At 48.4% G+C, this 144,179-nt stretch overlaps 2 protein-coding genes across 2 annotated transcripts in view; both read left to right on the plus strand.

Moving 5' to 3' along the window:
- The first annotated feature begins 2,235 nt into the window (after window positions 1-2,235).
- LOC119953541 lies at window positions 2,236-89,438 on the plus strand. The gene is made up of 11 exons (XM_038777912.1): window positions 2,236-2,431; window positions 11,812-12,539; window positions 13,561-13,701; window positions 34,861-34,949; window positions 41,807-41,928; window positions 45,289-45,359; window positions 45,624-45,710; window positions 67,795-67,997; window positions 78,237-78,340; window positions 88,460-88,560; window positions 88,654-89,438. Exons 1-11 carry the CDS (start codon window positions 2,236-2,238, stop codon window positions 88,747-88,749), a joined length of 1,938 nt encoding a protein of 645 aa, XP_038633840.1. The 3' UTR covers window positions 88,750-89,438.
- A 50,690-nt stretch (window positions 89,439-140,128) lies between these two features.
- The window catches only part of LOC119953565 (sodium-coupled monocarboxylate transporter 1-like), a 221,685-nt gene continuing 217,634 nt past the window's right edge, over window positions 140,129-144,179 (plus strand). Inside the window, exon 1 of the mRNA XM_038777958.1 lies at window positions 140,129-140,232. The gene's annotated coding sequence lies outside the window, so the exon portion shown is untranslated. The remainder of the gene's footprint in view (window positions 140,233-144,179) is intronic.

The raw sequence follows: 144,179 nt of genomic DNA on the forward strand, positions 1-144,179 counted from the left end.
ACAGCACAGTTAAAGGATTCTGCAACCAACACCCTCATTACTGGCATAAAACAGCTTGTTAATAGGACAATGCCTTCTTTATGGTCACTATCTTTTTCCTCTTCTAACTCTTCCATGTCATGTGTCGCTTCAAATACTCTATCATAACGAGTTGGTATCATAACTGTGGAAATTCCAGCCTGTGTTTCTGCAGCCTTTTATATAGTCTGCCAAATTCCATTATATAGTCTTCCATAGATAAATCCTCCATTTTCCGGAACTTATCAAAATCCGACCATGCTTCATACGCACTTAACAAGTCATCTTTCTTATAAATCTTGTCCATATAATGTAATAAAGTCGCCAGACCTTCTTCTGAGTCTAACTCTTCCAGCTCCAGCTCAGAAAGCACTTTGTTTCGGATTTTACTGCCATATGGTAAAGAAAGAGCCAATGCCATACCTTGTTTTCTCTTTCCTAAAGCAGTCACCTTAGTCTAGATAACTACTGCACTTCTCCATTGGTCGTATGATTGCCTTTCAGAAAATAAGGGAGGATAATCATAACCAACCATCTTCGTCCTGGGTTCAGCCATGTTTCCCTTTTTTTTCACTCCTTGGTTTGATCTGGAAAAATTGTATCTTTCAAGCCTTCATATTCACACAGTGCATCCTCTGTTACCAATTGTTAGATGTATTAGATGCTGTGGTATGAAGAGGCAAGAGTTCAGCTCCGTTTTCACCAACACACCTTTAATGGTTCAAACTCACTCTGCACAGAACTCTACAGATCACCAGATCCAGAGGCCACCTAAAGCCCTTTTACATATCAGTGTCAATTATTGAACACTTAACATAAATGAGACAATCATTGAACACTTAACATAAATGAGACAACTAATTGCAATGTCTCTTAACCCATTACTTAACACTATCAAATGTGCGACCTACTTCTCCATGGCCGCCACCGGAAGTCCTTAGTAACCTTCCTAACAACATCCGTAAGCCAAATACCCTTTTTTCCTACAAAAACAGTAGGTTTGCTTTCCTTACAGAAACAGGTATTACTTTGAAATTATCGTGATCTGGAGATATTCTTTAGCATGCAGAGAGAGAGACCAAAATACACCTTCTTGGTTTGGATGCAGCTCCCCAACTGAAAACCGAAAGTAAACCTCAGAGTAAAAAACAGCTTCCAAAGCTCAAAACGAAAGTAAAAAGCAGAGCCAGAGCCCAGCTCCACCCACACAATAACTTCACTGCAGCCATTTGAGAAGACAAACATTTCTTAAAGTAACATTCCCATGACACCCGTGCCGAAATCGCAGCCGCGCGGGGGTCGAGAATCCATTTTCACGCTGTAATCAGGCCTGGCGCCGGTCCAACGATTCTCCGGGACGCGAAACTCTGCGTGACCGCAGAGTACGATGCACGGCTGGGGGCCCATTGACAGAGGCCCGCCCAGCAAACCTCTGCTCCCAAATGGCCAAGTTCCCGGCGGCATGGAACTAACCCCCTATTGCCAGTCGGGATGCTGTTAGCCATCCTGGTCGGGGGCGGGGGAATTGGACACCAGGGGGGGCTTTATAGGCGGCTGGGGGTTAGATCCGCACGGTTTGATACTGAGGTGGGTGGCCAATCGGGGGGTTTCATTTTTCCGTCTGGCACCATGGTCTGAGTCTGCCATGGAGCTCGGCGTGCACGCTGGGGTCCTCCGCTGTGCGCGTTCGCGGACTCCAAACCAGAATTGCCCGTATCCACAGCTAAAGCTGCGAGATTTACTCCGGGTCCCTGCCAGCCCCTGCAGGGCATTGAATTAGCTCAACTTGTTTCTTGGAATTTCTGGAGTAAAACTCCACCGTTTTTACGCCGGCGTGGGGACAGCGTCCCATTTTGGGAGAATCCAGCCCCATTTATCCGAAGCACCCGGAGGAAACCCATGCTGACATGGAGAGAACGTGCAAACTTCACCTGAGTTTGGAATTGAACCCGAGTCCCTGGTTCTGTGAGGCAACAGTGCTAACCACTGTGCCACCATGCCGCCCTCTATTTTGGTCACATTTCGCGCAGTGTGATGTAGCTCATAGTAACCATGAATGTTAAGAGCATATGACAGACATTGTAAATTGTTTTATCATTCTGATCTTTTTATAGTAAAGTTTATTTTTGTTCATTGTAAACCCATGGAATCAGGTGGCTTTATTCACTGAGTAAGTGTCCAAAATTTCAAACTTTGTCCACTTTAAACAACACATTAATGGTCCCTAACGAGATTTCATCAACAACTCGGATTTGGCCAAGGATCATAACACATATCATCAACGCTAATGGCCTGACCATTGACTTTGATGCAGATGTTCAGGAAAAATTGTATTTTCAGGAAAATACAGCTCTTGTTCCACTTGCACATACAGACAAAGATGATTCTTGTATTTATGAAGCAATTCTCTGCTGTAAGTCAAGTTTCTTTTGGAACCTTTTTAGAAAGTCTGTAATCTGGAACAGCTTTCTTCATGACCTCTTTGGGTGACTCTACAGCCTTCTGCTGTAACTGTTCAAAAATAGCATTTTCCTTGCTCTCTCTCCATGCTCCACCCATCCCCTCAAATAAAGGTTCTCCCTGAGGTGGCAAGACATGTATCCCTTATTGAACTTGGCTGATTGACCACCCCCATTTATACAAAAGAACAAAGCCATGCCATATGCAAATAATCCTCTCTTTGACAAAGAAATAGATCACCCTCTGCAATCTAAAGAATGTCCTTGATGCCATGAGGCAGCAATGCTAGCCATTGTGCCACCGTGCCGACCATGGGATCATTGTTGATGACATCCTGGTTTGGGTTGTATTATGCAAGAACATGATGCACGTCTTTCCTTCATTCTTGGCAGAATCAGGACCATACAGCTGAGCCTTAACCTGCAAAATGTAGATTCAGGATCAACCAGGTCCCTTATGCGGGCCATACTTCCAGTCGATGGTGTGAAGCCCAATCCAGACAGGACAACAGCTACATGACACATGGTCATTCCTGTGGACAAGCATGCTTTACAGCGCTTTTCCGATATTACAAATTATCTTGTGCCATGTTACAATGAGGTCACTGGACCTCTTCATCAACTTCTCCACCAGGACATCGAATGGTTTTTGATTTGATTTATTGTCACATGTACCGAAAAGTATGTTTCTGCGGCCGAGGGAACGTACACAGTACGTACATAGTAGACAAAAAGAATAATCAACAGAGTACATTAACAAATGGTGCATTGACACACAGTGATTGGTTACAGTGCGGAACAAGGGGCCAAACAAAGCAAATACATGAGCAAGAGCAGCATTGGGCGTCGTCGTGAATAGTGTTCTTACAGGGAACAGATCAGTCCGAGGGGGTGTCGTTGAGGAGTCTTGTAGCTGTGGGGAAGAAGCTGTTCCTATGTCTGGATGTGCGGGTCTTCAGACTTCTGAACCTTCTGCCTGATGGAAGGGTCTGGAAGAAGGCAATGCCTGGGTGGGAGGGGTCTCTGATAATGCTGTCTGCCTTCATGAGGCAGCGGGAGGTGTATACAGAATCAATGTGAGAGTGGCAAGCTTGTGTGATGCGTTGGGCTGAGTTCACCACTCCCTGCAGTTTCTTGCAATCTTGGACTGAGCAGTTGCCATACCAAGCTGTGATGCAGCCAGGTAGGATGCTCTCTATGGCACATCTGTAGAGGTTTGTGAGAGACTATGCAGACATGCCCAATTTCTTTAGCTTCCTTAGGAAGTAGAGATATTGCATCAACGTGAGTGGACCAGGACAGACTTTTGGTGATGGTGACCCCCAGGAACTTAAAGCTATCGACCATCTCCACTTCGGAGCCATTGATGCAGACGGGAGTGTGAGTCGTCCTATGCTTCCTGAAGTCGATGATCAGTTCCTTGGTCTTTCTGACATTTAGAGAGAGGCTGTTTTCGCTACACATGCAACCAAGTGATTTATCTCCGTCCTGTAGTTTGATTCATTGTTATTTGAGATACGACCCACCACAGTCGTATCATCTGCAAACCTATAGATTGAGTTGGAGTTAAATCTTGCCACACAGTTATGAGTGTATTGGGAGTACAGGAGAGGACTGAGCACACATCCCTGCGGGTCCCCGGTGTTGAGGACTATTCTGGAGGAGGTGCTGTTGCCTATCCTGACAGATTGGGGTCTGTTAGTGAGGAAGTCAAGCATCCAGCTGCACTGTGAAGGGTCAAGTCCAAGAGTGCAGAGTTTGTTAATTAGTCTTTTCGGGATAACGGTGTTGAAGGTGGGGCTGTAGTCTATGAACAGCAATTTACGTAGGTGTCCTTGTTGTCGAGGTGTTTGAGTGTTGATTGTGGAGCCAGGGAGATAGCATATGCTGTGGACCAGTTGCGGTGATCGGCAAACTGCAGTGGATTGAGACCGTCTGGGAGGCTGGCGTTGATCCATTTCATGACTAGCCGCTCAAAGTATTTCATGATAACAAACGTCAGGGCCATTGGTCGGTAGTCATTGAGGCAGGCTACCTTGTTCTTCATTGGTACTCGTAATGGTACTGGTACTGGAAGCGGTACTGGTATTGGTACTAAAGTAAAAAACTCACCACTATTCTTCGAATTCCTCCTATACCAAAAAGGGTCAATAAGACATTCTAAATGGTGAACAGGGATTCTCACTCCCTGACTCCTATGAGACTCAGGTGGGTGCTATTCAGGACAATATATATTTTCAAGTTATTTTCAAGTCAGCGCCCTGGACCCTGCCAGATGCAACCACCTACCTTCCACAAGGGCTGACGTCTCTCATCGGATCCCAGGATCATCCAGCAGCAGCCGCCGACCGAGAAAGCGAGGGAAACGCAGCGGTCTGCAGGTTAGACTGAAGGAACGCGGTTTCAAGACCCCTCTCCCCAGCATACTCCTAGCAAACGTCCAAGCGATTGAAAACAAGCTGGATGAACTTAACGCCAGACTTACCTCTCAGAGGGAAGTAAGAGACTGCTGTGTGCTCTGTTTCACAGAAACATGGCTCACCCCCGCCTCACCGGACTGTGCCATACAACCTGAAGGCTTCTCTATTCACCGGGCGGACCGCACGGCATCTTCAGGCAAAGCGAAGGGGGGAGGGGTTTGCCTCCTCATCAACTCCTCCTGGTGCTTGGATGTGGTGACCCTGGCGACCTACTGCTCCCCAGACCTGGAATACCTGACCGTAAAGTGCCGCCCATACTATCTTCCACGTGAGTTCACTTCAGCCATTATCACAGCGGTCTACATCCCACCCCAGGCAGAAGTGAGGAAGGCGCTGGATGAACTGTACACAGTCATAAACAACCATGAAACAGAACACCCGGAGGCCCTGTTCATTGTGGCCGGAGACTTCAACAAAGCCAACCTCAAGAGTGTACTGCCAAAATTCCACCAGCACATCTCCTGTACCACCCGGGGCGACAACACTCTTGACCACTGCTACTCAAAAATCAAGGGCGCCTACCGTTCCATCCCCCGACCGCACTTTGGGAAATCAGACCATAAGACTGTGCTCCTTCTCCTGGCTTACAAGCAGAAACTCAAGCGGGAGAATCCAGCTAAGAAGGTTGTGCAGTGCTGGTCTGAGGAGACAGAAGAGCTCTTACGTGACTGCTTGGAGACAGTGGACTGGTCCATATTTAAGAACTCAGCGACTAACTTAAATGAGTATGTCACCACCGTCACAGACTTCATCAGCAAATGCGTGGACGACTGCGTGCCAAAGAAAGCAGTACGTACGTCCCCCAACCAGAAACCATGGCTCAACCGCGAGATTGACTCCCTACTGAAGGACAGATCTGAGGCGTTCAAGGCTTCAGGAAGCATAGTACTGTACACACCCCTGTCAGCATCAACGGAGCCGAGGTAGAGATGGTGAGCAGTTTCAAATTCCTAGGGGTGCACATCACCAAAAATCTATCCTGGTCCACTCATGTCGACGCTATCACCAAGAAAGCACAACAGCGCCTTTACTTCCTCAGGAAACTAAGGAAATTTGGCATGTCCACATTAACCCTTACCAACTTTTACAGATGCACTATAGAGAGAATCCTCTCGGGCTGCATCACAGCCTGGTATGGCAACTGCTCGGCCCAGGACTGCAAGGAACTTCAGAGAGTCGTGAATACCGCCCAGTCCATCACACGAACCTGCCTCCCATCCATGGACTCCATCTACACCTCCCGCTGCCGGGGGAAAGCAGGCAGCATAATCAACGATCCCTCCCACCCGGCTTACTCACTTTTCCAACTTCTTCCATCGGGCAGGAGATTCAGAAGTCTGAGAACACGGACGAACAGACTCAAAAACAGCTTCTTCCCCACTGTCACCAGACTCCTAAATGACCCTTTTATGGACTGTCCTCATTAACACTACACCCTGTCTGCTTCATCCGATGCCAATGCTTATGCAGTTACATTGTATATCTTGTGTTGCCCTATTACATAGAACATAGAACATAGAACAGTACAGCACAGATATGTATTCTCATGTATTTTCTTGAAATCTGTTCAATTCCCTTTTCTTCCCATGTACTGAATGATCTGTTGAGCTGCTTGCAGAAAAATACTTTTCACTGTACCTCGGTACACATGACAATAAACAAATCCAATCCAATCCAATCCAATCCCCCGGTATAACCCATATTTTCATAGAAGATTTAATCTACTTACCACTTAGTAGCATCGATCCTGGGTCTCGCATTGCTAAGTAAGTAAAGTAGACTTTGTAATAACCACTGTTTCAGGTTAAAACTTTGTTATTTTATTATTATTATTTTTTTTTAAAGATAAAATCACTGTCTTTACAGAAAAGTAAAAAGATCTTGCTTCTGGATTCTCTCCTGATTGGTTGAAAAGACCTTCAGGTCCACCTTGACAATCTCTCTTCTTTATCTTTTGGTTTTCTCCTGATGGATTTGCTGTTCTGCTCGGTTTCTGTGCTCTATCCTTCCCATGACCGAGGGCAACTATGAAAGCTGACTCTGCTGGCTGTTACCGATTTAGGGTTTATTTATCTCCTGGCAGTTATTAAGTTTATATTACATTATTGTAAAGTAACTTTATTTTGCTCTTGATAGTTCAAGGTACCTTCAATCTTAATTACTTCTAATACGACTATGTATTCATGTTGAGCATGACTTTGGCTCATTGAACTCTGATTCGTCCACTGTCCCTGGCTCCTTCACGTGCAAGAAGTGTGTTCAGTTGCAGCTCTTGTTAGACCGCTTGACGGCTCTGGAGCTGCGGATGGACTCACTTTGGAGCATCCGCGATGCTGAGGAGGTCGTGGATAGCACGTTTAGCGAGTTGGTCACACCGCAGGTGAAGGTTACTGAGGGAGATAGAAAATGGGTGACCAAAAGAAAGAGCAAGAGTAGGAAGGCAGTGCAGGTGTCCCCTGCGGTCATCTCCCTGCAAAGCAGATATACCGCTTTGGATACTGTTGAGGGAGATGGCTTACCAGGGGAAGGCAGCAGCAGCCAGGTTCATGGCACCGTGGCTGGCTCTGCTGCACAGCAGGGCAGGAAGAAAAATGGCAGGGCTATAGTGATAGGGGACTCGATCGTAAGGGGAATAGACAGGCGGTTCTGTGGACGCAATCGAGACTCCAGGATGGTATGTTGCCTCCCTGGTGCAAGGGTCAAGGATGTCTCGGAGCGGCTGCAGGACATTCTGGGGGGGGAGGGTGAACAGCCAGCTGTCGTGGTGCACATAGGCACCAACGATATAGGTAAAAAACGGGATGAGGTCCTACAAGCGGAATTCAGGGAGTTAGGAGTTAAACTAAAAAGTAGGACCTCAAAGGTAGTAATCTCAGGATTGCTACCAGTGCCACAAGCTAGTCAGAGTAGGAATGTCAGGATAGATAGGATGAATGCGTGGCTCGAGAGATGGTGCAAGAGGGAGGTATTCAAATTCCTGGGGCATTGGGACCGGTTCTGGGGGAGGTGGGACCAGTACAAACCGGACGGTCTGCACTTGGGCAGGACTGGAACCGATGTCCTAGGGGGGGTGTTTGCTAGAGCTGTTGGGGAGGGTTTAAACTAATGTGGCAGGGGGATGGGAACCAATGCTGGAAGTTGGAAGGTAGTAAAACAGGGACAGAAACAAAAGGAAGTAAGGGGAAAAGTGCAAGGCAGAGAAGACATAGTCAGAAATCCATAAGGGCGACAGTACAAGGTACAGTGACTGAGGGGAGCACAGTGAATAGGCCCAGTAATAACAAAAGGAATAAAACTGGAGATGTTAAGATTCAAAACAGAGGTAAAAAAACCAACATAAGTGTACTTTACCTGAATGCTCGTAGTATTCGGAATAAAGTAAATTAGTTGGTGGCACAAATCATCGTAAATGACTATGATTTAGTGGCCATTACTGAAACATGGTTAAAGGATGGTCACGACTGGGAGTTAAATATCCGAGGGTATCAAACTATTCGGAAGGACAGAGTGGATGGTAAGGGAGGTGGTGTTGCTCTGTTATTTAAGGATGACATCCGGGCAATAGTAAGGGATGACATCGGTGCTATGGAGGATAAGGTTGAATCCATTTGGGTGGAAATCAGGAATAGTAAGGCGAAAAAGTCACTGATAGGAGTAGTCTATCGGCCACCAAATAGTAACGATATGGTGGGGCAGGCAATAAACAAAGAAATAACTGATGCATGTAGAAATGGTACAGCAGTTATCATGGGGGATTTTAATCTACATGTCGATTGGTTTAACCAGGTCGGTCAAGGCAACCGTGAGGAAGAGTTTATAGAATGTATCCGCGATAGTTTCCTAGAACAGTATGTAATGGAACCTACGAGGGAACAAGCGGTCCTAGATCTTGTCCTGTGTAATGAGACTGGATTGATTCATGATCTCATAGTTAGGGATCCTCTCGGAAGGAGCGATCACAATATGGTGGAATTTAAAATACAGATGGAGGGTGAGAAAGTAAAATCAAATACTAGTGTTTTGTGTTTAAACAAAGGAGATTACAAGGGGATGAGAGAAGAACTAGCTAAGGTAGACTGGGAGCTAAGACTTTATGGTGGAACAGTTGAGGAACAGTGGAGAACCTTCCAAGCGATTTTTCACAGTGCTCAGCAAAGGTTTATACCAACAAAAAGGAAGGACGGAAGAAAGAGGGAAAATCGACCGTGGATATCTAAGGAAATAAGGGAGAGTATCAAATTGAAGGAAAAAGCATATAAAGTGGCAAAGATTGCTGGGAGATTAGAGGACTGGGAAATCTTTAGGGGGCAACAGAAAGCTACTAAAAAAGCTATAAAGAAGAGTAAGATAGAGTATGAGAGTAAACTTGCTCAGAATATAAAAACAGACAGTAAAGGTTTTTACAAATATATAAGACAAAAAAGAGTGGCTAAGGTAAATATTGGTCCTTTAGAGGATGAGAAGGGAGTTTTAATAATGGGAAATGAGGAAATGGCTGAGGAACTGAACAGGTTTTTTGGGTCGGTCTTCACAGTGGAAGACACAAATAACATGCCAGCGACTGATAGAAATGAGGCTATGACAGGTGAGGACCTTGAGAGGATTGTTATCACTAAGGAGGGAGTGATGGGCAAGCTAATGGGGCTAAAGGTAGACAAGTCTCCTGGCCCTGATGGAATGCATCCCAGAGTGCTAAAAGAGATGGCTAGGGAAATTGTAGAGGCACTAGTGATAATTTACCGAAATTCACTAGACTCTGGGGTGGTCCCGGTGGATTGGAAATTAGCAAACGTGACGCCACTGTTTAAAAAAGGAGGTAGGCAGAAAGCAGGAAATTATAGGCCAGTGAGTTTAACTTCGGTAATAGGGAAGATGCTGGAATCTATCATCAAGGAAGAAATTGCGAGGCATCTGGATAGAAATTGTCCCATTGGGCAGACGCAGCATGGGTTCGTTAAAGGCAGGTCATGCCTAACTAATTTAGTGGAATTTTTTGAGGACATTACCAGTGCAGTAGATAACGGGGAGCCGATGGATGTGGTATATCTGGATTTCCAGAAAGCCTTTGACAAGGTGCCACACAAAAGGTTGCTGCATAAGATAAAGATGCATGGCATTAAGGGTAAAGTAGTAGCATGGATAGAGGATTGGTTAATTAATAGAAAGCAAAGAGTTGGGATAAATGGGTGTTTCTCTGGTTGGCAATCAGTAGCTAGTGGTGTCCCTCAGGGATCCGTGTTGGGCCCACAATTGTTCACAATTTACATTGATGATTTGGAGTTGGGGACCAAGGGCAATGTGTCCAAGTTTGCAGATGACACTAAGATGAGTGGTAAAGCGAAAAGTGCAGAGGATACTGGAAGTCTGCAGAGGGATTTGGATAGGTTAAGTGAATGGGCTTGGGTCTGGCAGATGGAATACAATGTTGACAAATGTGAGGTTATCCATTTTGGTAGGAATAACAGAAAACGGGATTATTATTTAAACGATAAAATATTAAAGCATGCCACTGTTCAGAGATGTGGAGATGCCGGCGTTGGACTGGGGTGAGCACAGTAAGAAGTCTTACAACACCAGGTTAAAGTCCAACAGGTTTGTTTCAAACACGAGCTTTCGGAGCACGGCTCCTTCTTCACCTGAAGAAGGAGCCGTGCTCCGAAAGCTCGTGTTTGAAACAAACCTGTTGGACTTTAACCTGGTGTTGTAAGACTTCTTACTGTACTGTTCAGAGAGACTTGGGTGTGCTAGTGCATGAGTCACAGAAGGTTGGTTTACAAGTGCAACAGGTGATTAAGAAGGCAAATGGAATTTTGTCCTTCATTGCTAGAGGGATGAAGTTTAAGACTAGGGAGGTTATGTTGCAATTGTATAAGGTGTTAGTGCGGCCACACCTGGCGTATTGTGTTCAGTTTTGGTCTCCTTACTTGAGAAAGGACGTACTGGCACTGGAGGGTGTGCAGAGGAGATTCACTAGGTTAATCCCAGAGCTGAAGGGGTTGGATTATGAGGAGAGGTTGAGTAGACTGGGACTGTACTCGTTGGAATTTAGAAGGATGAGGGGGGATCTTATAGAAACATTTAAAATTATGAAGGGAATAGATAGGATAGATGCGGGCAGGTTGTTTCCACTGGCGGGTGACAGCAGAACTAGGGGGCATAGCCTCAAAATAAGGGGAAGTAGATTTAGGACTGAGTTTAGGAGGAACTTCTTCACCCAAAGGGTTGTGAATCTATGGAATTCCTTGCCCAGTGAAGCAGTTGAGGCTCCTTCATTACATGTTTTTAAGGTAAAGATAGATAGTTTTTTGAAGAATAAAGGGATGAAGGGTTATGGTGTTCGGGCCGGAAAGTGGAGCTGAGTCCACAAAAGATCAGCCATGATCTAATTGAATGGCGGAGCAGGCTCGAGGGGCCAGATGGCCTACTCCTGCTCCTAGTTCTTATGTTCTTATGTTCTTATGCAATGGTGATCTCTGATCACGCCCTGCACTATGTAGGATTAGGGATATTGAGTAATGATGATCTCTGATCACGTCCCGCACTATGTAGGAGTCGGGATATTGAGTAATGATGATCTCTGATCACGCCCCGCACTGTGTAGGATTAGGGATACACAGCAATGGTGATCTCTGATCACGCCCCGCACTATGTAGACATGATAGTTGGCTCGGGTCCCGCTCAGCACCCCCTTTGGAGATTTGAGAATTTTCTGTTGCCAGATAAAGGTTTTTGCGAGAGGATCTCCTCTGTCATTGAGGAATATTTGAGTTTTAATCGGAGTGAGGAGATTTCCCCTTCAATGCTATGGTAGGTGCTGAAGGTGGTTGTAAAAGGGGAGATTATCTCCTTTAAAGTACATAAGCAAAAGAGTGAAAGGGGGGAGAGGCGGAGGTTGGCGGATGTCATCTTAGAGGTGGACCATCAATACTCCATCAATCAGACACCAGAATTGCTGGCTGGTGGGAAGACTCTACAGGTGGAATTTGGGCTTCTATCCATAAACAGGGCGGTGCGCTTGCTGCGATGTTTGTTGGGGGCTCTCTATGAACTCTGGGAGAAAGCTAGTCATCTGCTGACACATCAGCTGAGATGGCAGGTGGCCTCTCGGGAAATTGTGCAAGTCAGGGATGGGGCTGGCAGACTGGTCTCCACCCCAACCAAGGTTAATGGGTCGTTCAAAGTGCTCTATTGGAACCTGTATGAGTCGCAACACCCGGAGGATGAGTCCTTAATACCCGAGGTTTTAGACGGTCTGGCCTTCTTGGTAGTGGAGCAGGAGGAGAAGGAGGAATTGGAAAATCCTCTGACTCTAGAGGAAATTAAGGAGAATGTGGGATTGATGCAGTCGGGGAAGGGGCCGGGATCAGACAGGTTCACCATTGAATTTTTAAAAACGTCATCTTGGTTTCTGATCCCAGTGCTGCTTGAGATGTTCAAGGACTCTGTGACTCAAGAGACGTTATCAACCATTTTGGTGCAAGCAACTATCTTCTTGATATTAAAGAAGGATAAAAGCCCGATGAAATATAAGTCGTACCACCCTATATCTTTGTTGAATGCAGATGCAAAGTTGCTGGCGAAAGTATTGGCGAGGCGCTTGTCATCCTGCCTCCCAGGGATAATTTCAGAAGACAAGACAGGATTTATTAAGGGGCAGCAATTGTTGGCTAATGTCCGGAGGCTCCTCAACGTGGTTCTGTCCCCCTCTCCATCCCCTGAAACATAAGGGATAATTCTCTGGATGCAGAGAAGGCGTTCAATAGGATGGAATGGAGCTATTTATTTGAGATCTTGTGCAGGTTTGGCTTTGGACCTAGGTTTATATCCTGGCTTTTGTATAGGCCCCCCGCTGCCGGTGTCCTTCCAAACAATTTAAACTCAAAATACTTCTGACTGGGAAGAGGCATGGGACAGGGATGTCCATTGTCTCCTCTACTGTTTGCCCTGGCTACTGAACCTCTGGCTAACGCACTGAGGTCATCCACAAAGTGGAGGGGGATAGAGAGAGGAGGTAGGAAGCATAGAGTGTCCTTACATGCGGACAACCTGTTACTGTATGTGACGGGCCCTCTCTCCAAGCAGAGGAGATAATGAAACTGCTCGAGAGCTTTGGCTCCTTTTTGGGGACAGATCGAAGCTGGGTAAAAGCAAATATTTTCCTGTGAATCCCCCAGGAAGGGGAGCCGATCTGAGGAAGTTGTCTTTTTGCCTGGCCAGGTCCAACTTTCGTTACCTGGGAGTCCGGGCGGCCCACGACTGGACCTCATTACAGAAGCTATTGTTGGCCACTCCTTGTATGATATTCCTGATGATGCAGAATAGGCGGACAGAAGACAATTCTCAGAGATTCAGTGGCACTATATGAAGAAAGGCACAGATTTTTGAAGTGCCCTCAGCCAAAACATGTGAACTGTTCTTTTCCCCTTTGTTTGTGATTTGCGTTTTTCTACACAACCATATTTCAAAATGTAATCATTGTTACTAAAGCACTCTGAGACATTCGAGGGACATGGAAGGTGTTCTGTAAATGCAAGTTCTACCTTTCTTCGCCAATATTATTAGACTTAAATTATCTTGTTTTATGCACAGCTCACATTTAACTTTGGTTTTACAGAGCTGTAATGCTGAACTCGGTTGGCGTAATTGTGTTGTTCACGGTATCCTGCCTCAGTGGATTAGTTATGTACGCTGTTTATGAAACCTGTGATCCAATAAAGATGAATAGAGTTAGTACCTCTGACCAGGTAAGTCAAAATAATTTTAAAATTAAATTAGCTTGTCATAATATGCATTGTACTTTGTTTCTTTACACAAGCATCAGTAACATATGTCTCTTTGTAATTCACATTCCTGACTCCCCTATGAAAAGGTATCAGTTCCAGTGAGCACACTGTGGGCTGGATTCTTCCGCCCCGCCTGCCACAAGATCACCATGGGTGAGATGCGGACATTGGGAAAGCCTGTTGACCTTGAGCGGGATTCTCAGATCGCCAGACGGGCACGGTCGGAGAATTCTCCCCCCCCCCCCCCCCCCCCGAAGCACAATTCAAGAATATATTTTTCTCAAGGCTTTTTTATCGTCACGGCTACTGCACATTTCTTTAGGTGTCCTTGGATTGTTCACCATCTTTTGTTGCAACATGATATGTTTGTTGGAAGGGAAAGGAGCGTGCGAATGTTGGAGTTTGGGATTGTTGGTTGGGGGAGTGCGCCAGGAGGAATTGGGTGGTTGTTGTTTTTAGTGGGGTATTGGAGGGAGACCCTGGGTGGGGGCCACTTTGCTAGCGGGAAGGAGAGGGGGTGGCTAGTGAAAGGGAGTGGAGTGGGGGGAGAGACTGCAATTCGTTGGGCCAGGTTGGATGGGGCGCAATGGGTCTAGTTGTTGGCGTTATGAGGGAGGTTGTGGTGCTAAGCAGTTTGCAAGCCTGGAACGGGGTGGGTGGACCGGGGGGGGGTGGGGGGGGGGGGGGGGTTGCAGAGACAATAAGGGATTGGGGGGAGAACTAACAGTGACAAGAGGATTCTCTTTCTGTCACCTTAAGGGTGAGGCTGCAAGCCAGCTTAGGTGGGCCTGGGTCCCATGGATTTGTGGAGGAGTATTGCATCATGGTGGGGATGACTGATTCACACAAAGAGTGTGAGAGACCCCCATCAAGGTTAGTCACCTGGAACATGTGGGGCCTGGGGATGGGGTGCTATTGGTTAAAGTCTTGATATTGAGGTTGGAGTCCTGTCTCCCGGAGGTAGTGGGGGAAGATCAGACAGCTTTTCTCAATGTAGTTCTTGCACAGCAGTCGTGCCTGAACCAGAGATAACCGTGTCTCTGGACGCAGACAAAGGAGGATTTGGGGGCCGATACGGTGTTCCAATAAGAAACTCACTTGCAGGTGTGGGACGAGACCAGATTGCAGCCAAGTTTCCACTCGGGGTTTGACAGCATGGCCAGATTTGGGTGGTGATTCTGGTCAGCAAGAGGGTTCGTTTTCAGGTGGGGATGCTGATCAGGGGTTTGGTACGTTTTGGCGTGGCCAGTTCGGCGTGACCGATTCGGCGTGGCCAGTTTGGCGTGGCCAGTTCGGCGTAGCCGATTCGACGGAGGAATTTTTCGGCGGAGGGACGTTTCGGCGTCAAATTAGTTATAGTCGCAAAATGTTTGTGCAGCCCATTTCTTGTTATCTTTTCCTTCCAGCCGCCTCAGATATCGTGTTTGTGCACCAAACCGGGTCTCTTAAAGAAAGGCACCAACATTAAACTCTTAAAGAAAGCCGGTGTTACTGAAAGTATTGAAGCAGCTGCCCAGTGATCTACACTGCTGTCTGACTTAACACATTGTGTAAAGTCACAATATCTTCAGTAACACCGGCTGTATAAAGTCAGACCCGGTTTGGTGCTCCGCAGGGGAGCTTATGGACCCCAACTGTCAGTTGTGTCAATTTCAGCGGCCGGCTCACTTTGATCCGGAGAGGGAAGCTGCTCTCTCACTGAAACAATCAGCCGGCCGCTGAAATTGACACTGCCCACTGCTCTCTCCCTCCAATCAGAAACATTAAAACTTAAAAGTTGGATTGGAGAGAGAGCAGCCGGCAGTGTCAATTTCAGCGGCCGGCTGATTGTTTCAGTGAGAGAGCAGCTTCCCTCTCCGGCCGCTGAAATTTGGGGTTTTAAATTTATTTAAAAATCTATGCTAGCGCTTCCCATTGAGAGTCTACGGGGGTCTGACCTCTCCCCCCGCCCCCAGTAGACTCTGAATGGGAAGTGCTAGCATAGATTTTTAAATAAATTTCCGTCCCTCCGCCGAAAAACTCCTCCGCCGAATCGGCCACGCCGAAACGTCCCATTCCAATCGGCTACGCCGAACTGGCCCCGCCGAATCGGCCACGCCGAACTGGCCACGCCGAAACGTCCCATCCCCCTGATCAGAGGGGTCATTAAGTGATGGTTACAGGTACACTGGAGGAGAAGGCTGAGGTCTTGGTGAACGTGTATGCCCTGAAGTGGGACAAATCAAGTTTATGGGATGGTTGCTGGCTGCAATTCCAGAATTAAATACACATCAATTGATTTTAGAACATACAAAGAACAAAGAAAATGACAGCACAGGAACAGGCCCTTCGGCCCTCCCAACCTGCGCCGATCCAGATCCTTTATCTAAACCTGTCGCCTATTTTCCAAGGATCTACTTCCCTATGTTCCCCGTCTGTTCATATATCTGTCTAGATGTATCTTAAATGATGCTATCATGCCCGCTCCTACCACCTCCACTGGCAAAGCATTCCAGGCACCCGCCACCCTCTGCGTAAAAAACTTTCCACGTACAGCTCCCTTAAACTTTCCCCCTCTCACCTTGAAATCGTGATGTGTTGTAATTGACGCCCCCACTCTTGGGAAAAGCTTGTTGCTATCCACCCTGTCCATACCTCTCATAATTTTGTAGACCTCAATCAGGTCCCCCTGAATTCTACTCAACCTTTCTACATAGCTAGCACCCTCCATACCGGGCAACATCCAGGTGAACCTCCTCTGCATCCTCTCTAAAGCATCCACATCCTTCTGGTAATGTGGCGACCAGAACTGCATGCAATATTCCAAATGTGGCCTAACCAATGTCACATACAACTGTAACATGACCTGCCGATTCTTGTACTCAATACCCCGTCCGATGAAGGCAAGCATGCTGTATGCTTTCTTGACCACTCTATCGGCCTGCTTTGCCACCTTCAGGGTACAATGGACCTGAGCTCCCAGGTCTCTCTGTACATCAATTTTCCCCAGGACCCTTCCATTGACCATATAGTCCACTCTTGAATTGGATCTTCCAAAATGCATCACCTCATATTTGCCTGGATTGAACTCCATCTGCCATTTCTCAGCCCAATTCTCCAATCTATCTATATTTTGCTGTATTCTCTGACAGTCCCCCTCGTTATCTGCAACTCCACCAATCTTAGTATCATCTGCAAACTTGCTAATCAGACCACATATACCTTCGTCCAGATCATTTATGTATATCACAAACAACAGTGGGTCACAGGGATGTGTCTGTCCTGCACTCTAATCAACCTTTCCTTAAAAGACTCCCACATTTCAAATGTGGATTTACCCTTTAACAGCTGCTCCCAATCCACATTCCCTTGCTCCTGCTGAATTTTTTTATACTTGGCCTTTCCCCAATTTAGCACTCTTTCTTTAAGACCACTCTCGTCTTTGTCCATGAGTATCCTAAAACTTACGGAATTGTGATCATTATTCCTAAAGTAACCACCGACTGAAACTTTAACCACGTGGCCGGGATCATTCCCCAATATCAGGTCCAGTTCCCGAGTTGGACTATTTACATACTGCTCTAAAAAACTCTCCTGGATGCTCCTTACAAATTCTGCTCCATCTACGCCTCCAACACTACATGAGTCTCATTCAATGTTAGGGAAGTTAAAAACTCCCATCACGACCACCCTATTGCTCTACATTTTTCTATAATCTGTCTACATATTTGTACCTCTACTTCACGCTCACTTTTGGGAGGCCTGTAGTAAAGCCCCAACAATGTTACTGCACCCTTCCTACTTCTTAACTCTACCCATATTGCCTCAGTGCTTGAATCCTCCATAGTGCCCTCCTTAATCACAACTGTGATATCTCTGACCAGTAATGCAACTCCTCCACCCCTTTTACCTCCCTCTCTATCCCTCTTGAAGCATCTATACCCTGGGATATTTAGTTGCCAATCTTGCCCTTCCCTCAACCAAGTCTCAGTAATACCAATAACATCATATTACCAGGTACTAATCCAAGCCCTAAATTAATCTGAGTCATCTCCCTCAACAGTATCCAAAACGGTATACCTGTTTTGGAGGGAGATGACCGCAGGGGACACCTGCACTGCCTTTTTGCTCTGTCTCAGCCTTTTGGTCACCCATTCCCTGTCTCCTTCACCAATCCTAATCTGCGGTGTGACCAACTCGCTGAATGCGCTATCTACGACCTCCTCAGCATTGCGGATGCTCCAAAGTGAGTCCATCCGCAGCTCCAGAGCCGTCATGCGGTCAAACAGGAACTGCAGCTGGACACACTTCCCGCACGTGAAGGAGTCAGAGACATCGGCCGTGTCCCTGAAATCCTACATTGAGCACGAGGAGCATAACAGGGGTCTGGGATCTCCTGCCATTTTTACACTTTACCGTAACTGATTACAAATATATTATCATATAATGAATAAGTGAAAGGAATAAAGATTTTACTTACCGGTCACAATACTTATCAACACACAAAGAGTTAAATTTCTCCCAGCTACTGCTAATTGGAGCACTTTCCTTACCAGCCAATCAGGTCACTGGTTTGCTGTGATGTCACTCTTCAAGTTTATCCCCAAAGACCTTGTGGCCGCTGTTTAAGCAGCGAAGCTGCTCCACCCACTCCAACAGCTGAATTCCCGCTGAAAAGATTCATCCGCGAAGCAGCTAGTTTAAATACTCACCGCTCGATTCTGTAGCTCCGCCCACTCCAACAGCTGAATTCCCGCCGGGATTGTTTTAATTGCCTGTTGGATCCAAAGTTGGATCGTTCAAGGCCGGGATCTCTAGCCCCTCCGGAGTTGGCGAAGGTATTAGCCGCTTTCATGGAGGAGACATGAGGGGAAGACCTAAGGCGGTTTACGCACCCGGTGGGGAGTAAGGGGTTTTTGTTTTTTTTTCTCCCAAGGTGTACTTCAGGATTTAATTTTTTGTCATGGGGTCAGTGGGTTTTTTGACCCTGCTCCCTGGGGTGTAAAACACATTTCTGACCATGTGCCGCACTTGGTGGACTTGATGTTGGAGGCGGGTCGGGCACAGGGCATGGAATCGAAGCTGGATGTGGGACTGTTACTCGATATCAGATTTAGCAGGAAGATTTCTAGATGCATAAAGGAGTATGTTGAATTGAATTAGAATGGGATGGTCTTGCCCTCTACTTTGTGGGAGGCAGTAAAGGTAGTGACTGGGTGGGGGGAGATCATCTTATACAAGGCATACATGGACAGGGTGGTCAGGAAGGAGTGCCAGGAGCTGGTGGACGAGAGTTTGGGTGTAGATCGTGAGTATGCGATTGGCCTAACACTGGAGGTATGGAAACGCATGAATAAGCTGCAAATGCAGTTCAAACTGTTGTCCACGGGCCGGGCAGTGTGCTAGCTGATGTGCTTAAAGGGGGTGGTGTATGAATATTCGGAGAAGGCTTGTGGGCCAGGGTTTAGAAAACTCCACAGTATATCATGGAGTTCACCTGACCTACAAATGTTTATTGATTTTGGTTACGATGAGCGAAATAACCTGTCTTCAGGTGTTATTCAACAGTGGTCATGAACAAAGAAAAGTACAGCACAGGGACAGGGCCTTTGGCCCTCCAAGCCTGTGCCAACCATGCTGCCCGTCTAAACTAAAATCTTCTACACTTCCGGGGTCCGTATCCCTCTATTCCCATCCTATTCATATATATGTCAAGATGCCCCTTAAATGTCACTATCGTACCTGCTTCCACCACCTCCTCCGGCAGCGAGTTCAAGGCACCCACTACTCTCTGTGTAAAACACTTGCCTCGTACATCTCCTCTAAACTTTGCCCCTCGCACCTTAAACCTATGTCCCCTGGTAATTTACCCTTCTACCCTGAGAAAATGTCTCTGACCATCCATTCTGTCTATGCCCCACATAATTTTGTCAACCTCTATCAGGTCGCCCCTCAACTTCCTTCATTCCAGTGAGAACTTTATTCAACCTCTCCTCATAGCTAATGCCCTCCATACCAGGCAACATCCTGGTAAATCTCTTCTGCACCCTCTCCAACGCCTCCACATCCTTCTGGTAGTGTGGCGACCAGAATTGAACACTATACTCCAAGTGTGGCCTAACTAAGGTTCTATACAGCTGTAACATGACTTGCCAATTTTTATACTCAATGCCCCGGCCAATGAAGGCAAGCATGCCATATGCTTTCTTGACTACTTTCTCCCCTGTGTTGCCCCTTTCAGTGACCTGTGGACCTGTACACCAAGATCTCTCTGACTGTCAATACTCTTGAGTGTTCTACCATTCACTGTATATTCCCTACCTGTATTAGACCTTCCAAAATGCATTACCTCACATTTTTCCGGATTAAACTCCATCTGCCATCTCTCTGCCCAAGTCTCCAAACGATCTAAATCCTGCTGTATCCTCTTGACAGACCTCATCACTATCCGCAAATCCACCTACCTTTGTGTCGTTCGCAAACTTACGAATCAGACCAGTTACATTTTCCTCCAAATCATTTATATATACTACGAACAGCAAAGGTCCCAGCACTGATCCCTGTGGAACACCACTAGTCACAGCCCTCCAATCAGAAAAGCATACTTACATTGCTACTCTCTGCTTTCTATGACCTAGCCAGTTCTGTATCCATCTTGCCAGCTCACCCCTGATCCCGTGTGACTTCACCTTTTGTCCCAGTCTGCCATGAGGGACCTTGTCAAAGGCCTTACTGAAGTCCATATAGACAACATCCACTGCCCTACCTGCATCAATCATCTATGTGATCTCCTCGAAAAACTCTATCAAGTTAGTGAGACACGACCTCCCCTTCACAAAACGGTGTTGCCTCTCATTAATACAACCACTTTTTCTTTCTATTTTTTAGAGAAATACAGCACAGAACAGGCCCTTCGGCCCACGATGTTGTGCCAAACTTTTGTCCTAGGTTAATCATAGAATTCTGGACACTAAGGGCAATTTATCATGGCCAATCCACCCAACCTGCACATCTTTGGACTGTGGGAGGAAACCGGAGTATCCGGAGGAAACTCACGCACACACAGGAAGGATGTGCAGACTCGACACAGACAGTGACCCAAGTCGAAATCGAACTTGGAACCCTGGAGCTGTGAAGCAATTGTGCTATCCACAATGCTACCGTGCTGCCCTTAAGAACAAATTAATCTACACTCCATTATTCTACCCTAATCCATGTACCTATCCAATAGCCACTTGAAGGTCCCTAACGTTTCCGACTCAACTACTTCCACAGGCAGTGCATTCCATGCCCCCACTACTCTCTGGGTAAAGAACCTACCTCTGACATCCCCCCTATATCTTCCCCTATATCGTTCCACCATTTACCTTAAATTTATGTCCCCTTGTAATGGTTTGTTCCACCCGGGGGAAAAGTCTCTGACTGTCTACTCTATCTATTCCCCTGATCATCTTATAAACCTCTATCAAGTCGCCCCTCATCCTTCTCCGTTCTAATGAGAATAGGACTTGCACCCTCAATGTTTCCTCGTAAGACTTACTCTCCATTCCAGGCAACATCCTGGTAAATCTCCTTTGCACCTTTTCCAAAGCTTCCACATCCTTCCTAAAATAAGGTGACCAGAACTGTACACAGTACTCCAAATGTGGCCTGACCAAGGTTTTGTACTGCATCATCACCTCACGGCTCTTAAATTCAATCCCTCTGCTAATGAACGCTCGCACGCCATATGCCTTCTTCACAGCTCTATCCACTTGAGTGGCAACTTTCAAAGATCTATGAACATAGACCCAAGATCTCTCTGCTCCTCTACATTGCCACGAACCCTACCGTTAACCCTGTATTCCGTTTTCATATTTCTCCTTCCAAAATGGACAACGTCACACTTGTCAGGGTTAAACTCCATCTGCCACTTCTCAGCCCAGCTCTGCATCCTATCTATGTCTCTTTGAAGCCGACAACAGCCCTCCTCACTATCCACAACTCCACCAATCTTCGTATCATCTGCAAATTTACTGACCCACCCTTCAACTCCCTCATCCAAGTCGTTAATGAAAATCACAAACAGCAGAGGACCCAGAACTGATCCCTGCGGTACGCCACTGGTAACTGGGCTCCAGGCTGAATATTTGCCATCCACCACCACTCTCTGACTTCCATCCGTTAGCCAGTTCGTTATCCAACTGGCCAAATTTCTCACTATCCCATGCCTCCTTACTTTCCGCATAAGTCTACCATGGGGAACCTTATCAAATGCCTTACTAAAATCCATGTACACTACATCCACTATTTACCTTCATCCACATGCTTGGTCACCTCCTCAAATAAGTCAATAAGACTTGTAAGGCAAGACCTTCCCCTCACAAATCCGTGCTGACTATCCCTAATCAAGCAGTGTCTTTCCAGATGCTCAGAAATCCTATCCCTCAGTAGTCTTTCCATTACTTTGCCTACCACCGAAGTAAGACTAACTGGCCTGTAATTCCCAGGGTTATCCCTATTCCCTTTTTTGAACAGGGGCACGACATTCGCCACTCTCCAATCCTCTGGTACCACCCCTGTTGACAGCGAGGATGAAAAGATCATTGCCAACGGCTCTGCAATTTCATTTCTTGCTTCCCATAGAATCCTTAGATATATCCCGTCAGGCCCGGGGGACTTGTCTATCCTCAAGTTTTTCAAAATGCCCAACACATCTCCCTTCCTAACAAGTATCTCCTCAAGCTTACCAGTCTGTTTCACACTGTCCTCTCCAACAATATGGCCCCTCTCGTTTGTAAATACTGAAGGAAAATACTTGTTCAAGACCTCTCCTATCTCTTCAGACTCAATACACAATCTCCCACTACTGTCCTTGATCGGGCCTACCCTCGCTCTAGTCATTCTCATATATGTGTAAAAGGCCTTGGGGTTTTCCTTGATCCTACCCGCCAAAGATTTTTCATGCCCTCTCTTAGCTCTCCTAATCCCTTTCTTCAGTTCTCTCCTGGCTGTCTTGTATCCCTCCAGCGCCCTGTCTGAACCTTGTTTCCTTAGCCTTACATAAGTCTCCTTCTTCCTCTTAACAAGACATTCAACCTCTCTTGTCAACCATGGTTCCCTCACTCGACCATCTCTTCCCTGCCTGACAGGGACATACATATCAGAAACACGCAGTACCTGTTCCTTGAACAAGTTTCACATTTCACTTGTGTCCTTCCCTGACAGCCTATGTTCCCAACTTATGCACTTCAATTCTTTTCTGACAGCATTGTATTTACCTTTCCCCCAATTGTAAACCTTGCCCTGTTGCACGCACCTATCCCTCTCCATAACTAAAGTGAAAGTCACAGAATTGTGGTCACTACCTCCAAAATGCTCCCCCACTAACAAATCTATCACCTGCCCTGGTTCATTACCAAGTACCAAATCCAATATGGCCTCCCCTCTGGTCGGACAATCTACATACTGTGTTAGAATAGCTTCCTGGACACACTGCACAAACACTACCCCATCCAAACTATTTGATCTAAAGAGTTTCCACTCAATGTTTGGGAAGTTGAAGTCACCCATGACTACTACCCTGTGACTTCTGCACCTTTCCAAAATCTGTTTCCCAACCTGTTCCTCCACATCTCTGCTGCTATTGGGGGGCCTATAGAAAACTCCCAACAAGGTGACTGCTCCTTTCCTATTTCTGACTTCAACCCATATTACCTCAGTAGGCAGATCCCCCTCGAATTGCCTTTCTGCAGCTGTTATTCTACCTCCAACAACCATTTCTGCCCCTCTTCTATCCAAGTTTCCGTGATGGCCACCACATCGTAGTCCCAAGTACCGATCTATGCCTTAAGTTCACCCACCTTATTCCTGATGTTTCTTGCATTGAAGTATACATACTTCAACCCATCTCCTTGCCTGCAAGTACTCTCCTTTGTCAGTGTTACCTTCCCCACTGCATCACTACGTGCTTTGGCGTCCTGAATATAGGCTTCCTTAGTTGTTGGACTACAAATCCGGTTCCCATTCCCCAGCCAAATTAGTTTAAACCCTCCCGAAGACTACTAGAAAACCTCCCCCCGCCAGGATATTGGTGCCCCTCTGGTTCAGATGCAACCCGTCCTGCTTGTACAGGTCCCACCTTCCCCAGAATTCGCTCCAATTATCCAAATACCTGAAGCTCTCCCTCCTACACCATTCCTGCAGCCACGTGTTCAACTGCACTCTCTCCCTATTCCTAGCCCCGCTATCACCTGGCACCGGCAACAAACCAGAGATGACAACTCTGTCTGTCCTGGCCTTTAACTTCCAGCCTAACTCCCTAAACTTGTTTATTACCTCCACACCCCTTGCCCTACCTACATCGTTGGTACCAATGTGCACCACGACTTCTGGCTGCTCACCCTCCCCCTTCAGGATCCTGAAGACACGATGCGAGACATCCCTGGCCCTGGCACCCGGGAGGCAACATACCTTCCGGGAGTCTCGCTCGCGACCACAGAATCTCCTATCTATTGCCCTAACCATTGAATCTCCTATTACTATTGCTTTTCTATGCTCCCCTCTTCCCTTCTGAGCCCCAGAACTAGACTCAGTGCCAGAGACCTGGCCGCTAGGGCTTCCCCCGGTAGGTCATCCCCTCCAACAGCATCCAAAATGGTATACTTGTTTTGAAGGGGAACGGCCACGAGGGATCCCTGCACTGTCTGCCTGTTAGTTTTCCTTTCCCTGACTGTAACCCAGCTACTCTTGTTCAGTACCTTGGGTGTGGCTACCTCCCTGTAACTCTTTTCGATAACCCCCTCTGCCTCCCGGATGATCCGAAGTTCATCCAGCTCCAGCTCCAGTTCCCTAACAGTCTCTGAGGAGCTGGAGTCCCGCAGGTATAGTCAGCAGGGACACCAGTGGTATCCCTCACCACCCACATCCTACAGGAGGAGCATGCAACTGCCACGTGCTTCCAAATGGGAGCAGATCCTGTCTCGAAGAATTCTCTGCAGTAATTTCCCTACCGCTTACGGAAGGCTCACTGGCCTGTAGTTCCATGGATTATCCTTGCTACCCTTCTTAAACAAAGGAACAACATTGGCTATTCTCCTGTCCTCTGGAACATCACCTGAAGACAGTGAGGATCCAAAGATTTATGTCCAGGCCTCAGCAATTTCCTCTCTTGCCTCCTTCAGTATTCTGGGGTAGATCCCATCAGGCCCTGGGGACTTATCCACCTCAATATTTTTCAAGACGCCCAACACCTCTTCTTTTTGGATCTCAATGTAACCCAGGTTATCTACACACCCTTTTCCAGACTCAACATCCACCAATTCCTTCTCTTTGGTGAATACTGATGCAAAGTATTCATTTAGTATCTCGCCCATTTCCTCTGGCTCCACACATTGATTCACTCCCCTGTCCTTCGGTGGGTCAACCCTTTCCCTGGCTACCCTCTTGCTTTTTATGTACGTGTAAAATGCCTTGGGATTTTCCTTAACCCTATTTGCCAATGACTTTTCGTGACCCCTTTTAGCCCTCCTGACTCCTTGCTGAAGTTCCTTCCTACTTTCCTTATATTCAACACAGGCTTTGTCTGTTCCCAGCCTTCTAGCCCTGACAAATGCCTCCTTTTTCTTTTGACGATGCCAACAATATCTCTCGTTATCCAAGGTTCCTGAAATTTGCCATATTTATCCTTCTTCCTCACAGGAACATGCCGGTCCTGAATTCCTTTCAACAGACATTTGAAAGCGTCCCACATGTCAGATGTTGATTTACCCTCAAACATTCGCCCCCAATCTATGTTCTTCAGTGCCCGCCTAATATTGTTATAATTAGCCGTCCCCCAATTTAGCACATTCACCCTCGGACCACTCTTATCATTGTCCACCAGCACTTTAAAACTTACTGAATTGTGATCACTGTTCCCAAAATGCTCCCCTACTGAAACTTCTACCACCTGGCCGGGCTCATTCCCCAATACCAGGTCCAGTACAGCCCCATCCCTAATTGGACTGTCTACATATTGTTTTAAGAAGCCCTCTTGGATGCTCCTTACAAATTCTGCCCCGTCCAAGCCCCGAGCACTCAGTGAGTCCCAATCAATATTGGGGAAGTTTAAATCTCCCATCACACCAACCCTGTTGCTTTTTCTCCTTTCAAAAATCTGTCTACCTATCTGCTCCTCTATCTCCCGCTGGCTGTTGGGAGGCCTATAGTAAACCCCCAACATTGTGACTGCACCCTTCTTAATCCTGATCTCGACCTATATAGCCTCGCTGCCCTCTGAGGTGTCCTCCCGCAGTACAACTGTGATATTCTCCCTAACCAGTAGCACAACATCTCCATCCCTATTACATCCCCCTCTATCCTGCCTGAAATATAGAAATCCTGGAATGTTTAGCTGCCAATCCTGTCCTTCCCTCAACCAGTTTTCTGTAATGGCAACAACATCATAGTTCCAAGTACTAATCCCAGCTCTAAATTCATCTGCCTTCCATGTTATACTTCTTGCATTAAAATATATGCACTTCAGACCACCAGTCCCACTGTTTTCAGCAACATCTCCCTGTCTGCTCTTCCTCAGAGCCATAATGGCCCTATTTCCTAGTTCTCCCTCAATGTTTTCACCTTCTGACTTATTGCTCCGGTGCCCACCCCCCTGCCATACTAGTTTAAACCCTCCCATGTGACAGTAGCAAACCTCACGGCCAGGATATTTGTGCCTCTCCAATTTAGATGCAACCCGTCCTTCTTATACAGGTCACACCTGCCCCGGAAGATCTCCCAGTGTCCAGATAACTGAAACCCTCCCTCCTACACCAGCTGTTTAGCCACATGGAGAGCAGCTCTATCTTCCTATTTCTAGCCTCATTGGCACATGGCACAGGGCGTAATCCCGAGATTACAACCCTTGAGGTCCTGTCTTTTAACTTTCTTGCCTAGCTCCCTGAACTCCTCTGCAGGACCTCATCCCCCTTCCTCGGCACTTCTAATCAAAAAAAACTTTATTCTTCGAATTTAGTTTAACATTTTTACAAACACAGGAAGCATTTTTATCAACTACAAAAATAAATACCCCACACAGCTCCAGTACTCTATGTATAACCCTTAATAAATTCCCCCGTTAACTGTTCCAATTCAATAACAAGATCCCATAAACCAAAAAACACTTTTCACATGTGTGGCACAGCACATGGCACTCTTACTGTCTTAAAGAATTGTTATTGACACTTTGTTTCCCTTTTCAAACAGCAGATTTGAATTTCTTATGGGAAGCAGTTATCTCTTTTAAGTTATCAGGTAGTCTGGAAACAGCTTTTAAAATGGAGATAGAGAAACCCTTCTTTTCAACCAGTACAACATCACCAGGTTAAAGTCCAACAGGTTTGTTTCAGATCACTATCATTCGGAATACTGCTCCTTCCTCAGCTGAATGAAGAGGTATATTCCAGAAACATTTATATTGACAAAGTCAAAGATGCAAGACTATACTTTGAAAGCGAGCATTTGCAGGTAATTAAGTCTTTAGAGATCCAGAGAGATGGGTAATCCCAGGTTAAAGAAGTGTGAATTGTCTGAAGCCAGGACAGTTGGTAGGATTTCGCAAGCCCAGGCCAGATGTTGGGGGGTGAATGTAATGCAACATGAATCCAAGGTCTCCGGTTGAGGCCGCACTCATGTGTGCGGAACTAGGCTATACGTTTCTGCTCGGCGATTCTGCATTGTCGCGCGTCCTGAAGGCCGCCTTGGAGAACGCTTACCTGAAGATAAGATGCTGAATGCCCTTGACTGCTGAAGTGTTCCCCGACTGGAAGGGAACATTCCTGCCTGACGATTGTTGCACAATGTCCGTCCATCCGTTGTTGCAGCGTCTGGATGGTCTCGCCAATGTACCACGCTTCGGGACATCCTTTCCTGCAGCGTCTGGATGGTCTCGCCAATGTACCACACTTCGGGACATCCTTTCCTGCAGCGTCTGGATGGTCTCGCCAATGTACCACGCTTCGGGACATCCTTTCCTGCAGCGTCTGGATGGTCTCGCCAATGTACCACGCTTTGGGACATCCTTTCCTGCAGCGTCTGGATGGTCTCGCCAATGTACCACACTTTGGGACATCCTTTCCTGCAGCTTATGAGGTAGACAACATTGGCCGAGTCGCATGAGTATGTACCGCGTACCTAGTGGGTGGTGTTCTCATGTGTAATGGTGGTACCCATGTCGATGATCTAGCACGTCTTGCAGAGATTGCCATAGCAGGGTTGTGTGGTGTGTGGTGTCGTGGTCGCTGTTCTGAAGGCTGGGTAGTTTGCTGCAAACAATGGTTTGTTTGAGGTTGCGCGGTTGTTTGAAGGCAAGGAGTGGGGGTGTGGGGATGACCTTGGCAAGATGTTCATCTTCGTTGATGACGTGCTGAAGGCTGCGAAGAAGATGTCGTAGTTTCTCCTCTCTGGGGAAGTTATGGACGACGAAAGGTAATCTGTCGGTTGTGTCCCATGTTTGTCTTCTGAGGAGGTCGGTGCGGTTTTTTGCTGTGGCGCGTTGGAACTGTGAGGAGATCTTGTTCAAACTTGTGCATGAAGATGTTGGCATATTGAGGTGCGTATTTGGTCCCCATGGCTGTTCTGTGTCTGGATGAAGAACTTGTTGTCGAAGGTGAAGATGTTGTGATCCAGAATGAAGCGGATGAGTTGCAGGATTGCGTCAAGAGATTGGCAGTTGTCGGTGTTGAGGACTGAGGCTGTTGCAGCAACGCCGTCGTCATGGGGGCTGCTAGTGTCGAGTGCGGAGACCTCCATTGTGACAAGGAATGTTCCTGGTTGAACTGGTCCATGGGTATTGAGTTTCTGTAAGAAGTCCGTCGTATCGCAACAGAAGCTGGGTGTTCCTTGTACAATGGGTTTCAAGATGCCCTCGATGTACCCAGAGACATTCTCACACAGCGTCCCATTGCCTGATATGATAGGATGGCCTGGTGTGTTGGCCTTGTGGATTTTCAGGAGGCAGTAGAGATCTCCAACGTGGGGAGTACGTGGGATGAGAGCTCTGAAGGTCTGGATCCAAGGGCTTGATCAGTCTGTTGAGTTGGCAGGTGTGTTCCTTGGTTGGATCTGTGGGTAACTGTCTGTCGTGTTCCTGGTTGTTGAGTTGTCGGTACACTTCTTGGAGTAGTCCGTTCTGTTCAGTATGACGATGGCCCCTCCATTGTCTGCTGGTTTGATGACGATGTTGCGGTTGGTCTTGAGAGTGCGAATGGCGTTGCGTTGTGCTTGGGTGACGTTCGGGGCTGTCTTGTGAATGCGACTGATGAATCTGGCATTGACCCGACTCCTGATGGCTTGAGCAGACATGTAAAGTCTAGGGAGACAAGTCTCTGTCGTCATCAGGTCCTCCTTAATGGCGTTTCTGTGTTTCAGGAGCTGTTTGGTTCGGAGCTCCTCCATCCATTGCCCTATCAGCGGGTGGACTGGCGTTTGTACTGGTGACTCCGCTTGCTCCGCCATGTCTTGCTTTGACTTGCTCCTTGTGTCCGCTGCTTCGGCCTTCCTTGCCTGGCTGTTGCTGCCCTTATTCGCTTTTCTCCCCCTTTGCTGGTTAGGCGGCATTTCCTTTCATGTTGGATAGTTTCGGGTGAGGGTGGGGGTGGGGGGAGGGTTAGTTTTGATTGACATAACGGTCAATGTTTGGGCAAAAAGCACCCAAGCTGAGGTCTCGAAGGGGAGAGCCAGCTTTCATGCGATAGCTCGACACATCCCCGTCACTGGATGTCCCGCAATTTATTGAGATCATGGCTGATCATAAAGATCAATACCCTGATCCTGCTTTTCCCCCATATCCCCCGATCCCTTTAGCCCCAAGAGCTATATCTAACTCCTTCTTAAAATTACACATTTTGGTCTCAACTACTTTCTGTGGCAGTGAATTCCACAGATTCACCACTCTCTGGGTGAAGAAATTTCTCCTCACCTCAGTCCTAAAATGTGGCTCAATGTGGGAGTTCAGGGACGCGGCCGATGTCCCTGACTCCTTCATGTGCGCGAAGTGTGTCCAGCTGCAGCTCCTGTTAGACCGCATGACGGCTCTGGAGCTGCGGGTGGACTCACTTTGGAGCATCCGCGATGCTGAGGAGGTCGTGGATAGCACGTTCAGTGAGTTGGTCACACCGCAGATTAGGATTGGTGAGGGAGACAGGGAATGGGTGACCAAAAGGCAGAGAAAGAGCAGGAAGCCAGTGCAGGTGTCCCCTGCGGTCATCTCCCTCCAAAACAGGTATACCATTTTGGATACTGTTGGGGGAGATGACTCACCAGGGGAAGGCAGTAGTAGCCAGGCTCATGGCACCGTGGCTGGCTCTGTTGCACAGAAGGATGGGAAGAAGACTGGCAGGGCTATAGTCATAGGGAATTCAATTGTAAGGGGAGTAGACAGGCGTTTCTGTGGTTGAAAACGAGACTCCCGAATGGTATGTTGCCTCCCGGGTGCTCGGGTCAGGGATGTCTCCGATCGGCTGCAGGACATACTGAAGGGGGAGGGTGAACAGCCAGTTGTCATGGTGCATATAGGCACCAACGATATAGGTAAAAAAAGGGTTGAGGTCCAACAATCAGAATTTAGGGAGTTAGGAGATAAGTTAAAAAGTAGGACCTCAAAGGTAGTAATCTCAGGATTGCTACCAGTGCCACAGGACAGTCAGAGTAGAAATTCAAGAATAGTCAGAATGAATACGTGGCTTGAGAGATGGTGCAGGAGGGAGGGGTTCAGATTTTTGGGACATCGGAACCGGTTCTGGGGGCGGTGGGACCATTACAAACCGGATGGTCTACACCAGGGCAGAACTGGAACCAATGTCCTAGGGGGTGCTTTTGCTGTTGGGGAGGTTTTAAACTAATGTGGCAGGGGGATGGGAACCAGATTAGGAAGTTAGAGGTCAGTAAAGAAGCAGCAACTAAAGCCGGTAAGGTACGAGATAATAAACTCCATGTGACTAAGGGGAAGAGTCGACAGGGAAGAGATGATGAACGCAAAGGGACAGGTGGTCTGTCGTGCATTTGTTTCAATGCGAGAAGTGTAGCAGGTAAGGCAGATGAACTTAGATCTTGGATCAGTACCTGGGAATATGATGTTATTGGTATTACTGAGACTTGGTTGAGGGAAGGGCAGGACTGGCAACTGAATATCCCAGGGTATAGATGCTTCAGGGCGGATAGAGAGGGAGGTAGAAGGGGTGGAGGGTTGCATTACTCGTCAGAGATGATATCACAGCTGTGATTAAGGAGGGCACGATAGAGGATTCGAGCACTGAGGCAATATGGGTGGACCTAAGAAATAGGAAGGGTGCAGTAACATTGTTGGGACTTTACTACAGGCCTCCCAAAAGTGAGCATGAAGTAGAGGTACAAATATGCAGATAGGTTATAGAAAAATGTAGGAGCAATAGGATGGCTGTGATGGGAGATTTTAACTTCCCCAACATTGAATGGGATTCGTGTAGTGTTGGAGGCGTAGATGGAGCAGAGTTTGTAAGGAGCATCCAGGAGAGTTTTTTAGAGCAGTATGTAAATATTCCAACTCGGGAAGGGGCCATACTGGACCTGGTATTGGGGAATGATCCCGGCCAGGTGGTTGACGTTTCAGTCGGTGATTACTTTGGGAATAGCGATTACAATTCCGTAAGTTTTAGAATACTCAGGACAAGGACAAGAGTGTTCCGAAAGGAAGAGTGCTAAATTGGGGAAAGGCAGAGTATAACAAAATTCGGCAGGAGCTGGGTAATGTGGATTGGGAGCAGCTGTTTAAGGGTAAATCCACATTTGAAATGTGGGAATCTTTTAAGGAAAGGTTGATTAGAGTGCAGGACAGACATGTTCCTGTGAAAATGAGAGATAGAAATGGCAAGATTAGGGAACCATGGATGACGGGTGAAATTGTGAGACTAGCTAAGATGAAAAGGAAGCATATGTAAAATCGAGGCGACTCAAAACTGATGAAGCTTTGGAGGAATATTGGGAAAGTAGGACGAATCTCAAACGCTCAGAAAAAAGGGCTAAAAGGGGTCATGAAATATCTTTGGCGAACAGGGTTAAGGAAAATCCCAAAGCCTTTTATTCGTATGTAAGGAGCAAAAGAGTAACTAGGGAAAGGATTGGCCCACTCAAAGACAAGAGAGGGAATTTATGCGTGGACTCAGAGGAAATGGGTGAGATTCTTAATGAGTACTTTGCATCGGTATTCACAAAGGAGAGGGACAAGATGGATGTTGAGGCTAGGGATGGATGTTTAAATACTCTAGGTCAAGTTGTCATATGGAAAGGGGATGTTTTTGGTATTCTAAAAGACATTAAGGTGGACAAGTCCCCAGGACCGGATGGAATCTATCCCAGGTTGCTGAGGGAAGCGAGGGTCGAAATAGCTGGGGCCTTAACAGATATCTTTGCAGCATCCTTGATCACGGGTGAGGTCCCGGAGGACTGGAGAATTGCTAATGTTGTCCCTTTGTTTAAGAAGGGTAGCAGGGAAAATCCAGGGAATTACAGACCTGTGAGCTTGACGTCAGTGGTAGGCAAACTGTTAGAGAAGATACTGAGGGATAGGATCTATTCACATCTGGAAGAAAATAGACTTATCAGTGATAGGCAGCATGGTTTTGTGCAGGGAAGGTCATGTCTTACAAACCTAATAGAATTCTTTGAGGAAGTGACAAAGTTAATTGATGAGGGAAGGGCTGTAGATGTCATATACATGGACTTTAGTAAGGCGTTTGATAAAGTTCCCCATGACAGGTTGATGGAAAAAGTGAAGTCGCATTGGGTTCAGGGTGTACTAGCTAGATGGATAAAGAACTGGCTGGGCAACAGGAGACAGAGAGTAGTGGTGGAAGGGAGTGTCTCAAAATGGAGAAAGGTGACTAGTGGTGTTCCACAGGGATCCGTGCTCGGTCCACTGTTGTTTGTGATCTACATAAATGACCTGGAGGAAGGTATAGGTGGTCTGATTAGCAAGTTTGCAGATGATACTAAGATTGGTGGAGTTGCAGATAGCGAGGAGGACTATCAGAGAATATAACAAAATATAGATAGATTGGAGAGTTGGGCAGAGAAATGGCAGATGGAGTTCAATCCAGGCAAATGCGAGGTGATGCATTTTAGAAGATCAAACTCAAGAGCGGACTATATGGTCAATGGAAGGGTCCTGGGAAAAATTGATGTACAGAGAGATCTGGGAGTTCAGGTCCATTGTACCCTGAAGGTGGCAACGCAGGTTGATAGAGTGGTCAAGAAGGCATACAGCATGCTTGCCTTCATCGGACGGGGTATTGAGTACAAGATTAGGCAGGTCATGTTACAGTTGTATAGGACTTTGGTTAGGCCGCATTTGGAATACTGCGTGCAGTTCTGGTCACCACATTACCAGAAGGATGTGGATGCTTTGGAAAGGGTGCAGAGGAGGTTCACCAGGATGTTGCCTGGTATGGAGGGTTATGAAGAAAGGTTGAGTAGATTAGGATTGTTTTCGTTGGAAAGATGGAGGTTGAGGGGGGCCCTGATTGAGGTATACAAAATTATGAGAGGTATGGACAGGGTGGATGGCAACAAGCTTTTTCCAAGAGTGGGTTTGTCAGTTACAAGGGGTCACGATTTCAAGGTGAGATGAGGAAAGTTTAAGGGAGATGTGCGTGGAAAGTTTTTTACGCAGAGGGTGGTGGGTGCCTGGAACGCTTTAACAGCGGAGGTGGTAGAGGCGGGCACGATAGCATCATTTAAGAGGCATCTAGACAGATATATGAACGGGCAGCAACAGAGGGAAGTAGACCTTGGAAAATAGGAGACAGGTTTAGATAAAGGATCTGGATCGGCGCAGGTTGGGAGGGCCGAAGGGCCTGTTCCTGTGCTGTAATTTTCTTTGTTCTAAAATGTTTATCCTCAAATTATAACTCCCTCACCATCAGGAACACTCTTTCTGAATCTATCCCATCTAATCCTGTTAGAATTTTATAAGTTTCTATGAGATCGCCTCTCACTCTTCTAAAGATGACGTGGAGATGCCGGCGTTGGACTGGGCTGAGCACAGTAAGAAGTCTTACAAAACCAGGTTAAAGTCCAACAGGTTTGTTTCAAACACGAGCTTTCGGAGCACTGCTCCTTCCTCAGGTGAATAGAGAGGTATTACTGCACTCTTCTCAACTCCAATGAACATAATCCTAATGGACGTTTCTCAGATGACAGTCCCGTCATCCTAGGAATCAACCTGGTAAACCTTCGCTGCACTCCCTCCATAGCAAGAACATCCTTTTACATTGTTAACATACAGCCTAAAATGGAAAAAAACATTAATTAATAAATAAGAAATTCCACAGAAAAAACCCGATCCTTCCAGACCCCCACCCCTCCAATCATTACTGTGAAAATGCAGCAACACTTCCTGCTAACCCAGGAATTCGGCACCGTACCTCCAAAAAATGTCCGGAGTCATTGAAATAGCAGATAATAATCTGAGATATGTGGCTTGCAAGTTGCCTGGTCCTTTTTAGTGCCAGACCCTCAATTGGAGATAGGTAAAGGTAAGTAAAGTCACCATAGTTCCAGATGACCATAGGCTCCTTTGCCCTTTGAAGGGGAGAGCTGACTGGCAGTGGTTTAACCTGAGGATCACCACACCTCAGAGGCTTCTGGTGAAATAAGGAGTGACCCACATGAGCATCCATTTCAATATGGAGTACTGGGCAGGCCGTGTTAGAAATAGCCGGAGGCACCTGTACCCCACTTCACGGGCCGTCAGCTTGCATAACACTGTCTTCAGCAATGCGATAGATCAAAATGTCATGTCCAATCTATTTTTATGATGATGGCTGAGTGAGATATTGGCTTGACTCTTGGGACAACTTTCCACACTTCACATACCTCCATGGGGTCCTTGAAGTCCACCTGAGTGCGTAGACAGGGTCTCAGTTTAATACCTCGTCCAAAGATGGCACCTAAGATTCCCTCAGCCCTGCGGTGAACTGTCAGACTATTATTGATCTCAAATCTTTGGAAGAGAGCTTGAACCCAGAATCCTCAGACTCTGAGCAAACATTGCTGTCACTGAGCCAAGGCTGGTACCTTGGTTCATTCTAATATAAATATTATGAGTCATTTAAAAAGATTTCATTTTTGTTTCTACTTTTTTGGAAGCTGACTCCATTACTGGTTGTGGACTTATTTGATCAGATGCCTGGATTTCCTGGACTCTTCGTTGCCAGTGCATACAGTGGCACATTGAGGTTTGTAATTTCACATACAGCAGTAGGCTGATATTAGTTTGAATCTTTGACAAAACGTTTATACTGAATATAGTATGACGATGTTTGAATTGGGAATAAACAATGCAAGATATATTGATGCTTCCGGCTTTTAATGGTCTTTATTAGAAAGCCTGTTGTGGTATTTGAAGCATTCATTAATGTGCTATTGGGTTTCCAACTCTAGGTGGCAGCATTCCTGGAGGTTTAATCATTGGGCACTCTGATCATGGGCATCTGTAAATGTTATTGCCTCTATTGGGTGGAATGCTCCAGACTCTTTGCGGTTAGTATTCCTGTGGCAGAGGTAGCTTGCCATTGGCCACCGGCAGGATCTTCAGTTGATGCTGATTTACACTCTTCACCCTTGCTGCCGTCGGGAAACCTGTGACAGGGTCAACTTTGGTGGGACCTGGAGATGCCACCAGCGGGAAAGGCTTGAGAATTCCACCCATCATCTTTGGATTCAGATTCTGTGAGGAAACAAAATCCAACGGAAAAGCAGAGCATTCTGTGTTTTAAACTTTTCCACAAAGTTAAAGGATTGTGATCAGTATGGATTGTTGTCTCTCTGAACCATTTCAGACGTACCCATCCGGTATGTCTGAAGCGCATTTCCCGATGGGACAGAGAATCGGACAGCTGCCGGATATCAGATTCGTTTTCGATGCTCCCACTCAAGCATGTGATTGCTCTGCGCTTACCTCTCTTTGATGAGGTTGATGTTTGTAAACATTGGGGTTGCAGCACTCACCCATGAAAGGAGATGAATGAATCAAGGCTGCAGCTGTTTTGTGGAAGCTGCCAATCATAGCCCACTACCATGACTGAATGAATGGCTTGCTGCTCCCAAGTCTGAGGAGTTTAAACACAGGTCAGAGCAGTTCTCTTTCCAGAAATGGACAGGTGGTGCCTCCAGGTAAGTGTTACAACTGTAATTGCTGTCAGTGCCCCTGTCTGGGACTGCTCTCCAGCTTCCAGACAGGGGACTTTTTTCTGGGGTTCTGTGGGGGCTTCCCTCTTGTTAGGGAGTCCCTTTCATTTTGGGGTCTGTGGGAGGGGGGTCCTTCTAGTTTGGGCTCACTGTGGCGTGGGTCCCTCTAGTTAGGGGGCCTTTCCCTCTAGTTATGGGGTCCAGGGGGTGTTCTCCTTATTAAATGGGTCCCTGGATGTGGTCTCCCTATTAAGGGTCCATGGGGGGAGGGCTCTCCTATTATGGGGCTGCCTGAGAAGTGGGAGTCTCCCTAGTTAGGGAGGCCCTGGTGTGGGGCAGGTCAGATCACCCACAGAAGAGGGGGACCCAGAAAATCCGATGGTGGCGGGGCTGCTTTGTGAGCGAGGAGGCGTCCTTGGGACTTTGTTATTGGGCCATCCGCTCAAAATGGCAGTCCGATAGCGGGATTCCCTCGAGAATCCCTCCTATTCCTCGTGCATAAATTTGCATGATATGGGGATATTGAATTGTTTCCTGATTTGCGCTCCCAGGGGAACATAAATTGGTAGCAATTCTCCTTCTGCGGGAGAACATAGGGCCGGATTCTCCGCTCCCCCACGCCGGTGGGAGAATCGGGAGGGCCGGGCGACTCACGACACAGTGCCCTGGCACCCCCCGCGATTCTCCCACCCCCCGCTCGGATAAATCACCGCTCGCCGTTTTTCACGGCGACTGCTGATTCTCCGGCCCAGATGGGCCGAGCGGCCTGACGTTCCCGACCAGTTCATGACGGCGGCAACCACACCTGGTCGCTGCCGCCGTGAACATGGCGCCAAATGCTCGTTTGTGGCTTGTGGGGGGCGGAGAGGTGAGTGAGCACCACGGCCGTGCTCGGGAGGGGACTGGCCCGCAATCGGTGCCCACCGATCATCGGGCCGGCGTCTCCAAGCGACGCACTCTTTCTCCTCCGCCACCCCGCAAGATCAAACCGCCACGTCTTGCGGGGCAGCGGAGGGGAAGACGGCAACCGCGCATGCGCGGGTTGGAGCCGTCAGCCGTCATGACGTCAGCTGCGCATGCGCGGGTTGGAGCCGGCCAACCTGCGCATGCATGGCTGACGTCACTTAGGTGCCGCCGTCGCGTCATTCTCGGCGGCCCGGTGGCCGAGTTTTATGGAGCGCTACTCCTAGCCCCCTTGAGGGGGTGGGGGGTGAATAGGGTACGAGGAGCGGCCTCCGAGGCCGTCGTGAAACTCGGCCGAGTTCACGACGGCCTTCACGATTCCCGCGCGGGAGCAGAGAATTCCGCCATAGGTTCTGGATTCTCCGATTTTGAGACAGGTTTTAAGACAGAAAAATACGGCTCAGCAGCTGCACCGATTCAGCTACTTTAAATTGGCCAGCAGCATCGCCATGTGAAACGCAATCAATTCCATGGAAAATGGTGCTGAGTCTGTGATTGACGTATATGAGGCTCACACGCTGCAGCCACATTTAAACAGTCCTTCGCAACACACACACCGTCCCAATCAACAAAATGGCTGGAAGGAGAGAAGCGCCATGGTTCAGGGACGCTGAGCTGGACACCCTCCTGGACGCTGTGGAAGAGAGAAGGATGACCCTGGAGCTGTGCCCCATCCCTGGGTGTTTAGATGTTGGCTGCTGCATGTTTGGTGTTGCCTCCCATAGTGTTCAGGCTCAGTGTCATAGAATCATAGAATTTACAGTGCAGAAGGAGGCCATTTGGCCCATTGAGTCTGCACCGGCCCTTACAAAGAGAACCCTATTCAAGCCCACATATCTCCCCTATCCCCGTAACCCAGTAACCCCCACTTAACATTTTTTGGACACTGAGGGCAATTTAGCGTGGCCAATCCACCTAACCCGCACATCTTTGGACTATGGGAGGAAACCGGAGTACCCGGAGGACCCACGCAGACACGGGGAGAACATGCATACCCTGCACAAACAGTGGCCCACACCGGGAATCAAACCTGGGATCCTGGAGCTGTGAAGCAACTGTGGTAACCACGGTGCTACCGTGCTGCCTCCTATGCTACTGTGCTGCCCCAGGTGCCCAGGTATCAAGGTGTGATTGGGTTGCTGGGCAATGACTCCCACATGCTACATGGCCCGGCCACCCACGGGGATCAACTCGGGTTGTGTGAAGTTCTCATTTAACCCTGATTGTCATTTTCCTTTTAGCAATAGCCGTCAACCGCACAGCCAGAGACCTCAGCAATTGGTGGAGGCTATGGGTGGTCGGGGGGGCAGACGGGCAGGGACAAGGGTTGCCCCCAGAACGGGTACACTAGATCCAGGGGTTGGCATGGTGGCGCCGTTCGTGGTTGCCCCCCAATTTCCCTCCTATGGTGGCCCACCCCTGTGGAGGATACCCCATTCCCAGCCAAGCACTGGGGTGGCAGGTTCAGCACCCCCGGGCTCTTTGCCTGTAAGCAAAGATGGCTACTCACCTCCTTGGCTCCCCACAGAAGCCCTTCCGTCAGGTTCATGTTTTTCAAAGGGAGTACTAATCGGTGCCAGCGTGACCACTTTCTGAGGAGGCTGCTGAATGATGGGCGGCCATATGGGGTGGCTCTTATTAATTGTATGGAAATGGGCTTATGTGCTGATAATTGGTTTCTCGCCACGCTCTGGCGAGATACTAATTTCGCCTCGGGGAGTAGGCCAGTTGCATTGCAAACTATTTGGCACTTGGCGCGATTCTCATTTTTGGCCTCTTCCGCTATTCACTGGCCTCGTTTCACTTGAGCGAGAGCGTAACGAGGCCAGAGAAACGCGCCCTAAGTGTTGATGCGGGATTGAATTGCGTGCGGTTGGCGTTCCTGCTGAGGGTGCTATTTGTGGAGCAGTTCAGGATATACTAATGAGGCAGCACTCTTCCACGTGAATCTAGTGCAATTCCTATTCCCACTGGCGCGGATTGGCTGGAGCCAGAATTGGCACTGGAGAGCTTGACAAACTGGAGCTGCTTCCAGGCACTCCCTTCCCCACACACTCTCATTCCAGCTTAGACAGTGGCTCCGCGAAGACCAGCACCGTATTTCACCCAAACGGAGCTCGATAGAATGTTGGATGCAGTGGAGGAGAGACGGGACACCCTCTTCCTCAGGATGGGCAGGAGGATCCCACCCATGGTCGTCAACCGGACCTGGGAGGCGATGGTCGAGGCGGTCAGTGCTGTGAGCCTCACCAGGCTGACTGGCATACAGTGTCGGAAGAAGATGAATGACCTCCTTGGGACATTCCCCGTATGCCACCACCTGTGTTCCCTGGAATCACTCCTGTCCCTTACACCTCACATCACACCCACACTCCTATAAAGGCCACCTCCCTGCATCTCCCTCACATCCCCAATACCTCTATTGTTGCCTTTGGCCAAGTGCTTTGCGCACACACACCACCAGCTGCAGACCCCCTATGTAACTTGTCTCCATGCATCTCACCATGAATATTATGTGTCCCCTAGGAAAAGGCGGCCCATAACAGTGGAGAGCAGAAGACCGGAGGGGTTGTCCCCGACCTCAGGGCTCTCACCCGTGCTGAGCAGAGGGCGAGGGAATTAGCCAAGAAGGTGCAGAAGAGGATTATCTCCGAGGTGGAGGTCGACACGCGACAACCAAGTGAGCCTCTAATGCAAAATGATGTCCCTACAGCAAGTGAGTCATCCCTCTACCTCAGACCACTGCTTCCCAAGATCTCACCAGGCATCTTGTCTTTTGTCTTGCAGGATCACCATCAGACCAGGCCGGTGTGTTGGGTACCTTGCCCTCAGCCACAACTCCAGCACACCCCAGAGGACTTCTTGGCACTGCATTCACTTCGACCCTCCACCAGCGCAGAGCCTATCACCTCGGTGAGGCATTTTAGAGAGGAGGCTCCTGAGTCACCTTCTGGTGCACAAGTCACACATGCTGCCACACATCAGGTGGAGGTAGGGACTCCCAAGGGAGCGAACAGTTGGACGGCTGTCCAATCCCAGAAAACAGCTGTTGTTTGGACAGGTATCTTCTGGAAAGTATGATCCCATCACTGATGGAGGTGCAGACACAGAGCCAGGGTCTAACGGAGGGGGTGTCAGCAACTTTCCAGCGCCTGCAAGTGCAGCTGGAGGAGTTCAACCATCTTCAGGTACAGGAGACAGTGCCGACAATACATGGTACCCAGGCCAACACTGAACAGGTGACCTCGGTGATGAAAGCCTTGGGTCAAAAAGGTGGAGGATTGGGTCAAGCTGTCCACAGCTTGGGGCACACTGTGCAGTTGGTGGTCATGGCTCAGGACAGGGTAGCCCAGCTACAGGCAGCCATTTACCAGGCTCACATGGACCTTGCTGCGGCACTCCAGAGCTTGGTCCAGTCACAAAGGGTAATGCTGAGGGGATCAAGACCATTGACTGACCTGGGCTGGTCACAGAGGGACATGACCAAGGCGGTGAGGGACATGACTCACTCGCTGAGAGGAGCAGTCCAGTCTCAGTGCTCCATGGTTGAAGGCATCAAGATTCTGGTTGAGATAAGAGCGGGCATCCAGGACTGCAAGTACCTGGTACCAGGTGGCACGGTAGCACAGTGGTTAGCACTGTTGCTTCATAGCGCCAGGGACCCAGGTTCGATTCCCGGCTTGAGCCACTGTCTGTGCAGAGTTTGAACGTTCTCCCCCTTGTCTGCATGGGTTTCCTCCGGGTTCTCCGGTTTCCTCCCACAAGTCCAGAAGACTGCTTGTTAGGTGAATTGGACATTCTGAATTCGCCCCCTGTGTACCTGACCAGGTGCCGTAGTGTGGCGACTAGGGACTTTTCACAGTAACTTCATTGCAATGTTAATATAAGCATTATATTGGGGCACCACGGGTAGCATGGTGGTTAGCATAAAGCTTCACAGCTCCAGGGTCCCAGGTTAGATTCCCGGCTGGGTCACTGTCTGTGCGGAGTCTGCACGTCCTCCCCGTGTGTGCGTGGGTTTCCTCCGGGTGCTCTGGTTTCCTCCCACAGTCCAAAGATGTGCGGGTTAGGTGGATTGGCCATGCTAAATTGCCCATAGTGTCCTAAAAAGTAAGGTTAAGGGGAGGGGGGGGGGGGGGGGGAGGGGGGGGGGGGGGGGTTGTTGGGTTATGGGTATAGGGTAGATACGTGGGTTTGAGTAGGGTGATCATTGCTCGGCACAACATCGAGGGCCGAAGGGCCTGTTCTGTGCTGTACTGTTCTATGTTCTATGTCCTAAGCCTACTTGTGACAATAATAAAGATTATTATTATTATTATTATTAATTGAACGTATAATGACAGCGGGCCTGTCGGAGCTGGCAGAACTGTGTTCCCTGCCGACTCTTAGGATGTCAGGCGTCAAGCGCTCGCCATCCTGAAAATTCAGGCCTTGATTCCCCACAATTTAAAATGTTTTTGTTTGTGATTTCTCAACAGACTTGAAATATCTCCCATTTCCTTACTCTCCATTTTAATTTCTCTTGTCTCTACCTCTAAGGGACCTGTGACCAGCAGCAAATCACAAATCGGCAGCTGAATTACACAGTTCAATGTGCCTATTATATATTCTGTCTCTTCACCACAGGACTCTTGGGCCCTGATAATTACCTCCATTAAGAATTAGACAGTAATCATATACATTGCACGTTGAGAATGTGTTCCCCATCATGCTCCAACCTTGCTCAGCATTTACTTTGGACATATGAAATTGCTCAGATGTGTCAGTTAAAGCTGTGAAAAATGTCAGGATGTTTAATTGGAAATCTGAAGTTCTCTAATGATGGGAGTAGGGACGATATAAGTAACGTCTCTATTGGCAAAGTGTAAAACAAGCTGTTTAAATTCCATGTGAATTGTGTAAAATTGAGAAAGGAGGAATTCTCTTTTTTTCTTGCCCACAGCACCATTTCTTCTGGCATCAGTGCTATGGCTGCAGTCGCCGTGGAAGATTTTCTGAAGCCGATCTGGAAACCTTGGGCACAGCTTTCTAGTAGGAAGAAGACTCTGTCTCAAAGCTCCTATGGTAGTCTGACATCGAATTGTTTTCTATATTTGTAGCTCTTTTTCAGGCAGTTCTGGTCGGTAACTTCCTGTGGTGGGGAAATCAAGACAGATTGCCACTCTGTTTACAGTTACTTAGCTTGAAATCCAGGCCACTCCTATCTTCCCAACCCTCCAGCTCAGGGCCACGCGTCTGCACAGTCCCAGCAGATTCTTGAGGTCTCCAGTTGGACAGTAGAGGTAAGTAAGTCACCCTCCGTGCCAGATCGGGCCACATTGGGCCAGGTGTGGCGAGGGTGATGGGGTGCCACGTCAGGCTGGGCTCTGGTGAGGTGTTGGTGGGGTGCGGGGGGGAGGGGGTGGTAATGACACACCTAGCCTGGGTGGAGACGCGGAGGGGGTGTTGTGTCGATTTGGGAGGTAGTGAAGGTTAGGGTGGAGTCTGTGGGGAACTGTTGGGTCAGGTTGGGGATAACGTAGGTGAGTGGAGAGTCCAATGGTGGGGGGGGGGGGGGAGGATTGGTGGGTGGAAGGAGCTCTGTGGGGAGGACTGGAGGGGCTTGTGAGGGTGAGTGGGGTGTTGGGGAAGGTCAGTACAAATGTTACCTAAAAGCTAGAAATGGTTTTAATTCTTCTAAATGTTTCTGGGTAACAACCACCCATAGAAATCAAATTGTCAGATGGTTCCTGGTGCAGGGCAATTGCCCATTGGATGTTGGAACTTGCTGGGTAATTGCCATGTTATGTTTACCTGGGAACCTTTGAGAATTACAGCTGGCTTTGATCATGGCTGCTGGGAATTTGTGGTTACTACAGATGGGGGCCATGAAGGACATCTCGGTTGGACCAAAATACTGCCATATTTAGTTCCATGTCTTCAGTGTGGCTACCACCACTGGCAAGATGTGTACTTTGTCGAGGGCGATGGGAGTGCTTCTGTGGCGAGGGCCCTGAGGGTCGAACCCTTACAGGAGAACTCCTCCAACCTCACCCATTCAATGTTGGGTTCTTGTATCCATCCCCTCACCCTCTCAGCTGTGGCTACCCAGTGGTCGTATTATAGTTTCGGTCGGGCCAGACATTTTGTCTATTATGGAAAAAGGCCTTGGGAATGAAGATCGATATGGATCAAAACAGGAAGAGCAACCTTGCCAGTGCATTCATCTTGATCGTCTGCAACCTCTCCATCAGGGAAAGTGGGACGGCATCCCACCTCTGTAGGTCCTTTTTCACTTACTCCGCTTGACTAGTCAGGTTCTACATGTTTGGAATTATGTCCAGTCACGGGCTCTCTGGATCCCGAGGTAGCGGAATTTGTTCTGGGCTAGTTTGAATGATAGTCCCTCCAACTCTGTCCCTCCCCTGTTCAGGTTCTCCGGGAATGCCTTGCCGAGAAGGCTCGAAACTCTTCCAAGGCCTGCATGATTGCTGTCAGGCTGTTCTGTGGGTTGATGACGCACAGGAGCAGGTCATCCACACAGAGTGAAACTCTGTGCTCTCTGCATCCTCCTTGAATGCCCTTCCAGCTTTTCGCATCCCGTAGAGCGATCACCAGGGGTTTAATTGCCAGGACGAGCAGGACCGAGGACAGTAAGCATCCCTGCCTTGTACCTCTGTGCAGCTAGAAATATTCGGATCTGGTGGTGTTGGTGTGAACGCTAACCGTGGGCGTGTTGTACAGAAGTTTCACCTATGAGGTGAACCCCAGACCCAGCCCAAACCACTCCAGTAACTTAAAGAGGTACTTCCACTCGACTCTGTCGAGGCCTTTTCTGCATCCAGGGAGACAATTATTGCTGGTGTCCTCTCCCCAGATGGGGTCATTATTACATTCAGCAGCCACCTGATTGTCGCAGTGAGCTGTCTGACCTTAATAAAGCCCGTCTGGTCCTCTGCAACCACCTCCGGTACATAGTTCTCCAGTCTTTTGGCCAGGACGTTCGTGAGTAACATGAATGGGAAAGTTCTCATCCAGCAATTTGAAGACTGACATTTGCAGCGGGATTCTCCTGAATCCCTGCGATGGCCTGACGCCGGAGTAAGAAACGCCGTGAACCACTCCGGCGTCGGGCCGACCAGAAGTTGCGGAATTCTCCGCACTTCTGGGGGCGAGGCCGGCGTTGGAGGGGTTGGCGCTGCGCCAACCGGCGGCGAAGGGCCGGCGCGAGTTAGGACATGCGCAGAACTGCCGGTGTGGTTTCCGCACATGCGCAGACCGGCTGGTGTATTCTAACACATGCGAATGGGGGTGTCTTCTCCCGCTGGCCATGGCGGAGCCCTATAGTGGCCGTCGCGGAAGAAAGGAGTGCCCCCCTGGCACAGGCCTGCCCACAGATCTGTGAGCTCCGATCGCTGGGCCAGGACACCGTGGGGGCAATTTCCCGGGGCCGGATCCCACCGCACTCTCCTGACAACCGCACACAGCCGGCCTACCAGCCAGTTCCCGCCGTGTGGGACCATGTCCAACCCACGCCCGTGGGACTGGCCAGAAACCGATGGCCGCTTGGACCACCAGGGCCGGGAGAATTGCGTGGGGAGCGCTGCCCCATCCAAAACCGGTGCCGGAGAATACGGCAGCCAGCGTCGGAGCGGCGGGGCAGGATTCACGCCGCCGCCCGGGGGATTTTCCGACCCGGCGGGGGGTCGGAGAATCACGCCAAGTATGATGACATGCAAATGAGGGAAGTGCATTATTTAATGCGTTGCTGTATTTTGGCCCCTTGGCAACATTGGGCAGAATGGACACATTTCTGGACCTAGTGTCTAGCATTACTTTGCGCTCCCTTTTTCCCAATTATAGATTCTGTCTCTCCACGCTTTCTGTTCCAGGTCCTCCAATCACAGATCCCTTGTCTGACCTTTTTGATGTTGCTCCCCCCAATCAACCTTCTGTATCTGAAGGAACAATGGGGACAGCAGAGGGTGATCCATGATTTGAGGAGGTGTAACAGCAAGCATAGGAGAGACAGAATCTGTGTTTGAAGAGCAAGTCCACCTCCACTGCATTCGCTGATCCTCTTATCATAACTCCGGCCATTTCCAGGAGACGTTTAGCTTGTCCTCTCCCATTGCCAGGCCATGATGGCTGTGGCTGTAGTAAGGGCTTTGCTGCCCCACTGTTCGCCCCCCTAATTCTGGGGAACCTTGCCCTTGTTGTGCAGCAGCTTCACCAGTGGTGATAGCCAAGTCTTTGCCTCGGTGTGGTCAGCAGGTACTCTCAGCAGCTGTCAGTGCAATTGACAGTAAGAGTTCCAATGAGGCTTGAGACTTTTGTCATGGAATAAACTATTTACAGTTTTAAAATAAGATCTTTTAGAGCTATAACTTAAAAAAAACTACATCTTATTTGGATTAATCTCTTAACTGTTGTTCTATGATGCAGCTATGACTTTTGGACTAACTACAATAGGCCTTGCCGGAGTCAGTTCTCTCCTCGGAAGAAATGTCGTTCAGGTAAATAAATTCCAAAAGGCAAAGTACTGTGTTTGCTGAAAATCTGAAACACAAACAGAGAATGATAGAAATACTCACATAAAAAAAGCTGCCCAAACTGTGGAGTATTTACTGCACTTCCTGTTTATAGACAGATTTCAATTTTTTGGAATTATTACATTTATAGAGATATAAAAGTGCATTTTAACTTTCAAAATGAGTACTTGTCAATTTAAAATGCATTGTTCTGAAAGTAAAGTGCTATTTATTTTTCATTCTGCCCAGGTAACGCTAATGTTTGATGGATTAATTCTAGGACCCATACTCGGTGTATTTACTTTGGCAGCTTTATTTCCAAAAAGCAATGGCAAGGTAAGACCATAGATTGATAGTCAAGCTATCTTAAGAGGACTAATTTTAAATGCCTTGGTATCAAACTTTGTGGAGCTTCATACACTGCACTAAGTATGGTGGAATAGAATCCTGACCTGTCTGGTGACTTGTTCCAAACCTTAGGATTGGAGTTATTTGCGTGGTGGTGAAGTTTGAATGGGTGAAATTCGATATTTTTTTAAAGGCAGAGCAGTTCAAAACCACTCTACCTGAGATACCTCCGGGACTTCCTGTATCATTTTCAAAAGGGAATTGGGTAAATTGTCACAGGGGCACCTTTGTAAGACTATGGGAAAACAATGAGGGAATGGAGCAATTGTCTAGCTCTTTCAAAGAGCTGGTACAGGAGGGATGGGCTGAGCGGCTCCCTGTGCACCTTTGTTCTGTCAATCAATTGACACAAATTTCCACTGCCAAGAACCAATAATGACATGCATCATAAAGATGGCCAGAAAGATTTCCTTATAGTTCCAGTAAACCATTACCGGATCTGCTTTCAACTGGCAACAGCCTAACTTTAACAATGATGTGGAGATGCCGGCGTTGGACTGGGGTGAGCACAGTAAGAAGTCTTACAACACTAGGTTAAAGTCTAACAGGTTGTTTCAAACACGAGCTTTCGGAGCGCAGCTCCTTCCTCAGGTGAATGGCGAGGTATGTTCCAGAAACATTTATATAGACAAAGTCAGAGATGCTGGACAATGCTTGGAATGCGAGCATTTGCAGGTAATCAAATCATTACAGATCCAGGGAGAGGGATAATCACAGGTTAAAGAGGTGTGAATGTCTCAAGCCAGAACAGTTGGTAGGATTTTGCAAGTCCAGGCCAGATGGTGGGGGGTGGATGTAATGCGACATGAATCCAAGATCCCGGTTTGAGGGCCGCACGCATGAGTGCGGAACTTAGCTATAAGTTTTTGCTCGGCAATTCTGCGTTGTCGCGTGTCCTGAAGACCGCCTTGGAGAACGCTTACCCGGAGATCAGAGGCTGAATGCCCTTGACTGCTGAAGTGTTCCCCGACTGGAAGGGAACATTCCTGCCTGGTGATTGTTGCACGATGCCCGTTCATTCATTGTCGCAGTGTCTGCATGGTCTCGCCAATGTACCACGCTTCGGAACATCCTTTCCTGCAGCGTAAGAGGTAGACTACATTGGTTGAGTCGCACGAATATATGCCGCGTACCTGGTGGGTGGTGTTACCACGTGTAATGGTGGTATCCAAGTTGATGATCTGGCATGTCTTTCAGAGATTGCCCTGGCAGGGTTGTGTGGTGTCGTGGTCGCTGTTCTGAAGGCTGGGTAATTTGCTGCAAACAATCGTTTGTTTGAGGTTGCGCGGTTGTTTGAAGGCCAGTAGTGGGGGTGTAGGGATGACCTTGGCAAGATGTTCATCTTCATTGATGATGTGTGAAGGCTGCGAAGAAGATGTCGTAGTTTCTCCGCCCCAGGCAGGAATTTGGGGCCTCACGTAGCATGGTGGGTTAGCATCAATGCTTCACAGCTCCAGTGGTCCCAGGTTCGATTCCCGGCTGGGTCACTGTCTGTGTGGAGTCTGCACGTCCTCCCCGTTTGTTGCGTGGGTTTCCTCCGGGTGCTCCGGTTTCCTCCCACAGTCCAAAGATGTGCGGGGTAGGTGGATTGGCCATGCTACATTGCCCGTAGTGTAAGGTTAATGGGGGGATTGTTGGGTTACCGGGTATACGGGTTACGTGGGTTTAAGTAGGGTGATCATTGTTCGGCACAACATCGAGGGCCGAAGGGCCTGTTCTGTGCTGTACTGTTCTATGTTCTATGTTCTAAATGCCTGCATTCCAAGCATTGTCCAGCATCTCTGACTTTGTCTATATAAATGTTTCTGGAACAAACCTCGCCATTCACTTGAGGAAGGAGCTGCACTCCGAAAGCTCGTGTTTGAATCAAACCTGTTGGACTTTAACCTAGTGTTGTAAGACTTCTTACTAACTTTAACAAAACTGACCTTACCGAAAAATACCAGACTCTAGACGCACCACTTAATCCATATACACGTTAACTTCCAGAGTCAACTTCTGTGTTAGCTGCCTCTTTAGGAGGAAGGAGAAAAAATGTCTCTCTGGAGCTGATGCCCCTGCAAAAAGGCAGCTTTTATATCTATAGCTTTGCATTCCCATGCCTTTGTGGCTAATAGAGCCAAGAAGATCTTTAAAATAACCTTTCCTGCTGTAGGTGAATCTACCCTTAAATCCTGATCTTCTAAGTTTTCTTCAAATCCCCTTGCCATAAGCCTGGTCTTTGCCTTATAAGTTCCATCTGGAAGAACCTTTTCCATGTAAATCCATCTGTGGGATAGAACTCTTTGTCCCCTATCCGGTACTTCCGTGTATACCCCAAATTCACTCCAACTATGCTGTTTGGCACCTTTAATAACTTTTTCATCTAATTTATTTGAAGCCACCAAAATCTCACATGCATTTCGGCTTCTACACCTATTAGTATTCGTAGTCTTACTCATGTTCCTAGACATAGATAAACTACGTCCCCTCTCCCACCTGGTATCTCGTTCTGTACTGCTGCTGCTTGATCTTTCCCTTCTGCTGTGGGATGTCCTTTCAATAGTTCTCGACCTTTTCCTGCGGACCTGTTCACTATCCGATGTACTATCTGAATTGCCACTGCGTTTCTTAACTCCATTTTTGAACTTTGTGTTCCTAATCCATTGTCTTCACTCCCTCCTCTGAATGCTGTACATTCAACCAATGTTTATACTTTCCATTGGCCTTCCCTGCTCTACTAATAACAGTTGCATCCTTCCATTGATTAGACCCTTCAGGCAAGTATGTCACTTTTGTACCAACTTTTGGTAGTTATCCTTCTAGAAAAATGGCATGTTCTCATTCATCAAAAGTGTTGTGTTCTTCGACAGAAACCCTGTCTGTATCAGTTAACTGGTCCTCATAGTTCTGTAACACGTGTGTACCAGATGCCCCTGGTTCCTCGTCATGTCTGTCTGCTCTGTCTAAATTTGAAAATTTGTAATCTGTACCCATTATCCTTGATGAATGTACCCGAACAGTTTGATCAGCATGTTGCAAAATAATTGTTTTTCCATCTATGCCTATGATCATCACTGGGCCTTTCCATTCATTAAAATTGTCTCTCTTATAGTATACTATGTCTCCTTGCTGAAAAACAGTATTTGATGGCCGTACATTATACCTTAAAGCTAATTCTTTCAGAGACTTCTGCTCCCAAAAAAGCTTTTCTACTGCGATGTAATGCATTTAAATGCTCAGCAAAGGCAGAGCTAATTGTAGTCCATTCCCAACCTGGAGGCTGGTCATCCAAAATGGATGGAATTTTAGGATTTCTACCAAACACTAATTGATAGGGACTATAGCCCACAACCATCTGCAATGAATTCTTTGCACGTACTGCCTATGCGAAAGCTGAATTTAGCTTGCAGTTTGGTATATCTGCCAAAATTTTTCAGAGCATGTCATCTATTACCGCATGGTTTCTTTCACACACACCATTGCTAAATGGGCCTTCTGCAGCCGTATTCATAACTGTGATATTCACGTTTTCACACATATCCCTAACTCATCATTAGCAAAATTCTCCTCCATTGTCCGTAAGGAATTTTGCCAGTGGGCCCATTCTTTTCCATATCTATTTTTCCACGATTTGATCCAGAATTGCTCTCTTTTCTTTACTTCATACAATCGTTGATTGACTAAATTTGGTTGCTAAATCTACAAAATGCAAAATAAATATATTATTGACTTTATCCCAGATCTTAAGGTCCATGGCCACAATATTGTTAAAATCTCTGGCCAAGGGTGGGGTTACTATCGGTCATGCTGGTGTCCTTCTGTACTTCCTACAAACTTCACAGCGATCACTAACCTGATCTATCAGCTTAGTATAGACATCCCTTACCCCTGCATCCTTTAATACATTTTTTAGCCTCCGAGGAGACGGATGCGCAAATTGCCGATGCAGTTTTAATACAACAAGCTTTTTCTCAGCTAAAGTCCCATTTTCAACTGCCAGTAACACACCCTTAACTGTACTTGAAATATTATTCGTCAATAATTGAATATAATAGTGTCCCGACTGTGTAAATTGTAAGTCCACCGTCTTTCCAAAAACTGTTGCCTTATCCTGTTCCATATCCAGTTTCATGTGTGCTTTCTTCATTGGCGGTCTGCTCAGAAGCAAAGGTATCTCACTTGATACAACATCCGTGCTAATTAAATGATTCACTCCGGCAATATTGCAAGGGATCACCACTCTTTTCAGTGACTTCAGGGTATTATCATCCCCAAACCTGAAACTTGTGGAACTTTCAAATTCCTTAACCTTGTTATGATTTTCAGCATTCAAGGAGTCCAGATAACATTTTAACCAGTCAATTCCACACACAGTAGATGTGCAGCCACTGTCCAATACAGCACAATTGAAGGATTCTGCAACCAACGCCCACATTACCGGTGGAAAACTGCTTGTTGATGGGACAATTCCTTCTTCCTGGTCACTATCTTTTTCCTCCTGTGACTCTTCAGTGTCATGTGTCGCTTCAAACACTATTATAACGTGTTGGACAATTGAAAGCATAATGGTATTGAGAGTCACATCGAAAACATCGATTTATCATACCCCATGCATTTCTGGGGTTCATCTTCCTATTGTAGGGTCGAACTGGGTTTCTGTCTTCATAATTTCCGGGTCCTGATCTCCATCTATCGTCTTGGAACCTGGGGCGGGATTCTCCAACCCCCCACCGGTGGTCGGAGAATCGCCGGGGGCCGCCGTCAAGCCCGCCCCCGCTGTTTCCCGAAGTCTCCGGCACCAGAGATTCGGTGGGGGCGGGAATCGCACCACCCCCTGTCAGCGGGCCCCCACCCGGCGATTCTCCGGCCCGCGATGGGCCGAAGTCAGGCCGCTGTCATGCCGGTCCCGCCGGCGGGAATCAAACCACCTAACTTACCAGCGGGACCAGACCGCGGGCCCGCTCCAGGGCCCTGGGGGTGGGGGGGGGGGGGGGGGATGCGGGGCGATCAGGTCCCGGGGGTGCCCCGACGGTGGCTGGCCCACGATCGGGGCCCACCGATCGGCGGGCGGGCCTGTGCCGTGGGGGCACTCTTTTCCTTCCGCCTTCGCCATAGTCTTCACAATGGCGGAGGTGGAAGTGACCCCCTCCCTGCGCATACACGTGGATGACGTCAGCAGCCGCTGACACTCCGGCACTTGTGCAGACTTCCGCCGGCCGGCGAAGTCCCTTTGGCCCCGGCTGACGTGGCGCCATAGGCCATTCCCACCGGCCAGCGGGGCGCCAACCACTCCGGCGTGGGCCTAGCCCCTCAATGTTAGGGCTTTGGCCCCTAAAGGTGCGGAGACTTCCGCACCTTTAGGGTGGCCTGACGCCGGAGTGGTTCACGCCACTCCATCAGGCCGGGAACCCCCCCCCCCCGGGGTAGGGGAGAATCCCGCCCCTGTTTGTAGCCGTGCGATTTTGCCATCCTGGTAGTAGTGTATCTTCCATATTCTGCTTTATTGCAGGCTGACTTATTTGGGTCATCAGAGACATCGAAATCGAATGTTTCACCAGAAATTTATTTAAATCTTCTGTCATCTGATCAAATAAGGTATCCTTATCCGCAAACTAAACTCCTGTAAAAACCAGGAGCCTATCCATGTTGCGCACTCTGGCACAGTCAAGAAATTTAAAGGCCAACACAGATTGTGGAAATTCCAGGTTTTGTTTCTGCAGCCTTTTATATAGTCTGCCAAATTCCATTATATAGTCTTCATGGAGAAATCCTCTATTTTCAGGAACCTATCAAAATCCGACCATGCTTCATACGCACTTAACAAGTCATCCTTTTTATAAATCTTATCCATATAAAGTAATGGAGTCTCCAGACCTTCTTCTGAGTCTAACTCTTCCAATTCCAGCTCAGAAAACACTTTGCTCCGGATTTTACTTCATAAGGTAGTGAAAGAGCCAATGCCATACCTTGTTTTCTCTTTTCCAAAGCAGTTACCTTAGTCCACATAACTACTGTAATTCTCCATTGGTCGTACGATCCCCTTTCAGAAAATAAGGGCGGGGGGGGGGGGGCAGTCCTATCCAGCTATCTTTATCCTAGGTTCAGCCATATATCTTTTTTTTCTCACTCACTCCTTGGTTTGGTCTGGAAAACTTGTATCTTTCAACCCTTCACATTTGCACAGCCGCCATCCTCTGCTACCATTTGTTAGATGTTTAGCTGTTGTTGTATAAAGAGTCAAAGGTTCTGCTCCTTTTCACAAACACCTTTATTTCACTTTAACAGACTCTGTACAAAACACTATCATCACATCACCTGACACAAAGGCTACCTGAAGCCTCTTTACATATGTGTCAATTATTGGATACTTAACTGAAATGAGACAACTAATTGGAATGTCTCTTAACCCATTACTTAACACCACTGACCACTAGATCATGGCTCCAGTGTGCAACAGATGAAAATGACCCAAGCCATTCTCCCACATGAAATGTGATTGTGCAGTTCATTGAGATGCTCTCACAATGCTTGGAATGGTCTGGAAGAGTCCTGTAGTAGTTGACAAAGCATCTGTCACAATTCATTGTGGTCTGCTGCATACTTCACAATCTTGCCATCTGCCCTTGTCTCTGGAAATAGTGAGCAGTTGAGGAGGCCAAGAAGAAGAAAGAAGAAAAAGGCGGGGAAAGAGGAGGATGAAGGGAACATTCCCTATCTGGCTAGACTGTCCATAATTGGCTCATTCAATTGTGGTGCTACTGAATGCAACCCCAAATCCCTATTTCAAGTCATTGACAAAAGCATAGCGGGAAAGTGAGAAGTATTTTCACCCAGATGGTCGCAAGGGTCTGGAATTCACAGCCTGTAACAATGATTGAGGCAGAACTCCTCAATGCATTTATCAAATATTTCCGTTTTTAAAGTTCATTTACAGTATGTGGGCATCACTGGCTAGACCAGCATTTATTGACCATCCCTAGTTGCCCTTCACAAGGTAGTGGTGAGCTGCCTTGAACAGCTGCAGTCCCTGAGGTGTGGGTTCACTCATGGTGCTGTTAGGGTGGAGGTTCCAATATTTTGACCAGCAACAGTGAAGGAGCGGTGAAAGTGGGCTGCTTTTGTCCTGGATGGTGTCAAGCTTTTTGAATGTTGCTGGAGCTGCATTCATCCAGAGAAGTGGAGGGCATTGCATTATACTCCTGACTTGTGGTTTGTAAATGGTGGACAGGCTTTGGGGAGTGGGAAGGTGAGACAGTCGCCACAGGATTCCTAAGCCTTTGACATATGTACTTGGCATGCTGTAACCTACAGGACTACAGGCCAACAGCCGGAAACAGGATTCATTGATTAGCTCTTTTGGCTGGTATAGACCTGATTAGTCAAATGGTCTCCCTCTCTGTGGTCAATTTTCTCTGTTACACCAAGAATCCCAAATCTTCCTTTCCTTCGGTCAATAATCAGCACAGTGTTCTCTTGGTAACAATACTAAAGTAAAAGCCACCGCAAAACACTTCAAACTAACATCGTAAATCAAATGAACCAATTTTCTGTTCAAAGGTTCAGTAAACCCCCTTGTGCTTTCTTTTCTTTCCTGACTCCTGTTTGCATTTGCTTGTCTTTATGGTTCTACACATTGGGGTGGAGCATTGTTGGTGAAACACTGCTGATGTTCAATGGGGAAAGATTGTGGATGGTCTTGCAGGACCAACTCAAGAACTCCAGGTATGGCAGCAGTCCGGGCTGGCTGGCTGACAAGCAGCAGCAGGACAATGCTGGACTCAGCGATGCAGGAGGTCAAATTCTGTCTTCCTGGAAAAGTGCTCTATTCCAGAATGTGAGAAGTGGAGCCAATCTTTACACAATTTAATGTTTATTTACAGATTTACATGTTACAAGCACCTCCCAACTCAATCATTGAGTCCTCTGTTACTGAAGGAAAAGAGTGTTTCCCCAGAATCTCTAATCCCTCTCTGAGAACTGAACACCAGTTCGGACAAGAAGCCTCTGTGTGAGACACTTTACCACATGCGAGCAGCTTCAATACAAGTACTGATCAAGAGATTAATAAATTGAATTTTGTCAATCTTTTATACTAACTGTTAAAACACATTATGGAAAACAGCACAGTTGGAGGTAGGACGCCGGGGAATGAACATCCCTCAGCGCTGCCAGAAAACAAGCTGGACAGGATTTGGGTGGCATGGTAGCACAGTGGTTAACACTGTTGCTTCACAATGGCATGGTCTCAGGTTCGATTCCCGGCTTGGGTCACTGATTGTGCGGGCCCGCATGTTCTCCCCGTGTCTGCATGGATTCCCGCTGGGTGCTCTGGTTTCCTCCAACAAGTCCTGAAAAAGACGTGCTTATTAGGTGAATTCGACATTCTGAATTCTCCCTCAGTGTACCTGTCACGTGAGAGTAGCTTTTAAGAAATGGGGGTTTATTGATTAGCTGTACTGGGTGTACCTTTAAGAAATGAGTGTTTATTAGAGAATTCCAGTGATGTCAGAGAGTGGGTGGAGCTGGGCTGTCTGTTTGCTTTACTTTCGTTTTTGAGCAGGCTGCTATAGAGTGAGTTTTTAGTTTCGTTTTCAGAGAGAAAGCCAGCAGTGAAAGCCAGCAGATGTGCATGGATCTCTCTGCAAACTAAAGACTGTCTCCAAATCAATTGGGTGATTTCAAAGTGCTGACTGCTCTCAATAGTGAATTTAAACCTGATCTTTGTGTTAAAAGGGTCTTTTGTCTTCCAAATGTTGTTTGGAAATTTATGAAGGGTTATCTATCGCATATTGTATTCTTTGGGGATTTATTGGTGTTGATAGTTGTTAAGATGTTTACTGTGGGTTTATAAAGTGTGAACTGGTTTCATAAATAAACATTGTTTTAATTTAAATATACTGTAGATTTCTGTTTGCATCACACCTGCAGAGTAAGCCTGTGTGTTCCCCATAACAATATATTAAAAGTTGTGGGTCAGGTGAATTCCATGATACACTTTGGGGTTCTCTAAACCCTGGCCCACAACAAGGGCTCGAGGGGGATTAAAGGCCTATCTATTGGGTTGGCTCAGTGAACTTAAAGACAGAGGGGGTGAGCATATTGTGGTTGCTTTTCAGGTGAGGTATTTAGTTTTAGGGAGTGTGTTGTGGACAATGGCTCATTCAGGGGCTCAGAAGTTTTTGGGGGTGGAGATGGTCACACGCAGTACCTTACGGACAGTGACTAAAAACAGACTTTTAGATTTGGCAAAAACATTGCAGTTAACATAACCTACCAAGGTACGAAAAGATGAGGTACGTACTGCGATAGCTGAGCATTTAATATTTCCTGAGATACAGTCTGACGCATTAGAAATGGCAAAACCTCAGTTACAAATCAAGCAACTTGAACATGAAAAAGAATTAAAGCAGCATGAATACGCAATGAGAGAAAAAGAAAGAATAGCCCTAGCAGAACAAAAAAAGAGAAAGAAAGGGAGATACAGATCAGGGAAAGGGAAAAAGAGAGAGTTTGAACAGTCAGTTAAGATTGGCGGCTGGAAAGAAAAACCTATAGTTGGAGGACAGTGATGAGGATGAAATGAAAGAGCTTCATAGTCGAAGGCTTGGTGGGGATCTATTTAAATATGCCCAAGAAGCCTTTTTCATTTCATTTGAGAAGGTAGCTAAACAAATGAAATGGCCACAGGACATTGATTCAAACAAAGCTGGAAGGTAGGCCTTGTGAAATGTTTGCCTCACTATCAGGGGAGGTATCTGAGTCGTATGAGGAGGTGAAAAAAATCCATTTTAGGTGCAAATGAACTAGTGCCTGAAGCCTACTGATAAAGGTTTAGAAATTTAAGGAAAGAACCTGGTCAAACATACATGGAGTTTGAAAGGATCAAACAGAGTAATTTTGATAGGTGGATAAGGGCTTTGAAAATATACCAAACGTATGAAGCTCTCAGAGAAATTATACTTTTGGAAGAGTTTAAAAGTTCAATTCCTGATGTCGTGAGAACTCATGTGGAAGAGCAGAGGGGTAAAACTGTGAGATTAGCGGCAGAAATGGCAGATGATTATGAATTGGTTCATAAATCAAAGTTTGGTTTCTGACATCAGTTTCAGCCTGTGAAGGATCAAAACTGGGGACATGAGAAATACTCAAGTGGTAAAGGTAAAGGAGATCTGATTGGAGATAATAAGGAGAGTGTGCCTCAGATTAAAAAGGAAATCCAGGAGGGTAGAAGAGATATGAAAAGTTTAAAATGTTTTCACTGTAATAAACTAGGCCATGTAAAGTCACAGTGTTGGTGATGGAAGAAAAGCACTGGGAAGGCTGATATGGTAAAACAGGATAAGACAGTGGGGTTTGTTAAAGTGGTAAACGAAAGCCCAAGTGAAGCGAAGGAGGTGCAAAAGATTGTACAGCCTGATAAAGAGGTGATTGATAAGAAGGTGCCAGATCTCTTTAAAGAATTTACTTGTGTGGGTAAAGTTTACTCATGTGTATCAGGAGGAGCAGGGAAAGAAGTCACAATTTTAAGAGAGACGGGAGCTAATCAATCTTTGATGGTAAGAGATGAGGAGTTATGTAGTTTGGGAAGAATGTTGCCAGAAAAGGTGGTAATATGTGGAATTCAGGATGAGAAGAGTAGTTCCATTATATAAGGTAAGGTTGGAAAGTCCAGTGGAGAGTGATGAAGTGGTAGTAGGAGTAATAAAGAAACTATCTTGTCCAGGAATACAGTTTATCTTGGGGAATGATATAGCTGGATCGCAGGTGGGAGTGATGCCTACTGTGGTTGATAAGCCAGTGGAAAATCAGACAAAGTGTTGAAGGACGAATATCCTTGGAATTGTTCCGGATTGTGTAGTAACAAGGTCGCAAAGTCACAGGTTAAGACAAGAGGAGAAATCAGAGAATGAAGATAAAGGTGAAGGGCAATTATCAGAAATTATTTTTTGATCAGATGATTGTAAAAGAACAGGTGGAGGATAAGGCAGATATTTTTAGTTGGGGAAATTGGCGGAGTTACAACAGAAAGATGTAGAAATAAACCGAATGGATCAGAAAGCATACACGGAAGAGTTATTACTGTAAAAGTGATATCTTGATGAGAAAATGGAGATCTTTACATATGCAGGCGGATGAAAAGTGGGCAGAAGTTCATCAAGTGGGCAGCACGGTAGCATGGTGGTTAGCATAAATGCTTCACAGCTCCAGGGTCCCAGGTTCGATTCCCGGCTGGGTCACTGTCTGTGCGGAGTCTGCACGTCCTCCCCGTGTGTGCGTGGGTTTCCTCCGGGTGCTCCGGTTTCCTCCCACAGTCCAAAGATGTGCGGGTTAGGTGGATTGGCCATGCTAAATTGCCCGTAGTGTCCTAAAAAGTAAGGTTAAGGGGGGGTTGTTGGGTTACGGGTATAGGGTGGATACGTGGGTTTGAGTAGGGTGATCATGGCTCGGCACAACATCGAGGGCCGAAGGGCCTGTTCTGTGCTGTACTGTTCTATGTTTTATGTTCTAAGTATTATTGCCGGTAGGGTATAGAAAGGAGGTGTTGCGAGTTGCACATGAGGTACCAGTGGGAGGTCATTTGGGAGTCAGGAAAACTCAAGCTAAAATCCAAAAACATTTTTAATGGCCTGGTTGGCCTGGTACATAAACATGTAATTAAATTTTGTCAATCATGTCACACATGTCAAGTGATACGGAAACCTCAAGCAGTGATAAAAGCAGCTGTTGTGGAAATCATAATAAAGACACATTCCTCGAGGTTCGATTTAAGGAAATTTATTTACACAAATATATTTGCTGAGAGAGAGTGTTCCAGCTGCAAAAGCCAGTGCACTGCACTCTGAGATTCGATTGAAGACAAATAGTTTTATAGTCTGAAATAACAGCTTGAAGTAAACAGGCATGTTTATATGAAATAGACCTTGGAAAGTACATAAGATGAAATACGTAGTACTTGTGTTCTTGCCCTTTGCTAAAAACAACTCGAGTACACATTTTGTTATCTTTCGGAGGACAATGTCTTTTCATTATGAGGCCAAAACCAGAATATTAAGCAGTATTTTGTTTATGTTACCTGACCTACTTATTTTAGTCCAAAAGCAGTGTTGAACTATAGTCAAGCATTTTCCAGCATGCTTCGAAGTTGGTTTGTGTTAATTTCCCTTCCACACCAGTGCCCTTCATACCCATTCCAGCATTTGAAGTACCTTTTACAAGGGTCTTATTTGATTGCGTAGGACCGCTTCCTGAAATAAAAAGTGGGAATCAATATCTTTTGACTATAATGGCTGTGTCTACTAGGTTTCCACAGGCCATTCCAGTACGCAGTATTACTGCTAAAATGATTGTGGAGGAGTTACTTAAATTCTTTATTAGATATGGACTACCCACAGAAATACAATCGGATCAAGGATCAAATTTTACCTCAAAGTTATTCAAAGGAGTTATGGATAGCTTAGGAGTAAAACAATTTAAATCAACTGTGTACCGTCCAGAATCGTAGGGAGCGTTAGAAAGGTGGCATCAGCCATTAAAGACAATGTTGAGGGCTTATTGTCAAGATTATCCAGAGGATTGGGAAAAATGAATTATATTCGTACTGTTTGCAATTAGGGATGCACCTAATGAGTCAACCAAATCAGTTCTTTTTTGGTCATGAGGTAAGAGGACCACTTAAATTGATTAAGGGAAAATTGGTGAGTGAGCAGTCGGAATTTACATTATTGGATTACGTGTCAAATTTCAGGGAACGATTAAATAGAGCAGGTGAATTGGCTAAACAGCATTTAAAAAGTGCACAACATGTAATGAAACGGGTGGCGGACAAGAAATCCAAAGTTCATAGTTTTGCCTGTGGAGATAGAGTTTGAGTATTGTTACCAGTGGTAGGTGAACCTTTAAAAGCTAGGTTTTGTGGACCTTATCAGATTGAAAGGAAATTAAGTGAGGTGAATTATGTGGTAAGAACGTCAGATAGAAGGAAAACTCACCGCGTATGATATGTGAATATGCTTAAAAGGTACTTTGAAAGGGAAGGAGAGAAAAAGGAGAGGGTTTTAATGATTCTAACTCAAAGTGACGAACCAACTCCAGATGACTGTGCATTTGACATACCTCAAATTAAATTGGAAAATTAGGATGTTCTTAAAAATTGGGATAAATTGTTGAGTTACCTTCCAGAGGAAAAACGGACTGACCTGAAAGAGTTATTGATATCACATGGGCAAGTTTGTGGAGATAAATTGGGAAGTACTAAAATGGCTATACATGATGTGGATGTGGAAAATGCTGTTGAAATCAAACAACATCTATATAGACTTAACCGTTTAAAATTGGCACAGGTTAACAAAGAGATTGAGAGTATGCTTAAAAATGGCATAATTGAAAGGGGTTGCAGCCAATGGAGCTCACCCATTGTGATGGTACCAAAACCGGATGGTACCCAATGGTTATGTGTGGACTATTAGAAACGTTAATGCAGTTACAAGAACGGACTCTTATCCTATTCCACATTTGGAGGATTGCATTGAGAAAGTGGGACAATCCGCTTTTATTTCCAAACTGGATTTACTCAAAGATAACTGGCAGGTACCTTTATCCAAAAGGGCGAAGGAGATTTCAGCTTTTTTGACTCCCGATCGTATATACAAATTCAAAGTTATGCCATTTGGCATGAAAAACACCCCAGCCACATTTCAACGGTTAACTAACAAAGTTGTTTCAGGATTACCCAATCGTGCGGTATAAATCGACGATCTGGTAATTTTCAGCCAGACATGGAAAGAACATTTAAAGCATTTGAAGGAGTTATTCGATCGACTTCTTGAGGCGGGTTTGGTGGTAAACCTAGCAAAAAGTGAATTTGGAAAAACCCAAGTCACTTTCCTTGGCCATACAATCGGACAGGGCCGAATGGTCACACGGGATGTGAAAATAAAAGTTATTGAGGAGTTTCCAATACCCTCGACACAAGGGGAAATAATGCGATTTATTGGCATGAATGGATTTGATCGAACATTTGTGCAAAATCTTTTTGTAGTGTGGTTGCTCCACTGATGGACTTGCTGAAGAAACGCCAAAAATTTCAGTAGACAGCAGACTTTCAACAGGCATTTGACTGCCTGAAAGCTGTGACAACCAATGTTTCTATGTTGGGGAATTACAAGGGACTCTGTGATCAGATTGAACTAACGTATCTGACTTTAAAGAGAAATGCCGAGGTCTGGAGAAATGGATAGATCGTGCAAAGATCTTCTTGTTCAAAGAGACTGTCAATCAAGAAGAATTCCAGTTGGAGGAAGAAGGACAAAAATGGACTGTTATTATTCAATGTTTTCCTGTTTTGTTTTGTTAAAAAAAAAAGTATATTCATTGACCATATTTCTTAAAGGAAAGTGAAAAGGTGAAAAATGAAACCATCTTGAAAAGGTGTCATGTGAGAGTGTGAATGCGTCTCTAATTCACTTGTCTCTCAGTCCGGAAGAAACGGTCTTGAACACGTCCGTACTTCAGAATATTCTTTATTACGATCGGGGCCGCTCGCTAGGTATTCCGGAGAACCACCTTGGAGAGTGCCAAAGTTTTGCTCAAAACATCCTTCTTTTATATGTATTATTAGGGGGCTGTCCCTTACATTCACTTGAGCTCGCCCCCATTACAAAGCATACATTTGTTATTGCAATAGTTCCAGTACATGATTTTACAGACTTTGAGGTTATCTATTGGCACATGAGTATGTAGCAGTCTTAGCTTAATTAGCAGGTGTTAGCTATAGTTGCAAGCGGCTCCCACATTTCATATCCTGTCATCCGGCCATGCTCCGTGTTTCTCAAGGCTGTTCGGCTTATAGTCATGAGTCGGCTCACAACTTCAAATATCACTCCCTTATCTGAGCAAGTTCATTCTCCTTCAATGGCTTCAATAACACATTCCTCTACTTGTGATTTTCCACTAATGTATCCCGGTCATTCTGGCTTGTTCTAGCTATTAACCCTTGCTTCACATTCTCAAGAGTACCTTTTAAGAAATGGGGGTATATTTATTAGCTGTACTGGGTGTACCTTTAAGAAATGGGTGGTTAGAAGAGAGCTGCAGTGATGACAGAGAGTGGGTGGAGCTGGGCTGTCTGTCTGCTTTACTTTCGTTTTTGAGCAGGCTGCTATAGAGTGAGTTTTTAGTTTCGTTTTCAGAAATAGGAGCGGCAGTGAAAGCCAGCAGATGTGCATGGATCTCTCTGCAAACTAAAGACTGTCTCCAAATCAATTGGGTGATTTCAAAGTGCTGACTGCTCTCAATAGTGAATTTAAACCTGATCTCTGTGTTAAAAGCATCTTTTGTCTTCCAAATGTTGTTTGGAAATTTATTAAGGGTTAACTATCGCATACTATATTCTTTAGGGATTTATTGGTGTTGATAGTTGTTAAGATGTTTACTGTGGAGGAATTGAAAGTGAAAGAGCTGGAACAGGGAAGGAGAGAGAGACTCTGGGCACTGAGATGGCATCTCCAGATTTCACACAGGAGCTAACCTGTCCCATCTGTCTGGAGATATTCACCCACCCGGTGTCTCTGGAATGTGGACATCATTTCTGCAGCTCCTGCATCTCCCAGAGTTGGCAGAAGGTCCCGGGAGATGTTTCCTGCCCCCAGTGTCGACAGGTCTTCACCCAGAGGAACGTCAGGCCCGCTCGGACCCTCATCAACATCGTGGAGAAGTTCAGAGAGGTGAAGGTGAAGGTGACACAGCCACAGGAGGAGTTTTACTGTCAGGAACACGAGGAGAAGCTGAAACTCTTCTGTGAAGTGGAGCAGAGAGCGATCTGTGTGGACTGCTGGAGTTCACATCAAACTCACAAGGATTTACATATCAAAGATGCTGTTCATATATACAAGAACAAGTTAGAAACATCATTGGAAACTCTGCAGAAGCAAATGGAGCTCAGTCTTCACAGTAAAAGAGAACGAGAGGATGGGATTTTCCACTTAAAGGCTGAAGTTGACAGACTGAGAAATGAAATCAACAGTGAATTTGAAAAGATGCACAAGTTCCTGTTTGAGAAGGAGGAGCTGATGAAAGCAGAGTTGGAGAGAAAAAGCAATAAAATATTAGAGGAAATGGAAAACAATTTAACCAAAACCATGGATGAAATGTCTTCTCTTGAAGCAGCAATAAGAGATCTTAAATCGAGGCTGGAGGTACAAGAGGCCCCAGAGTTCCTCAAGGATATTCAAGACCTGTTGATGAGGAGTCAGATGGAGTTTCACAAGCCTGGAACTGTCTCCACTCAGTTACCTGTGGCTATCGCTGGTGAACCATTCAAATACATCAAAGTGTGGAGGGAAATGAGAGCAGTGATTTCACCAGTTCCAGCATCTCTCACCCTGGACCCGGAGACAGCAAACAACCAACTCATCATTTCCCAGGATCTGACTAATGTGAGGGCCGGAAATGAGCAGCAAGATCTCCCTGATCATCTGGGAAGATTTAACAAATCTTTGCATGTTTTGAGCTCCCAGAGTTTCACATCAGGGAGACACTACTGGGAGGTGGGTCTTGGAAACAAACCTCTCTGGATTGTGGGTGTCTGCAGAGAGTCTGTCAACAGGAAAGGACTGACCATTCCTTCAACTGAGAATGGATTCTGGGTCATCGCCCGGTTGGCAGACTGCAAATCATTGAAAATCCCGGATGTCATCTTCCAGCGGAAAGTGAAACCCCGGAAGTTGGGAATTTACCTGGATTATGAGGGAGGACAGGTGTCATTTTACGATACTGAGGACATGTCTCACCTGTACACCTTCACTGACACATTCACCGAGAAACTCTACCCCGTCTTTAATCCTTGTAGTAATAACTCTGGTGATAACTCTGAGCCACTCACACTGCTCACTGGGTAACCCAGTGGGACACGTTTTGGGAGATCGGAGTTTTAATGAGAAGCCAGAATCACTGTCTGAACAGCTCATGTTGTCCTGATTCTCTGCTGTGTGCTGTCAGGGGGTGAGTGCGTTTCTGTATTGTTAATTCTGTAAATTTAACTCAGATTCTCCACCCATCCCACTGTCCCGATCTCAATCTAATGGACCCATAAACACTGGAATGGATCAAATTTGTCCTCAGGTGTTCGGAGGAGGGCTTTGAGGTCCGGTGGAGACCGTTCATGGCTAGATTTGAGGAGCTGGTTGTCATGGGGCAGTGGAGTAAAAATATAGAAACTGTTTTCTGGATATTAAGGCTGTGTTATTTTGTTAAATATGTTAGAACAAAATATCTCTAAAAAAACACTGGACTGGTATAGAATGAAGCAAAATCTCTTGAATTGTGGTAACTGTGCCCAGCTCTCGAACAATTCATTGTGAATCTTTATTTTGTTTCCTCCCTTGAATAAATATTTTACTTGAAGAAAAAAAAATGTTTACTGTGGGTTTATAAAATGTTAACTGGTTTCATAAATGAACATTGTTTTAATTTAAAAGTACTGTAGATTTATGTTTGCATCACATCGGCAGAGTAAGCCCGTGTGCTCCCCATAACCACAATCTATTAAAAGTTGTGGGTAAGGTGAACTCCATGATACACTTTAGGGTTCTCTAAACCCTGGCCCATAACAGTACCCGAACAGGCGCCGGAGTGCGGCGACTAGGGGATTTTCACAGTAACTTCATTGCAGTGTTAATGTAAGCCTACTTGTGACAATAATAAAGATTATTATTACAACGGGACTGCATAGAAAAAGTGTAGACTTCGCAAAGACTTCGCATAGATTCGGGGCAGCAGGGTAGCATGGTGGTTAGCATAAATGCTTCACAGCTCCAGGGTCCCAGGTTCGATTCCCGGTTGGGTCACTGTCTGTGTGGAGTCTGCACGTCCTCCCCCTGTGTGCGTGGGTTTCCTCCGGGTGCTCCGGTTTCCTCCCACAGTCCAAAGATGTGCGGGTTAGGTGGATTGGCCATGCTAAATTGCCCGTAGTATCCTAATAAAAGTAAGGTTAAGGGGGGGTTGTTGGGTTACGGGTATAGGGTGGATATGTGGGTTTGAGTAGGGTGATCATGGCTCGGCACAACATTGAGGGCCGAAGGGCCTGTTCTGTGCTGTACTGTTCTATGTTCTATGTTCTAACGAGATGAAGTCCAGACAACCAGGGAACTGGGACAGAAGGATTGTCTTTGGAAGACTAAATTTAAGGGAACAGAAACCAGAAATTTGTGCAAGGTACTGTTCAGGAGAATTCAAAGTGAAAGCAGATCAAGTGTTCTGAATTGAAGAGACAGCTGCAGTAACCATGTTTAAAGTAGGAAAGCAAAGCAGAGGTGCCATTTTAATACAGTCTGGGAATCGACAATTGGAGCAATTGTGAAAAGTTTGTGTAGCAGTCAAGACAAAGGAATCCTCAAGAGGGTTGTGTAAAACCTGAAAGTGAAACCTTGATGGAAGCAGGTGAGGGAAAACCTTGTCTGAAAGAAGATTTGAAAGTGTGTCTTTTGGAAACCGGCATTTGAAATCATTCTCATGGAAGTCACAGTTTAGTGAGACAAGATGGTTCATGGTTTGAGAATCACCTGGGATACTTTGAGGAGAAATGCACAGAAATTGACTCCAGTTCAGAGTGAAGAGTGTGTCTGACCACAGCCAGCCTATGTGTTTAAAAGGGGCTGTGTGTTACTGAGACATTATACCCTAGAAACATTCTTAGAAAATAGAAGCAGGAGGAGGCCATTTGGCCAATTTACCCTGCTCCACCATTCATTATGATCATGACTGATCATCAAGTTCAAGACCCTGACCCCGCCTTCCCCCATATCCCTTGATCCCTTTAGCCCCAAGAGCTTTATCTAATTCCTTCTTGAAATTACACAACATTTTGGCCTCAACCACATTCTGTGGTAGTAAGTTCCGCAGATTCACCACTCTCTGAATGAAGAAGTTTCTTCTCACCTCAGTCTTAAAAGGTTTACCACTTATCCTAAAACTATGACTTCTGGTTCTGGACTCCCCCACCATTGGGAACATTCTTTCTGAATCTACTCTGTCTAATCGTGTTCAAATTTTATACATTTCTATGAGATCCCTTCTCATTCTTCTAATCTCCAATGAATATAATCCTAAACGATTTAGTCTCTCCTCATATGACAGTCCCGCCATCCCAGGAATCAGCCTGGTAAACCTTCGCTGCACTCCCTCGAGAGCAAGAACATCCTTCCTCAGATAAGGACACCAAAATTTCACACAGCATTCCAAGTGTGGCCTCACCAATGTCCTATACAATTGCAGTAAAACATCTCTATTCCTACACTCAAATCCTCTAGTCTTCAAGACCAACATACTATTTACCTTCTTTACTGCCTGCTGTACCTGCGCACTTACTTTTAGTGACTTATGCACAAGGACACCAAGGTCTCGCTGAGTATCCACCTCTCTCAATGTACACCCATTCAAATAATAACCTGCCTTCCTATTTTTGCTACTGAAGCGGATAACCTAACATTTATCCGCATTATACTGCATCTGCCATGCATATGCCCACCCACTCAGCCTGTCCAAATCCCGCTGAAGCGTCTCTGCATCCTCCTGAATACATTTAGTTCCCTCGTCCGAATCATTAATATATAATGTGAACAGTTGGGGTCCTAGTCACTGCCTGCCAATTGGAAAAAGACCCATTTATTCAATCTTTTTGCTTCCTGTCTGCCAACCAGATTTCTATCCATCTCAAGACACTACCCGCAATCCCATGCTTTAACTTTACATAGTAATGTGCTATTTGAGACCTTGTCAAAAGACTTCTGAAAGTCTAAATAAACCATATTCACCGGTTCCCCTGGTCAACTCTACTAATTACATCTTCAAAGAATTCCAGTAGATTTGTCAAGCGTGATTTCCCTTTCATAAATCCATGCTGACTTGGTCTGATTATACCACAGCCTTTGAGAATGATTTATAACCCATGTTAACCTTAAAATCTGTGCATATTTGTGAAACTAAGGGGGAGTAAAGGACAAGTGTATCATAATCAAACTTTTCATTTTTAAATAAATGTTTTTTTTCTTGTTGTGAAAACTAATTAGCAATCCTATGACTCTGTTCCTCCATGTTTCGGGAAAAAAAGGTAAAAGTTAAGGGCCTGGATTCTCCCTTGTCGGGATTGTCCATTGTGCCGGCAGCCCTGGGGTTTCCCAACGATGTGGAGATGCCCGCAATGGGAAACCCCAATGGCTAGCTGGCTGGGCAGAGAATCCCGCCCTCGGTCTTTTTAGCCAGGGTTAAAACTGGGATTAATACAAGAGAGAACGATGCATCAGTGAGTATTGTGCACTGGGTGGTGGACAATTTGTATTTGACACACAGCCACTGTGAGATGTAGGTGTAAGGCTTGCAGGAGTGCAAAGTGTGTGAGGGTGAAGCAAGGAATAAGGATGTTTGGTATGGGTCATGATCGATAGAAATTGTCACTAGGTGGGTGAAGGGGGTGTGATGCATTGAACAGTGTGTGAGACAACTGAAGCAATGGTAGGCATTTCAATTGATGATGCATTTACTTACTTTGACCACTTGTGTGAGGTCTCTGAAGTTGTTATGACACTGCATCTAAGTCCTCAGGGCTAGACCAGGCCTTGGCTGCCGCAGTTATCTGCTGCACTGCTTTCTGCAAGTTTTGTTAGATGACCTCCCAGCCCTTTGCAAAGACTATCCCCTCCCCCTCCACTCCTCAGTAAAACCCCAAGTGTAATGTTGAAATATTTTGAAGCTCACCTATTCAATTTTGTGTTTAGTGTTGTCTTCCCTCTCATTCTCTTCCATCATCATTTTCAGCACCTGTTCCATTCAGAACATGTTCCCTCTGAGAGATAGGCTGTCTTTAAGTACCACATGCTGGTTCTAAGTGTTACTGGCCTCTCTTCATTTTGCACCCACTGCTCGGGGTGCAACCACTCAACACCAAGGTTAGCCTTGGCTTTATGCAGAAATCGCTCAAATAAACCAGCAACACGGATGTAATGGACACTGGTTAATCCCAGTGCCTGTTTTCCAGCCTCATTGAATTTTATGGACAGTGTATCGTGCAGTGCATCTACACATAAGCTGCCCATTGAATCATGGGTGCATGTGCTCCCATCGTGGACTTAGCTTGCATTAGCACAAACGCAGCAAAACACAGCACAATGCCTTGGAAGTGTCGGAAAAAAGACTTGTGTTTCTATTGCACATTTTCATAGCCACCAACTGTCTCAAAGCACCTTAAAGCCAATGAAGTGATTTTGAAGTGAATTCACTTCCGAAATGCAGGAAATGTGGGAGCTAATATATGCACACCATGTTCTCACAAACAGATCGTGATCAGATAATCTGATTGAAACGTAAATGTTGGCCCAGATGCTGGGGATAACTCAGTGCACGAGATTTTTACATCCATCTGAGAGGGCAGACTTGGTTTCACCGCTCATCCAAAATACTCTCCCTCAATAATGCACTGGAGTGTCAGTCCTGATTTCTCAGTTGAAATCCTGAAGCAGGATTTGAATCCAGAACCTGTATCTCAGAGGCAGAAATGTTACCCAGTGTATCAGGGTTGACACAGAACAGAAAGTCCAAGTAAAAGGAATATTGAGAATAATTTTCTCATTGACTCCTGAAATGTAGATTGCCTACCACCAAATTTTACTGAGCAGCTATCTCACAGCAAACGGTGACCAGTTCGAGCTGTCATCTTGGTAATAGACGTCTGCCTTTTCTAGAGTGGGGCATGATATGTGTTATGAAAAAGTTCTGTTTAGCTGACAAGCTTGGCTAAAGATTTCATGTCACCCTTCACATCAGGATTTAAATAAAGAGATCTCTGGCAGGCAACTTTATTAGATAGAACTTTCCCGGAGGTCTGGGATATGATTCAAATGTTTTGTACGGTACAGTTACAGTAATTCTTACTCTGGCTGATTAGTGAATTCAATACAGACTATTTGAAACGTAGACCTCGATGTGTTTGTAATTCATGCACTATTCTTTAAAGTATTTTTTTTCTCTATTTCTCTCACAGGGTGCGTGTGTAGGGTGGTTTGTAGGAGTAGCCTTTTCCATGTGGATAGGAATCGGTGGTCTGATTTATCCACCATCTCGAGAACTTTCAGAGTTGCTCGAGACATCAACAGCAGGCTGCCTGGAAGCTAATGCCACCACCTCTACCCCTGTGAATGTAACATCAATGCTAACCACCCTAATACCAACCAAACAGGAAGAAAGGTGAGCAAATCAATATTGAAGTGAGTTGAAGCATTGATTTTACTTTACTGATTGTAACTCCTCCTCACGTACAATAATCTTCGAGTCTCAGGACAAATCCACCTAAAGACTGTTTGAAAATCAGCCTGAATCAAGCATTTATATTGGGTATAAAAAAAGAAAATGATGGAAACACTCAGCATATCCGGCAGCATCAGTGGAGAGAGAAAGAATTAGCATTTCCCTGTGACCTTTCATCAGAACCTAAATATTCAAGAATTGTGTTTTTACATGATTACTTTGTTAGATTTCAGGGTCAAAATAACATTTTAACCTATTATTATAGGTCAGCTAGGGTTAGAACTTCGCCATATGTTGGCCTGGTTTAAGAAGCACAGTGACTTCAAGGAACAAATCCTATGGTTTTCTTTGAGGTATTACACTCAATTTATAATATAATTTTTTGTTCATAACAATTATATCTCGCGTTAAAGTATGATTATTGGACTTGCTGTGGAGTGTGAAAATATATGGCAGAATTCTGGTTACTACAATATGAAAAGAAAGCACTGCTTTATGGAGCAAGCTTTACAAACTTGAGGTTAGTTCAATAATGATGGCTCCAAAATTCCATTGGCTGTTATCCCTGCGTTAACCCAAGAAATGTGATCCTTGATGTCCCCAACATTACTATCTGCCAGAGTTTGCAGGGTCAGCCTATGTGGAAGAGGTGGAGTTGCCCAGTCCCCCATATGTTCATCTCTAGGACTAGTGAACTTCTGTGGAAAATTCATCCTTGGCCTTGCAACCATTTTAGCCCCTCTACACGTCGTGCTTAAAAAAAAAATCAGGAGTGGGGGTGGAGAGCGCCACAGGAAGAAGTATTCACTAACATGAAAATGCAGCTGAGTTCATCCGGCAATGACGCACTGCAATCCCACCAAACCTTTCCTGGCACGGTAGCACAGTGGTGAGCACAGTTGCTTCACAGCTCCAGGGTCCTTAGTTCCATTCTCAGCTTGGGTCACTGTCTGTGCGGAGTCTGCACGTTCTCCTCGTGTCTGCGTAGGTTTCCTCCGGGTGCTCGGGTTTCCTCCCACAGCCCAAAAATGTGCAGGTTAGGTGGATTGGCCATGCAGAAACTGCTCTTAGGTTAGGTAGGGTTATGGGATTACGGGGAAAGGGTGAGTGTCGGCTTAAGTAGGGTGCACTTTCCAAGAGCTGGTGCAGACTCGATGGGCCAAATGGCCTCCTTCTGCACTGTAAATTCTATGAAATTCTCTTCTATGGTCACATGTGAAGCCTTGCCATACAGCAGTGGTACCGTTTTATCACATCAGATGGACGATGGTAGGAAGTGGCCGATTGAATTCGCCTCCAGAACGCTGGCCATGACCAAATGTAATTATCTGCAAATCTAGAAAGAGGGTTTAGCCAAGCTCTTTGCTGTCACGATGTTCCATCAGTATGTGCATGGCCGTCGTTTCACTGTTTTAACGAACAACAAACTGCTGTTGGGACTCTTCAGAGACGATAACGCCATTCTGCCCACAGCATCAGTGGGAATCCAGAGGTGGGCCCTCCTACTGGCGCCATACAAGTTGGAGCATCAGCTGGGCACACAGATCACAGACGCGGATGTATTGAGTCGACTCGCGCTGCCGATGAGACCACCAACGCCTCCTAGAACTAATGAAGTTATTGCCGCACAGCACTTCATGGATACGTTACCAGTGACAGCGGCCCAGATAGGTGAATGGAAACAAATGGGCGCCCTATTGTCAAAAGTTCGACATATAATTCCACATGGAGCACAGTATTGAAAATTACCCAGTGAGTCAAAGACCATAGAAAGCATCACAGCCTGGTATAGCAACTGTTCGGCCTAAGACCACAAGAAACTTCAGAGTCGTGAATACCGCCCAGTCCATCACATGAACCTGCCACCCCATCCATTGACTCCATCTACACCTCCCGCTGCCGGGGGAAAGTAGGCAGCATAATCAAAGACCCCTCCCACCTGGCTTACTCACTATTCCAACTTCTTCCATCGGGCAGGAGATACAAAAGTCTGAGAACACGCACGAATACACTCAAAAACAGCTTCTTCCTCGCTGTTACCAGACTCCTGGTGTTATGTAGTTACATTGTGTACCTTGTGTTGCCCTATTATTAATTTTCTTTTATTTTATTTTCATGTACTGTTCACAGAAAAATACTTTTCACTGTACCTTGGTACACATAACAATAAACAAAAATCCAATCCAAAGGCTTTTACCACCAAAATAGCAGAGTTCAGTGTGGAAGACGGCATCCTCCTCTGGGGAACTCGCGTCGTGATCCCGCACAAAGGTCAGGACCCCATACTGAGGGACCTTCAGAACAGACACCCAGGAGTGTCCGAAATGAAAATGCTCATCCGCAGCTATGTCTGGTGGTCAGGCCTGGATGCAGAGATGGAGTGATTGGCCCAACAATGTAATGTGTGCCAAGAACTGCAGAAGCTCCCACCCACTGCACCTCTGCATCCCTTGGAGTGGCTGGAATGGCCATGGGTATGGCTTCAGGCCGATTTTGCCAGCCCTTTCCAAGGTTCCATGTTCCTGATCATAATCGATGCGCATTCAAATTGGCTAGAGGTCCACAGGAAGTCGTCCACAACTTCAAAGGCAACAATCGAGAAACTGAGATTTGCGTTTAGCACACACTATATTCCAGAAGCTTTAGTCACCGACAATGGCACACTATTTACAAGCAAGGAGCTTGGGGGTTTCATGAAGACCCGAAAAGCAGCATGCAAATCAACAAACTCCGTATGCGAGTTCAAAAAAACATTTTTTCAGGGAGGCGGCTCAGCCGATCAACTTGCACATCAGCAGCACCACGGTAGCACAGTGGGTAGCACTGTTGCTTCACAGCACCAGGGTCCCAGGTTCGATTCCTGGCTTGAGTTACTGTCTGTGTGGATTCTGCACGTTTTCCTCGTGTCTGCGTGGGTTTCCTCCGGGTGCTCCGGTTTTCTCCCACAAGTCCTGAAAGACATGGGGCTGGATTGTCCGCCAGTGGGATGCTTCATTTTGCCGGCATCCCGGGGTGTTCTCGACGCCGTGAGGCTGCCCCACATTGGGAAGCCACATTGAGCAGCCAGTGTAACGGGGCATACCGCCGGCGTGCTGAAACAGAAATCTGGCGCGGCGGGTCGGAGAATCCCACCCGTGTTGTTAGGTGAATTGGACATTCTGAATTCTCCTTCCGTATACTCGAACAGGCGCTGGAATGTGGTGACTAGGAGCTTTTCACAGTAACTTCATTGCAGTGTTAATCTAAGCCTACTTGTGACAATAATAAAGATTATTATTATTCCAATTTTACCCTCGACACCAGTTCAATGGGGAGTCCACAGCAAATTGTAATAAGGATATTTATTTAACAACAACATTATCTACACGAGGCCCGGTTACACCTTACTGGGTTCTCCCTCCTTTCTGGCCGGCTCTACACTGGCTGGCCTTTTGCCCCAGCGGTTAATATGCCCGCTGGGCCTGGAATTGTTCTGAATTTGCGGCAGCAGAGAGCTGGTACATTTGCATGTCCTGACTCATTTTCTGAATAGCGCCCTCAATGGGAACACGAACGTCACGCAATTCAGTCCCGGCGTCTACCAAACAGAATCCTGCCCAATATATCTTGGACTGGATTCTCTGAATCTACCCCACCCATAGAGGGAGAGCTAGCAGTCCTGATGAGCTCAGGGAAACAATCACCCCCAGCCGAATGTGAGACATGTAGGTTATTCCACTTCTTTCCTATTATTAATTCCCCAGTTGATGCACCATCAATTGGACACGAGACGAAGATGAGATCCAAACAATAGGCTTTAATGCACAAGATGTGTGCCCGGCAGCAGACGTAGAGAAGAATGGCCGACTGCCGGGAAGCACGGGTTCTTATATCCCGCCTTGTAGGCGGAGCTACCTACCTCTCATCCAATCGGCTGAGAGGCACATGACTTACCCGGGCCAATGGTGCAGCGAGTCCTCTGCACCAATAGCAGCTAATTTCCAAGGTACTGTAATACCCCTAGTCATACTACCACATTCACCCCTTGTTGAAAAAGAAGCTGGGGGGGGGGGAGGAACCCGGGCATGAAGGGGCGGGGGGGGGGGTGTCCCGTGAGTATGTGAGACTGGTAATATGACTAGAGATGTTTAGGTCATACCGTTGCATCGATGGCTGCCCACTGACCCGTAACTTATGTGCAAAAGGAAAAATAACAACTATGTACAGTGTGCACAATTAGGGGGGGGAAAAATGGAGGAACAGGTAAAGAACAAAAGAAAAATCACAAGAGTCCATCCGCAGGCAGAGGTCCACCAGTAGGTCACATCAATTCAATCAGTCGAGTGGGCACCTTCGATGTCCTACTTGACGGTGCCGGCGACATCGGAGCGGTGGTCGTCCGTGGCTCCGGGAGCGACGATCTTGTTCCTGTGTCCGTACCCCTGGTCAGAGCTAGCGGGGACCAGGCCCGGGGGAGGGGGTTCCTGTCCGCTGAGTAGTGGGGGCGTCGGTGCTGGGGGCAGTGGTGGTCGGGGAGAGGGGTGGGGGGCTCCTGGTGTTAGGGGGTGTGGCCAAGATCCGGCGGGTGGCAGGTCCCGGAGGGAGACCCTGTCCTGCCGGCCGTCGGGATACTTCACATACGCGTATTGCAGATTTGCATGGAGTAGCTGGACTCTTTCGACCTACGGGTCAGACTTGTGCACCCGCACATGCTTCCGGAGCAGAATGGGCCCAGGGGTAGCCAGCTAGGTCAGGAGTGGGGCCCCTGAGGAAGACTTCCTGGGAAAAACAAGAAGACGTTCATGAGGCGTTTGGTTAGTTGCGGTACAGAGAAGTGACCGGATTGAGTGAAGGGCGTCTGGGAGGACCTCTTGCCAGTGGGAGACTGGGAGATTTCTGGAGCGTCGGGCCAGCAGGACGGTCTTCCAGACCGTACCGTTCTCCCTCTCGACGTGTCTGTTACCCCGGGGTTTGTAACTGGTCGTCCTGCTGGAGGCGATGCCCCTGCTGAGCAGGAATTGACGCAGCTCTTCACTCATAAATGTGGACCCCCAATCGCTATGAATGTATGCGGGGTAACCGAACAGGGAGAAGGTGGTGTGCAGGGCTTTGATAATGGTGGTCGTGGTCATGTCAGGGCAGGGGATGGCGAAAGGGAAACGGGAATATTTGTCAATCGCGTTGAGGAAGTATGTGCTGGAGGGGAGGGGACCTTTGAAGTCCATGCTAAGACGTTCAAAGGGGCGGGAAACCTTTATCAGATGCGCTTGTTCAGGGCGGTAGAAGTACAGCTTGCACTCCGCGCAGATGGCGCATTCCCTGGTCACTGTCCTGACCTCCTCGATGGAGTAGGGCAGGTTGCGGGTCTTTATGAAATGGAAAAAGCAGGTGACCCCCGGGTGGCAGAGGTCCGCGTGGAGGGTTCGGAGGCGGTCCACTTGTGCGTTGGCACAGGTGCCGCGGGACAGGGCATCGGGAGGCTCGTTTAGCTTACCAGGACGATACAAGATGTCGTAGTTGTACGTGGACATCTCGATCCTCCACCGCAAGATCTTATCGTTCTTTATCTTGCTCCTCTGTGCATTATCAAACATGAAAGCCACTGACAGTTGGTCTGTGAGGAGGGTAAATCTCCTGCCGGCCAGATAGTGCCTCCAATGTCGCACAGCTTTGACTATGGCCTGTGCTTCCTTTTCGACCGAGGAATGGCGGGTTTTGGAAGCGTGGAGGGTATGCGAGAAGAAGGCCACGGGTCTGCCCGCTTGGTTCAGGGTGGCTGCCAGAGCAACATCCGACACGTCGCTTTCGACTTGAAAGTGGAGGGACTCGTCGATAGCGCGCATCGTGGCCTTTGCAATATCTGCTTTGATGCGGCTAAAGGCCTGGCGGGCCTCCATAAACAGGGGAAAAGTGGTGGACTGGATGAGGGGGCGGGCTTTGTCGGCGTAATTGGGGACCCACTGGGCGTAATATGAAAAGAAGCCCAAACAGCGCTTGAGGGCTTTGAGGGAGTGGGGGAGGGGGAGCTCCATTAGGGGGCGCATGCGTTCGGGATCGGGGCCTATCACTCCGTTACGCACTACGTAGCCGAGTATGGCTAGGTCAGGTTAAGGAGTTTTGTTGTACGGAGGAAATATGCGGAGGTTGGTGTCGTGGTCCTGCTGGTCGTGGCCGCAGATGGTGACATTGTCGAGATACGGGAAGGTTGCCCGTAAACCGTGTTGGTCGACCATTCGGTCCATCTCCCTTTGGAAGACCGAGACCCCATTTGTGACACCGAAAGGAACCCTTAAAAAGTGGTAGAGTCGCCCGTCTGCTTCCAACGCAGTGTACTTGCGGTCACTCGCGCGGATGGGGAGCTGATGGTAGGCAGACTTAGGGTCCACCGTGGAAAAAACATTGTACTGCGCGATCCTGTTGACCAGGTCGGAGATATGTAGGAGAGGATACGCGTCCAGCTGCGTAAACCTGTTGATGGTCTAACTGTAGTCTATGACCATCCGATTTTTCTCCCCGGTCTTTACCACCAGCACTTGTGCTCGCCAGGGGCTGTTGCTAGCCTCGATAAACCCTTCCTTCAGAGGCCTTTGGACTTCGGACCTGATGAAGGTCCGGTCCTGGGCGCTGTACCGTCTGCTCCTGGTGGTGACAGGTTTGCAATCCAGGGTGAGGTTTGCAAACAAGGATGGGGGATCGACCTTGAGGGACGCAAGGCTGCAGACAGTAAGGGGGGGCATAGGGCCGCCAAATTTGAACGTTAAACTCTGGAGGTTGCACTGGAAATTTAACCCCAGGAGTGCTGCTGCGCAGAGGTGGGGAAGGACGAAGAGCTTATAGGCTTTAAACTCCCTCCCCTGGACCTTGAGGTCGGAAATGCAGCACCCTGTGATCTGGACCGAGTGCGAACCGGAGGCCAGAGCGATTCTTTGTTTTACCGGGTAAACGGGAAGTGCGCAGCATCTTACCATGGCGGGCTGGACGAAACTTTCTGTGCTCCCGGAGTCCAGCAGGCAGCTCGTCTCATGGCCGTTGAGAAGGATCTTCGTGGTCGCCGTGGACAGCATGCTGGGCCGTGACTGGTCCAATGTTACTGAGCCGAGTCGTGGCAGGAACTCCAAGTCGTCATCCGGCAGCGAGTGGTCACTTGCGGGGTCCTCGGTGCTGATCTAAGATGGCGGCCGCCGCCGGCCGCACGTGGTGGGGGGTGAACAAATTAGCGGTGCCCGGGGATCGCACGTGGAGTCGGGGGCACAAAATGGCGGCGCCCGGGGATCGCATGTGGCGTCGGGGGCCTAAAATGGCGGCGCCCGGGGATCACTTGTGGCGGTGGGAGGTGGAGGCAGCAAGGTCCGCGGGTCGCGCGGGGCCCATGAGGAGCGCGGGGGGGTACCCGTGGTCGCTGCTTGGGACTGCAGCGACCGCCTTGGACTGGCAAATGGCCGCAAAATGGCCCTTTTTGCCGCAGCCTTTACAGGTTGCGGTGCGGGCCGGGCAGCGCTGGCGGGAGTGCTTGGCCTGGCTGCAAAAGTAGTAGCGGGTCCCGTGGGTTTATCGGGGTGCCCTGTGGCGTAGGCCTGAGGGGGGTCCGGGTCTGCGGAGGTGAGGGGGGGCGCGTTCCATGCTGCCCAGGGGGCCGCCGTGCGGTCGGGAGCATACGCGCGGGCGTTGCGATTAGCGACATCTAGAGAGGAGGCGAGGGCCCGTGCCTCGGCGAGGCTTAAAGTTTCTTTCTCTAAGAGTCTCTGGCGGATCTGGGAAGATTGAATACCTGCAACGAAAGCGTTGATGCACCATCAATTGCACGCGAGGCGAGTGATTTACCAATGTCAGGCTTTAATTAACTAGAACACAGCCTGGCGATCGTCTACAGTGGAAAGGAACGATCGTCAGGCTTCTGAGCATTTATACCTCGTTGATAGAGGCGTGGTTAACTCAGCCTCTCGGCCAATCGGTCGAGAGGCACATGACCGACCAGGGCCAATGGTAAGCCGACGTTCTGGCCCAATGGCAGACGAGTATGCAGATCATATCATCACAAGCGTCTCTAATTAAAAGTTTGGTGTGTTCGGCCGCAGAAACTTGTGGGCAGGCGCAGTTTCTCCCCAGAACAAGGAGGGCCCGGTAGAATTCGTCTAAAGACTCACCAGGGAATTGCTGTCTCGTGGCCAGCAAGTGCCGTGCGTAGACCTGGTTGACCGGCCAGATGAAATGTCCCTTAAGCAAGTCCATGGCTTCGTCATAGTCTGTTGTGTCCTCTATGAGCGTATACACGGCGGTGCTTACGCACGAGTGGAGGATATGCAGATTTTATTCCCTCGTCGGGCTGTTTTAGGCTGTGCTCAAGTAACTATTGAAACACGCCAGCCAGTGTTTAAATGCTGCTGTTACATTTGCTGCGTGCGGGCTGAGTCGAAGGCACTCTGGCTTGATTCGAAGCTCCATCCTTTAAAAACTTGTGCATTAAATTGATGCACCATCAATTGGACACGAGACGAAGATGAGATCCAAACGATAGGCTTTAATGCACAAGATGTGTGCCCAGCAGCAGACGTACAGAAGAATGACCGACTACCGGGAAGCACGGGTTCTTATATCCCACCTTGTAGGCGGAGCTACCTACCTCTCAGTGAGTCCTCTGCACCAATAGCAGCTCACTTCCAAGGTACCGTAATACCCCTAGTCATACTACCACACCAGTATCATCCTCTAAGGGAATAGTGTTTCCCTGGCATGGAACTGTGAGACCACCTCGGACTCCCAACTTCGAGGGCAGGTCTTCTGTGAGTCATCATGGTGGCTGCAGTGAGCGTGTGGTTAGTGAAACACTTAAAAACATCTCCAGCTGCCAAGCTCCTCAGCGCTGACGCTGGCCCCAGCGGTTAATATGCCCGCTGGGTCAGGAATTGTTCTGAATTTGCGCTAGCAGAGAGCTGGTACATTTGCATGTCCTGATTCGTTTTCTGAATAGTTTAGCACAGTGGGCTAAATAGCTGCTTGTAAGGCAGACCAAGGAAGGCCAGCAGCGCGGGTTCAATTCCCGTACCAGCCTCCCCGAACAGGCGCTGGAATGTGGCGACTAGGGGCTTTTCACAGTAACTTCATTTGAAGCCTACTTGTGACAATAAGCGATTTTCATTTCATTTCATTTCATTCAACTGAAACACGAACCTCACACAATTCAGCCCCGGGAATCTACCAAACAGAATCCTGCCCAATATACCTTGGACTGGATTCTCTGAATCTGGGGCTATGTCCCCATGCCGGCGTGAGAATAGTGGCGTTTTACGCCAGAAAAAATGGCGCAAACCGGCACCGAATCCTCGTTTTGCCGGGGGCCAGCATGCCGGCAGCGTACAGCACCCGGCACTAGCTGCTGATACGGTCCAGAGAATTGATGGGTCCATGATCGTGCATGCGCACGGCGGCGGCCTAAAGCGGCCATGCCGTGCTCCATGGCGGAGGCCGCACGCTGACCCAGCCCGTTAAATAGTGCCCCCACCCCATGGCCGGCTCATGCGCCCCGGACTACCCCCCCCCCACAATGCCCCCAGCCGCGAATAATGTCCCTCCTGCCCACAGGTCGGCCCTCCCTTGACTGTGGCGGTGCTCGACTGAGTCCGCAGCCGCCCCCGCCGAGTTCCTGACGGGTGAGACCATGAGAGATCCATGCCGTCGGGAACTCGGCCGGTCAGGGGCGGAGCATCGGGGGGCGGGCTTCAGGCAACGTCCTGAAGCCGTCGCTACGTGGCGTGGCGTACCCCTAGAGTACGCCGTTTTAGGGGGGGCATCGCATCGCAAAAACAGCACAGCCCCCGATTCTGTCATAAACTTGGATTCTCCGGCCGATCGTTGAACGTGATTTCGGAGGCGGTGGCCAGAGAATCCAGACCCTTTTCTTTCAATTTGATATCATTCTTCACTTTCTTAATTAACCACAGATGGTGTATTCTTCCCAGAGAGTCTTTCGTTATTAATGGAATACATCTTTGTTGAGAGTTAGAAAATATTACCTCAAATGTGTACCGCTGCTTTTCTCCCACCTAATCTTTTAAACTGTTTTCCTTTAGCGAGCTCTGTCTTCATACCCTTGTCATTGTCTTTATTTAACTTTATGACACTGGTTTTGGAGTCACATTTCTCACCCAGAACTGAATATGAAATTCTTCAAAATTAATGTTTTGTTTTGTTTTTCTATTTCAGGCCCGACATTGCAGAGAATTTATATGCCATATCATTTTATTACTATGGCTCAATCGGTTGCCTGAGTACAGTTCTCGTAGGATTGATAATCAGCATGCTCACTGGTAAGTTAAATTAAAAATGTAAATTGTGGCAAGTCAGCAACGAGGTTTAGGCTACATTTGTACTCATTGACTTCAATCACATAAATGTTACGGTGCAGGAGGCCATTCAGTCCATTGTGGCTGTACCGGCTCTCCAAATGAGCATTATAACTTAAGACCATCAGACATAGGAGCAGAATTAGGCCACTCGGCCCATCGAGTCTGCTCCGCCATTCAATCATGGCTGATATTTTTCTCATCTTCATTCTCCCGCCTTCTCCTTACATATTGGGCTGCATTATTTCGCCCCTCCCGCTACAAGATCGCCACGGGACAAAGGAGAAGGCCATTGACCTCGGGCAGGATTCTCCGGTCGGTAGGTGAACCTGGCTGGAGAATCCCGCTCATTGTTTCTATTATAATAATCATCGAATAATAATCACCTGTTGAATGTCTCGATTGAACCTGCCTCCACCAAACTTCTACGTAGTGCATTCCAGAACCAATCCACTTGCAGTGTTTCACCTCACATTTGTTTCTTTTGTAAATCAGTTTAAATCTGTGCCCTCTCGTTCTTAGACCATAAAACCAGAAGACATAGTAGCAGAATTAGGCTAATCGGCCCACCGAGTCTGCTCCGCTATTCAATCATGGCTGATATTTTTCTCATCCTCATTCTCCTGCCTTCTCATAACCCCTGATCCCCTTATTAATCAAGAACCTATCTATCTCTGTCTTAAAGACACTCAGTGATTTGGCCTCCACAGCCTTCTGTGGCAAAGAGTTCCACAGATTCACCACCCTCTGGCTGAAGAAATTCCTCCTCATCTCTGTTTTATACGATTGTCCCTTTAGTCTGAGATTTTGTCCTTTGCTTCTAGTTTTTCCTACAAGTGGAAACATCCTCTCCACGTGCACTCTATCCAGGCCTCGCAGTATCCTGTAAGTTTCAAGAAGATCCCCCCCTCGTCCTTCTAAACTCCAAAGAGTACAGACCCAGAGTCCTCAACCGTTCCTCATACGACAACCTTCTTGATCCTTTTATGAGCAGGAACAGTTTGCCCCTGTCTACTCTGTCGAGCCCCCTCATGATTATTTTTTTTTAAATTTAGAGTAACCAATTATTTTTTCCAATTAAGGGGCAATTTAGAGTGGCCAATCTACCTATCCTGCACATCTTTGGGTTGTGGGGGTGAAACCCACGCAGAGCCCCCTCATGATATTGAACATCTCTATCAAATCTCCTCTTGGCCTTCTTCTCTCTAAGGTGAACAGTCCCAACCTCTGCAATCTATCCACATAGCTTAAGTTTCTCATACCTGGAACCATTCTTGTCAACCTCTTCTGCACTCTCTCTCCAATGTGTTAACATTCTTCCTATATTGTGACATCCAGAACTGAACACAGAACTCCAGCTAAGTCTAACTAGTGTCTTGTATAAGTTCATCATAAGTTCCATGTACTCTATGGTCCTACTAATAAAACCTAGGATACTAAATCCTTTATTAACATAGAAACAAACAAAATAGAAGCTGAAGTAGGCCACTTGGCCCTTCGAGCCTGCTCCACTACTCATTACAATCATGGCTCATTATCCAACTCCGTAACCTGTACCCGCTTTCCCCCCATATCCTTTGATCCCATTAGCCCCAAGAACTATATCTAACTCTTCTCCACTGCTCTCTCCACCTGTCCTGCACCTTCACAGATCCATGCATCCCCTGAAGAATTTTACCCCTTATTTATATGATATGTCCATATTCTTCATGAAAATGAATCACCTCAGACACCTCCGCTTTGAACTTCATATTTTTAAAATTCAGTTACAGGATGTGGGTGTCACTTGTTAGGCCAGCATTTATTGACCATTCCTAGTTGCCTTTGAGAAGTTGCTGGTGAGCTGCTGGTTTGACTCGCTACAGTCCCTGAGGTGTAGGTACACCCACAGTGCTATCAGGGAGGGAATTTCAGGGTATTGATCCAGCAACAGTGAAGGAATGGCAATACATTTCATTCATCCAGGCAAGTGTATTTTATGGAATATTCCATCACACTCCTGACTTGTGCCTTGTAGATGGTGGACAGGCTCTGGGGAGTCAGGAGGTGATTTACTCGCCACAAGATTCTGAGCCTTTGACCTGCTGTTGTAGCCACAGTATTTATATGAAATGAAATGAAAATCGCTTATTGTCACGAGTAGACTTCAATGAAGTTACTGTGAAAAGCCCCTAGTCGCCACATTCCAGAGCCTGTTCAGGAAGGCTGTTACGGGAATCGAACCATGCTGCTGGCTCGTCCTGTTAAATTTCTCATCAATGGTAACTCCCAGGATGTTGCTAGTAGGAGATTCAACAATTTACTGTTAAATCTATTTTATTACAAATATGTATCAAAACAGATTACAGCAAATAAACGCCCAGGAAACATATTTCCCAGCAATCAACTACACAGTCTGTACAGTTTCTTTCCCTTTTTCACCACCCCACCTCCCCTCTCGTGATGAACAGCTCCTGAAATACAGTCACAAACAACAAAGCTCCCAGCAGAAAGTGAAATATGAAAAACAGTGAGACAGCGAATAGTTTAGTCAAAGTATAGATTGATTCCGGAAAGAGAGAGAGAGAAAGAGAGAGAGATGGCCGAAAATCCATCACAGTTATACCAAATCATATTAGACTTTAGCCATCTATCTACACCCCAATGTAATTCTAATTGGTTTGGATTAACATCAAATGAGTTTGATTTGAGGGTTAGTTGTCACTCGTTAATAGGCAACATTAACCTCAAATGTATTCTTGTATGAGCTATGGAATGTGATTTGGCTTCCTTATCGCAAACTGCTTGAACTGGATTCTTGCTGAGGACAATAGTGACATTATGTTGCTGTGCCGTTGCCATGGAGTCTGCGCTGTCCTTGGTCACTTTATCTTGCAAATGTATTTGTTAGCTGAATAAGAAAACTGTTTTAATCTATCGGTTTCTGTGTTCTGCTAAAGCTATGTTTTGAAATGCTGACTGTGTTTTGAAATGACCTGAGGTTATGAGTGAGTTTTAAAATGGTATTTAATAGACTAGGGGCTTAATGCTAAATAGCTATCTTTTACCTATAGAAAATAGCTGGCTTCTACAGAGCCCCTTAACTCATACTTTATCAGGAAGTCGTACAGGTCACCCAACCAAGCCTCTACCCCCGGTGGCGATGCTGACCGCCACTCCAGTAAAATTCACCTCCGTGCATTCAGAGGCGAAGGCCATGACATCAGCCTTCCTCCTCTCCATGAGCTCCGACTTCTCTGAAACCCCAAATATCGCCACCAAAGTGTCCGGATCCACCTCTTCCTCCACTATCCTGGCTAAGGCCGCGAACAGAATCTTTTCAATTTTGGTGTGATATGGTCAGAAATGATGTGGAGATGCCGGCGTTGGACTGGGGTGAGCACAGTAAGAAGTCTTACAACACCAGGTTAAAGTCCAACAGGTTTGTTTCAAACACGAGCTTTCGGAGCACTGCTCCTTCCATTCACCTGAGGAAGGAGCAGTGCCCCGAAAGCTAGTGATTCGAAACAAACCATTGGATATATGGATGTATTCAATGGACCATATAATATCAGTAAATGTGGTTGACGAGAGACCTCCGGATGAATAGTTCTTCATCGATCTCATTGCAACCAAGGACCAGAAGAGTCTGACCAAAAAAGATGAAGGCACAATTTCAAAAAGAATGAAGCTAGTAAGAAATCGCCAGAAACCATCAAAACCAGATGGAAATCGATGGTGTTCTGAAATAACTCATTATTACAATGCGACTTTGACATTAAGACGAGGGCTAACCTCAGTCAGTCTGCCTTTCACAAGCTGGACACACAGCTGAAAGTCGCTGATCGTCCGGGACTGTTGGTATAATGATAATAATCTTTCTTTATTGTCACAAGTTGGCTTACATCGACACTGCAATGAAGTTACTGTGAAAAGCCCCTAGTCGCCATCTTTGACTCCTGTTCGGGTACAGAGGGAGAATTCAGATTGTCCAATTCACCTACAAGCACGTATTTCGGGACTTGTGGGAGGAAACCGGAGCACCCGGAAGAAATGCATGCAGACACAGGGAGAACATGCAGACTCCACAGGTAGTGACCCAAGCCTCAAATCGAACCTGGGACCTTGGCTATGAAGCATCAGTGTTGCAAAAGATGGAGACTTCTCGGTGAATGTGAACATGAGCTCTCTGTGAACGACATGAGGTACATGTCACTGTTTTATATTATGGACATGTAAATTGAGTCGATCAAAGGAGTGGTTGTATGTGAATTCCTGAACTTAGTGACTATTACAGATCCCTACACAATATCATAATGTGCACATTTGATGAGGATTCAGAGGAAGTCCAGGCGGAGGACGACAAATCACACAAGCAGATGGAAGAGCTAGAGAACATTTCACATTTCGGGTTAACAGTCTTCGAGAAGGTGTCTGGGCTCAGTGGCAGGATACAGGAGCATGACGAACCCATATTGAAGCATCTACAAGATGTGAATGTTAATTGTTCAGAGCATGAGATGCCGAGGAGCTTCACTCTGGAGTTTAAGTTCAAGCCCAATGAGTATTTCACAAATGAGGTGATTACGAAAGTATACTAGATGGACTCATAGCCTGACAAGCTTGAATCTTCATTCTTTGATGAACTAGAAATCAATTACAGGCTGTAAAATCGACTGGAGGAGAGCAAAATTGTCACATTGAAAACAATTAAAACCGGCCGAAGCACAAAGGTCAAAGCACTCGCAGAATGGTTAAGAAAACTGTACCAAATGAACCATTCTTTAATTTCTTCAGTCCTCCTGAAGTACCACAGCCTGGAATGTTAAATAATGGAAGCGAAACCCAAAGCAGACTTTGAAATTGGCTGCCTCCTGCGTGAACACATAATTCCATGTGTAATGTTTGTATTTTATGGGATAAATTATTGCTGAATCCGACGTTGAGTACTACAAAGATATATATGATGATTTTGAAGATGATGCGGAAAGTAATTGCGTGGAAGGTGAGCCAACCAATATGAAATGCTCGTAAATCTCTTTCACAGGAGCAATGATGGGCCTGATGAAAAAGCCCAAGAAGTTCTACTCCGGTGGTTTGGCGGGAGTGACGAGGTGGTCATGAGGGACACCCAGACCACCCTGGACACTGGGAAGGGCGGGAGCTCTGAGATGGCACACTCCAAAATAAAAACTGAGGTCGCAGTGGCTGATACCTCGGCAGTCCAGTTACTGAACAAGCTAGAAACAGAAGGCATCACACCAATCTTGGAAAAGTTTGCTCCAGAGGAACTTGGCGAATCGTTTCAGGCCTCTGAAATGGTTCCGGTAGTTGACTCCCTGATCCTCGAGGATACTGAGGATGAGTGGGAAGATATTTATGATTTGGGCTCTGATGTTGAAGAGAATGACAACTCCGAGAGTGAATCAGCGGAGGAGCTGATGACTATCTCAAGCTGATGACAATGCAGCTCAAGGGTCACACATATATTCTCGAACAAGACCAGGATGACCCGACAGCAGGGTCATCAGATCCGGAGAGTAATTTCCAGTGATGAGGAGCCATTGAGCGTTGCTCCAGCGAGCCAAGAAGGGGCGGCACCTGTTGCCATAGATCTAACCTCCACCCAGGCACCAGAAAGCGAAGCGCTCCAACATCCAGTTGAGGCCGCAGAATTGAACATGGTCACACAACCCAGGCTCCACCTGAGCACCCGCATACTTCCGAGCACAGGGTGCAGACCAGCACTGAACCAGGAGCTGCCGAGCTCAAACATAAAAAGAAAAAAATTCGCAAACTAATTGTTCAAACAAGAAGGAGGAAGATCAGAAGACTGGGGGAGCTAGATCATCCCACTGACAAAAGTAAAAGAGAAGAAGGTGAGGCCACGATTGACGAGCCAGAGACAGAAGAGACAGAAAACGTACAGCGATGCAGCACACAGCGTTGTAAAAAAAAAAGAAGCTGATGATGCACATGTGGCAATCACAGATGCATGCCTTCCAAAGGGACAGAGTAAAGAGGATACGAAGCAAGAGACTGGCACGTAAACAAGTCTTTGAAAAGGCTGGCAACTGGCCAAAGCAACAGGGGTGATCCCGTGAGGGACAGACACTGACCAGACATATGTTTATGGAAACACGAGTTAAACCTGTTATAATGTTTATGCTTGTTACTAATGTATGGAAGTAATCATGTTTATAAACAAACTTCAATATCTCCGAAAGAAGGGGGATGTGGTGATATACCTGGAGAAAGTGTATATAGTTGATGTGCGACCTCCAACCAGCAGGAGGCGGTACAGATCCACCATACGGTCTCGGACAGTGGTCATGGTACAAGGCACACTGATATAAGTCAGGGGAGATCCGGTGATCCAAGAAGATTGTAACACCTACATTAGGACAGTCGTGCATCGGGGTAGTTCCAGGGGCGTCTTGAGAAACTCCATAACTTGCGCTGTATCTGGTGTTACCTTACCATGTGTACATTAATAAAAATCCTGGTTTAGAGAAGTCACCTTGCTAGACAACGAACACAACACAGTCCTTCCTGCAACCTTCCCTGAATACCCCCAGGCTTCAATGACTGCAGTCCCTGTCCCCACCACACTCCCGTTCACTAGCCAAACTTTATTTGCTAATGTGGTGACCCTCCTCCACACCACATCCTCAGCAACTCGGCCCCACGTACCCAAACACCTACCTCACTCACACCGAGAAACGGAATGGAACTGCAACAAGAAGGAAAAACTCAGAACACATGTAAATAACACCCCCCCCCCCAATTTAAGAGTCAGAAATAAAACCCCAAACAAATAGAAAATCCTCAATAAGAGAAAACAATCCCCGTCTCCACCAACAAGTCCAAGTCCCAACTCTCATCTCAGTCCCAGTCCTTTAGCCTTAACGGACGCCTTCGCTGTCTACACCATCTCAGAATAAAAGTGCTTAGAGTTGTGAGTCACTCTCAGCTTCGCTGGGTAGACCACTCCACATCTCATTCCGCTACTGTACAATGCCGCCTTCACCTGTCCAAAGGCCGGCCACCTTCTCGCCAACTCCGCCATCAGATCTTGGTATATGCGCATACCAACACCCTCCCATTTCACATCTCGTCTCTGCTTCGGCCAGCTCAAAACCTTTTCCTTCACGTGGTAACTGTGGAAGCAGACCATAACCGCCCTTGATGGCTCATTCGGTTTAGGCTTCGGCCTGAGTGAACGATGTGCCCTGTCCAACTCGTAGTGGGAGGGTTCTTCCCCCTCTCCCATCAACTCAACAAACATCTTTGCATCCAGTCAACCTTGGGCCCTCCACCCCCTTGGGCAGGCCCACGATTCTCAAATTTTGACTCCTCGGCCTGTTCTCCAGGTCTCTCACCTTGACTCTGAGCCCTTTGTTGACCTCCACCACCCTCTGGAGTTCCTCATCCATCGAGGTGAACTGGTCGCTGTGCTGTGACAGTGCCTCCTCCACCCACTTCAACTTCTCTCTTTGCTCTCGCACCTCGACCGGCATCTTCATCACTGTCGCCTTTACCGGGGCAATAGCTTCCTCCGCCCAGTCTTTAAGCAAAGCTGTCATCTCCCTCTGAAGCACCTCCAAATGCTTGGCAACAGCCTTTCAAACTCCACCACAGCATCTATTGTTCCTCCTGGATGGGGGTCACAACTGATAGTCACATAAACTACATATGCTGTTAATTATTGTCACACAAATTAATCCTTAACCCTTAATAAAACTATCCCACAGACTAAAAATCAATAAATGTCAGACAGACTTTAATTCAGCAAGTGATAACTGTTACTCAACTCACAAATTTGACTCGCGTGTCATCGTAATCACAACAGCTGACTAAGTTTTCTTGAAGGTTGCCTTACTGGTCATCAAGTCCTTGACTTAGGGTAATCTTCTGTGATGGTTGTTCCCAGGGTTTCTCTGATGAAGCTTTGAATCCCTGCTTCTTTATACGATTTCTTCCAGATTTTTGAAGGTTCGATGTTGTCAGTTTTATGACCCTCTGGTTGCCGAGGTTGTATTTTACAGATCTAGTAAAGAGGATCCATTTGTTCCATTTTGCCATAACGCAGTTTGCAGTTAACAGTTTCTGTGACTACAAAGGTTGTCTGGTTCCTTTGCTCAAGATCTGTTATTGTCACCTGGTTTCAATCATACTCTTGCTTTCTTTGACACTGTTGGGCTGGATTCTCTGCTGGTGGGATTCTCCATTGCACCGGCAGCACACCCACACCCGGGGATTTCCCGATGGTGCGGTGCTGCATCCGATGGGAAACTCCATTGGCCGGCTGGCAGGATGGAGAATCCCGCTGCCGGCAGGGACGTGCCGCATCAAAAAACTGGTGCGGCGGGACGGGGAATCCCGCCCATTATCTGCTTCATCACATAGTTGCTAATGATCTCCTTTGAGGCCCGGGCCTCCTGCTGTGCTGCATCTTGTTGGAGAAACAGCATTTCCAAAAAGTCTCCAGAAAGCCTCTGTGATTTCTTTTGTAGCTTTGTTACTTGGCCACATTTGCCATCAGGCTACGGTGCCTCTTGTAACTTGGCCAGTAGGTTTAGGACCAGGGCTACATTTCATTAAAATTTTCAGTCCATGAGAAATAGATAGAGCAAAACTATTTCTGCTGATTGAGAAGTCTGAGACGAGGGGCCATAATATAAAAATTAGAGCCAGACTTTTCAGGTGTCAAATGAAGAAATACATTTACACACAGAGGGTGGTGGATATTTTGTACTTTCTTCTGCAAATGGCAATTGATGGCAATCAATTGATAATTTTAAATGAGTTGAGACTTCTGTTAGTTAAAGGCATTACTATTTCTGGGACAAAGGGAGGTACATGGAGTGAAGTCGAAGATTAACCATGGTCTCGGTGAATGGAAGAACAGGCTTGAGGGGCTGAATTACCCCTTTATGTTTCTTTATTCCCAAGTTCCTGTAGCAACTCACCAAGGCTTCTTCATCAGTACTGCATGAGATTTTATCCTCTGCTACCTAAAAGGATAGGAGTAACATGTGCTTGGGAATACCATCATTTTCAAATTCCCTCCAAGTCTCTCTCACTCCTGCCTTGGACATATATCGCTGTCGCTAAGTTAAAAATCTGTAATTCCTTACTTAACACCTCTGTGAAGTATCTCCTCCGCACAGAGAGCAGCGAGCCAAAAAGATGGCTCAGCCACACCTCCTCAATTAGGGCAGCTAAGGATGGGTATGCTAGTGATGCCCATAATGCAAGGATGAATGAAAAAAAAAAATTTCTGATAAATTTAGAGTACCCAATTCATTTTTTCCAATTAAGGGGCAGTTGAGTGTGACCAATCCTCCTACCCTGCACATCTTTGGGTTGTGGGGGCGAAACCCACGCAAAGACGGGGAGAATGTGCAAACCCCACACGGACAGTGACCCAGAGCCGGGATTGAACCTGGGACCTCGGCACCGTGAGGCAGCAGGGTTAACCCACCATGCTGCCAGGATGAATGAAAGAATAATTGTGAATTGCTTTAGATTGTGCGAGGAAATGAACATAGAAGGAAGCTATTCAGCCCTTTGAGCTAGCTCTTTAGTTGAACTGTCCATTTAGATCCATTTCCTTCCCCTTTCCCCATAGCAGCATGGTTTTTCCACTTCAAATATTTATACTGTTTCCATCACTCTTTCAGGCATTACATTCCAGATCATCATTAAAAAATTGTCAGAAAACATTGTTCCCATATGTATTTTCTGGTTCTTTTATCAATCACCTTGAATTTGTGTTCTTTGGTTACCAACTTTCTGCTGCTGAATCCATTTTCTCTTATTCATGGCTTTGAACACCTCCATTAAATCTGTTCTAATGTGAAGAACTCAGTCGTTGCACATAACTTAATTCTCAATCCATCGAGCCATTCTGGTAAATCCCCTCAACCTCTTCAAGATCTTCAGATTCTACCTAAAGTGTGGTTCCCAGAATTGAAGAAAGTACTCCAGCTGGCACTGAACCAGTGTTTTATGAAGAAGCTATAGATCTCAGTCTTTGTAGTTATTGGAAATATTACAATAAATCCAATGTTGCATTGTGTTTTTAACTGTCTGATGCAGGTGGAACTGAAAATGTGGACCCTTGTCTGATTGCTCCCATAGTACACACCATTTACAAATACGTTTTCAAGAACAAACTAAACGCATCAATCCCAGAGACAGTAAGATACTTATAAGACAATTAATTATATTTGCAGATGTACCACTCTGGAATTAATTCATATTAATCATTCTCTTTTCTTTCTTTCACGTAGAGTGACAACTTGATAACTATACCTGTGCTCAAACAAAGTTCCAAAGGCAGTGTGGACTCACCAGTTTTAAATCCTATAAAATCAACCAGAATATAATATTGTTTATGGAAAATTGTCTGTGATAATATATCACTAAATTCCTCTGAATTAAGTTTTTTAACAAATTGTCAGATTCTACCAAGTCGATGTTAATTATCTCTGTGCTTGTAGTTATGTAAAACTTGCCTTCTGTTTTGCGCACCTGCCAACCCCACTTCCAATGGCTACTACTCTCTTTACAGCCATTGTCAGACTGTGCATCTATAACCTTCATGCATGTAGTGAAAATCAATACCTGAACAAGCTCCATGTAGATCGGTAGCAATGAAATTGCTTCATTCCAGCTGAACCTACCCCACCCAACCTGCCTGGGGCTCTTGCTTTTGTTTTGTAACTACCTCCTCCTTTGCTGCCAACATTTTTTATCATTCATTCATGGGATGTACACATTGCTGTCTCGGCCAGCCTTTATCGGTCATCCCTAATTGCCTTTGAGAAGGGGGAATGGTTGCTTTGGAGTTTATAGTTTAGTTGCATTCAAGACTGGATTCTTCAGTTTGGGTCTCCCAAGAGGGTAAACCTGATTTCTGTCTCAGTCATAGATTTTGACGCATATGCCACCACCAGCAAATCGCCACCTGCACGCTATCGCAGAAGCATCAATACCGTCCTAAGACACATCAGTGGAAATCTTGGTCTTTTTTTTCCAATTAAGGGGCAATTTCGCGTGGCCAATCCACCAACCCTGCACATCTTTGGATTGTGGGGGTGAAACCCACGCAGACACGGGGAGAATGTGCAAACTCCACACAGACAGTGACCCAGAGCCAGGATTCAAACCCAGGTTCTCAGCGCCATAGTCCCAGTGCTAGCCACTGCGCCATGTTAAATCTTGGTCTTCTTAATCAAGTCAAAGAATGCAAGAACAGGCGCTGTCGTTAGTGAGACGCACGGCTCTTTCCACCCCTACTCACTGAAAAACAGTGGGCTGGATTCTCCGTAGCCCAACGGTGAAATCGTGTCGGTGATTGGCTGCGTAGAATGGATTCCGACGCTAGAAACGGGACCGGTGCCGGTTTAACGCCAGTCCGCCATGCTCTGTCCCCTCCAAATCGATGTCATTGCGACATGCACCGCACGCCATTTCAACGCCATTGGCTGGCCCACCCATGATGCTCCGCCACCGATGGGCCGGAGTTCTGACGGCACTGGCCACATGTGGTCCCAGCAGTTGGGAACTCGGCATGTCGGCTGCAGAGAATGCTCAGCGCCGCCACACTCATCCAGGGTCCATGGTGCTGGCCTTGGGGGGCTTCTGCAAGGGCTGGGGGGACTGGTGGGGTGTTTCCAGCGGGTGGGCTATCGGGTTGCGGTTCGTGGGTTAGGGCTTGAGCACGGCCGGCGCCATGTTTTACTGCGCGACCAGTGAAGGTCGTCAGCCCTGCACATGCGCAGCCTGGGACCCGGCTATTCTCTGGCTGTTTTCAGCGTGACCCATGGGACTTTCACGCAGTGCAGGTACTAGACCCTCACCAGTATCAATTAGGGGTTCGTGCGATTTTCCAGACATGATATTCCCACGGATTCTCCATTCGTGTCGGCACTAAGCCTCAGAAACAGAGAATCCAGCCCAACATCTTTTCTTTTGCTTTGTTTGTCCCTTGTTCCGCACTGTAACCAATCAAGTGATTGTTGATATACATTCGTCGATGTACTTTGTCAATTATTCTTTTTGTCTCCTGTGTACGTACCGTGGACGTTCTATTGGCCACAGAAAAATACTTTTCACTGTACTTCGGTACATGTGACAATAAATCAATCAATCAATTATGGATTCCTAAGCTGGGAGGTCTTGGAGAAAAGGTTAGGAATAAATTTTCCCACAAAGTTAATCATTCCCAGTATGCACAAGATGCCCTTTTTGTCCATGGGCAGTGGCATCTGAAAAATTGCCTTTGATTTTTTTCATGAACTGGCTGCACACCTTTTACCGAGAGCCTATCTCCCAAAAAAAGTAATTATGTCAACGCCGACTTGACATTTAGCCTGATCGAGTTTGAGGCCATTCTTGCTGACTCGTTGGAGGACTTGAAACAGCCTTCTGGCAGTCTCTTCTCGCGTGGATCCCCAGATTATGATGTTGTCCGCGTACCCGGTAATCTTTCCACTACATGTTCCATGGCCTGATGAAAGATTTCAGACGCTGAGATGATGCCGAATGGCACTGGCAGGAAGCAGTAATGCCCAAAAGGTGTGTTGAAAGTCCAGAATGTTGTACTCGCCTCATTGAGCTTAAGCTGCCAGAAGCCTGCGACATACCCAGCTTGCTGAAGCATGTTGCTCCAGCCATCTCGCATGCTATTTCTTCCCTCTTCAGGATAGGGTAGCGCTCTCTCTTAATACTCAGGTTGAGATCCTTGGAGTCTATTCACATCCTCAGGTCGCCATTCCTCTTTCTCATGCAGACCATGGAGTTGACCCATTCAGTGGGCTCTTCTATACGCCTGATGACGCCCAAGGCCATCATCCTTTGTAGTTCATCCTTGAATTTGTCCCTCAGCGGAGCAGACACCCTCTCAAGTCTGCTCAGGATCTTAATGTTTCAATAAGGTCACTTCTCATTCTTCTAAACTCCTGTGAATAGAGGTCCAAAACTTTCCTGGCAGGATAACCCCTTTATCCCAGGAATCAGTAAATTAATAGAACGTGGACATTGAATAATAATTATTATAATAATCTTTATTATTATCACAAGTAGGCTTACATTAACGCTGCAATTAAGTTGCTGTGAAAATCCCCAAGCCGCCACATTCCGATGCCTGTTCAGGTACACTGAGGGAGAATTCAGAATGTCCAATTCACCTGCCCACACGTCTTTCAGGGCTAAATACATAATATTGATCCAAATATCCAGGGAACAACTGGGTCCTCTGCCAAAACAAGAGTGTTCATAAAGGTCCAAAAATGTATTTTTTAAGAGAAGTTGCCATTAAGGCCCAATTACAACAATCTGCAAGGAGCTATTTAGCTCAAATTGACGTAGCAATGTACCATAGAGGTAATGTGATCATTTTAATTGACATTTAAGTGACACCTCACTGAACAAGCTATCCACGACTTACTCAGCATCGCAGATATTCCACAGTGAAACCACCCTCAGCTCCAGCTCTGAAATGCGGTTAGCCAGGAGCTGCAGCTGGACACAACTCCTGCACATGTGGTCACCAGGGACGACTGAAGCTTCCAAGATTCGCCACGTAGCACAGGAGGAGCATATCATGGGTTCGTGCTCTCCTACCACGACTAACCTTAAACCCCTTATTTACTCCCTTTATTAGCAAAACATTATGCTGACAGAAGTATATCATTAAGTTACCTCCCATACGGCAACTTTACTTTCTTTACCCTACTTTGCTCACTTATATTACAGGTGACTGTCTGTGTGGAGTGTGCATATTCTCCACCTTTCTGCTTGGGTTTCCTCTGGGTGCTCTGGTTTACTCCCATATTCCATAGATGTGCAGGTTAGGTGGATTGGTCTTGCTAAAATTGCCCCTTAGTGTCCAAATATGTGCAGGTGAAATGGGATTACAGGGATAAGGGGGGGAAGTGGGCTGAGGTGGGGATCTCTTTGGAGGGCTGGTGCAGACTTGATGGGCTGAATGGCCTCCATTACTGTAGGGATTCAATGGTTCTATTATAATGAACCTGGGCGGGATTCGCTGTCGGCTGACGGTGGAATTGGGAAATAAGATTGACTTAGAATCGGTTCCGACGCCAAAATCGTGGGGGGGCTCCAGTTTCACATCAAATTGCAATTCTCCGGTGCCACGACAGTGGAGTAAATGAATTCAACACCACACGTACAGTAAACACTGTTGGCATATCATTAGCATGCCCGACCCAGTATTCTCTGGGACCTCCGCCATTCTCCGCCTCCACCGGGGGAATTCACTTGTGCTTTTAAAAATCGAGGAAAAGGCTGATGAGCGAGAGAGAGGAGGTAGGACACGGAGAGGCGCAGCTGTGGGCTGCCGGTCATGCCATTGGCTGGGCCGGCCGGGGGTGGAGCAGTTTCCAGGCACAGAGTGCCATTGCCATGACCTGCAAGGCAGCCACCTTGCTGCACACCCCACTGACCACGCTAATTGGCCCCTGTTTCTGCAGAGTGACACCAACTGTATGGGTGTCCCCAGCCCAACACACTCGCACCCCACCCTCCGCCATACCACCCCCCCAACTGGCGGCTACCCGCCAGCGGGGCAACCCCTTTGCTCACCCAACGGCAACACACACAGTAGCTCCGAAAGAGGGGCACCGGAAGGGGCCGTGGAGCTTACTGCTGGTATGGGCAATATCAGCTGACAGTAACTCTGGCAGCAGGGTTCGGTGCCAGGGCCAGAGACCTGCACGGTACCGGGCACCGATGGGGCCAGCCAAGGTGCACCTGGGCCGACGCTCTAATTGCCTCCAGGTTCACCAATTGGTCACCTTGGCAGTACCCCACGGTCAGAGGGTCAGTACTGAGGGAGGGGGTAGGTGAATGGACTGACGGAAGGACGAATGGACATCCATCCATCCATCCATACGTCCATCCATCCCTCCCCCCTCCCACTGCCCCCCGGCCGACCACACCCTCCCATGAACATCCCCCTTGCGCAACCCCCCCCCGCCTTGCAGCCTCCTCCGTGATTCCAACCTGCCTTATACGGGGTGGGAGCCCTGGATTGGCTGTAACAGTGGGTCTGGTCCATGGGATGGAGGGTGATGATGACCTGCTCTACGTTGAGCTCATCTGCACTATTTGACAACGTCTGACTCCTGCCCAGGTTAGCACTTTCCGCCATCTGCCTGGATGATCCCTGCGTGCGAACTGACCATTCCTTTACACGGTCCCACCAAACCCCTGTGACCGCGGAGGTGGGTCCGGGTGCTGTGGGAGTCAGGCATCGGAGGAGTGAGCGCTGGCTGTGCTCGGGTCCGTGGCCCAAGCCCCCCCCCTCCCGACACTCTGTCCAGCACCTCCCCTCCCTCCCCGTGCCCACTCTATGCCCAACCCAGCCCATCCCTCACACCCCTCTGACAGAGCACCGAGGCAGGTTGTAATGTAGTAAACATGTGTTTATTGTGAACATTTCTGTACAGGTTAGTATCTTAGCCCTATCACTACATTAGGTGCTGCGCGAGGTTATGGGTGGAGGAGCCCCTTGGGGGGGAACAAAGTTGCGCCCGCTGCTCGCCGAGAACTTGCACCCAAGCACGCAAATTCATCCGTTTGGGTCTCCCACAACAAGAGAGTGGGGACGAAGAAGAACCTGGACTCCAAAGCGAATTAAAGTGGGAGACCTGGGCGCTTGGGAGCGGAGCGATCCGACCCCGCCACCCACGGCAGCAGAGCGCGGGGCAGGACGAGAGGCGGCACGGAACAAAGCGTGGACTGAGCCAGCAGCAAGCAACAAAAAGAACTGGACAGACAGGAGCATTTTCACATTGGGCCAGGGGGGAACTGGAACTGGAAGGCAGCCTTTGCCGAGGGAACATCAGCAGGAAAACAAGGCTGAGGTTAGAGCAGACAGAGAGGCCGCAGTGCAGACAACAATGGCCAAAGCCCTGGCGGAGGTGCAGCTTGCCCTGGGCAGAGCAGAGGAGAAACTGGAAGCCCAAGAGGAGAAACTGGAAGCCCAAGAGGAGAAACTGGAAGCCCAAGAGGCGACCATTAAGGAGCTGGAGAAAGCCACGACTGACATGAGCGACCAGATCACGGCCCTGGAGAAGGAGGTGGCGAGACTGGGCACAACACAGGGGAGCCCGAAGGGCAGAGTGGACGATTAGTAAAACCGCTCGAGAAGGCAAAATGTCAGGTTGGTGGGCCTACCAGAGAGGCTCGAGGGTAGAAACCCCAAAGCATACATGGCTGAGATGCTGGGCAACTTAGTGGGGAGGAAAACTTTCCCCAACCTACCAGAAATGGACAGAGCACACTGATCGCTGTGCCCGAAGCCCAAGGTAGGGAACTACCCGAGCTGCACCTAATAAACTGCACAGGTACCAACACAGGGAAACAATCCTGCGCTGGGCCAGGCAAAACAGAACCTGCAAATGGGAAGGACACTTCATTAGAGTTTACGAGGCCATTGGGGCAGACCTAGCCAGGAGATGGGCCGAATTAAATAGAGCGAAAGCAGCTCTTCAGAAGAACGAAGTGCATTTTGGTATGCTGTACCCAACGAAACTCTGGGTCACATACCAAGAAGGAGAATGCTTCTTCACAACCCCTGCCGTGGCAAACAAGTTTGGCGAGGAACAGGGGCTGGAAAACCAACAGCTAGGGTAGAAATAAGGGGCCCCTGGAAAGGGGCAACAACATGCCGACGGGGGGGGGGGGGGGGCGAGAGGAGTGAGGCAATGCCAGGCCCCCCCCTGCCCCCACCCCCGCCTCGGCGAGCGCACCCAGAACAAATCACTACCCGAGGTACTGCTTCAGGTGGCAGACCAGGCCCCAGCACGAGAGAACAAGAGTAGCGGAGAAGGGAGAGCAAGCGAGGGGAGTGCAGGGTAGGATGGGGAAGAGCGGGCAGAAAATTGCAGAGGCCGGGCAAGGGAGAAGCGAGACAGTAACCCCCGAGAGGGGGGTCACTGCACTAGCAGGAAAGCTAGCGCCTGGGACATGCAACAAAGCAGGGCTGCAGCGCGCCCCCAACAGGGGGGGAAGGCGCAGGCAGGGAGGAGGGGACCACTTAACAGAGGTGGGAGAGCAAACAGGGAGAGGAACAAGGGAACGAGGGACAAAGGAGGGGCATACGGGAGAGGGGGGGGAAAAGGGGGGAAAGGGAGAGACTGGGGGGGACACAGGGAAGGAGGGACAAACAAGGCTAGAAAGGGAATAGCAATAGGGTACAAAGTGCCTCAACCAAGGGCTCGGAAAAAGGAATCACTGCAAGCATCCACCCAGTACAGTCTCTAGGCGAAGGGAGACCCCAGAGTGCAGGGGACTACCCGCGTGGTGGACGTACAGTGGGCCATGTCGGGTGCCCCCTGGAAAAAGGGAAACCCCGGAGCGCAGGAACCTGACTGCATGGAGAGAGCAGTGACAGTGGCCATCCTAGATGGCCCCCTGGACAAAGGGAAACCGCGGAGGGCAGGGGCGCTCCACCAGGTAAGTATAGTTAATCCCACAAGAGCGAGGGGGCAGAAGCCCCCCACCAGGATAGTCACCTGGAACGTAAGGGGACTTAACAGCCCAGTGAAAAGATCCAGAGTCTATAAGAAATATGAAGGCCGACATAGTCTTCCTCCAAAGACACACCTGAGAGTGCAGGACCGACTGCGGGTAAGAAAGGGCTGGGTGGGACAAACCTACCATTCCTGCTCTGGGACAAGAGCCAGCGGGGTGGCAATACTGATCAGCAAAAGGACAATGTTTAGGGCGACAAAGACGGTTACGGACCCAGGAGGACGGTGGGGGCGAAACCCACGCAGACACGGGGAGAATGTGCAAACTCCACACGGACAGTGACCAAGAGCCGGGATCGAACCTGGGACCTCAGCGCCGTGAGGCGGTTGTGCTAACCACTAGGCCACCGTGCTGCCCACCGGCAGTACTAGATAACGTGTACCTGTCCAACTGGGATGACACAAGTTCTCCTTCTCCCCTGGGTGGGCGAACAACCAGGGGTCCACCGCTGCCATCTGTTCCATAAAATGACCGAGTTCCCTTGCCATGCTTGAGGTTTTCCACATTTTGGGGTTTCATGTCTGTCGTTGGATCCTGTACATAGTTGAAGTACACCCCCCCCCCCCCCCCCCCACCCACCCCCATGATTAGTCGGTGCGTCATTATGTCGGGGATTTCTGCCATGGTTTTTTTGATGAAGCTCCTTCTCCTTCTCCCCAGTGCACAACGTATACTGTCATGTGACAGTATCTTTAAGAAATGGGTGTTTATAAATGGGGGTGCATAAATATCTGTGGTGAGAGTACCTTTAAGAAATGGGTGTTTACCACTGCAGTGATGTCAGAGAGTGGGTGGAGCTGGGCTGTTATCAGCTTTTTACTTTTGTTTTTGAGCAGGCTGCAGGGTGTGTTTTAGTTTTGTTTTCAGAGCTGGATAGCTGCAGTCACAGCCAGAAGGTGTATTAGTCTCTCTCTGTAATCTAAGGACTGTAAATCGATCCTGGTGATTTAAACTCACAACAGTAGTGACTTTAACCTGATGTGTTTCTGTTTTGAATGTTTTTTAAGTCTTATGGATGTTCAAAGGACAGCTTAATCATTACTCAGTGTTGTATTCTTTGGGGGTTGTATTTGAATTAATGGCTGCTAAGATGTTCACTGTATGTTTTAAAAAGATTGTCTTGAGTTCATAGAATAAATATTGTTTTGCTTTAAAAAATACTTTTCCATTTCTGCTGTACCCATGTAGAGTCGGCCGTGTGCTCCCCATACCACAATGATAGCTCATTGGGGGGGCCCATATAAGCACCTGTGTAGGCTTTGTGATCCAGTCTTAAGTTGACTGGAATGCTAGCAGCACTGTTGGAGCTGCTCTTGTATATAGTTATTGGCAATAAATATTGGTGTGGTGACGGGACTCCTGCCTCCTGAGGATTATTACACCGGGGATAGACAAAGTGGAATACTCCACAATTGTGATATCCGACCACGCTCCACACTACATGGACGTGAGGCTGGAGATGGGCAGGGCCCAATGCCCCACATGGAGGTTGGACATTGCCCTACTAACTGACAAGGCCTTCAATGAAAAAATATCGCAGGCCATGGCAGAGTACACGGAGGACAATCAGAACAGGGAGGTCTCATCCTTCATCTTCTGGGAAGCACTAAAGGCCGTACTAAGAGAGGAAATCGTCGCTTTCAAAGCGCGAAAAGATAGGGAAGAAAGGACGGCGAGGCAGCAGCTGGTCGACTCCATACTGGAGGTAGACCATAAATACTCCGAGGCCCCGACCGTAGAGCTCCCGGCGGATAGGAAAGAGCTACAAAGGAACTTTGATCTGCTCTCCACCAGGAAAGCAGTGCTTCAACTCCGCCAGGCACATGGGACCCTGTACAAACACGGAGACAAAGCCAGCTGCCTGTTGGCACACCAGCTGAGAAAGCAGGCAGCCACCAGAGAAATTGTACAAATCATGGATTTCAGAGGCACATTAGAAACAGAACCAGAAAAGATCAACAAAACCTTCAAGGTCTTCTACCAAGTGATGTGCACCTCAGAGCTCCCAATGGGGCAGTCTGGGATGAAAAGGTTCCTTGATGGACTGGACATACCAGTCATGGGGGAGGGCAGAAAACGGGGCCTGAAAGCACCACTAGCACTGGGAGAGATCATGTACAGCATTAGCTCCATGCAGGCGGGGAAGGCACCGGGACCAGATGGTTCCCAGCGGACTTCTACAAAACATTTGCAACAGCACTGGCCCCGCACCTGCGGCAGATATTCACAGACTTTCTGGCTGGGGGCATACTGCCACCTACGCTAGCACAGGCCTCAATCTCGCTGATACCGAAGAAAGATGAAGGCCCAACAGAATGTGGGTCATATAGACCCATCTCACTGCTGAACACAGATGCCAAAATACTGGCCAAAATCCTAGCCAAAAGGCTAGAAGACTGCGTACCAGAGGTGGTCGAAGATGACCAGACGGGCTTCGTCAAAGCTAGACAGCTTACCTCGAACATCAGGCGCCTGCTGAACGTGATAATGACCCCCTCCGGGGGGAGTAGTACCAGAGGTGATCGTCTCCCTAGATGCAGAAAAGGCCTTCGACAGGGTCGAATGGAAATACCTCATAGAGGTACTGGAGCGGTTCAGGCTTGGAACAGGGTTCACCTCCTGGGTAAAACACCTATACAACGGTCCCATGGCGAGCATACAGATTAACAACACCAGCTCCCAATACTTCCAGCTGCACCGGGGCCCCAGACAAGGATGCCCACTGTCCCCACTGCTGTTCGCTCTAGTGATCGAGCCATGAGCAATGGCGCTCAGAGCAGCAAAAAGCTGGAGGGGGATCCGAAGGGGCAGCAGAGAAGACAGAATCTCATTCTATACAGATGACCTGCTCCTCTACATTTTGCACCCACAAAACAGCATGGACGGAATCATCACATTCCTGAAAGAGTTTGTCACCTTCTCGGGCTACAAACTCAACATGAGCAAAAGCGAGATCTTCCCGGTACACCCACCAGTAGTGGGGGCAGCATTAACGTGACTGCCGTTTAAACAAGCCCGACACAAATTCCACTACCTGGGGATCCAAATAGCCCATTGCTGGAAAGGGATCCACAAATGGAACCTCACCAGTCTGACAGAGGAAGTAAAAAAGGACCTGCAAAGATGGAACACACTCCCATTCTCCCTCGCGGGAAGAGTCCAGACGATCAAAATGAACGTACTGCCCAGGTACCTCTTCCTACTTAGATCCATTCCGATCGACATCCCTAAGGCCTTTGTCAAAGCACTAGACAAACTAATCATGGCAGGGGGGGGGGGGGGGGGGGGGGGGTGAAAGAATGCTAGGATCCCAAAGAAGGTCCTACAAGAAACAAAATCCAGAGGGGACTAGCCCTCCCAAACCTACAATTCTACCACTGGGCGGCGATGGCCGAGCGAATAAGGGGATGGATCAAGGAGCCAGAGGCCGAGTGGGTGCGCGCGGAGGAGGCCTCCTGCATGAGGACCTCCCTCCGTGCCGTCGCCACGGCGGCACTCCCATCCCCATCCAAAAAACACTCCAGCAGCCAGGTGGCGATAGCCACCTTCCAGTCCTGGAACAAACTGCGGCAGCAATTTGGCCTGACCAAAATGTCGGACAAGGCTCCCATCTGCAACAACCATAGGTTCACACCAGTGCTGACTGACACCACCTTCAAAGAGTGGGGACAGGACGGAGGGACACTGACAGTTAGGGACCTACCTACACATGGACGGCAGGATGGCAACACTGGTGAACAAGGATAAGAGTGTCCTCGGTTGAATGTGCTAAATTGGGGGAAGGCTAATTATAACAATATTAGGCAGGAACTGAAGAGCCTAGATTGGAGGAGGATGTTTGAGGGTAAATCAACATCTGACATGTGGGAGGCTTTCAAATGTCAATTGAAAGGAATTCAGGACCGGAATGTTCCTGTGCAGAAGAAGGATAAGTACGGCAAATTTCGGGAACCTTGGATAACGAGAGATATTGCCTCATCAAAAAGAAAAAGGAGGCATTTGTCAGGGCTGGAAGGCTGAGAATAGACAAAGCCGGTGTGGAATATAAGGAAAGTAGAAAGAAACTTAAGCAAGAAATCAGGAGGGCTAAAAGGTGTCACGAAAAGTCATTGGCAAATAGGGTTAAGGAAAATCCGAAGACTTTTTACACAGACATAAAAAGCAAGAGGGTAGCCAGGGAAAGGACTGGCCCACTGAAGGATACGCAAGGGAATCTATGTGTGGAGCCAGAGGAAAGGCAAGGTACTAAATGAATACTTTGCATCAGTATTCACCAAAGAGAAGGAATTGGTGGATGTTGAGTCTGGAGAAGGGTGTGTAGATAGCCTGGGTCACATTGAGATCCAAAAAGATGAGGTTTTGGGCATCTTGAAAAATATTAAGGTGGTTATGTCCCTAGGGCCTGATGGGATCTACCCCAGAATACTGAAGGAGGCTAGAGAGGAAATTGCTGAGGCCTTGACAGAAATCTTTGGATCCTCAGGTGATGTGTTGGAGGACTGTAGAATAGCCAATGTTGTTCCTTTGTTTAAGAAGGGTAGCAAAGATAATCCAAGGAACTACAGGCCGAACTACGTCAGTGGTCGGGAAATTACTGGAGAGAATTCTTCGAGACAGGATCTACTCCCATTTGGAAGCAAATGGACGTATTAGCGAGAGGTAGCGTGGTCTTGTGAAGGGGAGGTCGTGTCTCACTAACTTGAATTTTTCGAGGAGGTCACAAAGATCTTTGATGCAGCTAGGGCAGTAGATGTTGTCGATATGGACTTCATTAAGCCTTTGACAAAGTCCCTCATGGCAGACTGGTACAAAAGGTGAAGTCACACGGGATCAGGGGTGAGCTTGCAAGATGGATACAGAACCGAAGAGTAGCAATGGAAGAATGCTTTTCTGATTGGAGGGCTGTGACTAGTGGTGTTCCGCAGGGATCAATGCTGGGATCTTTGCTGTTCGTAGTATATATAAATGATTTGGAGGAAAATATAACTGGTCTGATTAGTAAGTTTGCAGACGACACAAAGGTTGGTGGAATTGCGGATAGCGATGAGGACTGTCAGAGGATACAGCAGGATTTAGATCGTTTGGAGACTTGGGCGGAGAGATGGCAGATGGAGTTTAATCCGGACAAATGTGAGGTAATGCATTTTGGAAGGTCTAATGCAGGTAGGGAATATACAGTGAATGGTAGAACCCTCAAGAGTATTGACAGCCAGAGAGATCTAGGTGTACAGGTCCACGGGTCACTGAAAGGGGCAACACAGGTGGAGAAGGTAGATAAACCACAGGTAGGTGAACCAGAGGAGGGGGTGGGGGGAGGGGGCAGAACTGGGGGGGAAAGAGTGAAGAGACGGGGAACAATAGAGGAGAACCAGGGAGGTGGTGGAGGGAGGCAGAGAAATGACAGCCGGAACGAGGGCACAGGAAGCGATAACAAACTTGGCATCCACAGGAGCAGAGAACAAGGAGAATACAGGCGAAAGACGGGACGAACGGCTGAAGCGGAGGTGAGTGCGAGACGACAACGGCAGCGAAACCCGTCCGGGAGAAGCAAGTGACAACACCAACACCAAACCCATTCAAGTATTGCCCTCTGTAATTGTTTCTCCCGCACCTAAATGTATATCTACCTCCCCAGTCTCCCCCCCCCCCCTCCCCCCCCTCCCCCCCCCATAAACAGATGCCTACTTATGTGTTATAAATAATATTGCCAATTGTACAGAGTTGCTGCTGTTGAGCTGGTGCATTCGGGGCAGCAGGGTAGCATGGTGGTTGGCATAAATGCTTCACAGCTCCAGGGTCCCAGGTTCGATTCCCAGCTGGGTCACTGTCTGTGTGGAGTCTGCACGTCCTCCCCCTGTGTGCGTGGGTTTCCTCCGGGTGCTCCGGTTTCCTCCCACAGTCTAAAGATGTGCGGGTTAGGTGGATTGGCCATGCTAAATTTCCCGTAGTGTCCTAATAAAAGTAAGGTTAAGGGGGGGGGTTGTTGGGTTACGGGTTTGAGTAGGGTGATCATGGCTCGGCACAACATTGAGGGCCGAAGGGCCTGTTCTGTGCTGTACTGTTCTATGTTCTATGTTCTATGTTCTATAATACCTTACCGGTTACTTTATTTTTTTTAATTTTTTATTCTTACTTTTGTTTGCTATGTTTGTGTGTGCCCTTCTCTTCTACTTATTCTGTGTGCATAACGGTAAATATACTTTGTTCAAAAACCCAATAAAAAACATTTATTTTAAAAAATATTAGGTGCTGCACCCATGCCAACCTAACTGGTGTCTACCTTTCTGGCCCCAATGCTAAGTGGATCCCCAGGCGGTACATAAGGAGTGGAGGCAGCCTACTGTGATTCCCGCCCTGTGACCTCGGGTCCGCTTTTGCTGCTGTCTTCTGGGGCGTCGGGCCTGGATGGGCCCAGCTGCTACGCGGGGTGTCCCAGGTGGTGTGGTGCTGCCCTGTTCTATTCACTGCCCATGTGATGCACTGTGGACAGGAGGGGAGGAGTTTAAGACGCTGCGGTGTTATGGCACTATGGGAGTCAACAGCACAGACCCCATCACCTCCTCCTCTCTCGGGGTTCCCAGCGGGCCCTGGGCTCCTAGTGATGGGCGTGCGAGTGGAGGCTCTCTGCCACCTGTCGCTGCTCATTTTGACTATGGTCTCCATGCTCGCTGCCAGGGAGCACAGGAGTGGACAATCCCCCTCTGGGACTGTGCCAGATCATGCTGTGACTGTGCCTCCATCTTCTGGGTCTGCGCCACATCAGCCAGTGACTGCTTCATCTCCCTCTAACACTGGGCCACCTCCCACTGAGTCTGTGCTATGTCAGCCAGCACCCGGGCATTGCCACCTACACCCTCAGCCATGGCCCACTGTGACTGGGCCATGCTCAGGAGCGGCGCTGCAATGCCCAGGTGGCTTTGGTACATGGCTGCCTGTGAAAGGCCACTGCCCGCACAGATTGCCCCAGGCCTTGGTCATCTTGACCCATGGCCGAAACCTTCGCCCCCAAGACCTCAGAGCGGACGCCACCCGTGTGATGTTGGCCTGGGTGGCACACATGGTCGGCATCACCTCCTGCTCCTGCACGTGATTGGACTCCTGCAACTGCACCTGCAGGTGTTGAATGCTCGCCGACAACCCATCATGCAGTCCCTGGCTCTGTGTCTGCATGTCCACAATCGATGGAACCATACGTTCCAGAAGCCCGAAAACCTGTCTGGACGGCATCGAGACCCCGTGGTCGACCTGCCCGCCGACCATCTGCCCTCTCGGGGTTTCCTACATCCACCTGCTGAGCCGAAGCATGTGTGTGGTGCGCACCAGATAGTGCCCCAGGAGCTTCTTCACTAACATGCCTAACCAAAGTGACTGTCTCTGGGATACTGGAGGATGTTGGAGACAGTTGTGACAGAAAGTCGGTGTCTTACCCCGGCTCGAACTCCGGAGTGTCACAGGATTTGGGTCGAGGATTCCTGTCGCTGTCCGTATCCTCGTTCTCGCTGCTTTCCACTTGTGGTTGGGGGCGGGGACACCAGAAGGGCCTGCACATCACCAAGGCACAAGACAAGATGCATGATTGCATCGTTGGCTTGGTGGGGAGTGTGGGTGTGTGGGGGAAGTGGGGCATGTGTAGGAAAGGGTGGGGGAGGAACAACAACAACAATTTAACATTTACACAACAGATCCACTGATGCATTATCTTTATACACACGTATACAATTCAATCAGACAGTCTCTGTGCTGGACGTCTAGTCCATTTGGGTTAAATTAGTGTTCTGGAACCTGGCTACTTGGAAGTGTCCACATTCCCTTCAGGAGGTGATATTTCCTGGGAAGTTATTCCAATGTCTGTCACTATCTGTATCGGAAAATCCTCAGAAACACAATCTGAACTTGTCTCTATGTTTGGTCTCAGTTTTGAATGCTGGAGATGTGCAAAGGTCAGTCCGCATTGTAGAAGAAAGTGACAGAGGCATCATGGTAGTTGTGCAAAAAGGAGTTTAATGTGCTGTATAATACCCCACTCCCAGTGATGCCACCCCTCCAACCCCCAACCCCCTCACTCAGTGATCCTCAACATGCTTGGCCCTCCTCGTGCTACCACTACGTCTAGGTGTGTCATCAGGATGCACATCTGAGGTGGAGTCAGCCAACTTTCTACCTCGTCCCATGGCCTTCGATGCCTTGGCTGTTCCCCAATGTCTGCACCATGATGTTGACACCCTCGGCGATGCTCCTCAGTGACTGCGACACATCCCGCAGTGGCCGGGCCATGCTCTGCAGCGTCTCGGCAATGCCCACCTGCGACTTGGACAAGGTCCACAGCACCTTGGTCATGCCAATCTACGAGTGGGACATGTCCCACAGAATCTCATCAAGGTCGACCTGGTACTGGGTGACCAGTCATTCGGACATTCTGCCAAGGCCCTCTGCCATGGTCATCACTGACTGTGCACCGCCTTGGACATCTTCACTCATGGTACCGACATCGTGCACCAGGCTCTCCACTGCGGTCACCACCTTAGCAATGTTGGCCTCAGTGCCATTCATTGCCGGCGCCATCACCTGCGCCATTAGCCTCTGGGACTCCTCTAAGCGGCTATGGATCTGCTGGAGTGATGCTGACATTTCCCTCTGAATGTCCCGGCCGCACCTTATTGACTCCATCAGCTCCGGGTAACCCACTTCCAGAGGATCAACAGTAGGCTGGGACCCAGCTGGGTCTTGGCATCCAGCAGCCCTTTGATTGCTCTCTCGCCTGGGGGTTCCTGCCTCTACCAGATTTTCATCATCAGCATTGCGGTCTCACCAGATTGAGCCCCAGATGCCTGACCACTAATATTTCCCATGGAAGTGTGTGTATCTGAGCTGGTGGAGGGTGGGGATGGCAGCTGTGCCACGACTATAACAGTTGCATCCTCCGGGCTCTCCTCCGAGGTGTTCTCCTGGGAGGCTGGAGAGGGGGCCGCCTGGGATGTGTCGGCTCCATTGGCTGGAGGACCTGTGGGAGAACGGACATGTGGTCAGTGGGAGGGATGGTCAGTCAGTAGCGCAATAACAACTCACGTTGACTTCCGGTGGCGGCGATGCGCAGTTGAGCCGCACATTCGGCGGCTCCCGCGATTAACGGACTTCGGGGCTTTTTTCAGGGCCCCCAACGGAGCTGAGGAGGCAAATCCCGAATGGGGAAGAGGCCAGGAGTCGCCCCAGCGGTCCCATGGTCTGAACCAGGAGTGGGGCAGAGAGAAGATCGAGGAAAACACCAGGAAAAATCGGGGAAGGAAAACAAAATGGCGGCCGGCGAAAGCTTTGAGGAGCTGAGGAAGTGGGTCCAGGAGCAGCAGACGATTCTGCTGCGCTGCTTGCAGGAGCTGAAGTTGGAGCTGCTGGAGTCCCTGAAGGTAACCAACAGGGAACTGATGGAGACCCAGACAGCCCAGGGGGCTGCGATCCGGGAGCTGCAGCAGCAGGCTTCCGAAAGGGAGGACGAGGTCGTGGCCGAGGTGGGGAAGGTGGAGATGCACGAGGCGCTCCATAAAAGATGGCTGGAGCGGTTCGAGGAGCTGGACAACCGGTCGAGGAGGAAGAATTTACGGATCCTGGGCCTCACGGAGGGGCTGGAGGGGTTGGACCTAGCGGCCTATGTGGTGATGATGCTAAACTCGCTGATGGGGGCTGGGTCCTTCCAGGGGCCCCTGGAGTTGGAGGGGGCCCACAGAATTCTGGCTAGGAGGCCCAAGCCGAACGAGCCGCCGCGGGCGGTGTTGGTGAGGTTCCACCGGTTCGTGGATCGTGAGTGTGTGCTCCGGTGGGCCAAGAAGGAGCGGAGCAGCAAATGGGAGAACATGGAGGTGCGGATCTTCCAGGACTGGAGTGCGGAAGTGGCGAGGCGGAGGGCCGGGTTTAACCGGACGAAGGCGGTGCTCCACAGACGGAGGGTGAAGTTTGGAATGTTGCAGCCGGCGCGTCTGTGGGTCACCTATAAGGATTGACACCACTATTTTGAGTCCCCGGAGGAGGCGTGGGCCTTTGTGCAAGCCGAGAAGCTGGACTCAAACTGAGGGTCCCCCTGATGGGGGATGCTGTATAATACTGTATTTATTTATACTGTATTTGTATTTGCTGGGTTTAGGGTAAGATGTGGGGTGGCTTTAGGGTGGGTGGGGTGATGTCGTATAGGTTTTTTCTTTATGGGTTTTCAAGCAGGGGTTGGGTGGACGGGTTCGGGCAGAGGGGTAAACGGGGTGTTCGGGGAGCTGGTGGGGGACTGACAATGGGAGTGGCCCTGGAGGAGGCGGGGCCCGGCAGGGCGAAAGCGCGGGCTTTCTGCGGGGTTCCCGCGCTGTGAGAGGGAGGGGGCGTGTTTTCTTTTCCCGCGCAGGAGCAGGGGGAGGGTGGACTCATTGACGGGCACAATGGAGAAGGGGCAGTCCCACGTTGGGAGGAGCCGAAAGTAGGGCGGGAGCCGCCGGGGTCAGCAGAAGTTAGCTGGCTCACGGGAGTGCTGTCGAGGAGGGGGGCGCGGCTAGGAGGGGCCCTAGCCTGGGGGGGGGGAGGGGAGGGGGGGGTACCGGGTTGCTGCTGAAACGGTTAGGAAGGAGCTGGAGGATGCAGGGGGTGCTGGAGGGGGGGAGTTGCCGCCGTGGGAAACTGGCAGAGCGTGGGACGCTGGCCGGGGGTGGGCAAGGGATGGGGTATGGCTAATCGGCAGGGGAAGGGGGCAGGGAGCCCTCGGATCCGGCTGATAACCTGGAATGTGAGGGGGCTGAATGGGCCGGTCAAAAGGGCCCGAGTATTTGCGCACCTGAAGGGACTGAAGGCGGATGTGGCCATGCTCCAGGAGACACACCTGAGAGTGGTGGACCAGGTCCGGCTGAGGAAGGGGTGGGTGGGCCAAGTATTCCACTCAGGGCTGGATGAGAAGAGTAAGGGGGTGGTGATCCTGGTGGGGAAGAAGGTGTCGTTTGAGGCGTTGAAGGTGGTGGCTGACAGTGGCAGGAGGTACGTGATGGTGAGTGGCAAGCTGCAGGGGGAGCGGGTGGTGTTGGTGAATGTCTATGCCCCAAATTGGGACGATGCGGGGTTTATGCGGCGTATGTTGGGCCGCATTCCGGACCTGGAGGCGGGGGGCCTGATCATGGTGGGGGACTTTAACACAGTACTGGAACCCCATTGGATCGATCCAAGTCCCAGACGGGTAGGAGGTCGGCGGCGGCTAAGGTGTTGGGGGGATTCATGGACCAGATTGGGGGGGGGGGGGGGGGGGTGGACCCTTGGAGGTTTGCGAGGCCAAGGGCCAGGGAATACTCCTTTTTCTCCCATGTACATAAGGCCTACTCGAGGATTGATTTTTTTGTCCTGAGCAGGGGGCTGGTGTCAAGGGTGGAGGAAGTGGAATACTCCGCCATTGCCATTTCGGATCATGCCCCGCACTGGATGGACCTCGGGCTGGGGGAAGAGAGGGACCAACGTCCGCTCTGGCGCATGGAGGTGGGGCTGCTGGCAGGTGAGGAGGAGGCCGGAAGGGTCCGGGGGTGTATCGAGAGATACCTCGAGGCCAATGATAACGGGGAGGTTCGGGTGGGGATGGTCTGGGAGGCATTGAAGGCGGTGATGAGGGGGGAATTGATCTCCATCCGAACCCATAGGGAGAGGGGGGAGCAGAGGGAAAGTTTAGTCCTGTTTAGCACAGTCCTGTTAGTCCTGTTTAGCACAGGACTAATTTGCTGGCTTTGAAAGCAGACCAAGCAGGCCAGCAGCATGGTTCGATTCCCGTAACAGCCTCCTCGAACAGGCGCCGGAATGTGGCGACTAGGGGCTTTTCACAGTAACTTCATTTGAAGCCTACTCGTGACAATAAGCGATTTTCATTTCAAAGGGAAAGACTGATAGGGTAGATGGTGCAGGTGGATAGGAGATATGCGGAAGCCCCAGAGGAGGGATTGCTGGGGGAGAGGCATAGCCTTCAGGCCAGATTTGACCTACTGACGACCAGAAAGGCGGAAGCTCAGTGGAGGAAAGCATAGGGGGCGGTGTATGAATACGGGGAGAAGGCGAGCAGGATGCTGGCGCACCAGCTCCGGAAGCGAGACGCGGCCAGGGAGATTGGGGGAGTGATGGATAGAGCTGGGAAGGTGGTGCGGAGGGGGGTAGATGTCAATGGGGTCATCAGGGACTTCTATGGGGAATTGTACCGGTCTGAACCCCCGGTGGAGGAGGTTGGAATGGGGCGCTTCTTGGACAAGTTACGATTCCCGAGGGTGGAAGAGGAGCAGGTGGAGGGACTAGGGGCGCCGATCGAGCTGGAGGAGGTGGTCAAAGGGATAGGGAGCATGTAGTCGGGGAAGGCGCAGAGGCCGGACGGGTTTCCGGCTGAATTCTATAAAAAGTATTTGGACCTGTTGGTCCGGACCTTTAACGAGGCAAGGGAGGGAGGGGGGGGCTCTGCCCCCAACTATGTCACGGGCGCTGATTTCCTTGATTCTGAAGCGGGACAAGGACCCTCTGCAGTGTGGATCATATAGGCCGATTTCGCTGCTGAACGCCGGCGCTAAGCTGCTGGCAAAGATCCTGGCCACTAGAATAGAGGATTGTGTGCCTGGGGTCATTCATGAGGACCAGACGGGGTTTGTGAAGGGAAGGCAGCTGAACTCAAACATACAAAGGCTCCTCAACGTCATTATGATGCCAGCTGTGGAAGGGGAGGCGGAGATAGTGGTGGCATTAGACGCGGAGAAGGCCTTCGATAGGGTTGAGTGGGAGTACTTGTGGGAGGTGTTGGAGAGGTTTGGGTTTGGGGAGGGGTTTATCCGGTGGGTGAGGCTGCTCTACGAGGCCCCGATGGCAAGTGTAGCCACAAATAGGAGGAGGTCGGAGTACTTTTGGCTGTATCGGTGGACGAGACAGGGGTGCCCCCTGTCCCCCTTGCTCTTCGCATTGGCGATTGAGCCCCTGGCCATGGCACTGAGGGAGTCAGGGAACTGGAGGGGCCTGGTGCGGGGTGGGGAGGAGCATCGAGTGTCGCTGTACGCGGACGACCTGTTGCTGTATGTGGCGGACCCGTGTGGGGGGGATGCCGGAGGTGATGAGGATTCTTAGGGAATTCGGGGGTTTCTCAGGGTATAAGTTGAACCTGGGCAAGAGTGAGGTGTTTGTGGTGCATCCGGGGGATCAAGAGGAGGGGATTGGTAGGCTCCCATTGAAGCAGGCAGGGAAGAGCTTCAGGTACCTAGGGGTCCAGGTGGCTGGGAGCTGGGGGGCCCTGCACAAGCTCAACCTCACAAGATTGGTGGAGCAGATGGAGGAGGAGTTTAAGAGATGGGATATGTTACCGCTGTCACTGGCGGGGAGGGTGCAGTCCGTCAAGATGACAGTGCTCCCGAGGCTTTTGTTCCTGTTCCAGTGCCTCCCCATCCTTATCCCGAAGGCCTTTTTTAGGAGGGTCAACAGGAGTATCACGGGATTTGTGTGGGCGCATGGGACTCCGAGGGTTCCTGGAACGAGGCAGGGATGGGGGGGCGGCTGGCGTTGCCCGACCTCTGTGGGTACTACTGGGTAGCCAACGCAGCGATGGTGCGTAAGTGGGTAATGGACGAGGAAGGGGCAGCGTGGAAGAGGATGGAGGCGGCGTCTTGTGTGGGAACGAGCCTGGAGGCGTGAGTAACGGTGCCGTTGCCGCTCCCTCCAACGAGGTATACCACGAGCCCGGTGGTGGCGGCTACCCTCAAAATTTGGGGGCAATGGAGACGGCACAGGGGAGAAATGGGGGGCTCGATGGAGGCCCCGATACGGGGGAACCATCGGTTCGTCCCAGGGAGCATTGATGGTGGATTTCTCGGCTGGCACAGGGCAGGGGTTAGGAGGTTGAGGGACCTGCTTGTGGCGGGGAGGTTCGCGAGCTTGGGTGAGTTAGAGGGGAAGTTTGGGCTCCCCCCGGGGAACATGTTTCGGTACATGCAGGTTAGGGCGTTTGCCAGGCGGCAGGTGGAGGGGTTCCCCTTGTTGCCCCCACGTGGGGTACGGGACAGGGTGCTCTCGGGTGTGTGGGTCGGAGGAGGGAGGATTTCGGACATATACCGGGTAATGCAGGAGGTAGACGAGGCCTCGGTGGAGGAACTGAAGGGTAAATGGGAAGAGGAGCTGGGTGAGGAGATTGAGGAGGGGACGTGGGCGGATGCCCTGGAGAGAGTGAATTCCTCCTCTTACTGTGCGAGGCTTAGCCTCATACAGTTCAAGGTGCTGCATAGGGCCCACATGACTGGGTCGAGGATGAGCAGGTTTTTCGGGGAGAGGACAGGTGTGCTAGGTGCTCGGGGAGCCCAGCGAACCATGCCCATATGTTTTGGGCATGCCCAGCGTTGGGGGAGTTTTGGAAGGGGGTAGCAAGGACAGTGTCGAGGGTGGTGGGATCCAGGGTCGAGCCAGGCTGGGGACTCGCAATTTTTGGGGTTGCAGTGGAGCCGGGAGTGCAGGAGGCGATAGAGGCCGGTGTTCTGGCCTTTGCGTCCCTAGTAGCCCGGCGGAGGATCTTGCTCCAATGGAAGGATGCGAGGCCCCCAAGCATGGAGCCCTGGATCTCTGATATGGCGGGGTTCATTAAATTGGAGAGGGTGAAATTTTCCCTGAGGGGATCAGTACAAGGGTTTTTCAGGCGGTGGCAGCCTTTTCTGGACTTCCTGGCGGAAAGGTAGGGAAATAGGCCGATAGCAGCAGCAGCCCGGCGGGGGGGGTAAGGATTGGGGGGAGGGAGAACTGTGCACATGGGTTTGTGGAGGGTGCTAGCTCTCTCTTTTTTGTTTTTTTTCTGTTTTCTTTTTCTTTGTTTTTGTTCTTTCCTTTTGTTTGAAGTTGCTCTTGAAGCTGGGGGGGTATTGTTCATGGGGTGTTACCACGGTTGTATGTTAATAGAGTTAAGATGTTTATATTTTGTATTTTGTAAAAATTTCAATAAAAATTATTTAAAAAAAAAAATAACAACTCACGTTTGATAGGTCCTCTGGATGGGACCCGATGGTCCACATTGGTGATCGCCTTGTCCTCGGCCACACCAGTCACCTCCAAGAGGTGAGGATTCTGATGTCTGGCACCCCACCACAAGTCTGGGCCCTCTCCTTCCATTTGTGGGAGAGCTTTTCCTGAGGAAACACATCGTTAGCCACACGCATGGTTCACAGTAGTCGGAGAGGGGGCTTATGAAGGAGGGGTTAGGGAGGTTGAAGGGGGAGGGGGTGGAGGAAGGGTTGGGAGGTTAAAGGAGGAGGGGGGGTGGGGGGGAGAGAGATATGGGGGCGGGGTGTGGTAAACCACTGTTGGACATATATTAGGAGATGTACGGTAGGGCACTGTACTACAGGTGCAGCGGTAGTCCCTACCTGCTGGCTCCGCCCAATAGGCGGAGTATAAATATGTGTGTCCTCCGTACAGCGGCCATTTTGCCAGCTGCTGTGGGATGCCACACATCTTAGAGTCATAAAGCCTCAGTTGTATTCAACTCTGATCATTGTCCAATTGATCGTGCATCAATTTATTACTCTAAGATTTTCAGAAGATGGACCTCCGCATCTAGCCGGTTCGCCTGCAGCTGGGTCCGCAATCAAGCGACGCCAAAAAGGACTTTCAGCACTGGCTAGCTTGTTTCGAGGCGTACATCAGGTCTGCACCAGACCCAATTCCAGAAGCTCAGAAAATACAGATACTGTACTGGAGGCTGAGCTCCAACTTTGTTCCTCTCATCGCCGAACTCCGATGAAGCCATGGTGCTACTTAAAGCAAATTACGCCCAGCGGACGAACACGCTCTTCGACAGACGCTTACTCTCCACTCGCTGTCAGCTCCCTGGTGAGTCTATAGAAGATTTCTGGCGTGCCTTAATTCCACTAGTCAGAGACTGTGACTGTCAGGCCGTCACGGCCACTGAACATTCAAACCTTGAAATTCGGCGGCCCCTACCACCCTTTACTGTGTGCGGCCTCGCGACCCTAAAGTATGACCCACCTTCCCTTTTCGCAAATCCAATCCCAGATCGCAAACCCGTCGCTGTACAGTACCCAGGACAGGACCTTCATCAGGTCAGAGGTACAGCGGCTGCTTCGGGAAGGCATCATCGAGGCCAGCAACAGCCCCTGGAGAGCCCAAGTGGTAGTAGTTAAAACTGGGGAGAAACACAGAATGGTCATAGACTACAGTCAGACCATCAACAGGTACACGCAGCTCGACGCGTACCCCCACCCACGCATATCTGATATGGTCAATCAGATTGTACAGTACCGGGTCTTCTTAACTGTAGACCTCAAATCCGCCTACCACCAGCTCCCCATCCGGAAGGCGGACCGTCCATACACTGCCTTCGAGGCAGATGGTCACCTCTATCACTTCCTCAGGGTTCCCTTCGGCGTCACCAACGTGGTCTCGGTCTTCCAAAGGGAGATGGACCGAATGGTTGACCGGTACGGATTGCTGGCCACCTTCCCGTACCTAGACAATGTCACCATCTGCGGTCACGATCAGCAGAACCACGATGCCAACCTTGCAAAATTCCTCCACACCGCCACTCTCCTAAACCTCACCTATAACAAGGAGAAGTGCGTGTTCAGCACGAACCGCTAAGCCATCCTCAGCTATCTGGTCGAGAACGGAGTTCTGGGGCCCGATCCCGACCGCATGCGCCCCCTCATGGAACTCCCCCTCCCCCACTGCCCCAAGGCCCTCAAACGCTGCCTGGGGTTCTTTTCATTCTACGCCCAGTGGGTCCCAAACTATGCTGCAAGGCCCGCCCACTCATCCAGTCCACCCATTTTCCCCTGATGGCCTTCGACCGTATCAGAGCCAATATCGCCAAGGCCGCGATGCATGCAGTAGACGAGACGCTGCCCTTTCAAGTGGAGAGTGAAGCATCAGACGTCACTCTAGCCGCCACCCTCAATCAGGCACGCAGGCCCGTGGCATTCTTTTCCCGCACCCTTCATGCCTCCGAAATTCGGCACTCCTCCATCGAAAAAGAGGCCCAAGCTATCGTTGAAGCTGTGCGGCATTGGAGGCATTACCTGGCCGGCAGGAGATTCACTCTCCTCACTGACCAACGGTCGGTAGCCTTCATGTTTAATAACACACAGCGGGGCAAGATCAAAAATTATAAAATCTTGAGGTGGAGGATCGAGCTCTCCACCTACAACTACGAGATTATGTATCGCCCCGGCAAGTTCAACGAGCCCCCAGACGTCCTATCCCGTGGTACATACACCAGCGCACAAGTAGACCGACTCCGGACCTTACACGACAGCCTTTGTCACCCGGGAGTCTCACGGTTGTACCATTTCATAAAGGCCCACAACCTGCCCTACTCCGTCGAGGAAGTACGGACAATCACCAGGGACTGCCAGGTCTGTGCGGAGTGCAAATTGCACTTCTACCAGCCGAACTGCATGCGCCTGGTGAAGGCCTCCCGCCCCTTTGAACTCATCAGCGTGGATTTCAAAGGGCCCCACCCCTCCACCGACCGTAACACGTATTTCCTCAGTGTGGTCGCTGAGTACTCCAGATTCCTCTTCGCCATCCCATGCCCCAACATGACGTCTGCCACCGTCATCAAGGCCCTCAACACAATCTTCGCTCTGTTCGGTTTCCCCGCCTACATCCACAGTGACAGGGGATCCTCATTGATGACTGATGAGCTGCGTCAGCTACTGCTCAGCAGGGGTATCGCCTCCAGCAGGACGACCAGCAATAACCCCCGGGGAAACGGGCAGGTAGAGAGGGAGAACGGGACCATCTGGAGGGCCGTCCAACTGGCCCTACGGTCCAGGAATCTCCCGGCCTCCCGCTGGCAGGAGGTCCTCCCCGATGCACTACACTCCATTCAGTCACTACTGTGCACCGCCACTAACGACACATGCCATGAACGTCTCTTTGCCTTCCCCAGGAAGTCCACATCCAGGGTGTCGCTCCCGACTTGGCTCGCAGCTCCAGGACCCATTCTCCTCCGTAGGCACGTCCGACTCCACAAGGCGGACCCGTTGGTGGAAAGGGTGCAGTTGCTCCACGTGAACCTCCAGTCTGGCTACGTAGCGTACCCCGAATGCTGCCAGGATATTGTCTCCCTCAGGGACCTGGAACCAGCAGGTTCCACACACACACCTCTAGCCCGGCTCCACCCCTCCCTCCCCCGGCGCTCCTAGCAGCAACCCCCCCAGGACCATCCGTCCTCCCCCTGCCCATGCCCGTGGATGAAGAGGATTCCGGCACGCTCCTGGAGTCACCGAGGACCAGGCCAACATCGGCATCACCACCATCGCTGCGTCGCTCCCAGCGGCACATCAAGGCCCCGGACCGGCTAAACCAATAACTGGTTCACTGGACTTCAAAAGAAATTTTTTTTTTTTTTTTTGCAAATACTGTACATTAAACTCAAACTTGCTGAAAATGGTTCTCCACCACCCCCGCCGGACTCAATCTTAACAGGGGGTGCATGTGGTAAACCACTGTTGTACCTATATTAGGAGATGGACAGTAAGACCCTGTGCTACATGTACAGCGGTAGTCCCTGCCTGCTGGCTCCGCTCAATAGGCGGAGTACAAGTATGTGTGTCCTACGTGCAGCAGCCATTTCGTCAGCTGCTGTGGGAGGCCACACATCTGAGAGTAATAAAGCCTCAGTTGTATCCAACTCTCATCTTTGTCCAATTGATCGTGCATCAGGGGGCAGAGGTGGGGCTCATTGGTGTTGACTACTCGTGCTGCCCGGTGTAGGTTGTTGACATTCTTCCTGCACTGAAGGCCGGTCCTCGTGGTCACACACCCCAAGCTGTCTGCTGCCTCCACCTCGTGCCAGGCAGCACAGACAGCCTTGTGGCTCACCCTCCAGGATCCCAGGGGGAAAAGGACACCCCTCCTGGTTTCCACTGCGTCCAGGAGCCTCCCCAGGTCAGCATGGCCGAATCTTAGGGCAGGTCTCCTCGGCGTCATTATTGTGAACACTGGCTGGGGTTTGCTGAGCAGCTTAAGTGCTGCTCGACTTTGTTAGCGGGGGGCTGGCGAGTGTGGTCCCGGCGAATCAGCTGGCGATTATCATTTGCGGTGGGAAGCCCGTGAGGCCTTGATAAATGGATCAATTAACATCGAATTGCGTTTCCGGCCTGGCAGGGCCGAGCGCTGGGAAAACCCCAACAACTCCCATTCGCTATCACACTTCGAAATGTTTCTGTAGAATCCCGCCCAAAGTCATTAATTTACACAACTTCAGTCCTCGGGTTTTGCCAAGAATACTGAAATTCAGTTATCACACAAAACCTGTGTGGAACTTGTTCTGCTGTTGAATGGTGTAGCTGTGGCACAACCGTCATCAAGGAGATTTAGTGTCTGTGTTCAGAAGGGACAAATCCTTTATCAGTTTTCCTTGGAAAAGAAGCATCAGAGAGAGTGCCCACAGAAGCTACACTGATCGGCAGGATCCCCTTGAATATTCGGGCCGTGATTCTCTATTCCCCAGCCGCGTGTTTCTTGGTGGTGCACCATTCACTGTTGGTGGGATTTGATCTTCCTGCCACTTGTCAATGGGATTTCCCATTGAAACCACCCCACGCTGCCGGGAAACCAACGGGCGAGGTTGCACTGCCTGCGGGAACAGAGAACCCCAAATGTACGGACCATCCTTATAAACCCTGTTTGTTTCCTGTTTTCCCTTTTCTTTTAATTTTGTTATTACAATTTTGACCTGTGGATAAGTTATGGACATGTGTCTTGAAGACAACCTGTATCTTTAACTCAAGCATAAGCTAAAATTGTGACCTGAAGAAAGCAGAGTGCATGAATCAGTCTTTGAACAAGCAGATTCAAGGACTGTGCTGCCTTTAATTTAAACAAGCAGATTCCAGAACGATTTGACTGACATCAGTGATGACTCAGATTGATGGACTTGGCTGGTGACGAAAGAACTGACTCAATATGCCAGGTTTTGCCAATAGCCCATGGCGATTGGCTATGATTTCTCTGGATTGTCTCTCTCCCCAATAAGGCTGGGTGGTAGTTTGACTTTCAGTTCAGAAGCTGGAAGAAGCTTCTCTGATATTCTCTCTCTTAAGGAGTGAAAGATCTATTTCTATCCCCATTTAGGGTGGAGGTTATTTTAGTGAAACTGCAAATGATTGAGATGAAAAACAAAGAAAAGTACAGCACAGGAACAGGCCCTTTGGCCCTCCAAGCCTGTGCCGACCATGCTGCCCGTCTAAACTAAACTCTTCTACACTTCATGGGTCCGTATCCCTCTATTCCCATCCTATTCATGTATTTGTCAAGATGTCCCTTAAACGTCACTATCATCCCTGCTTCCACCACCTCCTCCGGCAGGGAGTTCCAGGCACCCACTACCCTCTGTGTAAAAAACATGCCTCGTACATCTCCTCTAAACCTTGCCCCTCGCACCTTAAACCTATGCCCCCTAGTAATTAACCCCTCTACCCTGGGGAAAAGCCTCTGAGTATCCACTCTGTCTATGCCCCTCATAATTTTGTAGACCTATATCAGGTCGCCCCTCAACCTCCATCGTTCCAGTGAGAACAAATCGAGTTTATTGAACCTCTCCTCATAGCTAATGCCCTCCATACCAGGCAACATCCTGGTAAATCTCTTCTGCACCCTCTCTAAAGCCTCCACATCCTTCTGGTAGTGTGGCGACCAGAATTGAACACTATACTCCAAGTGTGGCCTAACTAAGGTTCTATAAAGCTGCAACATGACTTGCCAATTTTTATACTCAATGCACCGGCCAATGAAGGCAAGCATGCCGTATGCCTTCTTATCTACCTTCGCCACCTGTGTTGCCCCTTTCAGTGACCTGTGGACCTGTACACCTAGATCTCTCTGACTTTCAGTACTCTTGAGGGTTCTACCATTCACTGTATATTCCGTACCTGCATTAGACCTTCCAAAATGCATTACCTCACATTTGTCCGGATTAAACTCCATCTGCCATCTCTCCGCCTAAGTCTCCAAACGATCTAAATCCTGCTGTATCCTCTGACAGCCCTCATCGCTATCCGCAATTCCACCAACCTTTGTGTCGTCTGCAAACTTACTAATCAGACCAGTTACATTTTCCTCCAAATCATTTATATATACTACGAACTAGGTCCCAGCACTGATCCCTGCGGAACACCACTAGTCACAGCCCTCCAATTAGAAAAGCACCCTTCCATTGTTATGCTCTGCCTTCTATGACCTAACCAGTTCTGTATCCACCTTGCCAGCTCACCCCGATCCTATGTGACTTCACCTTTTGTACCAGTTTACCATGAGAGACCTTGTCAAAGGCCTTACTGAAGTCCACATAGACAACATCCACTGCTCTACCTGCATCAATCATCTTTGAGATCTCTTCGAAAAACTCTATCAAGTTAATGAGACATGACCTCCCCTTCACAAAACCATGCCGCCTCTCACTAATACATCCATTTGCTTCCAAATGGGAGTAGATCCTGTCTCGAAGAATTCTCTCCAGTAATTTCCCTGACCCTGACGTAAGGCTCACCTGCATGTAGTTCCCTGGATTATCCTTGCTACCCTTCTTAAACAAAGAAACAACATTGGCTGTTCTCCAATCCTCCGCGACATCATCTGAAGACAGTGAGGATCCAAAGATTTCTGTGAAGCCTCAGCAATTTCCTCTCCAGACTCATTCAGTATTCTGGGGTAGATCCCATCCGGCCCTGGGGACTTATCTACCTTAATATTTTTCAAGACTCCCAACACCTCGTCTTTTTGGATCTCAATGTGACCCAGGCTATCTACACACCCTTCTCCAGACTCAACATCCACCAATTCCTTCTCTTTGCTGAATACTGATGCAAAGTATTCATTTAGTAACTCGCCTTTCCGCTGGCTCCACACATAGATTCCCTTGTCTATCCTTCAGTGGGCCAACCCTTTCCCTGGCTACCCTCTTGCTTTTTATGTATGTGTAAAAAGCCTTGGGATTTTCCTTAACCCTATTTGCCAATGACTTTTCGTGACCCCTTCTAGCCCTCCTGACTCCTTGCTCAAGTTCCTTCCTACTTTCCTTATATTCCACACAGGCTTAGTCTGTTCCCAGCCTTCTAGCCCTGACAAATGCCTCATTTTTCTTTTTGATGAGGCCTACAATATCTCTCGTTATCCAAGGTTCCCGAAATTTGCCGTATTTATCCTTCTTCCGCACAGGAACATGCCAGTCCTGAATGTCTTGCAACTGACATTTGAAAGCCTCCCACATGTCAGATGTTGATTTACCCTCAAACATCCTCCCCCAATCTAGGTTCTTCAGTTCCTGCCTAATATTGTTACAATTAGCCTTCCCCCAATTTAGTACATTCAGCCTAGGACCACTCTTATCCTTGTCCACCAGCACTTTAAAACTTACTGAATTGTGGTCACTGTTCCCGAAATGCTCCCCTACTGAAGCTTCTACCACCTGGCCAGGCTCATTCCCCAACACCAGGTCCAGTACAGCCCCTTCCCTAGTTGGACTGCCTACATATTGTTTTAAGAAATCCTCCTGGATGCTCCTTACAAACTCTGCCCCATCCAAGCCCCTAGCACTAAATGAATCCCAGTCAATATTGGGGAAGTTGAAGTCTCCCATCACAACAACCCTGTTGTTTTTACTCATTTCCAAAATCTGTCTACCTATCTGCTCCTCTATCTCCCGCTGGCTGTTGGGAAGCCTGTAGTAAACTCCCAACATTGTGACTGCACCCTTTTTCCTGATCTCGACCCATATAGCCTCGCTGCCGTCTGAGATGTCCCCCCGTAGTACAGCTGTGATATTCTCCCTAACGAGTAGCGCAACTCCACCACCCCTTTTACATCCCACTCTATCCCGCCTGAAACGTCTAAATTCTGGAACGTTTAGCTGCCAATCCTGTCCTTCTCTCAACCAGGTCTCTGTAATGGCAACAACATCATAGTTCCAAGTACTAATCCAAGCTCTAAGTTCATCTGCCTTACCCGTAATACTTCTTGCATTAAAGCATATGCACTTCAGGCCAACAGACCCGCTGTTTTCAGCAACATCTCTCTGTCTGCTCTTCCTCAGAGCCATACTGGCCCTATTCCCTTGTTCTCCCTCAATGCTTTCACCTTCTGACCTATTGCTCCGATACCCACCTGGGTACCTGGGCTGGGAGCTGGGTTTGATGCAACACCAAGAGTCTAATGAGAGAAGTTGATTCAAAGGTGGATCTTTGAGTGGAAGGCCCAGTTTAATAAAAACTAAAGGGTCTCTCCAGATGTAATCCTACTGCTTGTGAGTACTGAATGAATGTTTCTGTAAGAAGACCGTCACCAACCAGTGGTTTTGATCAATCAGGATGCTGGGAAGAGCATCAACGGCAACAAATTCAACTTCAAAAGCAAAGACTTTTCTTTCTTTTTACCTTAATCCCTATTATTTTTACCCCTTTCCAATCCTGTGTTTGCTTGTCTTGTGCGTGTGTGGGTAGAGTGGTTAAAAGGGGGATAGTAGGTTAGCTTGCCATTATTCCGTTGTAATTACTCCATATTTCATCTTTATTTCTGTTATAAATAAACAGCAATTGCATTTCACTTACAAACCTGCTGACGAAATTATTGGGCAGCCAAGAGATTTGGGACATTTTATGGGATTATTGGTTCATTCCCTTGTGTTGGGGCTCCGGGCTCTGTGGGGCTGGAATCGATCGCACACTTGCCCAGGGTGTCGTAACACAATGGCCGGAGAATTCCTGCCTCGGTGTCACACTATCAATGTTACCTCTTCAGATCAGCCCTCAGAAGTATCATTGTCAATGCCAAGATTCAAGAATGAGCCATGATACTGTCCAAAGTGCGCCAAAAACATGAAATTGTGCTTGTGAGCTAGTGTTTGAATTTACTGAGAAATCCAGAAAGCGAGCTTGAAACCCCACAGGGTTAACTGCCATTGAAGATGTCTGAGTTGGAATAACTGTTGAAGAAAATTCCAAGATGAAACCTTTGATGTACAGATTGGAAACCCTCATGAGAAAGATAAAGTTTCAGTGAGATTGGTTGGCTCACAACGTGAGAAATGTTCAGATAAGTTATTGAGAAATATGAAGAGTTGAGGTTGGACAAATCTGGTATTAATTTTTTTGTTTTGGAAATGTTGTCATTATAATTTTTAATAATTTTTATACAAAGCATGCAATAACACAGAATAACAACTAAACAGCAAGAACCCCCCTTTCCCAACACTAACCTCACAACTAAAATCCCCCCCACTCTGCCCCCACCCCCTAACAGCTAACATTGACCAACTCTAAATACATTACAAACGGCCACCATCCCCTGCAAAACCCTTCCACCAATCCTATCACGGTACACCTGACATTCTCGAGGTGCAATAACTCCATCAAGTCACCCAACTTACCTGAGGCACTTGGCGGTGTAGTCAATCTCCAGCTCAAGAGGATCCACCTCCTTGTCACAAGCAAGGCAAAGGCCAGGATGTCTGGCACCGCCCCCCTCCAACTGGTCGGTGTGTTCGCGGACTTCTTCAACCTCGCCGCTACTCTGTTCCAAGGTCCCATTTGCTACAAGTGGACCACCATTGTACTGGTGCCAAAGAAGAACCAGGCAATGTGCCCCAATGACTACCGCCCGGTGGCCCTGACATTGATCATAACAAAGAGCTTTGAGAGATTTGTCATGAGACACATCAACTCCATACTGCCAGAATGCCTTGATCCACTGCAATTCGCATACCGCCACAACCGGTCCACAGCAGACGCCACATCCCTGGCCCTACACCATCTATGGAGCATCTCGATAACAAGAACTCCTATGTCAGACTCCTATTGACTACAGCTCTGCCCTCAACACCATAATCCCAGCCAAACTCATATCAAAACTTCAAAACCTAGGACTTGGCTCCTCCCTCTACAACTGGATTCTTGACTTCCTGGCCCATAGACCACAATCAGTAAGAATAAACAACACCTCTTCCACAATAGTTCTCAACACCGGGGGCCCCAAAAGGCTGCGTATTCAGCCCCCTACTATACTCCCTGTACACACAAGACTGCGTGACAAAATTTGCTTCCAACGCAATCCACAAGTTTGATGACGACATGACCATAGTCGGCCGGATCTCGAATAACAATGAGTCAGAATACAGGAGGGAGATAGTGAACCTAGTGGAGTGGTGCAGCAACAACAATCAATGCTAGCAAAACAAAGGAGCTGGTCATTGACTTCAGGAAGCAGAGTACTGTACACACCCTTGTCAGCATCAACGGAGCCGAGGTGGAGATGATTAACAGCTTCAAATTCCAAGGGGCGAATATCACCAAAAATCTTTCCTGGCCCAACAACGTCGATGCTACCACCAAGAAAGCACAACAGCACCTATACTTCCTCAGGAAACTAAGGAAATTCGGCATGTCCATATTAACTCTTACCAACTTTTACAGATGCACCATAGAAAGTATCCTATCGGGCTGCATCACAGGCTGGTATGGCAACTGCTCGGCCCAAGACCGCAAGAAACTTTAGAGAGTCGTGAACACCGTCCAGTCCATCACACGAACCTGCCTCCCATCCATTGACTCCATCTACACCTCCCGCTGCCTGGGGAAAGCGGGCAACATAATCAAAGACCCCTCCCACCCGGTTTACTCACTCTTCCGACTTCTTCCATCGGACAGGAGATACAAAAGATGAGAACACGCACGAACAGATTCAAAAACAGCTTCTTCCCCGCTGTTACCAGACTCCTAAATGACCCTCTTATGGACTGACCTGATTACTACACTCCTGTATGCTTCACCCGATGCCGATGTCTATGTAGTTACATTGTGTACCTTGTGTTGCCCTATATTGTATTTTCTTTTTATTTATTTACTTTTCATGTACTCAATGATCTGTTTGAGCTGCTCGCAGGAAAATACTTTTCACTGTACCTCGGTACACATGATAATAAACAAATCCAATCCAATCCCCTCCACCAACCGAGCCAAGTTCAATCTATGCAGCTGGGCCCAGCTCCACGTCACTTGGATACCTAGGTACCTAAAGCTTGTCCCCACCACCCGAAATGGAAGCTCCTCTAACCTCCTTTCTATGGCATTGATCGGGAACCCCTCACTTTGCCCATGTTAAATTTACGTTCCGAAAAACAGTCAAATTCCTCCCAAATCTTCATAATCCCTCCAATGCTACCAATTAGGTGTGAAAATATAATAGCACGTCATCCGCATATAGAGAAACCCTATGCTCGCCAACCCTCCCACCTCCCGCAGCTGAATCCACCTCCAATCGCTCAACGTCCTAAGCGCCATTGCCAATGGTTCTGTGGCCAAAACGAAAAACAACGGCAGCCTCCACACCCTCGATGCCCTCAGGCACCCCAATGATCCTCAGCTTCTGTCCCCTGGAGCGATTCTCACGGTCTTTCAATTTCTCTCGTAACCTCTTCTAGCTGTCCAACACCACCCCCAATTCCTTCTCCAGTGAGGCCATCCGCTCCTCATGCTCCCACATCACCTCCTCCACCTTCTGGATCACCAGGCCCTGAGCCTCCAGTCTCTGCTCCACTCTCTCAATCACAGCTGTGAGCGCCTCCACTAGCTTTGCCAAATCCAACAAAGCCTCTTTCCTCTGCTGTTGGAATTTGCCGTTCAAAAACTCCACTAGCTGCTCTGTCAGCTACTGGGCGGGCATCGCTCCCCTCCGCCATCTTCACCTGCGGCGCACCACGGAAACCTTCCTGCTCCAGCTGCTCTCTCTTTCTCGCGGTACTTCTCATCCTCTGATCCATAAACCAGAGGATTATTACATTCCCTGGACACTCACACACCTTTTATCCTCATGAAACCCCTCATACGAGTGGGTAAGGACCGAAAAAATCCACCTTGAGCGGGAGCCACCAAATGTGCGACCACTCACTCCATAGCCGCCACCGGAAGTCCCCTCTGGGTTAGCCTGTTAATAGTTAAATTCTTCACCCGGTAGTCTGACTCAATAAAATGAGAGATGGATTTGTAGGTTATCATTTAATAATAACCAACCTGCAAGGCTGGCTTACTCATGGGACCTGAGAACACACACACAGCCGACTTCTGGGAGCCCTGAGCAAGAGAGACCAAGGACAAAAGGGTCTCTGCAGATATATTCAAAATCACATTAAGATTCACATATAAGCTTCCCATTGGTCATTCTATACACCTCCTGACCTGGCCATATATCCTGATTGGCTCACTTTGCATTTCTCAATCCTGGGCCCCTTGTTACCCAGCATCCTTTTCACCATTCTCTCCACGAGGCTACCCTCCCCCTTTCTAGCCAGGCTTTGCTAAATTCCTTTGTCCTTTGTCTGTGAGCTCACTACCATCGGACCGGCCCTATTATCTATACTATTTTAACTAATAATCCTATTTTATATCACATTCATTTGTTCAGTTCCTCATTCCCTCCTTTTATCATTTCATGATAACCTATCGGTCCAAGCCGCAGCTACGGCCCCTCATCTAGGAACATTCGTCGCTGTATTTCTAATTCCTGTTGCAGCTCCCCATCATCCGCTGCATCCTCGTGGATCCGAATAGCCAAGACTCTAGGGGTGGCTATCTGTTCCAGCGCATCCTGCATTTTACCCATCACGCATTTAAGGATGGCCAGGCCCACAAAGATGCAGCCGAGTGCTACTGCTAAATACATAGCCATATTTATCAACCAATCCTTCCAACCTCTGAATCCCCAGTTACCCCAAGAGCCAGAGTCCTGCATACTGTCCAGGTGGTCCTTTATGCGATCCATAAATGTAGTGATGTTAGTGGTTAAATCTTGAACTCCCATGATACACTTACCCTGCACTATGGCGCATACCCCACCTTCACGGGCCAGATGATAGTCAAGAGCATACCAGTTCTGCATGGCAAACAACCGCAGTTGAGATAGTTCCTTTGTTATTGCTCCGAGGGCCCCTAAGGTTTTGTTGCCTAGGATGGTAAGACCACAAATAAAATAACTCCTATCGTTGACCGCCAAGGAACCCCCCACACCCCCAGTGTCAAGGCGCTCAGAATTCCCCATCCGGCTGAGTGGCCCCGGTTGGGTGCTAGGACCTAAGGTTTCTTCCAACTTTCGCAGAATTCGGCTGAGACTGCCCGGCGCGCCAACTGATGGTGCAGTATCCACGTAGAGGGGCAGGGGACCGTGGTAGGGACTAGAGTCCCTACGGCAACTTGCCGGGGAAATGGGGGTGACAAAACATTGGTCGCTGTGCCATTAAAGAAAAAGTAGTATCCTTGCTCCGTGTACAGGCTAGCATCACAATCAGTATATTGGTTGAGCAGGGATCCCCCAGTAGCCCATTTCATCCAGCTTTGGAACACCCATTCGGGCCTCCTAGCAATGCGGAAAGCCCAACAGTGATATGAGAGACATTCGCCCAGCCACAAAGGAGCTGGAGGCCGACGTTCAATGGAACGCAGGTGGTGTTATGATAGACGCATTGACCGGACGCCTGAGTGACGTGACACCTCCTATCCATACAGGTGGGGAACAGACATGTTATATTCGTTTCCACCTCTACCAGCAAACAGCCGTACCCCACACTGCTGAAACAATTCTCGTACGACCGGGAATCTCTATTGGGAGTGAAGTGGCTAGGTATATACGCCCTCCACCATCGAAGCTTATCCTGCTGTGAGTGGGAATTATCCCGAGGAAGGGGAAGGCAAATAGCCAGTGGTGCGGAAGCCGGATCGTAAGGAAGAGTGACTTGTTCGGGCAGTGGCTCGGAACGCTGACAATGAACCACAGTTTGGGGAGTGCCCCAAAGCGGTGAAACAGAAAATAACCTAGACACTGATGCGGGGTTCGGGTAGCAGACAACCCGTCCCTGGCCATACAAGCGGTGGTAAATCTGGTAGAAGAGATTCATACTGCCCAAGTTTCCCCTATTCCGGGTCCTAAATGAATCAAGTATATAAGAACATAAGAACTAGGAGCAGGAGTAGGCCATCTGGCCCCTCGAGCCTGCACCGCCATTCAATTAGATCATGGCTGATCTTTTGTGGACTCAGCTCCACTTTCCGGCCCGAACACCATAACCCTTAATCCCTTTATTCTTCAAAAAACTATCTATCTTTACCTTAAAAACATGTAATGAAGGAGCCTCAACTGCTTCACTGGGCAAGGAATTCCATAGATTCACAACCCTGTGGGTGAAGAAGTTCCTCCTAAACTCAGTCCTAAATCTACTTCCCCTTATTTAGAACATAGAACATTACAGCGCAGTACAGGCCCTTCGGCCCACGATGTTGCAACGACATGGGAAGTCAAAAACTAGAGGCCATCTAACCTACACTATGCCATTATCATCCATATGCTTATCCAATAAACTTTTAAATGCCCTCAATGTTGGCGAGTTCACTACTGTTGCAGGTAGGGCATTCCACGGCCTCACCACTCTTTGCGTAAAAAACCTACCTCTGACGTCTGTCCTATATCTATTACCCCTCAATTTAAGGCTATGTCCCCTCGTGCTAGCCACCTCCATCCGCGGGAGAAGGCTCTCACTGTCCACCCTATCTAACCCTCTGATCATCTTGTATGCCTCTATTAAGTCACCTCTTAACCTTCTTCTCTCTAACGAAAACAACCTCAAGTCCATCAGCCTTTCCTCATAAGATTTTCCCTCCATACCAGGCAACATCCTGGTAAATCTCCTCTGCACCCGTTCCAAAGCTTCCACGTCCTTCCTATAATGAGGCGACCAGAACTGTACGCAATTCTCCAAATGCGGCCGTACCAGAGTTTTGTACAGCTGCAACATGACCTCATGGCTCCGGAACTCAATCCCTCTACCAATAAAGGCCAACACACCATAGGCCTTCTTCACAACCCTATCAACCTGGGTGGCAACTTTCAGGGATCTATGTACATGGACACCGAGATCCCTCTGCTCATCCACACTGCTAAGAATTTTACCATTAGCCAAATATTCCGCATTCCTGTTATTCTTTCCAAAGTGAATCACCTCACACCTCTCTACATTAAACTCCATTTGCCACCTCTCAGCCCAGCTCTGCAGCTTATCTATGTCCCTCTGTAACCTGCAACATCCTTCCACACTGTCTACAACTCCATCGACTTTAGTGTCGTCTGCAAATTTACTCACCCAACCTTCTGTGCCCTCCTCTAGGTCATTTATAAAAATGACAAACAGCAACGGCCCCAGAACAGATCCTTGTGGTACGCCACTCGTAATTGAACTCCATTCTGAACATTTGCCATCAACCACCACCCTCTGTCTTCTTTCAACTAGCCAATTTCTGATCCACATCTCTAAATCACCCTCAATCCCCAGCCTCCGTATTTTCTGCAATAGACGACCGTGGGAAACCTTATCAAACGCTTTACTGAAATCCATATACACCACATCAACTGCTCTACCCTCGTCTACCTGTTCAGTCACCTTCTCAAAGAACTCGATAAGGTTTGTGAGGCATGACCTACCCTTCACAAAACCATGCTGACTATCCCTAATCATATTATTCCTATCTAGATGATTATAAATCGTATCTCTTATAATCCTCTCCAAGACTTTACCCACAACAGACGTGAGGCTCACCGGCCTATAGTTACCGGGGTTATCTCTACTCCCCTTCTTGAACAAAGGGACCACATTTGCTATCCTCCAGTCCTCTGGCACTATTCCTGTAGCCAATGATGACATAAAAATCAAAGCCAAAGGCTCAGCAATCTCTTCCCTGGCTTCCCAGAGAATCCTAGGATAAATCCCATCAGGCCCCGGGGACTTATCTATTTTCACCTTGTCCAGAATTGCCAACACTTCTTTCCTACGCACCTCAATGCCATCTATTCTAATAGCCTGGGTCTCAGCATTCTCCTCCACAACATTATCTTTTTCCTGAGTGAATACTGACGAGAAGTATTCATTTAGTATCTCGCTTATCTCCTCAGTCTCCACACACAACTTCCCACCACTGTCCTTGACTGGCCCTACTCTTACCCTCGTCATTCTTTTATTCCTGACATACCTATAGAAAGCTTTTGGGTTTTCCTTGATCCTACCTGCCAAAGACTTCTCATGTCCCCTCCCTGCTCGTCTTAGCTCTCTCTTTAGATCCTTCCTCGCTTCCTTGTAACTATCAAGCGCCCCAACTGAAACTTCACGCCTCATCTTCACATAGGCCTCCTTCTTCCTCTTAACAAGAGATTCCACTTCTTTGGTAAACCACGGTTCCCTCGCTCGACCCCTTCCTCCCTGCCTGACTGGTACGTACTTATCAAGAACATGCAATAGCTGTTCCTTGAACAAGCTCCACATATCCAGTGTGCCCAACCCTTGCAGCCTACTTCTCCAACCTACACATCCTAAGTCATGTCTAATGGCATCATAATTGCCCTTCCCCCAGCTATAACTCTTGCCCTGCGGGGTATACTTATCCCTTTCCATCACTAACGTAAAGGTCACCGAATTGTGGTCACTGTTTCCAAAGTGCTCACCTACCTCCAGATCTAACACCTGGCCTGGTTCATTACCCAAAACCAAATCCAATGTGGCCTCGTCTCTTGTTGGCCTGTCAACATATTGTGTCAGGAAACCCTTCTGCACACATTGTACAAAGAACGATCCATCTAATGTACTCGAACTATATCTTTTCCAGTCAATATTTGGAAAGTTAAAGTCTCCCATAACAACTACCCTGTTACTTTCGCTCTTTTCCAGAATCATCTTCGCCATCCTTTCCTCTACATCCCTAGAACTATTAGGTGGCCTATAGAAAACTCCCAACAGGGTGACCTCTCCTTTCCTGTTTCTAACCGAGGCTATGTCCCCTAGTTCTGCTGTCACCCGCCAGTGGAAACAACCTGCCCGCATCTATCCTATCTATTCCCTTCATAATTTTAAATGTTTCTATAAGATCCCCCCTCATCCTTCTAAATTCCAACGAATACAGTCCCAGTCTACTCAACCTCTCCTCATAATCCAACCCCTTCAGCTCTGGGATTAACCTAGTGAATCTCCTCTGCACACCCTCCAGCGCCAGTACATCCTTTCTCAAGTAAGGAGACCAAAACTGAACACAATATTCCAGGTGTGGCCGCACTAACACCTTATACAATTGCAACATAACCTCCCTAGTCTTAAACTCCATCCCTCTAGCAATGAAGGACAAAATTCCATTTGCCTTCTTAATCACCTGTTGCACTTGTAAACCAACCTTCTGTGACTCATGCACTAGCACACCCAAGTCTCTCTGAACAGCGGCATGCTTTAATATTTTATCGTTTAAATAATAATCCCGTTTGCTGTTATTCCTACCGAAATGGATAACCTCACATTTGTCAACATTGTATTCCATCTGCCAGACCCTAGCCCATTCACTTAACCTATCCAAATCCCTCTGCAGACTTCCAGTATCCTCTGCACTTTTCGCTTTACCACTCATCTTAGTGTCATCTGTTATCTTCCGAGAACGTACGTTCTAGTTGTACCTCCCTCCGCACACGGCCCTTCCTCTGTCTAGTCCCTTTCTTTCTCTCACAACCTCTTCCTACCCCCTCCTCACAGTCTGATTTTGCCTGTAAGGCACCAAGGTGAACACATCCAAAATCAAATTTACATGTACTCCAAGAACAAGGCAATGTCCATGCAATAGTCCCTTCCCATCGTCGGGACTGGTGCAATTGCTTCATGAGTCCTGCACGGTCCGTTAACCGGATGACCTTCCATGAGTCAATACCACATCCTTGGATGTGGGGGCAGCGAAGAACGTCACCTCTGCATAAGTGAAATGTCCTTGTAGTTTGGTTGGGGTTACAGATGTAGATGATATTCCCCTGTTCCATTTCCGCCGCCGATGTCACTCCAAGTGAGGCGAGACCGAAGATCACAGAGGCGGTGCGGAGCCACCCCATCATGCTTCACACCTGTAAAACAGCGCTGGGGAAGGGAGGCAGGTTAGTGACTGACCTTTTTACAGTGGTGGAGGAGGACCCAAGCACTCCGCCCCTCTACTTTAATTGCAGTGGGGGTGGTAAGGAGAACTTGGAAGGGCCCCTCCCATCGTGGCTCTGACCCTTTCCGAGTCCAATTTTTGACCATGACATAACTACCAGGCTGCACTGAGAGCGAGCTATGTGATGGGGACGGTGATGGGTGAGCCGCACGGACCTGGCCATGGAGCTCCTTGAGGACCTTACTGAGGGCTAGAACATAGGTAGTCATTTCTTCAGTCATATGGTGAAACTGAACCAGCCTGGGAACATGCAGGTTCCAGGGAGTTCTAAGGGGTCTGCCATAAGGATCTCGGCAGGGGAGAGCCGGGCTGATCCCGCAGGTGTAACTCGCAGCTGGAAGAGGGTAACGGGGAGCAACTTAACCCATGTCAGTCCCGTGTCCGCTCTTAATTTAGCCAATTTAGTTTTGAGGGTCTGATTGTGTCTCTCAACCAACCCGGCCGCCTGCGGTCTGTACGCACAGTGTAACTGCTGGCGTATGCCCAACTGGGAGCAGAACTCCTTGTTAATCTGTCCAATAAAATGAGGCCCGTTATCAGAACTTAACTGAGCTGGTATGCCGTACCGGGGAATGATTTCCCGCATCAGAACTTTAACCGCAGTAGCAGCTTTATTATCGGAGTCGGATACGCCTCAATCCATCTGCTGAACACTTCCACAATGATCAAAACATATTTATAACATTGACACCTTTCCAACTCAATGTAATCCATTTGGAGCGTCTCAAAGGGACCACTGGGCAACGGGGTTTGCCCTATACCACAAGGGATACCTTTGCCGGTGTTATATTGCTGACAAATTAAACACCGATTACTGACACTTTGGGCCAGTCCCTGCATCTTAGGGTGCCACCAAGTGTCCAGTAACAAATCACTAGTCCCCCGAGCCCCACAATGAGTTGCAAAGTGTACACTTTCGATGACCCATAAAGCTAGCACATCAGACGTACAAGTCTGATGTGCTGGCGTGGTCCATAAAGAAGAAACAGAATCATATGTACAACCTAACTGTTTCCACAGTTGTTTATCACTCTCAGGAGCGTCCTCCTGTGACCTTATGACGTCTTGAATGGTTGGCATTGGCTTGTCAGAGGCAGACCTATTTACTGCAGAACGTTTAGTCTGACTCAATATTTTAGGCACCATCACTTGCTGAATTTGCGCGGCTGTCCGCGCTGCACAATCTGCGCGTTCATTACCAACGTCAACCGGGGTCTTACCGTTTGTCTGGGCCGCGCATTTAATGACGGAAATCTGCGCGGGCATAAGAAGGGCTATAAACCGTAATGTCCTGTTGGAGAGTTATATTGGCAGCAGCCTGCAAACTATTGTATATCGCTGCCAGGATCTGGGTGCAAACATGGTGCCCCAATGCCACTGGATCAAGTTTGGAAGAGTAATATGCCACAGGCCAGTGCTTATCCCCATGTTGCTGGCTGAGTACAGCTGTTAAACACCCTTCCAGAACAGTACAGTATATCTGGAACGGTCGGTCGTACAGGGGCCTACCGAGGGCCGGTGCTTGCAACAAGGCCTGCTTCAGGCAACGGAAGGCTTCGAGTGCCTCGGTGGTGAGAGTAAAATGCCCCCCTTCACTAGTGTAAGGCGTCAGCAGCTTTGTATAGACAGCGACGTTTGGTATCCACTGCCTACAATAATTCACCATAACCAGCCAATGACGGACCTCATTCGCTGTGGTAGGGGCGAGGAATTGGCATATGGGTTCAAGCCTACTGGGTTCGAGACTTCTGTCTGTGGCTGTAAGTAAAACCCCTAAGAACTTGACCTTGGTCTGAGCCACCAGGACTTTTGATGGTGAAACAATGTAACCCAACGAGGAAAAGTGGTTTAATAACTGGATCACATCATCCCTGTTACTGGGCTCATCGGGACTCGCTACCAGTAGATCATCTACATACTGCACTAGAGTGGAACCATGCTCCAACGTCAAGGCCTGAAGTTGGGTCTGCAGACATCTGGAGAAGAGAGTAGGCAAGTTGATGAATCCCTGAGGCAGTCGGGTCCAGTTATACTACTGTCCATTATAAGTGAAGGCAAACAAATATTGACTTTCAGATGCGAGTGGAAGGGCAAAGAAAGCGTGCTGGATGTCAACTATGGCGAAGACCCGGGCTCGAGCTTGAATTTGAGCCAGTATGTAGGCAGAATTAGGGACGAGAGCATGTAACGGCTGCGCAATGGCATTGATTGAACGTAAATCCTGTACAAACCGGTACTGGTCTGGTTTGCCTGGTTTGGGCACCACAAGTATGGGGGTGTTACATTCTGATTGGCAAGGGACCAGAATGCCCTGTTGCAACAGTTCCCAGATTAATTTGTCTATAGACGGGGCAGCTTGGGGTTTCAGGGGGTATTGCCGAATAGAAGGCAGCGTTACATTGTCCTTAATCGGTATCTTAATAGGTGTAACATTTGTCTGTCCCACTTGTGATGGGTATTCTGCCCAGACCTGTGGGTTGACATATTCCAAAACGTCCCAGATGATGCTGAAGTCGAGTGTTAATAGTTTCAGGGAGCTCAAAATATTTTATGGAAGTGCCGTCTGGCAAGACTTGAAGTGCGTACTCCGTTGGATCTGAATGATCCACTGCCCTCCTTACCATAGGCCGCAAATCCTTGGCATGATACTGGTCTTGGACTTGACGTGTAATGTGAGGGCCTACAAAAGCTGACTAGCCATAAATGTGGAGGTATTGTAACAAAATCGGCTGTACCTTCTTTTCCCGTGACTGTGGCTGTAATCTTGACTGGCCATTCGGTCCCAATTAACGGCCGGTATTTGTCCTCCAACTCCCTGTTCTGTCCGGTTCTATCATAAGCCAGTGCAACGTGGTACAGTGAATGTTCAATATCTAACCCCCACCACTGTGGCGTGACAGAAATATAGCACGGCTGTCTCGTCCTCCATGATTGAACCATTACCCCTTCATCTCCGCACTCGAGCTGTAGCTGGAAGATGCACAGTCCAATCCAGTAGTCACCACAAACTGATGATCTGTAGACTTATTCTCATAAGTGACTACCACAGGTTCAGAGATAGGATACTCACACACCTGTCCTTGGAACCCTGACAAATGCTGGGTGTGGTCGGATCGTGGTAGTTGAAGTTCTGATTGCACTGAAGACATGGCTGCTCCAGTGTCGATTACAAATGGGTGATGTTGATCTCCTATCCGCAGAGAGATAATAGGTTCCCTGTCCGATTGGAGAGCCCGTATGACTAAATTAGCTAGTCAATCTTGTGTTGGGAAAGGGTTTGCCTGGGAGAAGTCGGTGTACCTCGTCTGTCCTCCCCTTGGTGGGTACCCCCTCCTTTGGTTCAGGTAGTCTCCTCCTGCTGGCTGTCTTTTAAAGGGGCATTCCTGATGCCAGTGATCTGTACGGCCACAATTAAAACATGCATTGTTCCCTCTATATCTGCCCCGTCCTCTTTTCCCAGTAGACCAATGACCCCTCAGAAGGGGCGGCAGTTGTAAAGCTGTTGGTGCATACGGTGGGCCATAAAGAGGGGCTGAGGGTCCATTCAGGTGGGTTTGATATCCTCCCCCGTGTTGATCCACCCACCCAAGGTCACAATATTGGGGTTCCAGCTGGTAAGCCACTGTATCTGCCGCTGGTTGGGGTCTCAGATCATCCTTTTTCATTACGTACTCAGTCTTAATCTTTGTAACTGAGCCTCCTTCCTGGCCTACACCCTCCTTCCAATAAAATCTGAATGCCCGGGCCATCTGGGAAGGGTCGTTCTCTGTCCAATTCATATTATTACATTTCACGGCAGTAGCCACAGAAGGTGGTAAGCAATGCATTAACATAGCACAGTACTGAGGGGAATTCTGGCCATTTTGATACAGCAAGTCGCCTGACTGCGCACGGTAGATTTCATTAAAGCGTTCCAGAAATTCCTCTGGCTCCTCAGTCTTTTTAGGTTTGAGGTCTAAGATAACAGAGATGTTTATGGGCTTTTGAAACGTGGCATTCAACGCATTCAGGATCTGTGTCTGTCTATCATCGTCCAAGGCATGGGCTTGCTGGAGTGCGGCGTGGCTAGCATAATTTAAATGGTTAAGGTGACTGCGGTATTCTGCTGCGGTTAAAACCTGGTGGACTGGGTCCCAGAGGTCCCGTGAATCAGCGTGATAGACCGAGATGGTGGTTCTCAGATAGTCCACGAAAGCAGCAGGAGATTTCTTCCTGTCTGGGATTGCAGCCAGAATAGCCATCATCTCACTGGGTCTCCATGGAAAATAAATATCTATAGTGGGTTGGGCTGCGGCTGTCGCAGCGTCAGGATTCGGTATCTTCCTAACCGGCAACTGTCACAGAGTCTCACTAGGGGGCGCTTTAGCGGATTCCTCTGGCTCCTCAGAGACTTCAACGTCTTTCCCTTCCACTAGGGGGAGCTCCGGCTCCTCAGAACTATTCCCCCCCCCCCCCCCCCACTTTCTTTGTTCCTACATTTTTCTGTCTCGAGGCTTCGGCTTTAAGGGATCCCTGTGGTATGGGTAATTGTTGCCGTATAGGATCAGACCCCTCTCTTGTTGTCCGAGATCTGGTCCTAGAGCTAACGGGGCTTGTGGAACCGAGCTCCCCTTCTCTAACCGCAACCGAAGGGACTGGAGAGGCTGGTATGATGTAAATCTGGGAAGGAGCAACTGGATATAATTTATGATATCCTGGGGGCTCTGGAATTAGTGCAGGCAATGCTACTGGTGCAGTGGGGACTCTACCCGACATGGTCCAATTCTCTAAGTCATCGTCTACCTCTGTCAATGCAAGGCCAGCCATTGAACTACGTAGCCCATTTTTCTTAATCGAGTCTGCCCCAGTAGGCATCTCCCTCTCTTTACTCGCGCGTTTTTTGAATGCACACTCCTTTTTCAAGACCTCTAGAGTTTTCTGAGTCCCGCCTTCACTAATTGGAATCCCCATTTTAAGGGCATTGTCTTGCCAACTTGACAACATGATCTTATCCCTCTCCTCTTTTTGTCTATTGTCTCCATAATCCAATCAACTCTTTCGCTCAGAGGCTTTGATATTTCTTCCAAATTTCACCCTGAATTTGTTTAATTAAGTCCAGATCTTTAGTGCCCCCTAGTGGCCATCCGTCACCCAATTTCTTTCTTAAAGTTGCTGATAGTTTTCTAAAATCTCTCGCTTTATCCGGATAAATATCACATAATATTTGCAAAGAACTGTTTGGATCACTCGTATTATCCAAGCAATTCCCCATTATCTCGAACTAGTCCTCTAGACTGCGTTGTTTGCCACTACAGTCCGACGATACAATTTTAACTTAACCAACTATAATTTCCAAAACACGCGTGGTACTGAACCGTTGCCAACGTCACATCAATCCCACAACCAAACTTCAACTGAACTGTCACAATTAAGACATCCCATCAGTTAAATCAACCCTCAGTCGTACCTACATCGACTGATTTTTTCACTTTTCTAATCCCCAGACTGACCTATGATTTCGTCGAGACGATCTTTCCGTACCAACCGCGATTGGCCAGACCAATCAGTCCACGAGAAAGGGGAAAATCAATGTTATCATTTTCAGCTACTCACGTTGTGGGCCCATTTCCACTTTCCTTGTCCAAAATCAGCCTAATTCTGAGTTCGCAGCTGGCCGGTGATCGTCTGGAGAAATCTGGAATAAAAATTAAAATCTCAGCAAGATATTCACCTTAACCAATTGCACTCGGCCCGCCAGGGATAGTGGGAGACTGTCCCACTTCTGCAGGTATGCTTAAACCTTCACCACCAGACTCGTGTAATTCAACCTCCAGAATTTCCCCCAGTCCCTTGCTATCTGGACCCCAAATAAGGAAAATGACTTCCTGCTGGCCGGAATGTCAACCCATCAAACCCCCTAAAATCCCCATAATACTTCCCACTGATGTCTCCGGATCCCTAACGGATAACAACCAATCCTCGGCGCATAGCGAGACCCTATGCTCCATTCCTCCTGTAACTATTCGTTCCCAAGCTTTCTAAATCCTCAGCACCATGATTAGTGGCTCTATTGTTAATACAAACAGCAAAGGGGACATCGGATATCCCCGCCTGGTACCCCTGTACAGACGAAAGGGCTCAGAAGTCACTTTGTTCGTGCAAACACTGGCAAATAGGGCTACATATAACTGCCTCACCCACTCTATGAAGCCCAAAATTCTTAGCAACAGCTTCACAACAAGATTTAACAGTGAGATCAGATGATATGACCCGCACGCTGCAGGGTCGTTGTCCTTCTTCAGGGAAGGGACAGAGAAATCAACGCCTGACCCAGCGTCTGTGGCAGAGAACCTCTCTCGAAGGAGTCCCTAAACATCCGCAACAATAAAGGGGCGAGCTGGTCTAAAAATTTTAATAAAATTCCACCGGGAACCTGCTGTGCCCCGGTGCCTTCCCCGACTGCATCAATTTCAGCATTTCCTTGATCTCTTCCAACTCCAATGGAGCCTCTAATTCTTCCCGTAATCCCTCCCTGACCTTGGGGAAACGCTAACTCCCCCAGGAACCCCATCATATCCCTCCTGTCCCACAGCGGTTCAGACCTGTATAATGTTTCGTAGAAGGCCATCAATACCTCATTCAACTTCTCCTGAGCCAAGACCAGCTCCCCATCCTGCGCCTAACCTGGACAATCTCCCTCCCTGGCTCCCGTTTCCTCAGTCGATATGCCAGGAGCCAACTTTCCTACTTCCAATACACAAAGATGACCTCTTTGGAGGGCAGCAGGGTGGCGCAGTGGTAGCACTGCTTTTTCACGGCGCAGAGGTCCCAGGTTCAATCCCGGCTCTGGGTCACTGTCCGTGTGGAGTTTGCACATTCTCCCCATGTTTGCGTGGGTTTCGCCCCCACAACCCAAAGATGTGCCAGGTAAGTGGATTGAACATGCTAAATTGCCCCTTAATTGGAAAAAATGAATTAGGTACTCTAAATTTCTTTAAAAAAAGATTGCCTCTTTCGCTCGCCACAGCTGTCGCACCACCCCATCCGTAGAGATCAAATTGAACTGCATTATCTCTCCAAAACTCGGACTTCTTCACCCCTGCCACAGTACCTGGCTCATGACAAAGTAATCAATCCTGCAAAACACATTATGTACTGAGGAAAAGAACAAAAACTCATTCTCCCCCGGATGCCTGAACCACCAAGAGGTTTCTCCCACCTGTTTGCTCCATGAAGGTAATTTGCCATTCCCCCACTGTGACCAGTGGCCTTGGCCTAGAGCAACCCTGCAAACTCTGCAATCTTGGACTTGACCCCTTCCTGTGCAGCTGGATCCTTGACTTCCTCACCAACAGACAGCAATCTCTCAGGATGGGCAACAGCACCTCCTCCATAATAGTCCTCAACACCGGGTCCCGCAAAGATGTGTGCTCAGTCCGCTACTGTGTTCCCTGTACACACACGGCTATGTGGCAAGATTTAACTCCAATTCGATCCATGAATTTACGGATGATACGACTGTGGTGGGCCGTATCTCAAACAACGACGATTCAGACTACAGGAGAGAGATAAATCACTTGGTTGCATGGTGTACCGAAAACAACCTCTCTCTAAATATCGGAAAGACCAAAGAACTGATCATCGACTTCAGGAAGCGTAGCACGACACACACTCCCGTCTGCATCAATGGCTCCAAAGTGGAGATGGTCAATAGCTTTAAGTTCCCTGGGGGTCACCATCACCAACAGTCTGTCCTGGTCCGCTCACGTTGATTCAACAACCAAGAAAGCCCAACAATGTCTCTACTTCCGATAGTAAGAAGTCTTACAACACCAGGTCGATGTGAGGGTGGCAAGCTTGTGTGATGCGCTGGGCTCAGGTGAATGAAGGAGCAGTGCTCCGAAAACTCGTGTTTGAAACAAACCTGTTGGACTTTAACCTGGTGTTGTAAGACTTCTTACTTTGCTCACCCCAATCCAACGCCGGCATCTCCACATCATGTCTACTTCCAATGGAAGCTAAAGAAATTTGGCATGTCTGCATTGACTCTCGCAAACTACTACAGATGTGCAAAAGACTGCATCCTACCCGGCTGCATCACAGCTTGGTATGGCAACTACTCGGTCCAAGATCGCAAGAAACTGTAGAGTGTGGTAAACTCAGTCCAGCGCATCACAGAAGCTTGCCACTCTCACATTGATTCTGTATACACCTCCCGCTGCCTGAGGAAGGCAGACAGCATTATCAGAGACCCCCTCCCACCCAGGCATTGCCTTCTTCCAGACCCTTCCATCGGGCAGAAGGTACAGAAGTCTGAAGAACTGCAAATCCAGACATAGAACAGCTTCTTCCCCCAGCTTCTTCCCCACAGCTACCAGACTCCACAACAACTCCCCCTCGGACTGATCTGTTCCCTGTAAGAACACTATTTACAACAACCTATGCTGCTCTTGCTCATGTATTTGCTTTGTTTGGCCCCTTGTTCCGCACTGTGAACAATCACTATTTGTCAATGTTCTCTCTTGATTATTCTCTTTGACAACTGTGTACGTACTGTGTGAGTTCCCTCGGCCGCAGAAAAATATTTTTCACTGTACTTTGGTACATGTGACAATAAATCAAATCAAATCAATCAATCAATCAATCAATTAATCAACCTCTTGGGCCTTGCTGTCGAACCCTGAGTGGAATAAGTGGATCATGCAAACCTTCTGAAGCTGCGTCTGTGGTGTGGTGTTTTCAACTACAATTTGCATGTTCATTTTCATGCACCTTGTACTTACCCTGAATGTTCGCGTGTAAGATAAATATTGTAAATTATTTTATCTTTCTGAATTTGTGTAGTAAAGTTTGGGCTGGATTTGCCATTTGGGAGATTATGTTCTCCCACTGCAGCTGAATTGAATCTGGTTTGTGCTGGCGTTAAGAGCGGCTCCAAGAAACAGATCACTCTCCCCAGCCAAGAAAATTTATGCACGGCGAGGATCACAAGGGATTCTACCGTGAATCACACTATCGGGTTGCCATTTCAAGCTGCCGGCCAAATGGCGAGGTCCAGAGGCTGGCCCTTCCTCCTCCAAAATGCAACTCCTTCCCCCCCTCCGTGCTGACAAGTAGGGGACCCTCCACCCCCATCCACCACAGGAATTACTGGGTTCGCCCCCCTCCAACATATGCCCTCATATACAGTTGCTTCACAGCGCCAGGGTCCTAGGTTCAATTACCGGCTTGGGTCACTGTCTGTGCAGAGTCTGCACGTTCTCCCTATGTCTGTGTGGGCTTCCTCCGGGTGCTCCGGTTTCCTCCCACAATTCTCGAAAGACATACTATTAGGTGGATGGGACATTTTGAATTCCCTCCCAGTGTACCCGAACAGGCGCCGGAATATGGCGACTAGGGGTTTTACACAGTAACTTCATTGCAGTGTTAATGTGAGCCTACTTGTGGCAATAAAGATTATTATTATTAAAAGAGGACAGCACTTAACTCCCAGATGTATCTACGTTACCTCTGGTATGGGAGGGTTCTGGTATGGGGGAGGTTCTGGTATGGAAGTGCTCTGGTCTGGGGGGTTTTTGGTATGGGGGAGGGCCTCTGGTATCTCTGGTATAAGGGATCTCTGGTATAGGGGGTCTCTGGTATGGGGGTCTCTGATATGGGGGTCTCTGATATGGGGGTCTACATAGTTACATAGAAAATACAAGCAGGAGTAGGTCATTTGGCTCTTTGAGGCTGCTCCGTTATGAATTGTGATCCTGCTGGATCATATTCAATACCTTGCACCCGCCTTCCCCCCCCCGTCAGGATCTCTGATGTGGGGTTCTTTGGTGGGGTGAGCGGTTCTGCTGGAACTCTCTGGAGGGCTCTCTAGTGGGGAGGTCTGGTGGGGGTGGTCTGGTGGGGGTGGTCTGGTGGGGGATCTCGTGGGGGGGGGGGGGGGGTCTGATTGGTGGATGTGGATGGGATGGGCAGGATTTGCATTGTGGGAGGGAGGAGGGGCACCAGGCAGGGCAATGCTGGCAAATACTTGCACCAATCCACGCCCGCATGAAACCCAGCCCAGAGGGCTGGAGCATCACGGAAGCATGGAGAATCCGGTGTCCAGTCGTTAATAGGGTGCAAATGGGCAGTTGGCACAGGGCGCGATCTCGATGTTGCTGCCAGCAGGGGACCAGAGGGCAGCGATCCCGCTTTTTCCCAACACGGGATTCTCTGCCACATTGGGAACTCCAATACCGACAGCGGGAAGCACAGAATCCAGCCCTTTATTTTTGTTTGTTCAAAACGCATGGAATCTTGTGGTTTTATTCACTTGTAAGCGTCTTGAATCTCAAACTTTTTCTACTTTTAAATTAAACATTATTGGTCTCGAGTCGATTTGCCCCAACAACTTAGGGTTGCCAAGGATCTTAACATTTTCTTTAATCACCATCTCAATAAAATGCTAAAATACAGATGCAGCTGAGTAATTAAAGGTTAAATTTAAGTTACAATTTTAAGTTTGCATTTAAAATTTACATACAATTTATATTTAAAGTTGAGATTCTTTCAGCCTTTGTCAGTGGATAAAGAGGCTCCCTTGAGGGAAGCCATGATGTGAAGATGCCGGCGTTGGACTGGGGTGAGCACAGTAAGAAGTCTTACAACACCAGGTTAAAGTCCAACAGGTTTGTTTCAAACATGAGCTTTTGGAGATTCACCTGAGGAAGGAGCTGCGCTCCGAAAGCTCGTGTTTGAAACAAACCTGTTGGACTTTAACCTGGTGTGGTAAGACTTCTTACTGCCCTCGAGGGAAGGCAACTGCAGTTAGTTAATTAGGATGTGGAGATGCCGGCATTGGACTGGGGTGAGCACAGTAAGAAGTCTTACAACACCAGGTTAAAGACCAACAGGTTTGTTTCAAACACGAACTTTCGGAGCGCAGCTCCTTCTTCAGGTGACTGGAGAGTCTCCCTCGAGGGAAGCCATGATGTGGAGATGCCGGCGTCATCCGAGAGTCTCCAGTCACCTGAAGAAGGAGCTGCGCTCCGAAAGCTCGTGTTTGAAACAAACCTGTTGGACTTGAACCTGGTGTTGTAAGACTTCTTACTCAGTTAATTAGGTAACTGGTTTGAACAAGTTTCCCTCGCCAACCTTTTGACTCATCTCTGTTGAATTTCATCTGGTACAAATAGAGGTGGTCCTTCTAAACAATAACGCAAGTTCGCAGGAAGAGAGCAGCTCACTACAACAAGTTACTGTGTGGGAACTTGGTCACCTGGTGAGTTAGGAAATTTGGTGCCGTGAGGGAGGCTGGTGAATGATTAGTTGGTGAGTATTTTGTCCATATATCTTTCAAAATTGGTAAATTAACAATAATTGTAAGGTTTGATAGTTGCAGTAAGATTTATTGGCAGTCATAAAGCTCATTTGGAGTTACACGGTTTGAAAGTTGATCTTTTCTATACACCTTGCTATAACTGTAACATTATATTCTGCAGTCTCTCCTTCCTTCCCCATGTACGGTATGCATTGTTTGTACAGCCTGCAAGAAACAATACTTTTCACTGTATACTAATACATGTGACATAATTCAAATCCAAAAGTAAATCAAATCAAAATTAATGAAGAAAATCTGTGCTGTGCCCCTGTTTTTTGTCATTTATATAAATGACATAGATGACTATGTGGGGGATAGGATCAGTAAGTTTGTAGACACAAAGATTAGTCGGGTCGTTAACAGTGAGGTTGAATGTCTCGAGTTACAGGAAGATATAGACGGGATGGTCAAATGGGCGAATAAGTGGCAGATGGAATTTAACTCTGAAAAGTGTGAGGTGATAGATTTCTGGGATGAAATATTTATGTTATAAAGAGAGGTTGGATAGGCTTGGGCTGTTTTCGCTGGAACAGAGAAGACTGAGGCGTGCCCTTGATTTTTGAATAGCAGTGTTGATGCTGGTACTGAATTACATGTGGTTTGCATTCCTGTTTTATGTGTTATTCAGGTAGTGATTCACAACATGCTGATGGGCCAGCACTCTGCACACATGAATCTAGAGTAATTGGTAATCCTGCTAGTGTCTGATTTGCTGGGACAGAATTGGTGCTGGTGAGCTTGACAGACTGGAGCTGCTTGTAAGCATTCCACACCCACTCACATTCCAGCCAACAAGATGGCTCAGAGGAGACCAGCACTTTGCTTCACTGAGTTGGAGCTCGATTGAATGTTGGATGTGGTAGAGGTGGCACACCCTCTTCTCCAGGGTGGACAGGAGGCTCCAGCCTGCTATTGTTAACTGGGCCTGGGAGGAGGTGGCAGAGGCAGTCAGTGCTGGCAGTCTGACCAGGAGGACAGGCACGCAATGCTGGAAGAAGATGAATGACCTCCTCAGGACAGCTCGGGTAGGTCACCACCTCTTTCCCCAGCATCATTTTTGCCAATTACTCCTCTCATCAACCCCACTCCACCTGCCTGCGTCTCCCTTGCACCCTCTGTGTACCTGAACAGGTGCCGGAATGTGGCAATGAGGGGATTTTCACAGTCACTTCATTGCAGTGTTAATGTAAGCCTACTTGTGACAATAAAGATTATTATTACTATTAACAAGGCTGGAGAATTGCGCGCTTAAGTCATTTTTTGGGAGAATTGCACTCCTCATTTACAATGTAAGAACATAGAACATAGAACAGTACAGCACAGAACAGGCCCTTCGGCCCTCTATGTTGTGCCGAGCAATGATCACCCTACTCAAACCCACGTATCCACCCTATACCCGTAACCCAACAACCCCCTGAGAACCGCCTACAGGTCGACTGCTCTTTATACCTCCCTTCAAGGAGAGGAGCCATCGGCGGAGCCCATACATGCCCCAAAATGTTCCCCTATGGATAATGCCATACAATGGTGATGTACCATCAATTGGACTCGAGGCACGATGAAGATCCAAACTGTGGCTTTAATCAGCTAGTTGTTAGCCCGGTGGTCGACTACAGAGAAAGGCCGACCGCCGGGAACTCTGGGTACTTATACCCAGGAGGCGGGGTCTACTTGCCTCTCGTCCAATTGGTGAGCAGTCACATGACTAGTCCCAGCCAATCGAACGAGAGGCACATGACCAGCCAGAGCCAATGGGAAACCCATGCTCTGCACCAATGGCAGTGCTCACATTCATACCACCACAAATGGCCCATAAGAGAAGCCCACAAGGGCAACAGCATAGCGTAGATACAGATACAAGGACAATAGCACAGATACAAATACAATAGTGGATTATTGGTATAATACATTCACACCCTGTTTAAAAAATGAAGTCCGGCGGGGTTGACGGTTTCATAAGTTCAGGTGGTCCGGTGCATGGATTGTGCGCTGTGATCGCTGAAGCTCTGGCGTTGTTGCTGGCCCGGGTGTCGAACACGTCCATGCTGGCATCGGTAGTGAGGGCGCTGGTGCAGGTATAGATGTGGACTCCGGGAGCGTCTCTTCTGGAGCTTCATTCCTGTGGATCGGTGAAGGGGGAATGGCGGGCGGGAGGGAGTGCGGGAGCCATCTAGGGGGGGGGGGTGCCGGTTATGGTAGATTGGGCGGGATATGGTGGAGGGGCGGTGGTGGTTGTGGTGGAACCGAGGGCGCCAGGTCCCGGAGGGAGACTGTATCCTGTCGGCCATCGGGGTGTTCGATATAAGTGTACTGGGGTTGGAGTGTAGGAGTTGGACCCTCTCTACCAGAGGATCGGACTTATGGCTCCTCCCCTTGATGATCGTACGTGTCGAGCAGCGTATCAGATGTTGGCCAAGATCGCGGCCCCCGTTGGTCAAGCGTGGCGGGCGGTGAGGAAGATGACATCCAAGATGGCGGCCCCCCTGGATCGCATGTGGCCGGACGCGTGGGGGAGGATGGCTAAGATGGGGGCCCCCATGAGTCGCACGTGCTGTGAGGGCTGGAAGGTGGCTGCCCCCACGGAGAGCACGAGGCTGATGACGCATCTACAGGGGGTGGGGTCGGCAGACACGCTGCCACACTGCGGGGTCTGTGGGCCTGTGAGTCAGAGGATCGGGCCTGTGAGTTAGCGTTTTTGGACCTGGCCGCGCAAACTTTGGCGAAATGTCCTTTTGTCCCGCAGCTGCTGCAGTTCGCGTTACGGGCCGGGGAGTCCTGCCGGGGGTGTTGGGACTGGCCGCAGAAATAGCAAGGTAGCCCCCATGATGGGCGGGCAGCTGCGCGGCACAGGCCTGGGGCAGTCTTTGGTTGGGGGTCCACGAGGGGGTCGCTTGATCAGCCGGAAACGCGTTAAGGCTCTGGAACGCTACTTCCAGAGAGGAGGCTAACTTTACCGTCTGATCCTGATCCCAGGCGGCTTTTGATTAGGCGCTGTCTCACGTAGTTGGACTGGACTCCCGCCACGTAGACATCTTGGACAGCGAGTTCCATATGTTGAGTGGCCGTACGCCCTGGTAGTTTCAGCTGTGTGCGAGGACTTTGAGGTCGCATAGGTAATCTTCTAGTGATTCCCCGAGGATGTGTCGCACGTAGACCTCGTTCACGGTCCGTACATAGAGGCGTTTCAGCATCGCGAGGGCATCTGCGTAGGAGGAGGCCTCGTCGAGTTGAACAGAGATTCAATGGCTCACCCGTGCGTGGAGGAGGTTCAGCTTCTGGTCGTCGGTGACGGAAGGCGTGGAGGAGGCTGAAAGATAGGCCTTGAAGCAGCGGAGCCAGTGCGAGAAAATTAATTTCGCCCCCACGGCCTGCGACATCGAATTCCAGTTGGTTAGGTTTGAGGGCCGATTCCATAGTTGCGTTGTAGTTGCTTAAATTGATGCGACCATCAATTCACTCGAGACACGAGTAGAAATAAACTGTGGCTTTAATCAACCAGAACAGTGCCTGCCTGTGACTGATCCAACACTGAGAACCGCCGATAGGTCGACTGCTCTTTATACCTCCCTTCAAGGGGAGGAGCCATGGGTGGAGCCCATACAGGCCCCAACATGTTCCCCTATGGATAATGCCATACAATGGCCCATAGGTGGAGCCCACAAGGGCAACAGCATAGCACAGATACAAATTCAAGGGCCTAGATACAATGGTGGATTATTGGTATAATACATTCACCTCACCGGTAGCACTAGTTAACGTGCACACCCCCAACTGGGATGACATGAGCTTCATCAAAAAAGACCATGGCAGAAATCCCCGACACAGCGATGCACCGGCTAATTGTTGGGGGGGGGGGGACTTCAACTGTGTACATGATCCAATGACTGACAGATCAAAC

This window comes from Scyliorhinus canicula, chromosome 18 (assembly GCF_902713615.1).
Source record: "Scyliorhinus canicula chromosome 18, sScyCan1.1, whole genome shotgun sequence".
In the NCBI taxonomy this organism is placed as follows: Eukaryota; Metazoa; Chordata; class Chondrichthyes; order Carcharhiniformes; family Scyliorhinidae; genus Scyliorhinus; species Scyliorhinus canicula.

What these genes read in the sequence shown, in the direction of transcription:
- LOC119953541 (XM_038777912.1), top strand. Translation starts at nt 2,236, where the DNA reads ATGGTCCCTAACGAGATTTCATCAACAACTCGGATTTGGCCAAGGATC. An exon ending in GAGTTAGTACCTCTGACCAG is followed by an intron (nt 13,702 to 34,860) that starts GTAAGTCAAAAT and finishes CTTTTTTGGAAG; the next exon opens with CTGACTCCATTACTGGTTGT. An exon ending in ACGCATCAATCCCAGAGACA is followed by an intron (nt 88,561 to 88,653) that starts GTAAGATACTTA and finishes TCTTTCACGTAG; the next exon opens with AGTGACAACTTGATAACTAT.